This window comes from Juglans microcarpa x Juglans regia, chromosome 2D, assembly GCF_004785595.1.
Source record: "Juglans microcarpa x Juglans regia isolate MS1-56 chromosome 2D, Jm3101_v1.0, whole genome shotgun sequence".
Taxonomy (NCBI): domain Eukaryota; kingdom Viridiplantae; phylum Streptophyta; class Magnoliopsida; order Fagales; family Juglandaceae; genus Juglans; species Juglans microcarpa x Juglans regia.
Genome location: NC_054596.1, coordinates 11890429 through 11998251, shown reverse-complemented (window position 1 = coordinate 11998251; position 107823 = coordinate 11890429). Strand labels below are relative to the sequence as shown.

Sequence of the window (107823 nt, the reverse complement as noted above, 5' to 3'; positions counted from 1 at the left end):
TGAAATAGTAATGCAAAAGGATACGAGGTATCTCAATGCAACTGTGTTCCTAATTTGAATAGTTTTTTTTTTTTTTTTCTAGGATCATTAATTAAACTGGATATATTTATTAATTCCGGTGATCCTAATAGTTTTATATTTTTTTCTGATTCTAATTTCAAGAATTTAGAAAATAGAATCCATCAAAATTTTATTTATTTATTTTTAACGTTTGGATAACGATGGGACATCTCGAAGAAATATACATGCGCCAAAATCCAGGTGGAGAAACTTGAGAAAAAGAGTAAAAAGTAATCTCGATATCGATCGTTTGTACTGCGAAGGGGCGCTCAAAGGCAACACGCCAGGCTCTAGTAGTGCACAGGCACGGCCCGTAAAAAATCACACGGTTTTGTTTGGTTTTCAATCTCTTTCCTTTTCTCTCTCCGCGGCCAAGAGCGAGAGAGCGTGATGCGTGAGTGCGAGTGCGTGATTGCTGGCTGCTGCCGCACAATCATCAAGGTAGATTCTCTTTTTCTCGTTTTCTTTTTCTTTCTATTCTCTCTCTGTTTTGTTTTTATGAATCAACGTCGACGTTTATCATCTCGACAGCCAAGAAACCGTACAAAAGGGCACAGAGACAAAAAATAAAACACGTAAACTGGGGAAGTAATCAGAGGACGCACGCACGCACAAGCACTCACTGACACAAACACACATATACACAGTTTCTCTCTCTAGCAAAGGAAATATCCACGTCATTTCCAACCACCGCCTGCCGAACCCATTCTCTCTCTTGCTCTATCTCATCCTATCTTACCCCTTCCTCACTGTAGCTCATTGCATTTGCCCCCTTCCCTACCCACCCTCTCGATTCTTCTTCTTCTTCTTCTGCTTCTTCTCCGTATAAATTACCTCTACAAACTCCTGATCCGAAGTTTATTCTCTTTTGAGAGTCTTCTCCTCCTCTTCTAGACTCTTGTCTTTCTTCTTTGCTAGATCAGCACCTAAACAAAATGCCTGCTTGGTGGGGAAGAAAGGGCAGCAAGAACAAAGGACAGAAACAACAATCGCAGCAGCAGCAGCAAGTTGTATACCAAAACCCAGTCAGCAGCCACCTCAATCTGTCCAACTTGTCGATCAAGAATGAAAACACAAAGGGCAAGGATAGGGAAAAGCCCAAGAGCTTCGACGAGTTCTTGCCGCGTAATTCGCCGCGTACCAGCAGGGATTTTGGCGGCTTGTCCGGGTTCTCGGGTTTTGATTCGGACAGCGGCGAGAGGAAATGCCATCCGCTGCCTCTGCCGTCGACCTCGTCCGGGAACGATCATATCCATGGGGTTGTGCTGGGGTTGGGATCCGGGTCGGGTTCGGTTTCGAGTGTGAGCTCCTCTGGGTCCTCTGAGGATCAGTCAGTTGCTCAGGAAAATGGTCAATTCGGTAATTTCAGGTTGGTTTTGGGGGCGTCGATTTCTAGGGATTTTTGGATGGTTAGGTTTTTCGTTGTGTTTGGATGTTTAATTCTAGGCGTTTGATTCATTAAATTGATCGTCTCTGGTGTTATTGATGATGTATTTACTTCGATTGTTTTGAGCAATTTGGCAACTTTAATTCAATTGATTTTGTGACAGAGGCACTCTTGTCTCTAGAGTTTTGTCTTCTTTGCATATTGGGGGGTTTTTCTGGTTTGTAAAAAAAAAAAAAAAAAAAAAGGCGTACAGGTTTGCCGTCGGTTATGCTCTGTCAGCCTTTTAAACCGAGTTTTGTTCTGCTGCTAAAATTTTTCCTTGTCAGATCTTGATAGCTGTGTAATGAGGCTTCGATCTTTACAACTGACATACACCACGTGGATCTACTGTCGGTTTTTTGCTCTGAGCTTTCGAGCTTAGTTCAGTTGTCCATTTCTGTATTTTCTCTGGATGTCATCCCGACAACCTAGCTAAGTATTTGCCTTTTCTTGGTTTTCCCCCCTGTAAATAGATGCGTATCCCTGAAAAATGATTGCGCGTTGTGGCGAGAAATGAGGCTGTAGCTTTTGCAAGCTCTTTATTATGTTGGACAATCTTGATCGCGTGCGTTTTCTGCTTGAAGCCAAGCACTGCCCATTGTTATTCTTCGTTGCTTCTTAAATTATCATTCGTTTCAGTTCGTATCTTCCATGTTACACTGACTCCATTAACTTCTCCCCATGAAGAAAGATAGCCAGAATTTGAAGATAATGGAGTTCACTTTGTCTTAGAATTGGCTTATCAAAAAGCTGTCTCTTAGATTTGAGAAATTAATCAACATTTAACAGTGGCCTCTATCCTATACATCTTTTCTCTATAGAAGTGAAGGTCTAGGGTTGGCTTGTCATTGATGTGGAATTAGATGGTTAGTGATTATTCTATTGTCTAACTTGAAAGCTGAATAAATAGTTTCAATTATGCTTCTTTAATTAACGCTGTTTTGATTGTAGAGGACAAGGTGATACCAAGTTGAACATGAGGTCGAGAAGCCCTGGTCCGGGGTGTAGGGGGCCTACAAGCCCCACGTCGCCTCTTCACCCACGATTAAGTAGCTTGAGTCTGGAGTCTCCAACAGGAAAGCAAGAAGATGGGAAGAGTCAATGTCATCGTCTGCCTCTTCCTCCAGGTTCTCCTACTAGCCCTTCTGCCTTGCCTAGCACTAGAACAAGTGGAGGCATGGAAAACACAGTTTTTACAAAGTCCCAGTGGAAGAAAGGAAGGCTACTAGGAAGGGGGACATTTGGGCATGTATACCTCGGGTTTAATAGGTAATTGAAGTGCTTAGTATATATCGCTCAGGCCTGAAGTAAAATACAATTACACCCCTTTGATTAATGCAGTTTTATTGACACCCTTGGTTTCCAAGCTCTCGTGCAGATTAGTCACATGTGATGCAAGCAAACCCACAAACTCACTCCCACATCTCTCTCTAACCATATACCTCTGATAATCAACCTATTTTTGTATGATTGATTTTTATTAATGGTTCTAATGGGAAGTGAATGAAATTAGGTAATTAGAACAATTGCATACAACAAGGCTAGATAGAGAAATTGAAAAACCCCAGGGTGTCAATAAAACTTTTTCAATTCTTAGGATGTGTGTATATCTTACCCAACAATAATTGAAGTTAACAATGAGTGTTAAAGGGAAAATGCATGCTTATGGTCAGATTCAAAGTCCCTTGACTTCAAGGCTAAATTTTTTTATATTATGCTGTAATTGTCAATGTTAGCAGAAACTTTTTTCTTATGGAAACCACACACACATGCCTCTTAGTATGTTTCCTTTATTATGGCAATAAGAAGGGAAAATCTGAGGTGTTATTAACAACAAAAAGAAACCATATCACCAGATAAATAACGGAAGAAGACTTATTTAGCTTTATATATTTTGTTGAACAACTCTATATGTTAAGCATTTTTTGTTCAACAGAAATTTTAGACTCCATGTGAGTTTCTATGCATGTACTGGGGGTGGTCTGTCATGTAACAATCTTTCTCTTTTTGATAAGTTGTAACAATCTTTCTTTTGATATATCCATATGGACATGAAAGGACTTAGCAGCCATGCCAAGGAAAAGAACTCTAGAAAAAGAATTGCATTTTTACTATTCTCTTACTTCCAATTGATCTGTTTGCAACTATGACAGTGGAAGTGGGCAAATGTGTGCAATAAAAGAAGTTAGGGTTGCCAGTGACGATCACACATCAAGAGAATGTCTCAAGCAACTGAACCAGGTAACATATTTGTTAATTTATTTATTTATTCCCTTAGTTCACTTTTTAATCGAATATTTTATTTTCAACAGGAGATAAATTTGCTCAGTCAGCTTTCTCATCCAAACATTGTTCGGTACTATGGAAGCGAAATGGTAAGAGTTGATCTCATAAAGCCGGACACAGTTATGTAAATATATATATATATATATATATATGTATATGAGTATATATATGTATATGGAGAGAGAGAGAGAGAGAGAGGGAGAGAGATTTCACGTCCAATCTATGTAGTTAATTGTGAATATTGGACCCTACTTTTGTTATAACTCTGGATTATCATGTTCTCAGGGTGAGGAAACACTTTCAGTTTATTTGGAATATGTCTCTGGTGGCTCAATCCACAAATTACTTCAAGAATATGGCCCATTTAAGGAACCTGTTATTCAATATTATACCAGTCAGCTTATATCTGGGCTTGCCTACTTACATGGAAGAAATACAGTACACAGGTACTGGGCGATAATTTAGAAGGTTCAGCTTTGTTAATTTCTTTATGATTATTAAATGATATGGTTTTCCTGGCAGGGACATCAAAGGGGCAAACATTTTAGTGGACCCAAACGGTGAAATCAAGTTGGCAGACTTTGGAATGGCCAAACATGTATATTTATCTTACCCCATAAACATAAGTTTACTTGTATAACATTAGGGAGAAAGTCAGACGCCCTTTTATTTCTAAGTCAATTAATCTGTTATATAATGATCCAATGAAAGCCCAAACCGCATTTGGACTCATACTTTGCAAGGACTAGTCAAATTGGAGCCCGTTGGAATCATAATAAACCACAAGAACTTCTCCCTCACAAGCAGTGTCGGATATGTTTTATCACACACTCATAATCTAGGGTGTTACATCTCAAAAAATATATTAGTGAAAATTAATCCAAATATTTGAAACTAAAATAGTCATACTATTTAACTAGTCATACTATTTAAGTTCTATGTCTCCCCCCTCTGTGTGTGTGTGTGTGTGTTTTCTATTGAACCAAGTAGAATGTAGGGGATATAATCTACGATCTCAAGCAAGCATGCAATTGGTGGGCTACAAACATATTTTTACCGGTGAACTTTGAGAATAGAATTTATTGTGTTCTTCTTTTTGTTATTGCCTTCCACTAGTGGGTAAAAATGATTTCTGATTTTTGGTGGTTCTGATTCAGATGAATTCTTGTGCCTCAATGCTTTCTTTCAAGGGAAGTCCTTACTGGATGGCACCTGAGGTATTCTCTCTCTCTCTCTCTCTCTCTCCAAACCCCATCTCTTCTGGTAACAGATGCACACATTATCCTAATTTTTTCCCTTTTAATTTTTTGTGTTACTAAGTCGTGTTCTACTCACGTTCCTATCTTGTTTTCTAATCTCAGGTTGTCATGAATACAAGTGGCTGTGGCCTTGCTGTGGATATTTGGAGCTTGGGATGTACAATTCTTGAAATGGCTACATCCAAACCACCATGGAGCCAGTTTGAAGGGGTGCGGCAAAAGTTATTCAGAAATTACTTTTTTATAGAGCTTATTTTGTTACGCCCTTCTTTGAAGTGTTCGTAGGACTGAGCCGTTATGTTATGTTGGTTTAAACAGGTGGCTGCAATATTCAAAATTGGAAACAGCAAAGAAATCCCTGAAATCCCTGAATTCCTTTCAAATGATGCAAAGAGTTTTATCAAGCTGTGCTTGCAGCGAGACCCGTCGTTACGGCCAACAGCCTCACAGTTACTTGATCACCCCTTCATTCGAGACCAGGCAACAAGTAGAGTATCAAATATGAATGTGACCAAGGAGGCCTTCCCTTATATGTTTGATGGAAGCTATACACCGGTAATGGCCTAAGATCCTTTCCCCAAAAAACTAAGTTCTTGCTTATAATATTAGGATCCTGATAAATGATGCCTGTTTGGATTTGAATGATTCTCTTTGAATTTATACACCACTGTTATTAAGAAATTTGTTTAGGAAACTTTCTTTTTTAACTTTAAAATGTGTTTTTATGGTATAAGAGCTGTATTATTGACTCACAAATTAAATGATTTTTTCAGACTATGGTTTGCAGAGAGAGAGTAGTACATCATCTTCATAATGTTCAGGACTTCCACTGATGAGCGTTTGTGCTTATAAATGGTGTTTATGTCTGTTTAGGCTTTGGTAAATTGAACCGGAATGTGCATGCTATGATTGCACTTATATTGAAGACTTTTAACAGTAACTCTTGACGTGTTGGTCTATATGCATATCACCGAAAATCAACAACATTGTTTGTTCAATCCTAGTGCAATTTGTGTGCATGGATCAACATGTAAATTCTATTTGATATGAAACTGAATGCTTTTCGTGATCCTTACGTGATATTGCCATGAGAATTAGAGTTATCTTCTGCAATGGACATTTTAGCAAAATAATTTCTAGTTCCACTGTCTTTTCTAAAAGTTCAAGAAGTCTTTTCTAAAAGTTCAAGAAGTCTTCTGTGGCCACTGACCTCGATGAATACAACTCTATGCACCTTTAATTATTTTCATTCATCAAAGTTGGGCTCGAGCTAATCTCTTATTTACTTCAACTTTCATGAGCAGACAGTGTCAGAGCTCCATTCCAATAGAGCAAAGACCACTTGGAGTGATAGAAGTTATGCGACAATGCCAGTATTTTCCACTTCAGGAGCTATGAAAAGCCCGAGGTACCAACATCCTCCCGTTTTATCCTCATTCACGCTTCATAATTGAATGACATTGTGAAAATGGCGTTGCTTTTAAATTTCTGTGTGCAGGGATAGTATAAAAGCGATTACATCCTTACCTGTGTCCCCCTGTTCAAGCCCCTTGCGACAGTATGGACCTGCGCACAAGAGCTGTTTTCTTTCCCCTCCTCATCGATCTTATGCTATGATGGGACAAAGTGGCTATAACTTGAATGAGTACTCCTCGTATACAACGATTAGACCAAACAAAACATTTACTCTTGACCCCTGGCAGGAGATCTCCTCATATAATAGAGTCCGTACCCCTGGTGGATCACCAAGAACAAGACCTATTTGAATATGTAAATATGAGCAAAAGCATAGAACTTCCCTAGTCGCCCTGGAATGTTTTATGGATTAGAGCCACACTTTCTGTATTAGGAGGATCTAGTATTCATGCTCCTCTCTTTTTATTCTTTCGGACGGTTCTGCAGTTCAATTTTGCCACCTCTTTTTAGGAGTGAGAGGATGCTTTCAATGTATGGGAAGTTGAAGAAGAGAGCAGTAAGAGCGCCAAAATTTCAAGTGTATGGGGGGCAGATGATGATGGATGTATTGATGTTGTAACAATATCTTGAAGGTTGTAAATGGACGGTGGTCTCCTTGTTTGTAACATTAATTATATTGTATATATACTATATTAAAAGAATAACAAATTAACTTAAATGAAATAAAAATAAATTTTCCTAAATCCAACAGAAGAAATGAAAAAAAAAAAAAAAAAAAAAAGAACCAACTACATAGAAGAACTTAAAGAAACTAACTACATATCTGAATAAGACAAACAGCCCTGTGATATCTTTGCTTCGGAACAAAATAATTAGAACTAGGCTCGCGGTCAATTTAAATGTGTATTATACATATGGAATGTATATTATTCATATAGGGAATCTTTCAATTGACATGGAAGAACTACATAAAAGAGGGAGCAGTCCGGGAGGCCTTGGTTTCGGTTGACATTTTATATTTTGTTGGTTTTTTAACATTATTTTTATTTTGTATACTTTTTTATTATAAACTGGTTGACATGATATTTTATTGTAAATAGGAAGAATTTCTCCCTCCTAAACGACAGGGGATGTTATATACACTATCAATATATTTTTGGTAAATAGAGTCAAAAGGAAAATTCAAGTCATGCCTGAGCCATATTTGAAAAAGTGAAAAGTACAATTGAATCTTTATTTTTATCATTATAAAAAGTAGAGAAATTATACTTGCAGTTGTAAGTATATAAATGTCGTGTAGTCACTTTGAAAAAAGTGAATAAATATGAGACTCACAAGAAAATAAATTAATTTTTTAATAGTAGATCTCACTCTTTTTCAAAGCGACTGTACGGCGTTTGCGCATTCTACGACTGTATATAGTATTACTCTAAAAAGTAAGATTTTATCCGAGCCTGTTTGGATAGTGAAAAAAATTCAGCTCATCTCATCATTACAATTTTTTCAAATTCATACACAAAATATAATAAATAATTTAACTTTTTCAGATCCCAAAATAATAATAATATTAAAAAATAATATTATAATAATATGTTATTCAATTTTTATCTAAACTCATTTCATCTCAATTCACTATCCAAACGATACCTTAATCTTATACACTACCTACGTACCATTTATAAGTATAATAATGTTACTATATCTCCTTAATTTGCCCCCTCATTTTGACCGTTCATGTATTTAATTTCTTTTAATTTTTTTTCTTAATGGTTAAGGAAGTTATTATTAGTGTATTGATATTTTTTTTATTTTTTAAAAATGTTTAAACATGTTTAAAAATGTTTGAAATAAAAAAGCAAAAAAAAAAAAAAAAAAAAAGAAAAGAAAGTGTAATTTGCACTAGGGCACACCAAGTAGAGAAATTGAGGAGGCACAATAGCATTACTCTAATAAGTAACCCTTTAAAGAAGGTACAAGTCATGTATAAGCCATATTCCAAAAGTACAATTAAAGCTATATTGGAATAATAATAATAATAATAAAACTTCTCCCTTCCAAGCAAAGGTAGATCACACATACTATGTAATTTTGTAATCGTCAAATCAAAATGGGATTTTCTTTGAAGTCAAGAATATAATATACAAAATCCGAGCAAATAAGAGCCTTTTGTAAAAAATTGAAAATTTAAGGACGAAATTACAATTATCTTTTAAGAAGAATTCTATTATTAAGTTGGTATGTAGAGCACGCATAGTAAAGTGTTTATATGACATAATTTAATTTAAAAGATAAATTTTAAAATTTAAATCTTACAAATTAAATATTACCATATAAGTAATGTGTATGACAAATGGATCTAATTTCTAAAAGAATCGGAGTCAACTTCAAGCTAATCCTATTAGGACGGACAAACCCTTAAATCGGTTTGGTTACGGAAAAAATAATAAATTAAAAGAGAAATATTTTAGGGAGATTATAAAAAGTAAACTTATAAAATGATGTGATTTGATATGATACGTTAAATTATACAATTATTTTTATCGTAAAATAAATATAAATAATCTAAATTTATGATTTAGTTTTATATACTAAGTTAACTTTGTGTGCGTGACTATGCAGGACTTCTCAGATTAAAATTATTGGTTCGGGGACTATGTATCGCGCCCCTTTCCCTCGCTCGGATGATATCCAAACCATTTTCCCTCTCTCGAGTCTCCCTTCCTCTGCAGGCTTTTTAAAGAGCTTTCGAATCTCCATCGCTAGAAGGGCGAGATGCCGATTGAAATGCCCAAAGGGCTGCCGTTCTCTGTCGACACATGGAGTCAATGTTCCCAGAGAAAGAGGCACCACTTCTTAACCCATGCCCACAAAGACCACTCCTCCGGGATCTCCACTCACTTCTCTTTTCCTATCTACTCCACCCTTATTACCAAGATCCTTGTCCTTCAGCACTATCCCCAGGTTTCTTTTATCTACCCCTTTTTCTCGACATTTCTTTCAGACATGGCCACGTACTTTGTTGTTTGTTTAATTTTGTTTTTTTTGTTTTTCTCCCGCAGCTTGATGACTCGCTGTTCGTGCGTATTGAGGTGGGACAATCAGTGGTCGTTTATGATCCTGATGGGGCTTTCACCGTCACGGCATTCGATGCGAATCACTGTCCTGGTAATGATTTCTCTTTTCTAGTTTTGACCATGTATTTCATTTTTTCGTTTAATTGGTTTGCTAATTGTTTTTGGAAACTTGAGGTTTGTGTCTTATTTTTGCATATTTTGTATCATGTATGATTTGCTTTATGAGTTTGGTTAATTCAATTTTAGTTTTGAATTTCCATTAGGAGTCTTATTTGAATTCTTCTCCGGGATGGATTTTGTGTAAGTACTTTCGATTTTTCGTTGATATGGTTTGGTAACGGTATCATTTTAAATTATCCACCATATGTTATGTTTGTAATTTGAACTAAATTACTCGATCTTTCTCTTGGTGAGAATTAGATTGAAGTTTGATAAAAAGTACAGAACTTTAATAAAATAGGTAATTGGGATGAAGCTGGGTACTTTTTGTCCTTTTTGTCTGTAGAGAAGGGAGATGATTAGTTTGCTCTTTCTTTAATTTTTATAAAGACTTCAAATGATTTAGGGAAGCTCTATTGACAGATCATCCCTTGTCTGGCATGGATTGTGTATACTTCAGGAGCTGTAATGTTCTTGTTTGAAGGCAATTTTGGTAATATCCTGCATACGGGAGATTGCAGACTCACACCTGAATGTGTACGAAGTTTACCAGAGAAGTATGTTGGCAAGAAAGGAAAAGATCCGAAGTGTCGACTTGATTTTGTGTTCCTAGACTGCACATTTGGTAGATGTCATCAAAAATTTCCCAGCAAGCATTCAGCAATCAGACAGGTACCCGTGGTCTTCATTCTGTTATGCTTTTTTTTTGGTAATCTTTGAGGTGGGCTTTAGTATGCTGCCATTTGTCTGAATTGTGGCCCTGCTAAGTCCTGTGTACTTATATTTTGATTCTCTTGCTTTACCCCGAAATTTATCAAAGTGTAAGTTTTTTTCAACTGTAACTGTAGACATATGAGCATTTGGCATAATCAAAATCTTTCGTGATGGGTGCCTTCCTGTAATATTGTCTATCTTGCTCCTATGTAGTTTCTCTGAGAATTTGTGTGAAAACTATTCCATTGTTTGCATAATCTGTAGTCTTGTGAGTAATGGGATTTTTTTCCTATAGGTCACATTCATTTAGGAACCTGATTTTGAATCTCATCAATGATAAAGATTTTCTTGTATAGGCCTATTTTTAGGAAAGTTACTTTATTTCCTCTACACTTTTAACCGTGCAGAAAATCCCCAATTTCATATTGAACTCTGATTTAGGTCAATAATAAATTCATGCTGTTCTTCATTCACTATGCATTCTTGTGATGCTTATCAGTCCCTAAGACACCAGTGTCCATTAATAAGTCGTTTAATCAGAATTTGGAAATGCCAGGACACATCATTTATCTAGATTGGCATTAGCAATCAGTAAGTGCATCTAATTATGAAAGAAAGATGGCTTTTTCAAGTTTCCCTCAAGTTATAATCTTGGTTATTGTTAGCCTCACAAAATTGTGTGTTTTTTTGTTTTTTCATTTCTTTTGTTGTTTCTTTTTCGGGTTCTTAAAATGTATTTAGGTGTGTTCTTTGTATACTCCCTGTGTACACGAATGACGCCTATTTCATTCGTATTAATAAAGTTATTTTACCCATAAAAAAATGTTAGCCCCCATTTCATCTGACATTTGTAGTTGTCTCCACAAAACAGGTTATTAATTGTATATGGAGGCATCCAGATGCTCCTGAGGTGTATCTGGCATGTGATCTTCTTGGTCAGGAAGAAATACTGGCAGATGTGTCCCAAACGTTTGGATCCAAGATATATCTTGATAAAGCCAATAATCCAGAATGTTTCCAAACTCTTACACTTACACATCCTGGAATCATCTCTGAAGATCCCTCCTCCCGCTTCCAGGTATTCGATGGATTTCCTAAACTGCATGAAAGGGCAAAAGCAAAACTTTTGGAAGCCCGAGCCAACTTTCAACCTGAGCCTCTCATAATCCGGCCATCAACACAGTGGTATGCATGTGAGGACGAGTACTCCGAGAAAGAAAACCAAAGAAAACTGAGATTGAATGGAGCGGTGAGGGACCAGGTTGGTGTTTGGCATGTTTGTTACTCAATTCACTCATCCAAGGAAGAATTAGAATGGGCCCTGCAACTTCTTGCACCAAAGTGGGTTGTTTCAACAACCCCCAGTTGCAGGGCGATGGAGCTGGAATATGTTACAAAACACTGTTTTGCCACTCAATTAGCTTCAAAAGACCCTCTCTGGAAGCTTCTCGACATTGCCATGGAAGATTCTCTAGACGTAGATGTATCAATCAAAGCTGTTACTGGTTCTCCAGTGGTTGAAGGGAGCACACAAAATTATGTCGAACCTCAGTTTGAGCCAGTAAAAGTGTCTACTAGCCTGAAAGGACTCATAAAGTTGTCCCCTCAGAGCATCAATGTGACATTATTTGGAAAGGCAAGACTTGGTCTCCAAGATTTTAGTTTTTCACATGAAAAGCCAAAAGTCGTAACCATTGACAATGGCACTCCACAAATAGCTGCCAACAAATTAGATGAATTCTCTTTCAAAGAGGATGCGGAAGTGAAAAGCCGGAAATCAGAAAACAAGACAGGTATAAATGGAACTGAAGCACAACGTCAGGGGTCAGTGGATAAAGAAACAGAAGATTGTAAGAGTGTTCCATGTTCAACAATTGGATCTTCAAAGAGCTTTGATGAAAGATTTAGAAAGTTGTACAGGTCAATGAATGTCCCTGTGCCTCAGCCTCTTCCCTCCCTAGTGGAACTTATGAAAGCCAACAAGCGAGCCAAGAGGAAGTTCGATTAATGAAACAAACCAATCGACCGCGCTTCACTTTGTCAGGACTGACAGGAACAGAATATAAAATACAGAAAGGAAGCCTGGGATTGGTTTGCTTTCTCAGTTTCTACCACCCTACAGGCTACAAGGAGGTGGTAAAGGGCAAGTATACATACGACGCTAAAAGATTGGTGCGTAGCCATACGATTAACCTCATTGTTTTATTCGTGTTGGTAGGGTGAGTGTAGTTTAATTTTTTATAGCATTGATTCATCCCCTCTATGAATTAGGATTCATCTTGATTGTGGAAAAGGGGCGTCTGGTATTGTACTGTCACCAACGCATACGAAGGCATGTAATATCTCAAAAATAAAAATAATAGGAATAATATACTTTTTGACATATTTTTTAACTATATAAAAGTGTACAATCTATGTTAAATTACGACAATCAAGATGGTGTCTGTCTACTAATTCACCTATTTGTCATTCATCATTACAATAAAAGAAAAAGAAAAGAATCATATGACCTTTTGGGTGACCTTACTAAAAGCATCCCTTCATGTCTAGTTTAAGAAAGAAACTACTAAAGATGTTGAACACTAGCTGGGAACAGGTAACCAAATACAATCTGAACTCTAGGACGGACTTTTCACAGCCACCAATAAACCTGAAAAAACCACTACTTTCCTTTATTGATAGATGTCCCAACTGTGGGTGCCCATTAATAAACATCCACTACACAAACACGTTTCTGATACTTTAGTTGATGGCTAATGCTAACCAAAGTTGTGTGAACAGTCCCATTTAGAAGACTTCTCCAATTTCGTCGACTTTCCCTTTTTTTTTTTTTTTTTTTTTCATGGGACTGTAGTGGATGTTGGTCTATTTAGTTCTAATTCTGTTCTAACTTTGTGGGTGGCGAACCATAAATCCATTGAAATTAGGGGTGTAACCGGTCCGATTTTAGACAAAATTTAAGACCGAACTGGTATGTACCGATTTTATATTTTTCAATACCGATTATGCCTCGGTTACTCTCATAAACCGGTATCTCCGATTTTACAGGTTTCCGGTCCGGTCCGGTCCGGTCCGGTCCGGTTTTTTGATTTTTTTAAAATGTAAAAATATATAATAAAGTGTTATCTCTTATGATAAAATGTTATTAATAATTTAATTTATATTTTTTATGTTTAAAGCATATGATCAATTAAATTTTCATCTTTAAAATTAAACTTTTATTTTATAAATTATAATAACATTATCGTATATATAATTATATTAATAACATATAATCAAACAAATTACAAATGTTCATATTTAAGATTAACATTTCATGTTATAATTTATAAATTATAATATGAAATTATTTCATATATGATATATAATTATATATATTATATATAAAAATTTAATATATAAAACTTATATATATATAATATTTTGTATAATATATAAAATTAATTTTTATACTTTTTTTTAACAGGTCTAGTTCGGTCTGGTCCGGTCTCAGAAACTACGGAACCGAAACTAGACCGATTCCGGCCGATTTTTAAAATATAGGAACCAGTTCCGGACTGGACCGATTCAAAAACGGAACCAACCGGTCCAATTCGGTCCAGTCCGGTCCGATCCGATTTTCCGATTTATCGGTTTAAATTTACGCTCCTAATTGAAACTGACTCTCATAATTTTACATCGATCCTTTTCTCCCCTCAAAGTTGTAAGCTACGCAGGCAACTTCTCAACCACTTTTTTCCTTCTTTTTTTGGCCGGGAGTTTTCCTATGACATCTTCTTCTTTTCTCTTCTTTTTCCCTTTCCAACCTTCCAATCACTTTCGAATGCTTATCGTATAGTAAGTACTCCGCAAAAGACATTTTTCACAATGTTTGAATGCTTCCAATCACATAAATTAAAAACCTCTCCTTTGGAAATGTCAACACGTACTCTTAATCTTCAACTCTCTTTTCTTTCAAGGGTTGAACTCCGTATCTCGTTAATCTTAAACAATTGAAGCGACCACTTGACGATAAAGTATTGTTGCTGTCACCCTCTTTGTAAATTTTCTATTTGAGTTTTGACACCTCAAATAATAAAAAAAATAAATATAGATAGAAATCACTATTGAGAGTATCTATTTTGCATACATGATGTAACATCATTTAGATCACATATCTTCTTAAGTGAGTGTTGGGAACAATCAACTAGAAACAATCATACAGTAAGTGTAAAATGTACACTGTTACAATGGCTTCTCTATAATATTACTCATAAAAAAAATATATAACCATCACATAATATTAAATGGTGTGTGGTGTAAAAAATATTACGTTAAATTATATTTATCTAACAAGCTTAAACTGATAGTTAGAGATGTAGTTTAGTTTATATTATAATACTATTAATAAAATGAAATTAGTTATGGATTGACTTGTAATTTAATTAATACCATTTCATTATAATGATAAAGAGAATGATAAGGTCATGAAATATAAATTTTAATTTCACGGGTACATCTAAATTTTTTTTAAAAAAAATGAGAAGCTACTATATTAATAATGAAATTAGTGACATTATCAATATTACCTTGCGTGAAGCTACATGTTATAAAAGGAAATGACATATGACTAAAGCAATTTTTAGATAGAAAAAAAGAGTGCTTTTATTTGAATTCTGTTATCTCTAATCTTATTGTTAGGTCAATACATAATATTTTAAGTAATTTTTAACTTAAAGAGGTTAAAGTATGAAATTATATAAAATAGTTTCTCTATTATTGAAGATAATAAAATCCTGAAAGAAAGGTATAATTGCTAAATAGTTCCTCTTTGGAACAGATCGGGTATTGTTGTCCGTTTAGCACCCACCAATCCAAACATGCCACGTTAACGCATTACAAGTTAAAGAAATGAGATCGGTCACATGGGATTGTTACTGAGAAATCAAAGTGTGAAGCCTATGAATTTCATCTGCTGTTTTTCCCTTAACTCATCTTGTATAAGAAATTTTCCTTGCCTCCAGCACTGCCAAACGTCATCAAGCCGCGGCCAGATGCCTTTGATCCTTGCCCAGGTGCCGTCGAGCTCCCATCGAGTCCATCCAGACACCGCTGAGTCCCTTCCTTCTTGTCGTCGAGTCCTACCGAACTTCTCCATTGTGCCACACAATCGAAGTCCTTTGCACGCTGATTCGCTTTCTTTTTGAAATGGTAGATTTAGGGGTATAAAAAAAAACCGGTAGATCGGACCGGACTGGACTGAATTAGTGGGTTTGATCCAGTACCGAGTTTGATTTGGTCCAATACTGATTTTATTTTTCTCAAAACATGTCAAAATCGATCCGGTTTCTATTTTTCTTTTTCTAAAATCGGATTGAACTGAACCAGTTTATATATATCTATTATAATTTTTTATATATAATATATAATTATATATAAAATAGTTTTGTATTATATGATAAATTACTAATTAATATAATATTAAAATTTAAAATCTTATATTGATTGTATTAATAGTTATACTAATAGTATATCACTATATATTATAATATACTATAATATATCACTATAATCTATAATATAATATATCACTATAGTCTATAATACAATTATAATATATATTTTAATATACTATATATATTATCACTATAGTATTATATACTATAATATACTATTATATAATATAGTATATTAAAATCGAAAAATTGGAACGAACCGATAAAATTAGTAGTACCGGTTTAGGGAGTAACCAGTACAGAATCGATTTTTGAAAATATAAAACTAGTATATACCGGTTTGGTCTCAAATTTTATAAAAAAAGGAATTAAAGCGGACCGATTACACTTCTAAGTAGATTTATTTTACCTCCCTCGTTGATTTGTATAAATTTAAACATCTACTGAATCTACACCTACCTAGATAGCACATATTGCTCACCAAAATTCACGGGGTTGAGGCGTCGAAGAGAGATGGGGTAGTCAAGGTTCCTGGTGGTCGATGGGATAGGGGAACACGGGGTGTGTAGTGGCTTCACGGTCAATGGGAGAGAGGGTGAAGAGAGGTGATCGAGTGCAAAAGAGGACTGAGGGGTAGGGATTTCCTTTCGCGTGCGTGTCGCGTTCCCACGATTAGTCTCATGGGTGGCCTACGTGTCAAGACACCATTGGAGGGTGTTATTTGGCCCGTAACATTTTCTCATTGCTAAATTAAGACAAAAAAACATCTTAAATTTCAAATATGATTTCTTGAACTGAAACCGGAAGCATCAATGTTTAAACAAAGAGAGACGCTAGGGGCGGTCGGGTGATAAGGGGCTATTTTCACCGACCAATAGTAGGCTGCCACGTCAGATTTTCATTTTTTTAACAGTAGACTCAAATGTAGCGAATTGTATACAGGTTTAGATATTTTTTCCAACAATCTGCTCTTCCGTTATTCCATACAACCATCAATCCTCCGTTTCAGCCTCACATTCTTGTCGGTCTCCTACATTTTTGTTGCCGTTGTCGATTTTCACCAGTCTCTCTCTCCCCATTTTCAAACATCATATCACATTGAGTTTTGCAAGTCTCTTTCTCCCCCGATTATATTCTCAATCCGCCGGCGCAACCATCGTCCGCATGGACAACAACCACAAATTGAATGGAAATATTTCAATCACTCAATATTTTGCACTATCCAGACAAAACCCCACCATTTTAGCAGCTAAAATGAAGTAATATAAAAAGTGAAAATGTATTGCTGAAATAGAAATTTGGGGAAGAAGATGAAATAGAAATACAGACTCCCTCATTTCGTTCTTGTTGAAATCATAAAATAACAAATAGATCTAAAAGGAAGAGGGAAAAAGTGTTCAGTATAAACAATGAACTTGAGACAATTTGAACTCCCATGAATTCACAAATGGTTGTCATGATTGGATATGGTTCCATCTTTTGGATTATAGCAGATGAAAGCTCGACATGAGAAACGCGAACAACATCAATGAGTTGCTCTGGAAATTCTTAAATGACAAAGGTGCTGGAGATCGACGAAGAGGCGCTGGAGATTGATGGCCTTGAGAGATTGACAGAGAGTAACTTCTGCTGTAAAAACAATGGAAAGACGTAAAATGGAGTTTTGTCACTATATTTAGGCACACGGTAAGAACAATGGAAATATCACGTGTCGCACTCCCATTGGTGGGTGTAAACATCACTTTCTCACCTCATCCGATTTGAAGGTTTTCTTTTAAAGAAAATGCACACGTTCGCTGACCAAAATGCTATAGTGCGCACTCAAGAAACAGCGCATCCTAGCATTCTGTACTTGAAAGGGAGAAGAAGGAATTCAAACGATTTAAAAAGGCGTTTCACTTTGGAATCTAAGAAGCCGGGTCAGTTTTGTTCCACACTTCCTTCTCTCTGATTCCTTTGTTTGTGACAAATCTAGCTTCTTAGCTCTTCTCTTTCCTCTGTGATCATCCCTCTGTAAAGAGTTTCTGTATCTCTCAAATCCCAAAAAGGAAATTCCTTTTTTCGTTCCAAGCTCGATCTTCTCGCTTTTTGTCCGTTACCTTTGTGACCCATGATGGGTTTTGAGGTCTTGCCTTTGGGTTCAAGGTACTGTCTCTTTTCCATCTTTTCTCTATTGTATAATTTGTGCTTAATATGATTACTCGCAACTGAAAATGAAATTGATAATTACTGCTTTTGTTTCTTGCCAACTGATTATCAATAAAATTTTAATTTCACAAATTTGAGATGACCTATGTAGTTGTTTCGATCATTTTTTCTAATGATGTTTATTCTCTTGATCTTTGATTACAAAACGAAATGTCTGAAATCCTGCTGTACTCAATATTTTGCTTAAAAGAATCTATAGAACTTTGTTGTTAAGATTGGTGGGATCATTTATTTGGAGAATGGTAGCCCGTAGCTGGCATTAATATTGAGACTGACATTGTCAGTTTGTACTTTTAACTGCATCAATATGGTTTGTGTTTGGTTAAGCATTCTCTCTTCTTGGCAAACTAGTGAGTTTTTAGTTGTTTTGAGGGAAACTTGTTTTCCTACAAGCTTGCTTTCATGTGTGCAATGTTAATGTTTGTTTCTTTCCAGATACGAGTAGCGTTTGTTTTCCTACAAGCTTGCTTTCATGTGATAAAGCATTAATTTTTTAGGCATCCTAATAAAGCTCTCTCTACCGGTTCCATCTCCAAAAGTTAGGCTCGCCAAAATCTCTAAATCCTTGACCCACATTTCCTGACAGCTGCCTTTGTCTACCACTCTTAGTCTTAGTCATGGTGTTTTCTTTTTAGTTTTTTTAAATAAGTAAGTTCCCTTCATTAAAAGTGCAGAGGGGCAACCCTAGTACACAAGTTGCATACAAGAGATAACCCCTTTAATGATTGAAAGAACAAAAAACATTGCCTTTGCAATTTCTAATGATTTTTTTTTTTGGATCGGTAATCAAGTTATTTTATTCATAAGAGTATGCAAAGCCCAAGTATATAGGGAGTATACATGAGAAATACCTAACTAGAGTTTACAACTGATAATACAAAGTCATGGACATTTAGTCCGTTACATACAATGGCCCCCACCCATGAGAACAATGTTTTAAAGAAAAAAACTTTGAGCTCCTCCATTGTCTTCTCATGGTTTTCGAAGCTTCTATCATTTTATTCCCGCCATATACACCACCACATGCAGATAGGGACTATTTTCCAGACTGCTGCGCCTTGTGAATTACCGTGGAGACCTCTCTAGCTAGCTAGAAAATCCACCAAACTAAAAAGCATGACCCATGATAAACCGAGTCCTGTGAAGAAGTAATCCCACATGTTCCTCGCCACCTCACAATGTAGAAACAGATGATCTACCTATTCCCCATCTTTCTTGCACATACAGCATCAAACTAACACCATTATCCGACGTTTTCTCAAGTTATTTGTGGTGAGAATTCTGCCCAATGCTGCTGTCCAGACAAAAAAAGTAGCTTTTGAAGGAGCTTTTGTCTGCCAAATGCTTTTCCATGGAAATGTGTGCATGCCTGGGCTCGTTAAAACTTTGTGAAAAGATCTAACAGTGAACTTTCCTTTCTTAGATGGACTCCAAATCATCCTATCCATGGTGCCTTCAGTCATACGTATAGAATACAGTGCCGCATAGAACTTTGTGATCATCTCCAACTCCCAGTCTTGGGCTGCCCTAATGAAATCAACCTTCCATTCTAATATGATATATATGATGGATAGGTCTGTGGAACATTTAAGTATTGATTCCTCAAAGTTCATATTTGTTAAAAGAACCTGTATTTTCTTGTGATGGTTATGGAAGCTATAGATAAGTAGATTATTCACTTTGCTACCAGCATGTTTATTTGCAAGTATTGGAAAATGGAAAGAAATGGCTTGTAGAATAATTGAATTGTATTGGCCCTTTGACTCACCAACTATCTACATTTCATAGCTATGTTATGTTACTTTGCTGCTACTATATTTTGATCCTTGATTAAGTAAGATTTATAGTTTTCGGCTGGGACATGGAAAAATATTTATATCCATGTTTAATGTTCAAGTCCTCTGTCTTCAGCATCTTTTTATGGTCGTGCTTCTAGAAGAAGTATCGCAGAGAAACTAAGTTAGCCGAAGGTTGAACGGGGCCTCAAGTTTTGTGAGTTAAATTGGGTTCTAGATCAGGTCTCCAGTGTCCAGTTCGTTAAGAAGAGAAGTACTTAACAGGTTTGCGTTGCTCAGGTAAGTGTGACTATATTGTACCTGATGCTGGATTTTAGCATTAATAGATTCATATCTTTGTAATCTTCTGATATTTTTTCATTTTCTCAGTTTGAATTTGTTTAAATTGAGCTCTGTTATAGCTTACAAAACTATAATTTTGTTACACATTGTCATTATTCATTGGCATTATATGTGATTTGGTGTTGAATGCTGCTTAGTGGTGATGTCTTTAACATTATTACAAGTTGGAAGATTGAGCAAATTTGAAGGATACAAATACTGAAGAGAGAATAATGATAGGAGTATAATCAAAGGATTTATTTTTTCCTATCCCAAATTTAGTATTTAACTTTTAAGAAGTTGATTTTTGTTGGATGTGATAATCTTATCATTGAAAGCTTCTTTTGTCCAGTTGATCACAGTAGCTTGTTTTGGGTGGAAACCAACTTGTCGTCCTATTTGATCCCTGGTATTGTAAGCTACCAGTTTTTATGGAACTATATTAGAATTTTGTCTTTCTATATTACAACCTTATGTTTGAAAGCACAATTAAAAAACGAAGAAGGAAATATAGCTATTTAAAATGGCTACTTAAAAAAAATAAAAAGGAGATCTTTCTCGTATTGTAGGTTTAGGTTTGAATATTATAAGAAGTGAGTGCATAATGTTTGGTTTGGGGGTGGGTGTGAATATGGGACTGGTAGCACATGTGGGTTTGAACAAGTGTTCTTTGTAGATGAGAATCATGTTCATATGTAGGAGTATTTGTGGGGTTTCTTGGAAGGAGAAAAGATTCTAATGGAATTGCTTTATCTCCATAATCTAGAGGACCTAAAAAGAGGCAGAATTTTTCTAGAGTTGCAGGGCACAAGAAAATAAGCTACTTATATGGTGCCTTTTGCCATCATTACAGGTTTTATCCTATATCTCTTAATTTGATTCTTCGAGCAATGGAAATTGAAAATGTTTTCTGGGCTTTATTCTATGTTAGATTTGAGTTAGGAAGAAACAAGCATACAATATTTCCAAATTATTTTTTTTTTTTTTTTGATAATTAGTAAGAGTTTTATTACCATAAATAGGCATAGCCCAAGTACACAGGAAGTATACAAGAGGAAATACCTACATACAGCGACTAAAAAGAAAGAAAAAACTAGAAAAACTCCAACGCTTCATCACTATCCATTACAAAAGCCTTAGCCCATAGACATAGTGTTTTAAGGAAAAATTCCCTAATTTCTTCCATCAATCGTTCTTTGTCTTCAAAACATCTCCCATTCCTTTCTAGCCATAGACACTACATCAAACACGAAGGAATCATTTTCCAAATGGCTGCAATAGGTAGACACTGCCCAGCATACTTCCAGCAAGCTAGTAAATTCAAATTAATAAATTTTACTTTCTCAATGGTTGAATTTACAGATTCCATAAATGTTTTCCTTGTCCTTGTCCATGTTCTTTTTTTGCCTTTATTTGACCCGAAAGACTCTTTGGGAGCTATGTCGTTCATTGTTGATGTGCTTGGCTTTGATTTTGATTTTTTGTGTAGGTCATTATCTGCAATGAATACTTTTGAAAACAAGGATAATGACTTGGAAACTGGTAAGTTAATCAAAGATGGAGAAAAGACAGCACGAAGTAACAAAGTACTTAAGATACCTAATCAAGCCTTATTGTCTGGCTTTGCATATTGCATTTCGTCATGCAGCATGATACTTATCAACAAGTTTGTGCTTTCCAGCTATGATTTTAATGCCGGGATATCTTTGATGCTTTACCAGGTAGTTCAATGTGATCCGTTCCTTAGGAACTTGAGTTGCAATGTTTTCACTTTTCATGAAAATTATTTTGTTTGATTTACCTAGTGACCTTTCATAAAATGATCTGAAAACAGTTTCTAAAATCTAACGAGCTGATCACACTTATATCTATGGATGCAGAATCTTATTTCAGTGATTATTGTGTCTATATTGAGTTTTCTGGGCATAATATCAACAGAACCACTAACATGGAGATTGGTTAAGGTTTGGTTTCCTGTGAATGTTATTTTCGTCGGGATGCTCATTACCAGCATGTTTAGGTATGGAATTTTCTAGTTTGTGTGCTCACCTTCATGCTTCCTTTCGGTAAACTGAATGTTTTTTTTAAACTTGTTCCTTAAATATTCTTTATCTTTTCTGCAGCTTGAAATACATTAATGTTGCAATGGTCACCGTCCTGAAGAATGTTACTAACGTGATAACTGCTCTTGGAGAAATGTATTTATTCAGTAAGCATCATGACAGCAGAGTGTGGGCTGCTCTGTTCCTAATGGTATGTTCTGTGGCTCAAAGTGTAATATGGGATTCTGTTTCCAGAATCGGTTATCATGTGGAACAAGATGATCAACTTCTTACTCTTTTCTGGTTTTAGTTGCTTGCATCTAAGAGTGTCTCGTCCTTTTTTTGAAAAAAAAAAAGGTATGCTCACTCTTTGTTTTTTTCTTCTGTCTCCTTCAGGTTTCTAATACATGTCTTAAACAGTGAAGTCCATTTAGATATAGGGTTGGCTCAAGTGGTAAGGGCCTTGGTCTTGGTAGTATGCTCCCTCTAGGTCTAAGGCTCGAACCCTTGGGTGCAAACAATTTTTAGGGGCCACGTCCCATTGGTGAAAAGGCAACGATTCACCTGATCTGTGTGATGGGGATGCGCTACACGGATCCGGGGTTTAACTAGGTAAAAGACATGTTATGTTTGCATGGTCTCCTAGATTCTTCGTCATGAGAAAGTGAAGAATGCAATAGTGTGGGGAAGAAGTAAGATTGGTGTGCCTGCTGTGTAGGATGTTCATCTGGTGTTTACGTGTAAGTAGCTGATGTTCTGCAGTAACTCCCTGGGCTAGGCATATGTTTAAAAAGATATGTTACACAAGTACTGATATGTTTAAATGTGTCATTGGTTGCTTAGATGAACTCTAATATTATTGTGTTGATTGATGTAAATTGTCAGCAACTAATCTTGTTCTGTTTTAACTTCTCGGGAATTCAATGGCTTTACTGGATTTGTGCTTTCCTGAATTTGTTTTTATCTGTTATATAGATTTGCTTTAAACATTTTCATGAATTTACAAATGAATAAGTTTGAAATGGTTTTATGTCTGACTTCTGCAGATAATTTCAGCCATTTCCGGAGGGATTACTGATCTATCTTTTCATGCCGTTGGCTACGCATGGCAGATTATTAACTGCTTCTTAACTGCATCATATTCTGTGAGTACACAATTTGGACGCCTTTCTCAATGAGATTTCTGTTTTTCTCAGTAACACAATGAAAGCCAGACATACATATTGGTCATTTGGCTAGCTGTGCGGTGCAGTGTTGAAAAATTGGGTTGGTGGAACTATTCCCTAAATGGAGTAATTATCATGTCAACTACGATATTACTTATAAAAAAAACTACGATATCATTGTGCTCCCCTGCCCCCCATTTTCTTCTCTTTTATTCATATATTATTTGGAGTCCATTCTCTTCCCAGACATCTTGTACATCTTTGCACGACTATCATGAGCTCTATTTTTGTTAGAAAAGGGGCATGCTTCACCTAGATATAAAAAAACTCTGGTGTTCACGATTACTAAACACCTGTAGTAATGTAAGCTTATCAGGGTGTTGTGATAAGTGGAAAGTTGAAAAAACCAGGAACTTTGTGTATTTATTACTTATGCAGGGACCTTATAGAGGAATGAAAATATATGAAATCATTTTAATTAAGTCCTATGGCATTGTAGAATTTTGGCATTGTAGAATTTTCTTACTAGACCTTAAACCACAAGTTTGAGGTGCCAATACTAGAGACTTGGTGTAGTGGTGGCTAATCCCATAGGCGCATGGGGTTCTTGTGTTTGTGAATGGATAATAGAGTGGTTCCTTATGTGCTGTTGCCTCTGTCTCATTTTGATTGTCCTCCTTCCCACTTTTGGATGCTCCTTGTAGTGTTCCATATGTTCCATATTAAATACAAAATATAAGTAAAGGTTGGGCTATGCCTTTTTAATAAAATCTTTGATTACATGGAAAAATACTCAATAATAGGAGCATTTTGGTCACATGCTTTTTCCGTCCAATGAGGGCAAATTCACCAAGTCATAAGTTGAGTAATGTTACGTTAAAAAGTAAGAATTTCTGTAGGTGTCCAACAAGTAGGGAGGGAGTGTTAGTTTATTGTTCTAAGGGTGCATCTGCCGACCCACTTGCACATAATTACTTTTTCTTTCTAGTTTTGGTCTAAAGATGTCTTTTATATGTTTTATTTTATTTGTGCAGCTGACTCTACGTAGGCTCATGGATACAGCAAAGCAAGTTACCAAATCTGGAAATCTGAATGAGTTTTCAATGGTCTTGCTTAATAACACCCTATCATTGCCATTAGGGATTCTTCTAATTTTTATTTTCAATGAGGTGGATTACCTCACCAGAACGTGAGTTTTCCCCCCTCTTTTCTGATTTTTTTGTCTTCTATAATGGTATCTACCTAATATATAATGTCATTGACACCCAATTATTTTGTTACTGACATATTGAATTAATCTTCTTCTAATGGTAATTAAAGATGTTGGGATTTGCATGAGTTAACATTACTATGTCTTTGAAGTTCAAACAAACTCCGTCTAGTGTACTGATTCATTTTAAAACTGACGATGATATCTTCAGAGGTGGAAGCAGTTTTTACTTGAGGTTTTTCTTTGCATACTGTATTTTTGGTTGTGGAACAAAAATTTTCTTATGATGAACATCTTATTTGGTCCATGCAATCTGAAATTTGTGTTGATATTGTTGAAGTGAGAAAAACTGCATTGCTATATGGCAAGGGTACTCAGATGAACTGCTACATTGTATGCCTATTCCTTTTTTAGCTTTAATTATTTTAGTAAAGATTGACTAGAAAACTTGAGTTATGCTATAAACTAGGCTCACATCCCATCCTCATCACATTATATTGATGTGGCATTGTTAATCAGCCTTTAGATCGGTCCTTATTTTTTAAAAGAGTAATGCTACATACCACACTCCCATCTCACTTTTATCTCACTGCACAAAATTTGCCACTTTTATCTCCCTTGGATCATCCTTCATTTTTTAAAAGAAAAACTTAAAGGTTGGTGGGCGATGCCACCTCATCATAGCTGGATGAAAGTAAGATGAGAGTATGATATGTACAATTTTCCTTTTTATAATAATACATTCAAAGGTTGATAAACAATGTCATGTCAACACAATTGGTTAAAAGTAGGGTAAGAGTGTAGTATATAGCATTTTCTTAAAAACTTGGATGGTGCCTTTTGGCTATTGCAAGATTAACCAGAAATCTTGCACCATCTATTATTGCCTCCGTTGTAGTCCCCAACCATTATTTGCTAAATAGTAAAATATTCTGGCTATAGAGTGATACCTTCCTAGTAGTACTTGTCCACAATAAAGAAATCTTGTGTAAGATACTCAAAAGTATAATAGTTCTTTTTATCTGTCGTTCTTGTCCCGTTTATTATTCATTTTTTTCTTGCTTCTCCCTTCGCTCCTCCCCCCACCCACTTTCTTTCTCCAATACTTGCTCCTTTTGAGAGCGGTAGGTTTGGCTGCTTCTTCTTTTCTCTCATACATTTGAACTGCTTTATGCATATGAGAAACCATTTTGTAATGAGTCCCAATAATTCATCCTTTTTTGCATCGACATTTTTTTCATATTCCTACTTTCTACGAGAGATCAGATTGCAATATATCTCACACTGAAACATCCCAATGCGTGCGCTTTTATATCCATCTCCTGAACATGAAAACCTGATGGATCAGCCTTGATTATAGTAATTTATCTCCTAGATAAGCACTGTACGTACTTTGCAAATAACTTGTAAAATTCTTTACCTTTTATACCGGAATTCTGGACGTGCTCTTGGGCAGTGTGAGGGACTTGATTAAGCTCTAACTGTATGCAGAGAAAATTTCTTATCTTTTTATTTTCCTTTTCTATCCTGTTGAATCTTTTGGATGTTGAATTGATTTGGCAGGCCACTATTGAGGTTGCCAACCTTCTGGTTTGTAATGACATTAAGTGGAGTTTTGGGACTAGCAATCAGCTTCACTTCTATGTGGTTTCTTCATCAAACTGGGGCTACAACGTACAGGTAAGATTAAAAGTACTTGGCTTTGCCCCTGCCCCCAACAAGAAAAATAAATTCCGATAGGTGGTAATATGTTATTTCTGGGTTGAAATTTGTTTTTGTTTTCTTGTTTATTTTAATTGAGGAAAAGAAAAACATTACCAAACCAGGTCATTTCTTTTCTTCTTTAAAAAATATTCGTTTTCATAGTTATTTTAGATAAGATGGCATTCATTATATAAAATGGTATGTACAACATCTGTAATCACTGAACTGCTTCCTGCAGCCTTGTGGGGTCGTTGAATAAGATCCCTCTGTCCATTGCTGGCATCCTTATATTCAAAGTTCCTACCAGCTTAGAAAACTCGGCAAGCATATTCTTCGGTAAGTTGTGTCCATGTCATTTACTTGAGTATGTCCATGTTCTTCCACAAACCACATGACATGAAGCACGATTCAATCTTGCACTTGAGCATGACCAAAACAATATTGGTCTCTGTAGGTCTCATAGCTGGAGTAATTTTTGCAAGGGCCAAAATGCGGGAAAGATCTCAAACCTGAAAAGTAGCAAAAGTTACATATCTTGAACATGATAACCTAGTTTTGCACTCTGGACTAAATTGCACAAGAGAGCTGCACTTATGTCATGAAGTCATCAGGGAGAGTTAAGTGGTGCAGTTTCCCATCAAAAGAGAGAAATAGGAGTGAACATGGAATGATCTTGGCTTATTTGCAAGTGCTGTTCTGCCCGTTTTAATTTTTTTTCTTTTTCCTTGTTACATGAGAGAACTGCAATCTCTTCTTCTTAGGGGAATGGGTTGGGTTGGGCTGGGTTGGGTATCTGGGTTGGTTGTATCGAGGGAAGTTGCTTGCACTAATTCTTTCTCATATCTGTATATATACATATACTGTTCTGTTCTAAAATTTCGTAAAATCCTGGTCCTACTTTTATCTAGTCTTCTTCTGCTTGTGTACTCTAAAAAAAAAAAAAAAAGGATTTTTTGTGGTTAAAATTAAAAAGGTAGTAAAAAATTGATTAAAAAAAATAATAGAATGTGCCATGTTCTCTGTTATATTTGTACCAAAACCGAACGGCGTCGTTTTTTTTTGCCTTATTACATGTCTCTTTTGAATTCCGAAAGTGTTTCGTCTTGTCTTGTCTCATTTCATCATTATAACTATCAAATTTTTATACAATATATAATAAACAATTTAATTTTTTCAAATCCTTAAACAACAATAATATTAAAAAATAATATTTTAATAATATTTTTTTTTCAACTTTTATCTTTCATTTAAAATCATCTCATTTTATCTCTGAATCCAAATCAATCTTTAAAAATGAAGACTGTTACATCTATAAAGAAATTACACAAAAATAATCTTTCATACGTCCCCCCCCAAAAAAAATTAAAACTAAATAGTTATCCCCTCTGATGCATCAATATGATTTTGAAACTATATATCAACAGTAAGTCTTTGACAGTAATACCTTGTGTCAGCCATACCTATCTTCTTGTGTTTTGGACTAGTGATGAATTGCTTTTAACCATTAAGGTGGTCAAGTTATTGCACTTTGGTGGTCAAGTTATTGCACTTTGGCAAAAAAGAGATCTTCTGTCATTATTTGATGAATAGAAAGATTTCATTTACTATCAATGCTCATTCACAGTCATTTAGTTGGGTTTAGATTAGATGTCATGTTGTTAAACCTTTCACCACAGCACAAGTGGCCGTCCTCTTACATAGAAATTGGTCTGTTGCACTCTCATTGTGAAGGTAAGAAACATTTAACCTGCAATCACTAATTTTCATTGTAATTGAGCTCATTTCGGTGAAGATAGGACTGATCATTCTGTGTGTACTGTTTTGCATCAAACATGAAAGGAAATGGAATTCCCCACAATTCATTACTTAGCTCTGGCTTGTTTTATTCTACATTAGAGCATCCTGTCTTTTATCCTATTCCAAGCATAAGCTAATCCATAGGAAAGTCGAATTCAGAAAAAGCCTTTTTTTTGCGAGCATGTGTTTTCACTCGAATTTTAAATGCTGTGCATGGTTAAATGTTGTGCCCATTATCTTTGTGGTTTAACTGTTTAAGTATCCATTGCTTGAGGCGACTAGGCTTGGAGTATGTGTTTCTCAGATGCTTGATTCAGAGTGTTTTTCTGTCCCCCTTCTATTTGATCATTTCTTAAGCATGCGCATCTACTGAACTTCAATATAATTTATGTATTCTTTTTTCCTGCCGGACACGTATGTCTATTACCTACATCCATCTAACTGAAATATACCATTCACAACACATTCCAAGCAACTCAGTTATACAAAAATTGCCAAGGTCCTTTGGAGCAGATGGCATGAAGCCTGATCTTCAAATGAGAGAATCAGGTTCGAACCCCCTGCCCCCATGTATATATAAAAAAAAAAGTTGTACAAAAACTGCTATTTTCTTTATGTTTCTTTCCTTTTTTCATTGACACTTCTACGCTATATTTCCTTTTTGGTTTGTATTAATAAACCTTACATCTTGTAGATGTTGTCAGATCAGCAGTTGGGTTCGCTGTATTCACAACTATTCTTTCGTCATGGGCCCTTACTTTTGCAATTGGAGGGGATCGTCTCTTCGGACCTGTTTGGGATCAACTTGTAATGTACAATCTCGCTGAGAGATTAGGCTTGACTGGTTGGAGCTAGTCCTATGCCCTCTTCTTGTAAATTTCATCAGTCATACACTTTGCATTAGCCTTTTTTTCCTCTTTTTGTTGGGTATTACAATATAGAGGTGTTTCTGCTCTATTTTGAACACATGATTCATGTAGATATGTTTTGATCGAGGCTTTCTAGAACCTTTTTGTTGTGAAGTTGATATTGAAGCCTTGTTTTACTGCAAGTAATATGGCCTTATAACTGCACTATCGTATTTGTGGCACCCAATTTTCGGTTTTTAAATACATATATATATATATATATATTTATCAGGTTATATTACTTATAAAATAACATATTAATTATAAACTTCGGTCATATTTACTCGGCTATTGGATATATGTTGATTAAAGTATTTGAAATGCTTGATATTGAGCTCCCAAAGAAAAGAGAATACATATTACTTGTAAAACAAAGAGCCATAAAAACTCTCATACAAGTTTTTTTTTTGTGTTTGTGTGTGCAGATTTATTCAATTAAAAACTTTTTATCATGCATACACCTTTAATTCTACATCTGGCATTTTAGTTGAAGCAAAGCCCTAAGACAATCACACTTCAATCGCTCTACTCCATATCAAAATTTATTCTTCATTGCATCCAACAGCCAAACCAGAGACAATCGAGTCATAACCATCGGAGCAGGCAGGGCATGATCACCTTCCAACTCCACAGATTGCTTTTCCAGCATCCCCAAATTTGCCTAGTTAATTGCCTTGACAAAACGTTTGTTGATCTTCCGCTAGCTGTCCAATCGATAAAAGATTAAACAAGTTGTCAGACTCTTCTTCTCCGGCCAAGGCCCGGAAATAAAACGTCGCCCTAGGCAAAACTTTCCCTCGCCTCCATCTGGACAACTCTTTAACACTAACATGCTCCTTTTGTGAATGCATGCAGCGTACCCAACTGTTCATGAATATTCTCACTATATATTATATACTGGTGATCGTTTTGCACGCACACATTATCAATGCCATTAACAAAGCTAGCATAGAAATTGCTAGAAGTACTTGGAGATGGGATGAATATCGCTTAATGCAATTATTTCTTCTACTTTTTGAACGTCATGCATGCAAACTCCTTGGAAAGATGCGGACAAAACGTATCTCACTCCAGTCTCCACATATAAATGATGCTGGCCCTTTTTTTATTTTCTTTTGTGTGTGTTTTTTTTTTAAAGTTTTATAAGCTCTACGTCAAGTGTGACTTCTTCAACAGCCTCTATATCAATCAAGGGGAGCTATCCATTTCGGGCAATAACTTTAGGAGATATTTTTCTGAGAGAAGAATATGTTGAAGAAAAATTGTGCAGATACAATAATCTAAGAAATAATGTGACTTTGAGGCATGTAGAACATTATCTTTAAGGTGATAATTGCTCCCACTAGAAAGAGTTTGCTAATGGGTTACAAGCAATTCACCTCCAGGATACAACAAAGTCACCAATTGCAAATAACAATTCTGAAAATTTTCCTTCAGAGTTTATCTACAAAATCGTATAAGTGATAGAAAATATGGAAGAATAGAATAAATAAATTCATGGGTCTCATCCTCTATTTATAGAGAATGAAGTGACACAATGTGAAAAATCACAACTCTTAACTTGTGATTTTTCAATTGATAGTTATAGTTTAAAGGTCATGTTGTTTCATTTAGAGACTAAGGGCCGGCATGCCTGATCAAGTGGTTTGAGACCTCTTTTCCCCAAGGAAGGTCACTGGTTTGAAACATACATATTCAACATTTCAGTTGAATTTATTTTGAAGCATTGCACCCATCCAAGTGGGTCTTCAAACATGCCGGCCCTAGCATCGTGTCTCTTATTTAAATTATGTTTGGAAAGAAGCATGGAAAAAGTTAAACACCCTCTATGCTAGCAAATCCCAAACCAGAGCAATGCAACTCAAAGAAGAGATAACATTGATCAAAAGGGGCAATCAAACCATTGAGGAATACCTGCATCTTGTGAAGTCTCTTGCAGATGAGATAGCTCTTATTGATTATCCCATTTCAGATGATGATCTTACTTTATATATCCTCAATGGTCTTGGCTCTGATTTTCGGGAGATTGCTGCACCGATTAGGGCTCGGGAAAAATCCCTCACCTTTGAGGAACTTCACGACTTACTCATGGGTCATGAGGCTTACTTGCGTCATCTTGAAGCTTCTAGCCACGGCCAACTACACGCACCGAAGTACAGGTACGTCTTCTTCATCTGGGACTTCTGGAAATTCCTCTCGGGGTTCAAATAAGCCTCATCCCTTTAAGGGGTCTTCGACCCAATCACACCCAAACAACGGGCCTCGCCCAAACAATGGGCCACGTGATAACAGAAAGCAACACACCTCGTGCCGGTCCAATGGTTAGCGACACTTTCAACCAAAATGCCAAATTTGTGATCAACTGGGTCACATTGCAAAGCAGTGTCCACGAGTAATTTTTTCAGAAGCTACTGCAAATTGTGTTTCCACCTCCCAACAGCAGGACACCAAGTGGCTCATCGATTTTGCTGCTTCCCATAATATTACGGGTGATTTGGCAAATCTCTCAGTGCACTCGGAATATGATGGGACAGATGAAGTTGTCATCGGTGACGGTTCAGGTTTGCGTGTCTCACACATTGGTTCTTTGATATTCCAATCCCCCACACCAACCTTTCATTTAAATGATACACTTTGTGTTCCAAGTATTCGAAAGAATTTAATTTCTATTCACCATTTTACTACTCAAAATAATGTTTTTCTTGAATTTCACCCCACTTACTTTCTTGTCAAGGATCAGATTATGGGGGCGATTCTACTAAAAGGTGTATGTGAAAACGGTGTTTACACTCTCCCAGACTCACTGGTGGACTCTTCCTAAAAAATAGTTGTAAATTTGCATGAGCGGACATCAATTGATGGGTGGCACAAGAGGCTTGGACATCCATCTAAAAAAATTGTCCATTATCTTATCAAATCTTTTTCTCTTCCAATAAAAAAAGACCAAGTGTCTCATCTTTGTACTTCTTGTTCAATGAATAAAGCCCACCAACAACCATTTTGCCCCACTAGTTTAAAAAGCAATGCACCTCTTGATCTTATTTACACTGATGTTTGGGGTCCCGTGCATACAATTGGTATCGATGGTTCCAAATATTATTTTATTTTGGTAGACCATTTTACCAAATATATGTGGTTTTATCCTTTGACAAACAAATCCGGAGTAAGCACCATTTTTCTACAATTTAAACATCTTGTGGAAAATTGCTTTCAAAGAAAAATCAAGTGTCTTTATTCCGATAATGGTGGTGAATTTGTGGCACTCAAAAAATACTTTTCAATTCATGGGATTAGCCACTATACTACCATGACCTCACCCACCACGGATGCACAAATATCTTGTGCCAAAATCACCGAGTCTGTTGTCCATAGCCCATCCCCTGCAATAAACCGAACCCACACCATGACCACTCGGTCAATGAACAACATTCACAAACCGAAACAGTTCCACTCAGTCACAAAACATCTCATTCAACCCACTATTGAACCAAGCTGTGTGAGTCAAGCACTCCAAGACCCAAAATGGCGACATGCTATGTCTGAAGAACTCACTGCATTGATGAGACATGGTACGTGGGAATTAGTCCCCTCCTACACACTGTAAACCAGTGGGTTGTAAATGGGTATTTCGAGTTAAGAGGAAAGCTGATGGATCTGTTGATCGCTTTAAAGCACGACTTGTTGCCAAAGGGTACAACCAATGCTCTGGCTTAGACTACAAAGAGACATTTAGTCCAGTTGTGAAGCCGGCAACAATACGAACTGTCTTGACTATTGCTGTTATGCAGGGGTGGATTCTAAGACAACTTGATATCAACAATGCATTTTTGCATAAAATGTTGACTGAAACGGTTTACATGGTTCAACCTCCGGGATTCAAGGATATTTCTAAGCCTAATCATGTTTGCCAATTACACAAGGCCATTTATGACCTCAAACAAGCACCAAGAGCCTGGTATTCGGCTCTCAAGAAAACCATTATGGAGCTCGGGTTTGTGAATTCTAAAGCTGATTCTTCATTATTTATATACAAAACCAGCTCTGTCACATGTTTTTTGTTGGTATATGTGGATGACTTAGTCATAACTGGCAATAATACTCAATTTGTTGCTTCAATAATTGCCAAACTTGGAACCTGTTTCTCCTTAAAAGACTTGGGCCAGCTCTATTTTTTTTGGGCATGGAAGTTATACCTACAAAATCAGGCCTTTTCTTGTCTCAACATAAATACATCAGAGATATTCTGTCCAAAAGTAATATGCTTGGTGCAAAAGACGTGTTCACACCCTTATCCACCACCACAGCCCTCAAAATCATTGATGGAACCAGCTCAGTTGATAGCACCAAATTCAAGAGTGTTATAGGTGCTCTTCAATACCTCTCTCTTACAAGGCTAGACATTTCATTTGTAGTGAATAAACTCTCTCAGTTAATGCATAAACCCACTGCAACTCATTGGACAGCTGCGAGGAGGCTTCGTCGTTACTTGAAACAAATAATTTTTCATGGACTTCACATAAGAAAAACCAGCTCATCAATTCTTACAACATATACTGATGTGGATTGGGCAGGGAACTTTGATGATAGAACTTCAACTTCTGGTTACATAAGTTTCCTCAGCCCAAATCCAATTTCGTGGAGCTAAAAAAAAACAAAGGGTAGTTGCTAGATCCTCGACAGAGGCTGAGTATAGAGCTCTTGCAAATGCGAGTTCTGAAACCAGTTGGCTACTTCAGTTATTTAAGGAACTCGGGCACTCTATATCTTCCACACCAAAGGTGCTTTGTGATAACTTGGATGCCACACACTTGAGTTTAAATCCAGTCCAACACTCTCGAATGAAGCACATTCAAATTAATCTACACTTTGTCCGTGACATAGTTCAGAAAGGAACACTCCAAGTTCATCATGTAAATACATAGGACCAGCTTGCCGACATTCTAACAAAGCCGCTGTCACGGCAACGCACGGAACAATTGAGGAACAAGATCGGCCTTGCAGATGGCAGCCCCATCTTGCGGGGGCGTATAAGGGAAGATTCCACAAATCAAGCCAATGATAAAAAATCAGCCAGCTAGACGAAAATCATGCTTGTAACAGTCATCATATCTCAGCAAATAAATTCTTTGTAACTACTATTCTGTATAGCCATAACATTAGCTAGTTTCCTAAAATAAAGCTTGTAAGGTCTGTATTTAAATGTATACAAGTCTCTGTAAATGAGTTAATACAATTTATTATTTTTTGAGAAATAAAGACATTGCTCTTGCATAATTCTCATCAGTTGTCACATTGTGAGCTCAGAATTCAGTATTCACTTAGAAATTGATTAAAAAAAAATCACTTAAAAATGATAATTACAGTCGTGCTTACATAATTTTTTATTAAATAAATAAATATGAAATTTATATAAAAAACATTAATATTTTAATAATAAATCTTATTTTTTTCTAAAATATTACACATACTTTTCAAGATTATCTAGTGCTATTATTTTTTAATCGTTTAACGTGATAAATGGTTAAGGAATTAAGAATGTAATTTTTCTTTTGGCATAAATAAAGGGGTCCAACCAAAAGCAAGTAAACAAGCCGGACCCATTTGTCAGAAGTAAATTAATGGAGCTAGAGGCCTTACCCACGTTTCACTTTCTAATTAGCTAGAGATCGGCCTTATCCACGTTCACTTTCTAATTAAAGTGAGACCTTACCCACGTTTACTTCTGACAAATGCGTCCCGCTTGGTTATTCGCTTTTGGTTGGACCCCTTTATTCATGACAAAAGAAAAGTTATATTCCTAATTCCTTAACGTTTTATCAAGATTAAAAAATATTTATGAATTTTATTTAGAAACAGTGTCCAGATCAATTTATTTACAAATTGGAATGAAACTTTCTTTTGTTGCGTTTGATTACGCAGTTCGGATGAGATGAAATAAAATATTTTATTAAAATTTAAATAAAATATTATTAAAATATAATTTTTTAATAATATTTTTAATTTAGAATTTAGAAAAGTTGAATTATTTATTATATTTTGTATTAAAGTTTAAAAAATTTATAATGATGTAATGAGATGAAATGAGAGATTTTGTATATTCAAACCGGTACATTGCCAACAATTTGATTTGTACACTTGGAATATAATTTTATAAATAATAATAAATAGTTTGATTTAAGATATTTTATTGAGTTTTTTTTAAAAAAAAAAAGTTAAATAAAAATATTATAAATTAAAATTTTATTTAAATATAATTTTGTTTTAAAATTTGAAAAAGTTATATTGATTTTATATAAGTTTTGTTTTGAAATCATAAAAATTGTAATAATTAGATGAAAAGAATTAAAGATTTAAAATTAAAAAGTGTTAGATATTTGAAAAGAAAATTGTGAAAAATTTCAATTGTTTTTTTAAATCTCGATCTCATTATCTAAACGGAACTAATTCTCCATGACTTGGTCTTGTTTGGTAGGAATGATCATACTGAAAAGTAGTAATGAAGGGAGGGAAGGAGAGTGAGTACTTGTAATGTACCTGAGAGACTAGGCTTGACTAGTTGGAGCTAGTCTTATGCCCTCTTCTCGTGAATTTCATCTGTTATACACTTTGCATTTGCCTTTTTCTCCCATTTTTGTTGGGTATTACAATATATAGGTGTCCTGATCTGCTCTATTTTGAACAAGTGATTCATGCATATATGTTTTGATTGAGGCTTTCTAGAATGTTTTTTGTTATGTAAGTTGATATTGAAGCCTTGGTTTACCACAAGTAATGTCCTTAATTATAACTGCACTATCGTATTTGTCGGCACCCAATTTTTAGTTTTCAAATAACTTTAGGAGATCTTTTTCCGAGTGAAGAATAGATATATTAATTTGTAAGCAGATATATTTGTAGTTATAGGCATATACCAGCTTTAAATTCGTTGTGGAAATAGCATAATCTTCTCTAAACAATCAAAAGTAATACATCAATTCAAACACATAAACGTACCAGGGTTTCACAATCATTCAAGGCAGTAATACACATAGGATATAGCTAGGAGAACGAAGTGAACTAGACCTGGAAGGAAACACACTAATTCCACGATTCAAATTTTAATGTGGCTAGCAACGGCCATAAATATGTTTGCGCAGACATTCATGTGGGTTTGGTTTATGTTTAGCAATGCATTCAGAGTATCCAGCGTCTCCAGATTTCCCACAAGGCTCATTAAAGGCTGGTTTATTACGATTGCCGGTCTGAGGGTCTTTACCTTGACCACCTAGGATCCGGCTTACGTAGGTGTTCATCAGGAACCCTAACTCCAACTCCAAGTCCTCCTCGATCAGGCATTCATCGAGGCGTCCGCTGCTGCATCGGAAACTGGTGTTACTCTTAGCAAGGACAACAACACCAAAACAATATGCGTTAAGGAGCATCATGATCATGATCATCAGTAGCATTGCTGGGAATGCAGGAGCAGCTGTTCTCCCTCCCATAGGATTACACACTTCCATTTCAGTATTCCTTAATCTTTAGTACTCACTCCTGCATGTAGCTGATCGATCTCCCTCCCTAGCCTTCTCCACTTACTCACAGAACACACTCAGCGTACGTGGAGAGGCCAGGTAGAGTACTTATATATAGTGTTGAATAAAGAAGAAAGTGAATGATGAGCCAGATCAGGAATTACGAGATGCGTCACAAAAGCATATATATTAGTAATTTTATTCTTTCCTTTACGATGGCTAATCACATCCCACGCTCTTAAAATCTTGTTTTTTGGTTGAATAATAACAGAAGGATAGTTGTTTATGGATGCCTTTTCGGAGGAAGAGCCAACAGCAAATTGCCGGCAAAAAAGGTTATTGTCATTTGTGTGTTCAGAATTCAGATTAGTTGTTAGAAAGTGAGCGGATAATTAAGGTCTCTCGCTCCAATAATTTAGTTCTAACAAATGGGTCCGTCTTGGCTTTTGGTTGGACCCTTTATTTATGCCCAAAGAAAAAGTGATATTCTCAATTCTATTATCACCTCAAATGATTAAAAAAAACATTTATGATTTTTATTTAGGAATAGCGTCCAATAAAATTTTGAATTCTTTTTTAATAATCATTCTAATCGAGATATTAAAACGAAATATTTTAATATCGATACGTTATAGTATAACATTTCAAAATAATCTTCTTATAAAAGTTTAGAATGCTCAAGTCTATAATAAGCTTTCTTTAAAATGAGTGAATCCATTGAAAAAAATGGAATGATTATAAATATTTAACATATAATTATTTATATACTTTCTCTTAGCCATTTAAGAAAGCATTTTATAGATGCGTTAGAGTGCCGATATGTAAAGTTTGGTCATTTTTTAATCTTATTTGAAAATAAAAATAAAAATAAAGCGTACGATACATTTGTAAAGTCTTTTTCTCCCTCTTGGCTATTTAAAAAGTATTTCAAAATAATAAATTTTTTCATTTTTCATTTTACTTTTTCCAATCCAGATCATGATTGATATATCATATACGGAAGTAATTCCTAGACTGTTAGGATTTATTTGGAAAAACTTTCCTTCTCAAAATTTTCATTTAACATTATTAAATATAAATACTTTTAAATTAATTATTATAATTTTTTAAAATTTTTAAATAAAGAATAAAAAATAATTCAATTTTTTCAAATAAAAATAATATTAAAATAATATTTTAATTTTATAATAATTTTTATTCTTTTTTTTATTTTTTTTAAATTTTATAAAATATTATCAAATTATCTCATTATTATTTATAAATTAGTTTATTATTATTTATAAAATTTACATTTTATCTTATTTCTAAACTTATCCTACCGAAAAAAAGAGGTTACTTTTAAATTTATAGTACGATTAATGTTTTATTTATATATTTAGTTTTGTCTTTTTATTTGTACTAGTCTGACTAGTCTGGTCAAGTTTTATGCTTTTTAAATCTATCAAAAGATAGAGCAGTGTTACGATTACTAAAAAAGTAATCAGAATAAATCTATGGAATAATGTATTTCATTTTTTTTTCATATATTTTTTTAGATTTCAAATTTAGGATCCAAAACATTTATACGAAGAGTACTGCTATGAGTCTCAAATTTGAGACTTAAAAAATGTCCCGAACAATATATTTTTTTTATGTATTTTTTTAATGATAAAAAATATTTTTTAAAAAAATAAAAAATTCATAATATTATTAAAAAATATTTTCTTAATCATTCGGTTAAAAAAAAAAAATTCCACTCGAGACTTATTTTGATCCAAATTCGAGATTTAAAGAATTTCTCTTATGTAAAAGATATTACGGGATAAAGTAAGAACGACTAAAGAGGAAGATGGAGAAACGCATGAGAACCACAAACTTCGGGATGAGAGTCGATGACTCCCTCTAATTAATTTTATCTCATTTCAATTAATTATTATAATTTCTTTTGAAATTTTTATATAAATAATAAAATATAATAAATAATTTAATTTTTTTAAATTTATAAAAAAATAATATTACAAATAATTTTTTATTTAATTTTCATTTTAATTCATCTCATCTCAATTTAATATCTAAACGATACATAAGACTGCATGGATAGTAGATTTAATATTTTATCTTTACTTTAAGCTATATTTAGATAGTTAGATAATTTCAGATGATCCGTAAATAAAAAAAAATAATAATAAAAAAATATTAAATAATAATAAAATGATCTGATATCTGTACACTACTCAAACATAATCTACGACTCAAGTGCTCTGCAAGCAGAAAGCTGCAAACAATTTCGAGATTGGCCGGAATTCGGTCGAAATATCGAAATCTCTCTAGAATAGAACGGAACAAGTCGAAATGGTTGGAAATTACCCTGAAACGGAATACCCTCGTGCCGATTACCGTACCGGCACAGTAAATTTCGGACAGGACAAACGGAAATAAAAACAGTGGTGTCCAAACCAATCTCTTTACAAATTGGGACCAAACTTTCTTTAAGCTACAGTACGAACAATTTGATTTGGACATTTGTAATATCTCAAAATTTAATAAATAATAGTAAACTGATATGTGTATAATAATAAAATAATTTGAATTAAGATGTTTTATTGAATTTTAGAAAGGGAGAGAAAAAAAATTGAATAAAAATATTCTAAAATAAATATTCTAAAATTAAAAAATTATTTAAATATAATTTTTATTTTAAAATTTAAAAAAAGTCATATTGATTTTTATATATATTTTGTTTTGAAATTTGTAAAAATTATAATGATTAGATAATAATAATATAAAAAAGTTAAAAGATTTGAAATACAAAACTGCTAGGTGTTTAAAAAGATTTAGAAAATTGTGAGTGGTTTTGAAATTTTTTTTTATCTTTATGGAATTCATTCTACATGACTTGGTCATGTTTGGTAGGAATGATCATATTGAAAAGAAATAATAATGAAGGAAGGGAAGGAGAGTGAGTACTGGCACAAAGCCTGGATAATAATGGCAGGAGGAGCCGAGAACCATAAAACAATCTTGGGTCTAAATTCTAAGAATTTTGGTCAGCAGAATGAAATCCTATACATACATACATATATGTATGCTAAGGAGGAGGTAGGTAGGTTGATCATCAGATGGGATGCATGGAATTGGATTAAGCATTAATTCCTCCAAGACTGCAGTCTGAGATCGAGGATGCATGGCAAGTTGATTCATACAGTATACATGATATAGTTGAACATAAGGAAGAAATCGAGGACCTGATGACGAGAGGAATTAACACTAGAGATGCGTCACAAAGGCATATATTTAGTTTATTTAATTCTTCCATTTGCGATGGCCAATCACACACCACCCATTGAAGATAATAATTGCCAGATTGATAGCTAATAGTGGCCTTTCTCGAGGAGAAGCCAATAGCAAATTGTCGGCAGAAAGGTCTTTATCGCTGTGCATGTATACGCAGGATCAGGTGGAAGGTGATCGTGTAAAAGGTCTCTCGCTCCAATTATTATCTAGGTTCTACCAAATCACGAGTCCGGCTTTGGTGCTTCTCGATTTCTTACACTTTTTTATGTTATTTTACTATCAATTTATTTTTTTTTTCTTTTAATCTTTGTATCTAGATAAAAAATATCATCTTACATAATTTAAAAAAAAATAAATTTAATTATTTAACATAATCATATAATTTAATTAAAAATAAATCCAATTTTATTAAATTGACATTTTTTTTTACTCTTTTGAGTCAATTTTTATAAAATTAAATTTATTTTTAATTAAATTATATGATTATGTTAATTAATTAAATTTATTTTCTTTTAGACTATGCAAGAATGTCATGTTATGAGATTTTTAATCTATATTTAAATTATAAAAGAAAAAAATAAGTACCTGAGTATTAAAACTATAGTAAAGTAAGTGTAAGGGATTCATTACCCTTATTTATGTGAAGAAGGAAAATGGTATTCATTATTCATTTCCCTGTGAGCTGAGAAACTAGCAGTTTGAAAACAAAAAGATAAGAATTAGCCGGTGAAGGGAAGATGTACAAATAATGGTGGTATTGGAAATTTGGTGTGGATAACACATTTAGGACAAGAATGAACTCAACCGTCACAAGAAAATCCATATATTCATCTCAGACACAAAAAATTTATAAGTTGGTATAGATAACACATTTAGTAAAGTGTTTGAATGACATAATTTGATTTACAAGATAAATTTTAAAATTTGAATCAAATAAATCAAATCTTACCATTTAAATAATGTGGATGATATACTTTACATACCGACAACACTGCTGTTCATCTCTCTTCTTACGTAAAAATGTGTCTACCACTATACTTTGGACATCCTACACCCTATCAACAAGCCCAAATACTATCTCTCCTAAAACCCTTTATCTCTCTTCCTCATCAATGACGGGTGTGGTAATGAACAAAACTGTTAAAGACGTGTTTCACACCACCAACTACACAGATGACCTGCAACGAATAAAGGGGCAGCACTGGTTGCCCTGTGGAGTCTCCGATGCCAAAGTCAGTATAGAAATATGAGAGCAAATGTTTGTAAAGAAGAAGTGAATCAAGTTTAGTTCAAGTGTAGAATTTGTTACATCTTGTAGGCTATTTATAGAAGTTATTTCCTTAGAATGATAGAGTCCAATTTACATTGTGAAACATTTTCCTTTTAGGAGCGTGAGTCCATCTCCTGTTAGGAGTGTGAGTCTATCTCTTATTTGAAGTCTGAGTGATTTTCTTAACTTTATCTCTTAGCAAAAATTGTGGGACTTAAATATCCTTTCCAGTTACCTCGCTAATTTTCTTTGTACTGGCACATGGAAAATTAAATACTTTGCATTCTCTGTACCTGCCTTTCACCCCGTTGGCTTGTGAGGGCCTACTTGCTTTTTTTTTTTCCTACCCCTCCAAGGATCCATGCTAGTTAGTGCTTGTGAGTGTCTTCACTTCATTTTGGTTAGCTAACAGTTGGTTGCACCGTGAATGAGGCTCGACTTTTTGCTTGTCTTGGGAATCTTCAAGTTAATCGTGACGGAGGAAACCTGTAGAAAAAAGCAATTCTGGTAGCTGTGAAGCCTTAGAAAGGCTTTGAGAATCTTCAAGTCAATAATCTGCAAAATAAATTTAGAAAATTGGTCATTGGTTTCCCGTTCGGTCCCTGGTTTGTTGTTTGGTCTTTGGATTTTTGTTTGTTTCATGCTAAGCGGTGAGGGACTCAGCTTGGAGAGATAGACAGAAGATGTACTTGACCACATTAGGTGTGAGCATGGAGCTTGATTTTGAGTTTATTTGTTTGTGTTAATGTTTGCCTGAGAGATTGTTTATTGTCGGCGAAGAATGACTGTTTTTGTTTATTGATTTTTGGTGTGTATTTTGTGATCGTTTTTGCTTTTGTTAGTAGTAGTGGATTTCCCGCCCCTTGGTATAAATTTTTGTTGTATTCTTGTTTTATTGTTGGTGTTCGTTGGTAGTAACCCACGCTTAAGTGATTAGGGAGCCCGTCGACTCCATGAATCCATCTTAGGCGGTTGCTGAGCCTGTCGGCAAGTTCCCAAAGGTAACCCGCTCGAGGTGGTTGTAGAGTCTGGTGGCTCGTTCTTGAAGGTAACTCGCTCGAGGCGATTGTAGAGCATAGTGGCTTGTTTCCGAAGGTAACCCTCGCTCGAGGCGGTTGTAGAGCCTGGTGGCTCGTTCTCAAAGGTAACCCGCTCGAGGGGGTTGTAGAGCCTGGTGGCTCATTCTCGAATGTAACTCGCTCGAGGCGGTTGTAGAGCCTGGTGGCTTGTTCTCGAAGGTAACCCCTTGAGGCGATTGTAGAGCATGGTGGCACGTTCTCGAAGGTAACTCGTTCGATGACGATCTCTGGAGAGGGTCGTGCGGTCTTCTGACCTCCACACCCATTCGATGGCGATCTCTAGAGGGGGTCATGTGGTCTTCTGACCTCCATGCCCGTTTGATGGTGATCTCTGGAGAGGGTCATGTGGTCTTCTGACCTCTATGCCCGTTCGATGGCGATCTCTGAAGAGGGTTGTGTGGTCTGACCTCCACTTTGGTTCGATTGCACCGCGAGTGTATGACTCGACTTTTGGTTGCACCACGTCCTAAGAAGTTCTCACAAAAAACAAAATAGGTAAGTGTAATATAACTTACAAGTTTGAGATTTGTGAACCTTAGCCACCTCGCTAAAGCATGGTGAAGGCTGATGATAGGTGGGCGATGCCCATGGGTATCCATGCCTTGGCACGAGCAGTGACAGAACCACATATGCTTTTCACGGAGACCTTGGTCTGGTTGCATGGTGGAGATGTCTATTTTGTTGCTTGCCGAGTGGTGTGGGTCTTGTTGCCTGCCGAGAGGCTTCGGTATTGTTCCTGAGTGGGTCATGGGATTCTTTGACCTCTATGCCCTTCTGGTTGCAGAGTGGGTCATGGGGTTCTTTGACCTCCACGTCCTTCTTGATTGGTGAGTGGGTCATGGGGTTTTTTTGACCTCCACGCCCTTCTTGATTGGTGAGCTGGTCGTGAGGTTCTTTGACCTCCACGCCCTTATTGATTGCACTGCGTCCTGAGAGATTTTCACTAACACACAATAGGTAAATGTAATACAAGTTACAAGTTTGAGATTTGTAAACCTAAGCCATCCTTCTAAAGTATGGTGAAGGCTAGTGACGTATGAGCGATGCCTGCGCACAACCATGCCCTGGCCTTGAGGAAAGCCTGAGATGCCTGTGATACTAGACGGATGGTCTATTCTTATACAAACAGATTAATAAGCCTGAGTGGTGCCTGGGAGGGGCTTTGTAGCCGGTGCTCCATGCCTCTCCACTCCTTGCGGGTGATTTCCAATGAAGTATATTCTTAGGACGCGTAGTCACTTGGATTTCGAGCAATTTATAACAGATATGCAATCATCTATGTTCATGATAAAAGAACACACATACCATATATATATATATGCAATCATACATATACGTTTGGACAACTGCACATTTTAGCTTTTTTACTCAGAGTAAAAGCTTGAGAGTGAAGATCGATCCAATTATGAAACAGCTAGGAAAAAAGAAAAATCCCATGAAAAGATTAGGTAAGAGGAAGTACTGATAGGGGAAGCATATAATATAGATGATGATGGGGGTATAAGCCAAAAAGCCTCTCTTTATTTGCATGACACTCGATCTAAAAGCAGCTTTTCCAACACAAATCATTAAGATCGGGTTTTGGGGTTTGATAGCTACATTTATATATATATAATTGATGATTTCTATGCTTAAACCTACCTTTCGCTGTTGTCCTCACCTGCAGTGATCTTCGTGCTATAGCTAGCAGTACTAACCATCATTCTAATCTTATCCCTATCACATGCATGGTATTGATCTTTATTGGGGAGTCAAGGTTTTTTAGTTTAACCTATCACACACGTTTATTTTGATAAGTTCTATATATATATATATACATATATATGTATATATATATAGATATATATATATACATATATATGTATATATATATAGATATATATATATATATATATATATATATATATATATATGAGAAAGCTATAAGCTTGGGAACTCAAATGGATTGTATATGTGATGTGTAATTAAGGATGCAACTAGTTTTCAATTGTATATATGCATGTATGTTTACTATTACTTATCTGTTTTTCCTTATCATGATCATCTTCATCTTTTCGACCTAATTTAGTTTTATATATATCAATGGATCATCATAGATATATGGTAATTATAATGCAATATGTAGCTAAAAGAAAGATAATGGGATAAGTTCTTCAAAGCAGCGTCGTCTTTCTTTTTTTAACCATTCATTGTAGCATTAGGAAAATAAATAATAGGAAATAATAAAGTAGAAGAGATCTTATATGATTTTGAAGACGATCTTGTAAATCACAGAATTCCCCTACTCTGCTTTTCAGCATAAAAAAAAATTGCGGTTTGCATGTGATCGCGTGGTAGTTGCCATGTGAAAATCACGTTGAGGTATGTAAAGATCCCACAAACGGCGTCACTGTTAAAAACATGTTTCACACCACCAACCATACGGATGACCTGCAACGAATAAAGAGGCGGCACCGGTTGCCCTGTGGAGTCTTCGATGCCAAAGTCAGTATAGAAATATAAGAGTAAATGTATGTAAAGAAGAAGTGAATCAAGTTTAGTTCAAGTGTAGAGTTTGTTACCTCTTATAGGCTATTTATAGAGGTTATTTCTTTGGAATGATAGCCTAATTTACATTATTAAAACCTTTTTCCTTTTAGGAGTGTGAGTCTATCTCTTATTAGGAGTCTAAGTCGTCTCATTGACTTTATCTCTTAGCTAAAGTTGTGGGGCTCAAATATCCCTTCCAAAAACAATTACGGGTGTAACTGGTTCGGTTCGATCCGATTTTGGACAAAATTTAGGATCGGACCGAACCGAAATGCACCAGTTTTGCATTTTCAAAAATAGATTACGTATCGATTACTCTCCTAAACCGGTACCTCTGATTTTACCAGTTTCCGGTCTGGTTCAGTCCAGTTTTCCGTTTTAATAAAATGCAAATTTGTCATAAAAAAATCTGTTTATAAAAAAAAAAAAAAAATCTGCTTTAAAAAAATCTGTTTTATTAAAAATCTGCTACTATTTACAAAAATTTACTTTAATAAAAAAATTGCTATAAAACAAAAACTGGAACAAGAAATTTGCTGTAAAAAAAATCTGCTATAATAAATATAACTACTACAAAACTGAAAACAAAACATCTACAATAAAAAGAAAATTCTGCTATGAAATAAAATAAGTCCAAAAGTCCAACAAATTACAAGTCCAAATTCTAAAGGTCTAAATTATCCAAAAGTTTCACAAATTACATTCCAAATTACAAATCCAAATTACAAGTCTAAATCACAAAAACATCCAATAAGAAACTTTACAACTAGAACAAATAGTTATGCATCATGCCAATTGCCACCAAGCCACCAACTCCAATGGTTCATTCAACAAACCTTGCAATTGTATAAAAATAAATCAAGCAGTTAATTCTAGTAAAAAGTTATTAATCACATTAAATGAAAAAAAACACTTGAGGAAAGATGTAAAAAGGAGACATACCTTAAATTAAATCATCTCCAGCCAAAGAAGTAGGTCTTGAAGAATTCCCTTGGTCTTCCATGAGCTCTACACAAAAGGGAAAAAAAGAATAAGCATAATAATTAAAACAAATCAAAATATGATATACACTTTAGAGACAGTAAAAGAAAAGGTGAAAGATGCTACATACCTGTATCAAATTTCTCAAACTCCTCAATATCATCCATTAAACTGCGAATGTTAATCGGGCAGAAGAAGAAGGAGCCAGTTTTGTGTACAAATAAGAGCTTCTACCATAAGTGGAGATAGGCTACTGTAGAAAGGATCAAGGACTCGACCTGCTATGCTAAAAGCCGTCTCAGAGGCAATTGTAGGTATCGGAACTGCAAGAATTATTTTTTGTTACTGAGCATGAATTTAGGTAGGGAGTAAAATAAAATTTAGACTTTGGGGCGCATTCTTGGAAGGAGTTAGTTTTCAATTTTCAATTTAAGTTCTTCTTGTTGGCATCTATGGCTATGTGATGTTATGGTTGCTGGTACTGGATCAGGTTGTGCCTATGAAAAGTCTTTAGCTTGGTATTGATGATTTAGTCGGCATAAAGATTTTAAAGAAATTTACGAAATATCTATTGCACATTTCACAGCAACTATACTTTTGGTGAGCCAACCTTAGATGAAGGAAATGACATGTATGGTTTGATCTAGCTAATTGGTGAAATGCGGTTTGCCCATCGGGGATTTGATGTGTTTGGTGCTTGTTGGTGTAACACGGTGGTTGGAATTGAAGTGGAACACGAGGAAGACATCTGAAGGAAATGAGATCAAACCCTAAGTGCATTCTGATGCCGTGGGCCTTGTCGTGGGCCATTGAAGGGAGACAAACTTGTTGTGGGCTTCCGTTTAGACGATAGGAGAAGTATACGGATTCAAGGGAAGGGACGTTGGGCTGATGCCTTGGGCAGACTATGTTATCCTTATGTTGTTAGTCGAATTAATTTTGTAAGGGCCTGTGGCCCAGTTATGTAGGGACTTTACAGTAAATTGCTTGTTAGGTATATTAGTGTCCTGAACGGACTTGACCTAGCATCTGGAATATTCTGTTGTTCATTGCTCCTATGGAGCTATTTGCATTCAAAGAAAGTGTAGCTAATGTCATTGTGAGGAAATACAGGTTACTTTTACTATTCATCCCATAATCTACTACATTTTGCTATAATCTATTACAAGTGATATCACAGAGCCCAAGGTCCTGCAACTTTGCAAGCCATGGTAGAAGGCATCCGTTTGAAAGATCTTCATGATGGCTTCACCTCCTTCAAGAGATCCACAGAATCGCACATAAAGAATACTGAGTCACAATTTAGCACCATTGGCGTTGAGCTCCTCGTAGTCCGTAGGCAGGTGGACTCAATGATGCAATAGTTCTCTATGTTGGCATCAGATCTGCAAAAGGGAAATGCAAATAAGTCAGGCAGTAATAGCAACAATGGAGAAAATAGTGATCAACAGGTGGTACCTCATTCAGGTGACATCCAGCCTAGATCTGTGAGGCTTGAGTTTCCTTTATTTGGTGGGGATGATCCACATGGCTAGCTTTACAAGGTAAACCAGGTTTTAACATTCCACAATACGTTACCACAACATCGTTTGAGGTTAGTTTCTTTTCACATGACTAGGAAGGCTTTGGATTGGTTTCAAGACCTTGATGAATCATGGGTGTTAAAGGGGTGGGATGAGTTTGTAAATGCCCCCCTAATACGTTTTGGCCCTAGTAGTTATGACAATCCTATGGAGCAGCTCACTAGGCTCGGACAAGTGGGCACTGTGGAAGAATACAAATCTGCCTTTGAAGTTCTTTCTAATAGATTAAGGGGTTTGTCTAAGAATTACAAATTGAGTTATTTTCTCAGTGGCTTACGAGATGATATATGTTTGACTATTAGAATGTTTAACCCTACCAGTTTGATTACAGCCTATGGACTTGCCAAAATCCAAGAGAAAAATGTAGCCCTCCATAAAAAGCCAATCACATGACCTGTTTATTCCCACTACACTGAACTTGCAACCATTAAATACTAGCCACCACATATTCACTCCAAATCAGAACCAAACAAACCTTATAACAAAGCTATAGTACCAGTCCAAAAAATAGTCAAAACCAAATAAAAATAAGAAGAGACAAAGGTTTGTGTTATCATTGTGATTCTAAATGGCACCATGGACATCAATGTAATAGCCCTAAGCTGTATTTGATTGAAAAAGTGGATGAGAACAGTGACAAGTTGTTGGAGGATACTGGCCAAGGTGTTGACTAGGAGGAGAAAGGGGACCTGTGCAATGTAGAAACGGCCCTAGAAATTTCCCTACATGCTCTTATTGGGTCAATGGGCCCTAAGACAATGAGGGTAAAATGAAGAATTGTCAATCAATGGGCTGTTATACTTATTGATTCAAGAAGTACCCACAACTTCCTGGATCAAGCTGTAATGTCTCGGGTTCCTCTAACTGTGATGGAGGATGACAAGGTTCGAGTTAAAGTTGCAAATGAGGAGTTAGTAGACAGTGAGGGTAAAGTGAAGGGAGTGCATGTTGGCATTCAATGGGTAGTGTTTGTAATGGATATGTATGTCCTAGTGCTTGCTGGCTGTGACATGGTCTTTGCAATGCACTGGTTGTAGGGCTTGGGGCCATTTCTTTAGAACTTTAAAGAGTTAACCATGCAATTTTATTACCAGCAAACTGCAGTGAAGTTAAAAGGGCTCACGGGCCAAACATGGATTGAAGAGGGTTCCATACACAAGTGTAACAACATGGAAAAAAAGGGGATAATGTTACAATTTATTGAAAACTCAACTAATCACCAAACTAGCCAAATTCCCGAAAACATACAACACCTCCTCAACAACTACTCAGATATTTTACCACCCTAAAAGGCCTACCTCCCACCCGTTCCCATGACTACACCATTACATTACAACCAGTCACTAATCCCACTTCTGTTCGACCTTATCACTATCCCTATTTTTAGATAGATGAAATTGAGAAAATTGTAAAGGAGTTGCTGGATTCAGGGGTGATTCGCCCTAGCCAAAGCCCCTATTCCTCTCCAGTTTTGTTAGTAAGGAAGACGGATGGCACATGGCGGCTGTGTGTGGATTATAGGGCTTTAAACAGTACTAAGGTATCCTATACCAGTGGTAGAGGAACTGCTGGACGAGTTGCATGGAGCCAAGGTTTTCTCTAAGCTTGACTTGAGGTCAGGCTATCATCAAATAAGAGTAAAACCAGACGACATTCCCAAGACTGCCTTCCGGACTCACGAGGGACACTGCGATTTCTTGGTTATGCCATTTGGTTTAACCAATGCACCCTTAACTTTTCAGAATCTAATGAATCAGGTTTTTAAGCCTTTTCTTAGAAAATTCATTCTAGTTTGTTTGTTTTTTTTTTTAAATTTTTTATGATATATTGGTTTACAGCCGCGATGCAGAGACTCACTTAAACCACTTGAAGGTTACATTTGACACTTTAAGACATCACAAGTTGTTCGCTAAGCTGAGCAAATGCAGCTTTGGATGCGAGGAGGTATCCTACTTAGGCCACTTAATTTCTGGTCATGGAGTAAGAGCTGACCCCGAGAAGCTTAAAGTTATGCTGGATTGGCCTAAACCACGGCCTGTCAAAGATCTCAGAGGTTTTCTAGGCCTCACGGGGTATTATAGGAGGTTTATAAAGGGGTATGGCACCATAGCTGTCAAGTTGACTGACCTTTTAAAGAAAGAGAAGTTTAAGTGGGAAGATGACACACAAACTGCATTTGATAAACTAAAAATAGCAGTGACACAGCCTCCTGTTTTAGCATTACCAGATTTTCAGTCCCCCTTTGTGATCGAGTATGATGCCTTGAGTGAGGCAATTGGTGCTGTTTTAATGCAAGGTGGGATGCCCATAGCCTTTTTCAGCAAGGCCTTGAAGGGACGGGCAGTGGGGATGTTGACATACGAGAAAGAACTTTTTGCACTAATTTCAGTGGGCCAAAAATGGAGACCTTATCTATTGGGCCAGGCCTTTGTGGTCAAAACTGACCATCAAAGCCTCAAATTTTTACTTGATCAAAGGATTGGGACCACGATGCAACAAAAGTAGATTTCAAAATTGTTTGGCTATGACTTTGTGGTAGAATTTAAAAGGGGAATGGAGAATGTTGTAGTGGATGCCTTGTCTAGGTAGGGAGGAGATACTGAGATCACATTGTCAGTTATTTCCTTACCCAGTTGGGACTGGATTAATGAGATCAAGGGGTTATATGGGGAGGACTTAAAGCTGTAAGAGTTATGGAGTAAGCGCCAAGCTAATGAGCTGATGAGTCCATATGCAGTAAAAAAAGGATTAATGCTCTACAAAAACAGGTTGTATATCCATGCTAATCAAGGTTTTATTAAGAAGTTTCTGGAATTAATTCACAACAGTCCAATGGGGGGACATATGGGGTTCGACAAAACCCTACACAGGCTAAAAATGGACTTTTATTGGCCTGGACGAGAGGCAGATGTGAAGGCATTTATTAAGGAGTGTGATACGTGTCAAGTGATGAAAGTCGATAACACTCTTCCTAGTGGCCTTTTACAACCACTACCCATTCTCTTAAGGCCGTGTGCAGACATTACAACGGATTTTATTGATGGTTTGCCTAGTTCTGGAAGGTTCAATGCTTTGGGGGTTGTTGTTAACAGGTTTACCAAATATGCACATTTTATGCCTATTTGCCATCCATACATTGTGAAGGATGTGGCTCAACCATTCCTAAAACATGTATTTAAATTGCATGCTATGCCCAGTTCTATAATCTCTGACCAGGACCCCACTTTCACAAGTAAGTTTTGGAAAGAGATTTTCTTCCTACAAGGAGTCCAGTTGGCCTTTAGCATTGCATACCACCCCCAAACGGATGGTCAGATAGAGGCCGTGAACAAATGGGTGGAGAACTACCTAAGATGTTATGTGGGGAACAGACCTAAGGATTGGGCTAAGTGGATTGAGTTAGCAGAGTGGTGTTACAACTCGAGCATCTATAAAATGTACTCCCTTTGAGGTATTATATGGGTATAAACCACCTAAGCTAACAAGTTATGTGTCAGGAACAACTAAATTAGAGGAGGTAAAAGTTACCTTGAAGACATGTGAGCAATGATGGAACCTGTTGAGGCAAAACCTGGTTAGGGCACAGGAAAGGATGCGAAAATATGCGGATAGGAAGAGAAAGGAGCAAACTTACCAAATCGGGGACTAGGTATTCTTGAAGTTGCAACCTTACACAATCCACCATCAGTCGCCGGCAAAGCCTTAAACTTTCTCCTAGGTTCTACAGGCCATATCAGGTTGAGCAAAGGATTGGCGAGATCACATATCGGTTGAAGCTTCCTTCCATGACTCAGATACATAACGTCTTCCATGTATCCCAACTCAAACTCAAACTCAGTCAAGGGTTGATTCCCTTAGCAACGTTACCCCTTGTAGACAACCACAAAATCATCAAGGCTGAACCTGAAGAAGTATTGAACTGAAGACTTAAAAAGGTGAAGAACAAACCTATGGTTGAAATCTTGGTCCGTTGGCACGGTCAAACTGCAAAAGAAGCAACGTGGGAGATGCACTGTCATCTCTGTGAAGATTGTCCCCACCTTGTGGGCAAGGTTTTTTGAAGAGAAGAGGAGTTGTGACATGGCGGGTGGAACTGAAGGGGAACACGGGGAAGACATCTGAAGGAAATGAGATCAAACCTTAAGTGTATTCTGATGTCGTGGGCTAGTTGTTGTCATGGGCCATTGAAGGGAGGCAGACTTGCTGTGGGCTTCCGTTTAGAGGAAAGGCGAAGTATACATATTTAAGGGAAGAGGCGTTGGGTTGATGCCTTGGGCCAAACTATGTTATCTTTATGTTGTTAGTTGAATTACTTTTGTAAGGGCCTGTGGCCCAATTATGTAGGTACTTTACAGTAAACTGCTTGTTAGGGTATATTAGTCTCCTGAACGAACTTGACCTAGCATCTGGAATATTCTATTGTTTATTGCTCTTGTGGAGGTACTTTCCCTTGAAGAAAGTGTAGCTAATGTCATTGTGAGGAAATACAAATGATTGTTACTGTTCATCCCATGATCTACTACATTTTACTATAATCTATTACGGTTGGTGACCGACCTATAGTTGAAGTGGATCAAACTTATGGTTTCAGTAATGGCGTGAAGTTGAAATTCTATAATACTTGTTAGTACAGGAAAATACTTCCAAGGAGGGTGTAGAATTAAGATTTCACTCTTATTTTTATTTATTTGGGTTAATTACACTTTGCCCCCTTGAATTTTCATTCAATTCTACTTTAGAGATCAGATTGCAATATATCTCACTTTGAAACATCCCAATGCGTGCGCTTTTATATCCTTGTCCTGAACATGAAAACCTGATGGATCAGCTTGATTATATTAATTTATCTCCTAGACAAGCATTGTACGTACTTTGCAAATAACTTGTACAATTCCTTACCTTTTATACCGGAATTCTGGATGTGCTCTTGGGCGGTGCGAGGGACTTGATTAAGCTCTAACTGTATGCAGATAAAGTTTCTTATCTTTTTATTTTCCTTGTCTATCCTGTTGAATCTCTTGGATGTTGAATTGATTTGGCAGGGCACTATTGAGGTTGCCAACCTTCTGGTTTGTAATGACATTAAGTGGAGTTTTGGGACTAGCAATCAGCTTCACTTCTATGTGGTTTCTTCATCAAACTGGGGCTACAACGTACAGGTAAGATTAAAAGTACTTGGCTTCGCCCCTGCCCCCAACAAAAAAAATAAATTCCGATGGGTGGTAATATGTTATTTCTGGGTTGAAATTTGTTTTTGTTTTCTTGTTTATTTTAATTGAGGAAAAGAAAAACATTACCAAACCAGGTCATTTCTTTTCTTCTTTAAAAAATATTCGTTTTCATAGTTATTTTAGATAAGATGGCATTAATTATAAAATGGGGTCGTTGAATAAGATCCCTCTATCCCATTGCTGGCATCCTTATTTTCAAAGTTCCTACCAGCTTAGAAAACTCGGCGAGCATATTCTCCGATCGGTAAGTTGTGTCCATGTCATTTACTTGAGTATGTCCATGTTCTTCCACAAACCACATGACATGAAGCACGATTCAATCTTGCACTTGAGCATGACCAAAAAAAACAATATTGCTCTCTGTAGGTCTCATAGCTGGAGTAGTTTTTGCAAGGGCCAAAATGCGGGAAAGATCTCGAACCTGAAAAAAGTTGCAAAAGTTACATATCTTGAACATGATAACCTGGTTTTGCACTTTGGACTAAATTGTACAAGAGAGCTGCACCTATGTCATGAAGTCATCAGGGAGAGTTAGTGGTGCAGTTTCCCATCAAAAGAGAGAAATAGGAGTGAACATGGAATGATCTTGGCTTATTTGCAACTGCTGTTCTGCCCGTTTTATTTATTTTTTTTCTTTTCCTTGTTACATGAGAGAACTGCATTATCTTCTATAGGGGAATGGGCTGGGTTGGGTTGGGTGTTTGGGTTGGTTGTATCGAGGGAAGATGCTTGCACTAATTCTTTCTCATATCTGTATATATACTGTTGTATTAAAAATAATCTTTCAGCAAGAACACCAATAATAGCAACACGTACCAAGATTGATTCAAGAGAATATAAACAGAAAAGAAACCAAGAGAGGTAGAACGAAAATACCAAGAACACAAGGATTTAACGTGGTTCGATCCTTTCGGATCTACGTCCACAGGGGCAACTGGCCAGAGATCATCTTATTCAAGCTTCAAATGCAAGGATGTGCAGGTTACAAGATTCAGGTCATCAATATGACCTTAACTCTCTGAATCTCACTGATTTACAAGTTTCTCTCTATAAAACCCTCCTCTCTATCGAAGCCTCTCTCTGCCTCTTTGTATTCCTTTTCAGATATGGGCTACAGTAGCCATCGTAAGCCTTTTATAAGGCTGCCTCATTTCAATAACCCTAAAGCATCTGATCAAAACATGTGGCCATCTCAATAGCCGATGGATTACAAGCCAAGTATCAGATTTATCACAAAGAAACAAACCAGAGAGAAAGGACACGTGGCCACTTCTTTGACCATTAGTTACAAGACTTAAAAATACAATTACCACTTTAACCTTCTAAATACAAATTGTTGACACATTAGTAATCATATACATATACTGTTCTGTTCTAAAATTTCGTAATCCTTACATACTGGTCCTACTTTTATCTAGTCTTCTTCTACTTGTGTTCTCTCTAAATATATATATATATATATATATATATGATTTTTGTGGTTAAAATTAAAAAAGGTACTAAAAAATTGATTAAAAAAAATAATAGAATGTGCTATGTTCTCTGTTATATTTGTACCAAAACCGAACGACGTCGTTTTATTTGCCTTATTACATGATCCGTTTGGATTCAGAAAATATCTCATTTTATCATTATAACTTTCTTAAATTCTCACACAAAATAATACATATAATAACAAATTCAACTTTTTTAAATCTTAAAACAATAATAATATTAAAAAATAATATTCTAACAATATTTTTTTCAACTTTTATCTTTCATTTAAAACCATCTTATCTCATCTCTGAATCCAAACCAATCTTTAAAAATGAGGACTGTTACATCCACAAAAAAATTATACAAAAACAATCTTACAAACTGATGTGGCTTCATCTGATTTGTTAGATCTATTTTATAATAAAAGTAATTTTATTATAACAATCTGACGAATCACATCAAGTCATGTCAATTTATGAAATTATTTTTGTGTAATCACTTTGTGATTAGAGTATTTTCCTTTAAAACCATCCACTGTTTCGGTGAATTTCCAAATCCCACATATTGACTGTGCGTGGGACTTGTATCAGTGTGTGTATCGTGGAACACACAAAACGATCATCCCTCAACATGATTAAAGTTAAAAGTTGAATAAAATATTGTTAGAATATATATTTTTAATATTATTTTTATTTTAGGATTTGAAAAAGTTGAATTGTTTATTTTATTTTACGAAAAAATTTGAAAAAGTTGTAATGATTAAATGAAATGAGATGAGATATGAGTTGAGAGGAGTTGTGAAAACAAACGAGGCCTTTAACTGCAATCACTAAGTTTCATTGTAATTGAGCTCATTTCGACAAAGATAGGATTGATCATTCTATGTGTAGGGTTTTGCATCAAACATTGATGGGAATGGAATTCCCCACAATTCATTACTTAGCTCTGGCTTCTTTTGTTCTACCTTAGCATCCTGTTTTTTATCCTATTGCAAGCATAAGCTAATCCATAGAAAAGCTGAATTCAGAAAATTCTTTTTTTTGCGAGCATGTGTTTTCACTCGAATTTTAAATGCTGTGCATGATTAAATGTTGTGCCTATTATCTTTGTGGTTTAACTGTTTTAAGTATCCATTGCTTGAGGCGACTAGCCTTGGAGTATGTGTTTCTCAGATGGTTGATTCAGATTGTTTTTCTGCCCCCTTCTATTGGATCATTTCTTAAGCATGCACATCTACTGAACTTCAATATAGGTTATATATTCTTTTTTCCTGTGGGAGACGTATGTTTATTACCCACATCCATCTAACAGAAATATACCTTTCACAACACATTCCTAGCAACTCAATTATACAAAAACTGCCAAGGTCCTTTAGACCAGCTGACATAATTAGGCCTGATCTCCAAATGAGATAATCAAGTTCGAACCCCCACCCCCATTTATATAAAAAAAAAAGTTACACAAAAACTGCTATTTTCTTGATGTTTCTTTCCTTTTTTCGTTGACACTTCTACGTTATATTACCTTTTTGGTTGTACTAATAAACATTACATCTGGTAGATGTTGTCAGATCAGCAGTTGGGTTTGCTGTATTCACAGCTATTCTTTCGTCATGGGCCCTTACGTTTGCAATTGGAGGGGGTCTCTTCGGACCTGTTTGGGATCAACTTGTAATGTACAATCTCGCTGAGAGATTAGGCTTGACTGGTTGTAGCTAGTCCTATGCCCTCTTCTTGTGAATTTCATCGGTCATACACTTTGCATTAGCCTTTTTTTCCCCTTTTTGTTGGGTATTACAATTTACAGGTGTTCCTCTGCTCTATTTTGAACGCTGCATGATTCATGTAGATATGTTTTGTTTGAGGCTTTCTAGAACGTTTTTGTTATGTAAGTTGATATTGAAGCCTTCCTTTACCGCAAGTAACGTCCTTATAACTGCACTATCGTATTTGTCGGCACCCAATTTTCAGTTTTCAAATATATATATATATATATATATATATCTCACGTTATATTACTTATTACGTAAGAATTATAAACTTCGGTCATATTTACTCGGTTATTTGATATGTTGATTAAAGTATTTGAAATGCTTAATATTGAGCTCTTAAAGAAAGAGAATACATAGAACTTGTAAAATAGAGCCATAAAAACTCTCATACAAGTTTAGTTTAGTTTAGTTTAGTTTTTTTTTTTTTTGTGTTTTTATTTTTTATTTTTTGGTGTGTGTGCAGATTTATTCAATTAAAAACTTTTTATCATGCAAAACTTTCCCTCGCCTCCATCTGGACAACTCTTTAACACTAACATGCTCCTTTTGTGAATGCATGCAGCGTTCCCAACTGTTCATGAATATTCTCACTATATATTATGTACTGGTGATCGTTTTGCACGCACACATTATCAATGCCATTAACAAAGCTAGCATTGAAATTGCTAGAAGTACTTGGAGATGTGATGAATATCGCTGAATGCAATTATTTCTTCTACTTTTTGAACGTCAGCAAACTCCTTGGAAAGATGCGTACAAAACTTATCACTCCAGTCTCCACATGTAAATGATGCTGGCCCTTTTTTTATTTTCTTTTGTGTGTGTGTGTTTTTTTTTTTTTCAAGTTTTATAAGCTCTACGTCAATTGTGACTTCTTAAACAGCCTCTAAATAAATCAAGGGGAGCTATCCAGTTCGGGCAATAACTTTAGGAGATCTTTTTTTGAGAGAAGAATATGTTGAAGAAAAATTGTACAGATATAGTAATCTGATAAATAATACGGCTTAGAAGCTACGTGTAAAACATTATCTTTAAAGTGATAATTGCCCCCACTCAAGAGTTTACTACCGGATTACAAGCAATTCACCTCTAAGATAAAACAAAGTCACTAGTTATAGATAGCAATTTTGAAATTTTTCTTTCAAATTTTCTCTACAAAATTGTGTAAGTGATTGAAAATATGGATGAATAGAATAAATAAATTTGTGGGTCTCATCCTCTATTTATAGAGAATGAAGTGATACCATGTGAAAAATCACAACTCTTAACTTGTGATGATATGAACCCGCGGGAATGGAATCCCTTGAACCCACAATCAATTTGAAAACTCTCCAAAAAAGTCAAAATCAAGTCAATGGATAGAGAACCTAGACACAATGAGAAATCGTTCCAAGAACTTAGATTATATTAAAATCTAGACCCGTCGAAGAACCCGTCTCAAGAACCCAGATTACAAGGAGGAACGCCACAAAGGTTGTGATTTACCTTTGAAAAGTTCAAAAGTTTAATTAAGAACAAGAGGAGTAAAACTCAACTCACAATGAATAAATTCATCAAATTTCATAAATTTCTTAAAATGAGGCAACAAAGAGTATTTAAATCAAAACTTAATTAAAACCCTTGCCAAAATAATGCACATTTTACCCAAAATGCCCCTGGATGAACAGTACGGTGATGAACAGTGCATCGGCTACATTAACTCTACAGTAACCCCTTGAAACCCTAGTTCCTAAAATGTAATTTTCCAAATAAGCCATTGGCCAAAATACAAGGCCTTTCCAAAAACCCTAGTTCATAAGAAATAAGACATATGTGGGCCAAGCCTCCTCAAGCCCAATTATTCTAGACTAATTCTTATAACTAATAAAATAAGCCCCTTTAATAAAATAAATAAGTCCAAGGTCTTCAATCACATAATCATAATAATATGCCCCATCTTGAATATTCAGCTCTTGCTAGACTCGTCCCAAGTTGATTACACCAATCCTTGCATTGCTTCCATGATCTTCTTTGCTCTTGATCTTCTAATTGGCCCATCTGAAACTTGCAAAGGATATTTAAGACTAGGCTCACCTTGGTTCTCATCATTCCCCTTCTCTTCAAAAGGATTCGACCTCGAATCTCCACCTAAAGCTTTTCTTACACCAAAATGACCACTCCAATTATATGCAAACTCAATAAATGACAAGCAATAGTCCTGCAAACGTTCATGCAACATGTTAATAAATGACAAATGATAATTCCACAAACGTTTATGCAACATTTCAATGAATGACAAATGATACTCTCACAAACGTTCATGCAACACATCAATGAATGACAAATTATACTTTCACAAACGTTCATGCAACACCTCATTGAATGGTAAATGATATTCCCACAAACGTTCATGCAACACAACAAAAGTCTTCCTTACACCAAGGTTACTTAACAAACCACCATGTCTATCACACACAAGCAACTTACGCTTAAAACTAGTAGGCACACAAAGTCTATTCTCTCTAAACAAATACCAATCTAGTTTATGCAACTTACCAAATGATGCTTTCTCACATGTTCGATACACACTAGCAAAGACATCATCATTAGCATGCAATTCCTTATCATATTCAAGTTTCAACAATTTTGCATATAAAATGAAGATAAGGATATACCTTTTTGCTAAAGCATCAATCACAAAATTTTTTATACCTTGTGTGTATTTGAATATAGGAGGAAAGGTATCAGCGAATTCCTTCCACTTAGCATGTTTTCTATTCAACTTACATTGTCCCTTCAAGTACTTCAAGGACTCATGTTCATCAAAGAAAGGTCGGTTAGGAATTATTGCACCTGGCATAAAATCAATGTAGTGCTCTATCTCCCTAATAGGTGGCAATCCACAAAACACACAGTTAGGAATCATGACCTCATATCCCTGCAACAAAGAAATAACAACACTAGGCAAAGAGTCGTTAAATTTGTTAGTATAAAAGCTTGCCTTAGCATAAAAACTCACTTTTGTCTTTCTATTTCTCAATGCAATCTCTCTTTCTTTTTCCTCTCGTGGCTCCACTCTTTTTCTTGACTTTCAGCCACCTCTCTATTTTCTTTTTCACTCTCTCTTTCTCTTGATGTTTCAATTCTTTTTTTTTTCTCTCACTCTCTTTTTTTCTTCCACTCTCCTCTTTTTTTGAACTTTCGGTCTCACAATTATTTTTCAACTCATTATCTTTTTTTCTTGAGGTTTCAATCTTACTCTCATCTTTTCCCTTAGGTGGTTCAGTTTGCCCCTTTGTTACAGTTTGATCATTTTTGTCTCACTTTGGTTCCAAGGAGTACTAGAAACCAAAGTATACCTTGATGTACCATTTCTTTTCAACTGCCTCTCCACCTCATAGCCATGTGTATCATGTCCTCTACCTTCATATAATGTTGCAACTCAACTACATTGGTTATCTCCCTATTCAACCCACTAAAAAATCTAGCCATCATGGCCTCCCGATCCTCCACTAGATTAGCCCGAATTATAGCCATCTCCATCTCCTTATAGTAATTCTCTACACTCCTAGACCCTTGTGTAAGATTTTGTAGTTTTTGGTAGAGGTCTCTATAGTAATGGCTAGGTACAAATCTCCGCCTCATGATAGCTTTCAACTCCCTCCAAGTTTCTACAGGCCTCTCAAGATTCCTCCTCCTATTGGTCATTAATTGATCCCACCAAATACTCGCATAATCAGTGAACTCAATTACCGCCAACTTCACATTCTTCTCATCAGAGTAATTATGACAATCAAATACCAATTCTATTCTTTTCTCCCACTCTAAATAAACTTCAGAGTTAGTTCTACCTTGGAAGGATGGTATTTTCATTTTGATGCTCCCAAGGTTCTTATCTATTCCATCTCGACCCCCCGGCTTTGCCCTAAGTCCTCTTCCATGCCTAACTCCTCTATGTCTATCCAATCCAACTTCAGATGTTAGGTCTTCCTCATCCTCACCAAACTCTCCATTCTCATACCCATTCTCAATACTAGGCTCACGTCGCCTTTTATCTTTCCCACCTTACATATTTCTAATCAATGCTTCTTGATGATCCATATTATTCCTCACTTCACCTAACACCAAGTTCAACCGCTCAAACTGTTGTTGCATGGCTTGCAACACAAAGGATGAGTTATTTGCCATCCCCTTTAGTGAAGAGCCACTCCGGTGAGACATCGTAAAGTGCTGCACAAAAGAATGTTAGTAGAAAACCTCACACACTCTTTTACGTGTTTACACTCAAATAATGGCACTCCACTCGTATTTCACTCTTAATTAGCTTTTTATTCGATAATAATCTCACACACTCTTGCATTTTACCTCAAGAGTTTTCCCACTCAAGTTCTGTAAGAATTAATTGAACTCAATCAAGATAATGCAACCTTGTTTTATCTGAATGAGTAATTAAGTTCAGGAAACAAGAACGAGAAATAAGGAAGGAATAAAATGACACGAGACTCAAGGAATTTATATGAGGGAAAAAGTAATTATAAAAACAAGATATCAACTAGAAACATGTATTCAGCCCATTTGATGATAAAACTCAATCAACAAATGTCTTTCTTTCTCATTGTTATAACAATGTATCAACCTTTAAATATGCTACCTTTTCTTTTTTTCTTCTACTTCTCTTTTTTTTTTTTTTTTTTTAATTTTCTTTTCTTTCCCTTTCCTTTCTTTTTTCTTTTCTTTTCTTTTTCCCTTCTTTTCTTTTCTCTTCGTTTCTCTAATTCAATCACAAAAAACAATATTCAATTGTGAAAATCAAGCAATTGACAAAAACCCTAACAATAACTCAAAAACCCTAAGATAAGTGATCAATGGCAGCCCCTAGAACAAGAGATTTCAGTCAATACAAACCCTAGAATAATGAAATTGGCAGCCCTAAGAATAGTGAAGAAATTCAGCAGCCACCTTTTTTTTTTTTGGTAATGCTAGAAGAATGAAACCCTAGAATTAAATATGCAGGAAATAAAGATAGAATCAGACCTGAATGGAAACCTAGCTCTGATACGTGATGATATGAACCTGCGGGAATGGAATCTTTTGAACCCACAATCAATTTGAAAACTATCCAAGAAAGCCAAAATCAAGTCAATGGATGGGAGAACCTAGACCCGATTAGAACTCGTTTCAAGAACCTAGATTATATTAAAATTTAGACCTATCGAATAACCCGTCTCAAGAACCCAGATTACAAGGAGGAACGTCACAAATGTTGTGATTTATCTTTGATAAATTCAAAAGTTCAATTAAGAACAAGAGCAGTAAAACTCAACTCACAATGAATAAATTTATCAAATTTCATAAACTTTTTAAAATGAGACAACAAAGAGTATTTAAACCAAAACCTAATTAAAACCCTAACCATAATAATGCAACTTTTATCCAAAATGCCCTTGGATGAACAGTACGTCGATGAACAGTGCAGCGGTTACAGTAACGTTACAGTAACCCCTCGAAACCCTAGTTCCTAAAATGTAATTTTCCAAATAAGCCTTTGGCTAAAATACAAGGCCTTCCCAATTATTTTAGACTAATTCCTATAACTAATAAAATAAGTCCATTTAATAAAATAAACAAATCCAAGGCCTTCAATCACATAATCATAATAATAGGCCCCCATCTTGAATATTCAGCTCTTGCTAGACTCGTCCCAAGTAGATTGCACCAATCCTTGCATTGCTTCCATGATCTTCTTTGCTCTTGATCTTGTAATTGGCCCATCTGAAACTTACAAATGATCTTTAAGACTAGGCCCACCTTGATTCCCATCATGTGACTTTTCAACTAATAGTTATAGTTTAAAGGTCATGTTGTTTCATTTAGAGACCAAGGGCTGGCATGTCTGGTCAAGTAGTTGGACACCACCCTTCCCAAGGAAGGTCACTGGTTTGAAACACACTTATTCAACATTTCAATTGAATTTATTTTAAAGCATTGCACCCATCCAAGTGGGTCTTCAAACGGGACGGCCCAAGCATAGTGTCTCTTATTTAAATTATGTTTGGGAATGAGATGTGATGAGAATTTTGGAATGAGATCTATTTCCAAACAAGCCCATTCCATGATTCATATTTCAAAGGCAACAGTCATGAATATGTCTGCACAATGTGTTTGGTTTAAATTTTGAGATGCATTCAGAATATCTAAGATTCCCATATTTCCCACAAGGCTCAATAAAGGCTCCATTTTTACGGTTGGAGGAGTTGGGCCGAGACTTTGGACCATGATCAGCAAGCATCCGGCTTACATAGGGATTGATCAGGAACCCCAACTCCAACTCCAAGTCCTCATCGATTAGGCATTCATCGAGGCGGCTGCCGCTGCATTGGACACTGGTGTTGCTCTTACCAACGACAACAACACTACAACAATATGCATTAAGGAGAATCATGATCATCATCAGCAACATTGCTAATAATGAAGGAGTAGCTGTTCTCCCTCCCTTGGGATTACACACCGCCATTTCAGTATTTCTTAGGGTATGTTTAGGAAGTGAAATGACATGATAATTTTGTGAATAGTAGTAAGACAGTTTGTGAATAGAAGTGAAATAGTTTGAGTTGAGTATTTTTTAGATTTTGGGAAAAGAAAGAGAAAGAATTAAATAAAAAATATTATAAAATTAAAATATTGTTAGAATATAGTTTTATAATATAATTTTTGTTTTAAGATTTGAAAAAGCTGAATGATTTTTTATTTAAAAATTTAGAAAAATTGAAATAATTAGTTTGAAAATCTTTGTTTTTAAATTATTTTTGAGAAGAATATGAGAATTTTGGTAGCGATCGGGAGCCTTCTCCACTCACTCACAATACACACTGTGTACATGCATGGAGAGTATATATATAGTTGAATAAAGAAGAAAGTGATGACGAGCAGATCAAGAATTACGAGATGCGTCACTAAAGCATATTAGTAACTTGATTCTTTCCTTTACCATGGCTAATCACTTCCCAGTCTTAAAATCTTGTTTTTGGGTTAATAATAACAGAAGCTGAATAGTTTAGGGCCGGGCCTTTTCGGAGGGGAAGCCAATGCCAAATTATCGGCAAAAAAGTAGTTGTCATTGTGTATTGTGTGTTCAGAATTATAGAAAAGATAGTGGCAATCGTTAGGTGTTACGTAATCTTTTTAAAAATAAAAAATAAATATAAAATTTATATAAAAAATTATGTTTTTAATAATAAATCTTATGTTTTTCAAAAGAATTATACCATATTTACATATTTCACAATTATATATAACTTTCCTACTTTTTAAGCGTCTGACGCTATAATAGGTTAAAGAATTAAGAATATAACTTTTCTTTTGGCATAAATAAAGGGGTCCAACCAGAAGTTAGTAAGAACATTCACATTAACTTGACCAAATGAGAAATTTAGTTAAACTTTATATAATTAATGTAAAAACACTCCACATTGAAAAGACCAAATTTAAAATAAGATGGACTTTTGTTACAGTGGTTGGTCAAAGATGGAGAACTACAATTGATTCACTAAATATTAAAATACTAATTTCTCACTCCAAGTAAATATTAAAATATTAGTTTCTCACTCTAAGCAAAACTATTATTTGGTTTGTAATTAAGAAATTTAGACAAAATCTTAGATGAATTTAATCAAATATTTTTTGTTATTAGCATTAAATGACTTTTGAAATTATGATTTTTTTAATATTAATATTAATTATAATATAATTATTATTAATATTAAATTAGTAGAATTATCAAATGTGATACAAATAAATTAAATAAAAAATTATTAATTTAATAATATTATATTATTATATAGAGAGTGAATGATTAATTTAATATAATAATTAAATTTAAATAAAATAAATAAATATAATAAAATATAATATTAACTAAATTTTGAACATACATTCGGCTATGCCAACGAGTTACTCTAAACAAGACGGACCCATTTGTGGAAGTAAATTATTGGAGGTAGAGACCTTACGCACGTTTCACTTTCTAATTAGCTAGAGACCGACCTTATCCACGTTCACTTTCTAATTAAAGTGAGACCTTACCCACGTTACTTCTGACAAATGGGTCCAGCTTGACCCCTTAAGAAAAAGTCATATTCTTAAATATTCTTAAAAATGTGCTAGGAAGTCCGATTTGAGTTTTTTTTTGGTTCGATTGGACATTTTATTTTTTTTTAAATTTTTTTATTTAGTGATTAAAAAAATATTATTTAATAATATGGCAAATTTTTTAATTTATTAAAAATATTTAAAAGTGTTAAAAAAATAATGTAAAAAAAAATCAAAAATTGGTCGTCCTCTTAAGTAGAAATTGGTCTGTTACACTCTCATTGTGAAGGTAAGAAACATTTAACCTGCAATCACTAACTTTCGTTGTAATTGAGCTCATTTTGCCGAAGATAGGATTGATCATTCTATGTGTAGGGTTTTGCATCAAATATTAAAAGAAATGGAATTCCCCACAATTCATTACTTAGCTTTTCTTCTTTTATTCTACATTAGATAGTCCAATTTTTTATCCTATTGCAAGCATAAGCTAATCCATAGGAAAGCCGAATTTAGAAAAAGTATTTTTTGCGAGCATGTGTTTTCACTCGAATTTTAAATACTGTGCATGGTTAAATGTTGTGCCCATTATCTTTGTAGTTTAACTGTGTTAAGTATCCATTGCTTGAGGCGACTAGCCTTGGAGTATGTGTTTATCAGATGGTTGCATGCGCATCTACTGAACTTCAATGTAATTTATATATTATTTTTTCCTGCCGGACACATGTCTCTATTATCCACGTCCATTAACTGAAATGTACATTTTACAACACATTCCAAGCAACTCAATTATAAAAAAACTGTGAAGTTCCTTTAGACTAGATGGCGTAAGATTTGGTCTTCAAATGAGAGAATCAGATTCGAACCCCCACCCCATGTATATTAAAAAAGGAAAAAGTTATACAAAAACTGCTATTTTCTTTATGTTTCTTTCCTTTTTTTCATTGACACTTCTAGGTTATATTTCCTTTTTGGTTGTATTAATAAACATTACATCTTGTAGATGTTGTCAAATCATCAATTAGGTTTGCTGTATTCACAGCTATTCTTTCGTCATGGGCCCTTACTTTTGCAATTGGAGGGGAGCGTCTCTTCGGACTTGTTTGGGATCAACTTGTAATGTACAATCTCGCTGAGAGATTTGGTCGCTTGACTGGTTGGAGCTAGTCCTATGCCCTCTTCTCGTGAATTTCATTGATCACACAATTTGCATTAGCCTTTTTTTTTCCCTTTTTGTTGGGTATTACAATATACAGGTGTTCCTGATCTGCTCTATTTTGAACACATGATTCATGTAGATATTTTCTGATTGAGGCTTTCTAGAACCTTTTTGTTATGTAAGTTGATATTGAAGCCAAGCCTTGCTTTACTGCAAGTAATGGCCTTAATTATAACTGCACTATTGTGTTTGTTGACACCCAATTTTCAGTTTTCAAATAACTTTAGGACATCTTTTTCCGAGTGAAGAATAGACATTAATTTGTAAGATATATTTGTAGTTATAGGCATATATACCAACTTCAAAGTCGTTGTGGAAATAGCAGTATCTTCTCCAAAAGAACGAAAGTAATATATCAATTCAAACACATAAACGTAACAGGGTTTCACAATCATTCAAGGCAGTAATACACATAGGATATAGCTTGGAGAACGAAGTGTACTAGAACTGAAAGGAAACACACTAGTTCCACGATTCAAATTTCAATCCATGCAATGGCAGTAAATATCTTGGCACAGACATTGATGTTTGTCTGATGGATTCTTTCCATGAATGCAATTATAATATTGAGGGTCCTTGGATTTCCCACAAGACTTAACAGCTGGTTCAGAAGGATTAGTGCTTTGAAGCTTTGGATCAGGAGGATCAACCAGCATCCGTCTTATGTAGGGGTTCATGAGGAACCCCAACTCCAACTCCAAGTCCTCCTCGATCAGGCATTCATCGAGGCGTCCGCTGCTGCATCGGAAACTAGTGTTGCTCTTAGCAAGGACAACAACACCATAACAATATGCGTTAAGGAGTATCATGATCATCATCATCAGCAGCATTGCTGGGAATGCAGGAGCAGCTGTTCTCCCTCCTTAGGATTACACACCTCCATTTCAGTATTCCTTAACCCTTACTCACTCCTGAATGTAGCTGATCGATCTCCCTCCCTAGCCTTCTCCACTCACTCACTCACATAACACACTCTGTGTACATGGAGATACATGGAGAGGCCAGGTACAATACTTATATATATAGTGTTGAATAAAGAAGAAAGTGGATGATGAGCCAGATCAGGAATTACAAGATGCGTCACAAAAGCATATATATTAGTAATTTTATTCTTTCCTTTACGATGGCTAATCACGGCCCACGCTCTTTAAATCTTGTTTTTGGTTGAATAATAACAGAAGGATAGCTGTTTATGGATGCCTTTTCGGAAGAAGAGCCAACAGCAAATTGTCGGCCAGAAAGGTTATTGTCATTTGTGTGTTCAGAATTCAGATTAGTTGTTAGAAAGTGAGCAGATAATTAAGGTCTCTCGCTCCAATAATTTAGTTCTAACAAATGGGTCCCGCTTGGCTTTTGGATGGACCCTTCATTTATGCCAAAAGAAAAAGTGATATTCTCAATTCTTTAATCCATTATCACTTCAAATGATTAAAACAAAAAACATTTAGGATTTTTATTTAGGATTAGCGTCCAATAAAATTTTGAATTCCATTTTAATATTCATTCTAATTGAGATATTGAAATAAAATATTTTAATATTGATAGGTTTTGGTGTACCATTTCAAAATAATCATCTTATAAAAGTTTAGAATGTTGAAGTCTATAATAAGCTTTCTTAAAAATGAGTGAATGCATTGAAAAAAGTGGAATGATTATAAATTTTTAACATATAATTATATATATACTTTCTCTTGGCCATTTAAGAAAGCATTTTATAGATGCGTTAGAGCATTGGTAATATGTAAAGTTTGGTTATTTTTTAATCTTATTAGAAAATTAAAATAAAAGTAAAGAGTACGATACATTTATAAAGGCCTTTTTTACTTTAAAGTTACGTTTGGGTAGTTAGATAATTTCAAATTATTTGTGAATAACGATAAAAATATGATAAAAAATTAATAATAAAATATTAAATAATAATAAAATATATATATAAAATAATAATAAAATATTAAATAATAATAGATTGATTTCAAATCATTACACTATCTAAACACAACCTAAGACTCAAGCGCTTTGCCAGCTGAAAGCTGCAAACAATTTCTAGGCTAGTTGGAATCTAGTCGAAATATCAAAATCCGTCTGGAATAGAACGGAACAAGTCGAAATGGCCGGAAATTAACCTAGAACGGAATACCCACCTAAGCCGTGCCTATTACTGTTTCGGCACAATAAATTTCGGATGGAACAAACGGAAATAAAAATAATGGTGTCCAAACCAATCTCTTTACAAATTGGGACCAAACTTCCTTTAAACTGCAGTGCCAACAATTTGATTTGGACATTTGGAATATCTCAAACTTCTATAAATAATAATAAAATAATATGTGAATAATAGTTAAATAATTTGAGTTAAAATATTTTATTAAATTTTAGAATATGAGAGAGAAAAAATTAAATATAATTATTATACAATTATTTAAATATAATTTTTATTTTAAAATTAAAAAAAAATTGTATTGATTTTTATATATATTTTACTTTGAAGATTGTAAAAGTTATAGATAATGATTATATAAAAAAAAATTAAATATTTGAAATAGATAAGTAGTTAGGTGTTTGAAAAGATTTAGAAAATTGTGAAAGGTTTTGAATATTTTTTTATCTCTATGGAATTAAATCTCTATGACTTGGTCATATTTGGTAGGAATGAAGATAATAATTGCCAGACTGATAGCATATAGTAGCCTTTTTGGAGAAGCCAATAGCAAATTGTCGGCAGAAAAGGTGTTTGTCGCTGTGCATGTATATGCGGCAGGATTTGGTGTGATCTTGATAAGGTCTCTCGCTCCAACAATTATCTAGGTTCTACCAAATCATGAGTCCGGCTTGGGTGCTTTTCGATTTTACACTTTCTTTACTATTATTTTACCATTTACACTTCTGCTTTTTTTTTTCTTTTTCTTTTTTTGTTCTTTTTATTTTTTTATATTTTTGATCGTTCAATCTGGGGAAAAAATATCAAACATAACATTCTTATATAATTTTAAAAAAATCATTAATCTTACAATTTAAAAAAATTTAATTTTTAATTAAATTACATGATTACGTTAATTGATTGAATTTATTTTCTTTTAAATTATAGAAGAATGTCTTGTTCTAAGATTTTTAATCTAGATTCAAATATCAAAAGAAAAAAATAACTAACTGAATAGTAAAATTGTAGTAAAGCAAGTGTAAAGGTATCTTTATCTTTATTTATGTGAAGAAGGAAAATAGTATTTATTATTCATTTCCCTATGAGCTGAGAAACTAGCAATTTGAAAACAAAAAAGATAAGAATTAGCCTGTGAAAGGAAGATGTACAAATAATGGTGGTAGAGGAAATTTGGTGTGGACAACACATTTAGGACAAGAATGAACTCAACCAACTCAAAGAAATCCATATACTCATCTCAGACAGGAAAAATTTATAAGTTGGTATGGATAACGTATTTAATAAAATATTTGCATGATATAATTTAATTTATAAGATAAATTTTAAAATTTAAATCAAATAAATCAAATCTTACCATTTAAGTGATATAAATGATATATTTTACATACAGACAACACTACTATTCATCTCTCTTCTTACATAAAAGTGTGCCCACCATTATACTTTGGACATCTCAAACCCTACCAACAAGCCCAAACCCTATCTCTCCTATAAAGTCCAATTTGTATTCGCAAGTCATCTCAACTCATTTTAACTTATCTCAACTCATCTCATTATTATTCATTATTATTCATCAACTTTAACTCACAAATCTCATTACTATTCACAACTCATCTCATTATTATTCACAATCCATCTTAACTCATCTCAACTCATCTTTGAATCCAAACAATACCTTTATCTCTCTTCTTCGTCAATGTCGGGTGTGGTATTGAACAAAATAATTAGTAATCATTGTTATTTTTCAAAATTTTTAAATAAAAAATAAAAATAAAATAATTTTTTTTTCAAATTATCAAATAAAAATAATTTTATAATTTTTTTAAAAAAATTTCTTTATTTTTCTAAAATTTTATAAAATATCTTCAAATTATCTTATTATTATTTATAAAATTTTCTTGAAATCTTATTTCTAAACTTATCCTGACCCAAAAAAGAGATTACCTTTAAATTTATAGTACTATTAATGTTTTATTTCTATTTTTAGTTTTATCTTTTTATTTGTATTAATCTGAGAAGTCTAGTCATGTTTTATGCTTTTTCTGACGCTCAAATCCACCAGAAGATATTACAGGTTAAGGTAAGGACGACTAGAGATGAAGCCGGAGAACGTACGATTAGGTGATAAATGAATCAGTCTCTTCAGTAGTCTCTTCGATATTCACTCGATTAAATTCGAATCGAACTCGACTCGTGAAAAAAAAAAAAGAACCTCGTTCGTGAAAGCAGATACTCGCTCGATTTGTAAATGACACATACCCGACAAAACTCGACTCGACTCGGCTAAGGCTCGTTAAGGCCCGCTCGTTTATACTCGAATCGACTCGTTAGCTCGACTCGATTAAAACTCATTTATATATTGATAAATATATATATATATATATACACCATATATATATGTATTAGCTAATAATATAAACATACCACTTTTATAATTAAATATAAAATATGTAATCAAATTACTTATATCTATATAGTGAATATTCTTCATAGGTATATTTTATAATTTGTATAATAATTAGTCGATAAAATTTAATAATTTCATATACTAGTATGTAGGAACCATATATGAAATAGATATATATTATCATATTAAGTGTATATATTAATAATATATGCACGCATATAATATATTGTTATTTTGGATAAATATCAACTAATTAGATATTAATTATTTATAATTTTTTTAAAACTTTATAATTCAATAGAGGTTCTACATGTTAGTTGTATAAATTCAATATTAGATTTTTTATTTTTTTATTTATTAATTATTAAATCTTATTTAAAAAATAAATAATAAAAAAAGCTCGACTCGAACTCGTTTGTGGGACGAGCTCGAGCTCGAGTTGAGAGTTAAGCTTATCGAGTCGAGCTCGAATATAGAATAAAAAAAAAATCTCGAATTCGAGTATTTTGAGTCAAGCCGAGCTCGGCAAGCCAAAGCTCAGCTTGGCTCGGCTCGGCTCGGCTTGATAACAGCCCTACGTACGAGTATCACAAACTTTGGATTGAGAGTTATCTCCACTAGTCTCGTCATATTTTATTTAATTATTATAATTTTTTTAAATTCTTATTTAAAATATAAATATTATTTTAATTTTTTTAAATTTTAAACTAATAATAATATTAAAAAATAATTTTTAACAATATTTTATTTAAATTTTTACTTTCATATTAACTAATCTCATTTCAACTCACTATTTAAATGGCACATAAAATTATGTTTGGATAGTGGATTCATATTTTATCATTACTTTAAAGCTAGGTTTAGGTAGTTAGATAATTTCAGATAATTCATGAATAATGATAAAAATGTGGTGAAAAAATAATGATAAAATATTGAATAATAGTGAAAAAGAATCATATCAACAAAATTCGTAATGAATTGCTTGGAGAAGGAGATACAGAGCCATTTCACAATTATTTGGTGTAGTAGTAAGAGAAAAATAATGATTTTTTCTATGCGATGGATATGGATGAAGAATGGAGGTCGAGAAGTGTCTTTTGGACGGATGCCCGAAGTAAGGTAGCATATGAGTCATTTGAAGTGTCATAACATTTTTCACAACGTATTTGACAAATAACTATAAAATGTCATTTGCCCTTTCATGGGAATCAACCACCATGACCGATAGATACTTTTTGGATGTGACTTTACATCAAACGAGGACACAGATACATTTGTGTAGTTGTTCGACTCGTGGTTAAGGTGTATGTTTGGACGAGCTCCTAATGCAATTGTGAAATAGTTTTAGTTGCTTCAAAGGATCACAAGACCTACATAAAGTGGAAGAATCATATGCACAAGTTAAGGAGATAGAGCTGAGTCAGAACAGTATAACGAGTGAGTATGTTGTGTGTCAGGATGATCCAAGTGAAATAGAACAACAAAATCATGGGGTTCGTAGTCCTGCTAGAATTAAAAGTAAGGGTAGGCTTCCATCCAAACGATGAGTCTCTACAATGGCGACAATACTAAAAAAAAAGAAAAGTTAAAAAAGAAACAAGATAGATGAGGTATCGTAAAATTCTGCAACTAGAAACATTTTATACATTGTCATGTCCAAGCCTTTCCTTTAACACTCCATTAACATTTTTTTTTTGATCCGCAGGTGAAAAACATACATGCTGGAGTAGGGAGTCAAGATAGTATACTTAACCAACTATGAGTACTATGAAATCTTGGCGTTTTAATATAATTAGGTGGTCGGATTGTAATTTTAGAATTTGAATGTAACTTCGAGGTTTAAATGTAAATTTTGGAGATGGCATTCCAAAATTCAATACTGAACAGAAAACCAAGGAAATATATTTCCAGTGGAGACAACTTATTTTCGTATTTAAATATTGATTATTGTTATTCATGAAAAAAACGAAATAAATTTAGCAAGCATAGTACAACTCCCATAGTACAAAATCTCATTTCTATTTAAGCATTATGAATTCTTGTACAACTTGTGCAGCTACAATTATGTCTTACATACTTGACAGCAAATAACTTTGTCAACAACTCCTAACATTACAACTCAAAATACTTGACAACAAATACCCACAATAACAAAATGTCTATCCTATACTCTGTAATTTGTAACTTCTATTTATGGCCTTGATTTCCATTTTTGCTTTATGATTCATCAACTTCTGCTCAAGAGTCATTAAGGTTGTCTTTGGAGAGACCTACAGAGGTGATGGATTTGTTGGAAGCCATGTTTCATTGTTGGGCTGCGTGGTTTGCTCTAGATGCCACTTTACATCCTAGATTTGAAACAATCAGATTCGCAACAACCAGGTCAATTTTGGTCTTAAGTTCATCAGATGAATTTAGCATTGCAGTAACAACAATTCCACTTGGTGCTTCAATGTGTATATGAATCTGCAAAAGAAATTTTTTCATTCAATTCTTTATTGACGATCAAATTTCAAAAAACTTAGAATGTACCTGAAATTAAAAGCTGAAGGAAAATGTGCAGGCAAATCTAACACAGACTTCAGTGTATATGAATCCATAATCCTGCTTGTTTCTAGAGAAGCTGAGAAAAACAAATAACCTGAAGACTAAAAACTGGATACATTTCATCAATTAATATATAATAAAGATAACAAAGTTAATATACTCATGAAACACAATGAGGATCCAACTGTACTTTAATCATGAATTTTTTGATAGACCTTTCAGGCACTTACCCAGATGGAGGGATTTCCATCATTATAGTGCTATACCTGAGTGTCAATGAAAAGCATGTTTGAAAGAAGCATATTTTTCATAAAACAGATCATTTCCAGACTTTTCACTAACATAAAAAACTGAATCCTATCAAACAACTAGTCCTGCTAATACCTTTTAGTATCAAACATTCAAACAGAGTTTTGTTTTTTCAAATTCTTATCTACCACAAAGAGCAACTATTTTTTGTAGCAAGGTTGTCTTTGCATGCGAAGGAACCAATAATGTAGAATCAAGCAGGGGCATTCACGCACTAACCACACAGCAAAATCAAACAATTCAGAAACCACAAACTAAAATAAACAATACGTTGACCCACGCAACAACCACACACCAAAATCAAACAATCCAAAAACTAGGGCCATTGAAGTAATTGGAACCATACAGTAAGAACACTTTACAGCCCTATCCTATACAAAATAAGCCATATACAAATTTCCTCTTACCTTTATAGAGGAAATAGATAACTAATGCTAAAAGTGTGCTAGTTCCAATTTGTATACACAAATCAACTAACTGAACACCTAATTTCAATGTGGAAATTCAAAGCCCCTTTGTCTGTATTTTGTGTTAGGGCAACTCAAATGGAACCGAGAGATATAGAGAGAGAGATACCTGGCGTCGACGGGATGTCGGTGATGGTGATGGCAGTCACCATTGCTATGGGCGACGGACTGGTTTTCGTGCGGGTGGGAAGGAAAATGGGGGAAGGAAGGAAAAGGGGCGAGAGAGAGACAGAGGGATGGGCAGTGGGGGAAGAGAGAGTTGGGTTGTGGTTGACGGGTTGTGGGCGAGGGCGAGGGCGAGGGCGAGGGCGAGAGAGAGTTGGGTTGTGAGCTAGTTATGCAGGATCTTCTGCTAGGCTGAGATTAAGGTTTTCCCAAGATAGTGCTTCAGTTTGTTGTATGAGAGAATCCATGTCCATGATACTAGCTGAAAGAAGTCGAAGTTTGACGAAGGTCAAGCCAAAGAGCTCAGTTGCTCAGAGCTCAGATAGCGAGAGAGATTGATTGCTCCTTCACCAAATAGATGAAAGTAGTTATTCTTGCCTAAGAGTGCGGGCATCAGTTTCCCTCCCTTCATTATTATTTCTTTTCAGTACGATCATTCGTACCAAACAAGACCAAGTCACGGAGAATTAAATATTAATTCCGTCTATACAATGAGATGAGATAAAAAAAAAAATTAATCTTCTCATAATTTTCTAGATCTTTTCAAACACCTAACACTTTTGTATTTCAAATATTTAATTTTTTATATAATCATTATCAAAACATTATAGTTTTTATAAACTTAAAGACAAAATATATATAAAAATTAATACAATTTTTTTAAATTTTAAAATAAAAATTATTTTTAAATAATTTTTTAATTTTATAATATTTTTATCCAACTTTCTTTTCCCACATTTTCTAAAATTTAATAAGACATCTTAACTCAAACTATTTTACTATTATTCAGAGAATTCTGCGATATTCCAAATGTTCATATCAAATTGTTTGCACTGTAGCTTAAAGAAAGTTTGGTCCCAATTTGTAAAGAGATTGATTTGGACGCCATTGTTTTTATTTCCATTTGTTCCATCCGAAATTTACTTTGTCGGAACAGTAACTGGCACGACTTAGGTGGGTATTCTGTTCCAGGTTAATTTTCGACCTGTTCTGGTCTATTCCGGACAGATTTCGATATTTCAACCTGATTCTGGCCTGTCTCGAAATTGTTTGCAGCTTTTTGCTTGTAGAGCTGTTCATTCTTAGGTTGTATTTGGATAGTGTAGTGATTTGAGATCACTCTACTACTATTCAATATTTTATTATTACATTTCACCAATTTTTTACTACTTTTTACTATTATTCAATATTTTATCATTATTTGTTTACCACATTTTCACCACTATTCATATATTATCTAAAATTACCTAACAACCCAAACTTAAATTTAAAGTAATGATAAAATATTGAATCCACTACCCAAACAGAGTCTTAGATGCCGTTTGGATAATAAATTGAGATGAAATGAGTTAAAATGAAAGTTGAAAAGAATATTGTTAAAAAAATATTTTTTAATATTATTATTATTTTAAAATTTGAAAAAGTTGAGTTGTTTATTATATTTTATGTGAAAATTAAAAAAATATAATAATTAAATAAATTGAGATGAGATTAGTTGAGATTGGACTCTCATTCCAAAATTTGTGGTTCTCGTATATTTCTCTCACTACAACAGATTTTGACTATTGTGATGGATGAAACCATTACAAAAAATAAGTAAACCGAATTTTATATTAGAGCATTCTATCTTTTATCCTCTTGTAAGCATAAGCAAATCTATAGGAAAGTCGAATTCAAAAAAATCCTTTTTTTTAGCGAGCATGTGTTTTCTCTCGAATTTTAAATGTTGTGCCCATTATCCTTGTTGTGCCCATTACCGTTCATCTCTCTTCTTACGTAAAAATGTGCCCACCAATATACTTTGGACATCCTAAACCCTATCAACAAAGCCCAAACCCTATCTCTCATAAAACCCTTTATCTCTCTTCCTCATCAATGCCGGGTGTGGTGCTGAATAAAACAATTAGTAATTATTATAATTTTTTAAAATTTTTAAATAAAAGATAATTCAATTTTTTAAATTATTAAATAAAAATAATATTTTAATTTTATAATATTTTTTTAAAAAAAATTTCTTTACTTTTCTAAAATTTTATAAAATAATATCAAATTATCTTATTATTATTTATAAATTATTTTTAAAATTTTATTCAAACCTTATTTCTAAACTTATCCTGTCCTAAAAAAAGAGATTACTTTTAAGAGTAATGCTAGATACAAGCTCTAAATAGACAAGCTCTTTACAAATTTTTTATAAAATAATGGGTTCCACTAATAAATAATAATTTTTTTTACATTTTTTTAAAATAGAGTCTATTTTTTTACAAAGACTTATATAAGACTTTTCTATTTAAAATTTGTATAAATTATTTCTCTACTTTTAAATTTATAGTACTATTAATGTTTTATTTATGTATTTAGTTTTGTCTTTTTATTTGTACTAATCTGACTAGTCTACTAATCATCTTTATGCTTTTTCTGACATTAAAATCCTAAAGTAAGAACGACCTGAGATGAAGACGGAGAAGAGTACGAGTGCCACAAACTTTGGATTGAGAGTTATCTCCGCTAGTATGTTCATATTTTATTTAATTATTATAAGTTTTTAAATTTTTATTTAATATATAATAAATATTTTAAATTTTTCAAATTTTAAAATAATAATAATATTAAAAAATAATTATTTATAATATTTTATTTAACTTTTTATTTTTATATTAATTTATCTCATTTCAATTTACTATTTAAACGACATCTAAAGCTATATTTGAATAGTAAATTTAATATTTCATTATTACTTTAAAGTTAGGTTTAAGTAGCTAGGTAATTTCAGATGATTTATAAATACAATTCTACTATAAGTACAAGCTATTGGATACCTATTACGAAATCGTGTGATGTGATATTAGTCACGTCACTTTTATATTATTATTTTAATAAATGAATTATTTAAAAAAAAAAAAAAAACTCGATTTCAGAAACCCATCTTATCTAAATGCCAAACTCATCACTGTTTTGCATCTAAGAACTTTTCTTCATCCTTTTCATTCCTTGGCCGTCTGAGCAACGGGCATTAACCATCTTGTCTTCACGCCGTCAAACCTGTGCCGTTGTGCCGTGAAACCCCAATCTATGCTGATGGTCAATTTCTAAAAGAGAGTGCCCGTGGGTACGAGCGTTCTCTGTTTTATGCACTTATTTTTCTTTTTCTTTTTTTAATTTAAAAAAAAAACTTTTTTTTTCTATATCTTTGGCCACCCATCAATAGAGTTTTACCTTTCTGCACCAAAGAATAGTTTCTTTATTTTAGCATAAATATTATCTGATAAATTACAAGGTTAACTGAAAGATACGGTGTTGTGGGCGGGCGTTAAAATATGGTTGTTTTAATTCGAACGGAGCTTGATGTTTATATCGGGGTTTAGAAATTAAAGAGCCAAAGTCTTCGAGACCTTTTGTGCATGTCAGATTGCAGATGAAAAGAATAAAACTTGCAGTTGACAAACTGGTTAGGATGCTCTTACGTCATATATATATATATATATGTATTTATATGGCCAATCTTCTTGTAGTTATATGCTCTGCAGTACTGCTGGGTTAGAGTTGGTATGTTTTCTTCCGGAGTTTTTTTGAGGCTCGGTAATGTTCTAGCTCCTGGGGTTTGCCAAGGTTCTTGTTTTACTCTGTGTATAGTTTCTGAATGGATCTTTCTTGAGAGTTACAAACAATGTAAGGCCATCCATTTTTTTGTTCTTTTCTTATAATTACATAGTCCCAAGTTTTCGAGTATTAAAATATGGATGCATGAACTGGGAGCCTTGGCGGTCTAAGACAAGGAAAGGATGCCATTTTCGAGCCCTTTTTTGTTTGTTAGTTTGACCCAAATTGCAGAGAGAGTAGGGCTAGCCAACAACATCACCACCATATAGCTAGCCACAATCACCACATATTAGAGAATCGGCCCATATGAAAGTACAGGTATCCTAGAAACATGATTCCAAACCAACTCAGCAAAAAGAAAGAAACCCATTTTTTTCCCATATAAATCTGAGCAGAGGTTCACAAAGAGGATTTGATTTATTTGTGGCTGTGTTGTATCGTGCTCAAGTGTTTTTTTGGAAGGTTAGCAGAGCCCTTTTTTTAATTGTGAAACATTAAATGAAATAATTAGGGACACTCCACAATGCCGCTGAAATCAGCTAGGTATTTTTACTGTACAGTGTGACAAAGGCAGCACATGAGAAAAACTAATTGGTTTATTCAACCCAGGGCCATTCTAGACCTGATGCAAGAAAATTTAGTAACTAGTTTTCTGCACATTTGATTCTCCTCGAGTTCATCCAAGTTACAGCTTATATGCATAGAAGTTGAAGCACAAAAAAAAAAAGGGGTATAATCATCCAAAACTGATCTATACAGGATAATATATGTTTTTTTCTTTTTTTTTTTTCTTTTCTGAAACACCAAGATAGAATCTGTATGGAATATAAACCGGTTAGGTGATGATCATGTTATAACCGTGAAGCAATGTAAATCACTGCTCAAACATGAATCCTATGTTTATCATGAAGCGACATGGGCCATAGAATCATATAGCTTATATTGAACATTCCCTAAATCTGTTCAGTATGTACAGGGAGAAGCTAACAACACCATGCTTTATTGTTCTGTTTTTGGTGGAACCCAGCTCCGAGAAACAGTAGTTAGGAGTCAAGAAATTGTAATATTTCTGCACTTTTCAGATGTTAATAGTAATATTGATATGACTCTAATATTTGCATATTAATCCTTACAGATACAATTTGAATTGGATGGATCACAATCAATACAAATCGGGTTGGATGGATCACAACTGGTTCAACCGTCGTTGGAAGGCCCAGGGAACTAATTTATGTAATATTTGCAAATATAGTTTTGACCAGCTGCGTATTTAAACATTTTTGTGTAATTTAAATTGGATATGGAGCTGGTATGGTCTGGTTTCAATAGCTAATTTTGTGGTCTGGTATGAGGGTGGAACAAACATCAAAGTACCTAGATGTGTCTTTAACTAGATTTGTTCCAGGTAATCATGTTGGGAGCAGGCTTTCTTTGGTTGTAACAACTTTATGGACAGACTAAATGACATCATGTTGTGCTAATCATAGCTAGTTTTTCATTGGAAAGTTGTTAAAGTATGATGCGTAGCATTGGTAGGGAACCTGACTAGAACTTGAAATGCATTATGCTCCTTGAAGAAGCTCAGTAGATGCCACGATCCATTTTGGAGCATTTTTTGGTGAGCATATATAGCCTGTTTTCCTCCAAATATTTACTTCAATTATACTAATTCTGTTTTTTGTTCTTACTTCACATGCAGGAAACTTATGTGTTTTAATCCCAACGTAATATATGGGTTTTCAAGGGCAGTCATTTTGAGACTAATGAAGGTCCTTTAAAAGAAACATTAGTCATTTTTTGTAAGTTGAACATGAAGGTGAAAGAGGTGAAAGAGTGAACGTGAAGGATTTTCAAGAGCTGATACAGTCTGATGGATTAGTCATTTTGTTTTTGTAATAAACATTAGTAATTTTTTGTAAGTTTATCATGTTATACTCGATCGTTTGAGGCATGTAATCACTTATTAAAGTTGTAAATGTCACTTTTTGTAATTTGACAGATTAATGCAGGAACTTATTTCACAGATTAATGTCACTTTTTGTAAAGGTCATTTTTTTGTAGATTGCTTATTACACATATTAATGCCTTGCATAGATTGCATAAAATCCTATTTCTTCCACAAGTCATTAAAATCGGACCTGGATGGATGGCTATATCAAGTGGTGATGCAACGAGCAGTTATAGTTCTTGCAGTTGTAATGGACATGGCCAATGTCTCTCTAATGGGATTTGTAAATGGAGAAATTATTTACTTTCATTTTTTCTATGTAGTTCTTGCAATTGTAATGGACATAGCCAATGCCTCTCTAATGGGATTTGTAAATGGAGAAATTATTTATTTTCATTTTTCTTTTCATTTTTTATATGTTTTAATTGGCAGGTTTGTTGTTGAATTCTGGGCAGGTTTTAGTTGGCAGGTTTTTCTATGTTTTAGTTGGCAAGTTTAGTCATTTTGAGAGGAAACTGTCATTACCTATTATTAAATTTCATGCAGGGCAATATTTTGATTTTATTACTAGATTTCCATTTACATGCCTGTTTCAGAAGAACCCAACAACTGATACAAATTGAAAAGAAAAACTGACAAAAAAATGTTCCATTTACATCAAGCGGGGATAGCTCAAATTGTTCCATTTACATCAAAACTGTTCCATTTACATCAAATTGTTCCAACAACTGATACAAACTATTCCTCTGTGGACATTGATAAAAACTAAAAAGAAAAAAAACTAAAAAGCTGGGAGCTAGAGCAAAAGTCCCGAGTAACAACATAAATTCTGAGTAACTTAAACTACATGTTCAGACTAAGTTGTAACATCACCAACATATAAACAACTTAGATACACATAGCAGCAACGTCTAATTTCAGCTTCACGTACAACAAGCACCAGCTCCTTATTCAGAAACTCCTCATTTCTATTGGATAGCACCAACTCGATCTCATCTACTCTCTTACGGAGATCAATCTCCCTCTTTTCGATATCGTTGAGTATCCCTGGGATTTTATACATATTTTGGAAAAATGTTAGATGCACGTAACTAAATATAATTGCAAATAATCCGATATTGAACATAAGCCTGTGATATCATCATCTTTCTCAAATCATACTAACTATATATAAAATAAGAAAAAAAATCATGATGATTATAAATGTAAATCTACGGAATGCTTAAGTGAAGTTGAATATAAATGTTAATTTAATAACCCGAATCCATAGTTTATGTGCACATTCTTGGGGTATGAACATGGAGAGGAGCCATGATAATAAAAAAACCTTAATTTCAATTGATCAAGTTTGATGCTCTTTACTTTCTTTTATTTTTATTTACAATAAGGGAATTGTATCAGAAAGTTACCACTCCACACTCGATGATAAATGAAAATGCAAATTGACCCAACCATTGCGCGGCTTTATTTTTAAAGAACCAGAGGCCTTATGTGTACAACCAAAAACTGAGGACAAGTAATGTCATACCCCATTAGCCAAAGTATATTCCAAGAAAACATGATTAGCATTTTCAGCAAAGCCATCAGGACTACAATCACACTAACTGGTGATACCTGAAAACTGAAAAATCTGAAATCTTTTTACTTACTAACGAAAACTTGTTGATCAATTTTACAACAACTTAAGCCTTTTTTTTTTTAAGCACATTTTGCTCCAGTACTCAAATCTAATAAGCTTGATGACAACAGAAAATGGGAGGTCTGATCATCCATGATTGTATAGTGTAAAAAAATCAACTCGCAGCAGATTCCCCAATTGAAAGCCATGGGCCCAAAAAAGGGAAGGTAGTAGATCAGCATACAATTTTTGCATCTTTCTAGTTTTTTTCTGATCTGCAGCAGAACAGGATATTCAATGTTTTTGACTTTTCCCAAGTAGATGGTGGGCAAATTCCATTATGAATAATGAACAGGATAGTGACCATGATCATGAATCCCTCGCCTCACTCTGTCCCCATCAAACAGACCAATAATCAAACATTCCCCATCTCATTCTCATCTTGTTCTACATATGTTAATCAGAACATAAAATGGGAGATTTCTTCTTCGGTTTAGGGCATGCGAAGAAATGGGGCATGAAGAAGATTTCAGAAGATGAGAAGAAGGTGTGAACCAGTAGTAGCTGAGAAGAACCTGTCTTCGCGTTTCATCTTCGTGGTCGTCTGTGGGGAAGCTTGCTCCAGAAAGCCGAATCTGTTCCATGGGTTTCAGATGAAAAAAAAAGAAAAAAGAAAAACAACATATATATTAGTATAGAAAATCTTATAAGAAAGTGGATGATGAGCAGATCGGGAATTACGAGATGCGTCACAAAAACATATATAGTAGTATAGAAAATCTTATAAGCGGTCCATCCATTCTCAACCAAAAAAAACAGCCTTCCTATAAATTAGTACCACCTAAGCTTTCCATCTGAACTACAATGTGACCGAACATCAGGAAATTGGATAAGTAGGACTGTGAAGCTTTCAAAATCTGCTCTCCTTCTCTAATTCCGAGATGCGTCACTAAAGCAAATTAGTAACTTGATTCTTTCCTTTACGATGGCTAATCACATCCCACAGTCTTAAAATCTTGCTTTTGGTTTAATATTAACCAGAAGCTTAATAGTTTATGGCTAGCAATTACAAACTATTAAATACCCTTTCTTTTAAACATCCCACATTGTCCGAAAAAGCTGTTCACATTGTCCACAAACTATCAAGCTTAACCCCATCACTTTCCTTTTCGGAGGAGAAGCCAATTCCACATTGTCCACAAAAAAGTAGTTGTCATTGTCTGTTCAGAATTTACTTTGAAAGGATATTTGTAGGCGTGCAGTGCATAAATATTATATAATTTTTTTAAAAAATAAATAAATATAAAATTTATATAAAAAAAATTAATTTTCTAATAAGAAATATTAATTTTTTTAAAAAAAATTACACATACTTTTCACGACTATATTTAATATTATTATTTTTTAATCATTTAACGTGATAATAGGATAAAGAAATAAGAATATAACTTTCCTTTTAGCATAAATAAAGGGATACTCATACAACCAAAAGCTAGTAAACAAGACGGACCCATTTGTCAGAAGTAAATTATTGGAGTCTGAGACCTTAGAGCATAAGTATTGGTTTCATCAAATTTATCTTTAAAATTTGATAAAAATTATATATTTTTTATAAATTTAAAATCTCTCTATCTATAACTCCACATTGAATTAGCTATCAGATTGATCAAAATAATAATATAATATTATTTTTTTAATAATAATATTTTTTATTTTTTCTTTCATATTTTAAAATTATACTAAATATATGTTAATTAATAATTTAATTTGATACTTCAATTATTGGATCCCAATTAATTTTTTTCCTTAACTTAATTATCCAACAAACACATTTTATCAATCCTTCTTCTACCCAACAATCATATATACAAATTATAATCCACAATTTTTATATAGTTTTGTAATTTTATTCATGTTTAGACTTAATATATTTATTTGAGACGTAAAAAAATATTAAGTTTATAAAGAGAATTGTATAAAAAATTACGAATTCATGTGATTTTTTTTTTATATAGGAATTCATGTGATTTGAGCAACAGTATAATGCACAATTTTCTATTACGTTTTGTTTTTAGCTTCATGTATCAAAACGACAATGTTTGGCCAGTCTCAATAAATTCATTTAACATGGTCTAGCCGGCAATGTCATTCAAATAAGTATAAAATAATCTGAATAGTTATGAACAGTGAGTCTTTAAATTTAAAGATAAAAATAAATATCTTGTAACTCAAACTTTAAGATTTGTGTATATAATAAATCCAATACAATAATTTTAAAGTCAAATTCATTAAAATTTAAAATTTAAACTCATTTAATGAGCCCAATAGTAATGCTCTTACCCACGTTTCACTTTCTAATCAGCGAGAGATCGACCTTATGCACGTTCACTCTCTAATTAAAGTGAGACCTTACCCACGTTTACTTCTGACAAATGGGTCCGGCTTGACCCCTTTATTTATGCCAAAAGAAAAATTTATATTCTTAATTCTTTAATCCATTATCACGATTAAAAAATATTTATGAAATTTATTTAGAAACAGTTCCAAACCAATTTATTTACTAATTGGAACGAAACTTTCTTTTAAGGTACAGTGAACAATTTGATTTGGACATTTAGAATATTTCAAAAATTTTATAAATAAAAGTAAATTGTTTGATTTAAGATTTTTTTTGAGTTTTAAAAAATAAAAGAGAAAAAGTTGAAAAAAATATTATAAAATTAAAAAAAATATTTAAATATAATTTTATTTTAAAGTTTAAAAAAGTTGTATTGATTTTTATATACGTTTTGTTTTGAAAATTATAAAAATTGTAACGAGTAGGTAATAATTAGATAAAAAAATTAAAAATTAAAAATTAAAAAATATTAGATTTTTGAGAAATTTATGAAAAGTTTTGATTTTTTTTTCTTTTTAATGTCGATCTCATTATCCAAACTGAAATAATTATGTATGACATGGTCTTGTTTGGTACGAATGATCATACTGAAAAGAAATAATAATGAAGGGAGTTAAGGAGAGTGAGCACTGGCACAAAGCCTGATGTTATGGACGTGTTTCATAACTTTTTACACACGATTACTTGCAATCAAAGAAGTGTGTGGCTTGAGGGTTTGGAGAACGCCTCTGATATCTAAGTCAGTAATAACAACGAATAATCCCTCTCTAGCCAATGAATCATATGGATTTCATTGTCGTACAGTAAGAACCTTTGACAATAATACCTTGTCTCAGCCATACCATGTTCTTGTGTTTTGGACTAGTGATGAATTGCTATTATCCATTAAGGTGGTTAAGTTATTGCACTTTGGTAAAAAAAGAGATCTTCTGTCATTATTTGATGAAAAAAAAGATTCCATTTACTATCATTTAGTGGGGTTTAGATTATATGTCATGTTGTTAAACCTTTCACCACAGCACAAGTTGCCGTCCTCTTACATAGAAATTGGTCTGTTGCACTTTCATTGTGAAGGTAAGAAACATTAACTTGCAATCACTAACTTTCATTGTAATTGAGCTCATTTTGGCGAAGATAGGATTGATCATTCTATGTGTAGGGTTTTGCATCAAACATGAAAGGAAATGAAATTTCCCACAATTCATTACTTAGCTCTGGCTTGTTTTATTCTACATTGGAGCATCCTGTCTTTTGTCCTATTGTAAGCATAAGCTAATTCATAGGAAAGTCGAATTCAGAAAAAAGACTGTTTTTGCAAGCATGTGTTTTCACTCAAATTTTAAGGCTGGTTTATTCGGATCGGAGGAGTTGAGAGACTTTGGATCCGAACCATCAAGGATCCAGCTGACATAGAGGTTGATTAGGAACCCCAGCTCCCAACTCCCAAGTCCTCCTCGATCAGGCATTCATCGATCACACACTTTGCATTAGCCTTTTTTTTCCCCTTTTCGTTGGGTATTACAATATACAGGTATTCCTGATCTGCTCTATTTTGAATACATGATTCATGTAGACATGTTCTGATTGAAGCTTTCTAGAACGTTTTTGTTATGTAAGTTGATATTGAAGCCTTGCTTTACCGCAAGTAATGTCCTTAATTATAACTGCACTATCGTATTTGTCGGCACCCAATTTTTAGTTTTCTTTTAACTTTAGGAGATCTTTTTCCGAGTGAAGAATAGATATATTTGTAGTTATATGCATATACCAACTTCAAAGTAATTGTGGAAATAGCATAATCTTCTCCAAACGATCGAAAGTAATTCATCAATTCAAACACATAAACGTAACAGGGTTTCATAATCATTTAAGGCGACATTATATATATAACTTGAAAACAAAGAAAGGAACAGAGAAACCAAACAAAAGAAAAAGGTTAAAAAACAAAAACAAAAACAAGCATAGGATATAGGACGAAGCGTACTAGAACTGAAAGGAAACACACCAATTCCACGATTCAAATTTCAATTCTTGCACCGGGGGAAAATAAGTTTTGGGTCACATCCATGTTTGTTTCCTGGGTCCGTTATTTTAGAAATGCAATTACGATATGCAGGGCTGTCATTTTTTTTCCCACAAGCCTTAAGGGCTGGTTCATTAGGATTTTGGCTTTGAACATTTGGATCATGATCAGCAAGGATTCGGCTTACGTAGGGGTTCATCAGGAACCCCAACTCCAACTCCAAGTCCTCCTCGATCAGGTATTCATCGAGGCGGCCGCCGCTACATTGGAAACTGGTGTTACTCTTAGCAAGGACAGCAGCACTACAACAATATGCATTAAGGAGCATCATGATCATCAGCAGCATTGCTGGGAATGCAGGAGCAGCTGTTCTCCCTCTCTTAGAATTGCACACCTCCATTTCAGTATTCCTTAATCTTTATTCACTCCTGCATGTAGCTGATCTCCCTCCCTAGCCTTCTCCACTCACTCCCAGAATACACTCGTGTACATGGAGAGGCCAGGTAGAGTACTTATATATAGAGTGTTGAATAAAGAAGAAAGTGGATGATGACGGATTCACATCCCTCGCTCTTAAAATGGAAGACCAACAGCAAATTATCGGCCAAAAAGGTTATTGTCATTTGTGCGTTCAGAATTCAGACTAGTTTCAAAGTGAAAGCAGATAATAAAGGTCTCTCGCTCCAATAATGTAGTTCAAACAAATGGGTCCCGCTTGGCTTTGGTTGGACTCCTTTATTTATGCCAAAAGAAAAAGTTATATCCTCAGTTGTTTAACCTATTACCACCTCAGATGATTAAAAAAATCATTTATGATTTTTATTTAGGAATAGCGTCCAATAAAATTTTGAATTCCATTTTAATAATAATTCTAATTGAGATATTGAAACGAATTAATATTTTAGTATCGATATGTTTTGGTGTGCCATTTCAAAATAATCATGTTATAAAAGTTTAGAATGCAGCTTTCTTAAAAATGAGTGAATCCGTTGAAAAAAGTGGAATGATTATAAATATTTAACATATAATTATATATATACTTTCTCTTAGCCATTTTAAAGCATCTTATAGATGCGAAAAAAAAAAAAAAAAACATTTTATAGATGCTTTAGAGTGGCAATATGTAAAGTTTGGTCATTTTTTAATCTTATTAGAAAATTAAAATTAAAAGAAAGAGTACGATACATTTATAAAGCCTTTTTCCCCCTCTTGGCTATTTAAAAAGTATTTCAAAATAAAATATTTTTTTCATTTTACTTTTTCCAATCCAGATCATGATTGATATACGGAAGTAATTCCTTAGGGTTTATTTGAAAAAACTTTCCGTCTCAAAATTTTCATTTAATTTCTTTTTCTTTCTAAATGTTATTAAATATAAATACTTTCAAATTAATTATTATATATTTTTATAAATTAATTCTTATATCTTTTAAAAATTTTAAATAAAAAATAAAAAATAATTCAATTTTTTTAAATTGTTAAACAAAAATTATATTTTAATAATATTTTAATTTAATTTTTTTTTTAAATTTAATAAAATATTATCAAATTATCTCTTTATTATTTATAAGAGAAAGAATTTATACAAATCTCAAACAGACAAGTCTTAAATAAACCATTATAAAAAAATGGAATCTATCTTAAAAAAATATAAATAAAATTATTATTTATTAGTGAGATTTATTATTTTACAAAAAATTTATATAAAACTTATTTATTATGATTTATTTCTAAAATTATTTTAATTATAAATTATTTTATTATTATTTCTGAAATTTTCATTTCATCTGATTTTTAAACTTATCCTATCGAAAAAAGGGATTACTTTAAAATTTATAGTACTATTAATGTTTTATTTATATATATTTAGTTTTGTCTTTTTATCTGTACTTGTCTGACTAGTCTGGTCATGTCTATGCTTTTTCTAACAATGAAATCTATCAGAAGATATTGCGGGGTAAAGTAAGAACGACCTGAAAGCACTCCAATAGTTGATTTATCATATCTTTCAAAATAGGGTGGGTCTACGCCCAGCTCCCGCTGGGGCTTCTGTTAATGTATTTTGTATTTTTTTTTTTTATAATTTTTTATATGAATTTTTTAATATCTTTTAAAAAATAAAAAAATTCATAATATTATTAAAAAATACTTACTTAAAGCACTCCAATAGTTGATTTATCATATCTTTCAAAATAGGGTGGGTCTACGCCCAGCTCCCGCTGGGGCTTCTGTTAATGTATTTTGTATTTTTTTTTTATAATTTTTTATATGAATTTTTTAATATTTTTTAAAAAATAAAAAAATTCATAATATTATTAAAAAATATTTACTTAATCATACAATAAAAAAAAACTAAAAATAAAAAATTATCAGCGGAACTCCCAATAGGAGCCCCCAATGGTTAGCACAGCATTTCTCTTCAAAATAACATCATTAAAGTTTATTTTTTCTATTTTATATATTAATTTTTATAATAAATTATATATCAACTTATCTATTTTTTTTATATTATTTACATATTTTTTTAATATTTTTTATTCATTTTAAATATTTTTTCTAACTACGGTTAAATTTGCAACATCTTCATATATTTTGATATTTATAATATCTCTATATACAAACTACACCGTTTAATTGCTAAAGCTTAAATCCAAAACTATACCGTTTATTAAATATTAAGCTATATCATTTTCCAGCCATTACTAATGCATTACAGGCCCTATTTCTCTTCACTTTACGTTCGTGTCTTTCTTTTACCTGGTATCTTACCTTTCCTGCATCTCAAGTTTCTACTTTTAATTTTTTCCGATAAAATGAGAGAGAAAATAATTAAAAATACTTTAAAAATATGAATTTTCTATATGTAGAGAATTAATGTTCTAAAATATAAAAGAAAAAAAAATGAAAGTTACTTTTAATCAATTTTCTTTATATAATACCAAAAATTATATTTTACAACAGTCATTGAGAGTGGTCTGAGATGAAGAGACACGTACGAGAACCGATGCCTCCATCTTTCACTAATTTCATAGCATTTTATTTAATTATTATAATTTATTTAAAACTTTCACATAAATAATAATAAAAAAAATCTTGTTTTCGGAGGAAAAGCCAACAGCAAATTGTCGGCATTTGTTAAATTACCGACAATTTGTTAAATTTTTATATAAAATATAATAAATAATTTAATTTTTTTAAATTTTAAAAAAATAATAATATTAAAAAATAATTTTTAAATAATATCTTATTTAACTTTTAATTTTTATAGAAGAATTTAGATTTACAGATGAGTTGAGATGGATTAAGATGATTTGTAAATAGTAAAATAAAAATTAAATTATTTATTATATTTTGTGTGAAAATTTAAAAAAATTATTTTGAGACTTAAAAAAATTGAATTATTTATTATATTTTGTATAAAAATTTTAAAAAAATATAATAATGATATGAGATGAATTGATATGAAATGAATATGATATGTAATGATATGATATGAGATGAATGCAAACGAGACTCATGTCATCTCAATTCAGTATTAAAATGACACCTAAGGCTATGTATAGATAGTGGATTCAATATTTTATCTTTACTTTAGAGTTATGTTTGGATAGTTAGATAAATTCAGATGATTTGTGAATAGAAATAAAAATATAATAAAATGTAATAATAAAATATTAAATAATAATAAAAAGTACGTAAAAAATAATAATAAAATATTACATAATAGTAGAGTGATCTTATATCACTATATTACCCAAACATAACTTAAGACTCAAGAGCTCTGCATTCAGAAAGCTGCAAACAATTTTGAGATTGGCCGGGTTTCGGTCGAAATATTGAAATCTGTCTGGAATAGAATGGAACAAGTCAAAACGGACGGAAATTAACCTAGAACGAAATACTCGCCCAAGTCGTGCCGATTATTGTTCCGGCATGGTAAATTTTCAGACGGAACAAACGGAAATAAAAACAGTGGTGCCCAAACCAATCTTTTTACAAATTGGGATCAAACTTTCTTTAAGCTACAGTGTGAACAATTTGATTTGGACATTTGGAATATTTTAAAATTTTATGAATAATAGTAAAATGATATATAAATAATAATAAAATAGTTTGAGTTAAAATGTTTTGTTGAATTTAAAAAAAAAAATTGAATAAAAATATTATAAAATAAAAAATTATTTAAATATAATTTTTATTTTAAAATTTAGAAAAAGTTATATTGATTTTTATATATATATATTTTGTTTTAAAATTTATAAAAATTGTAATGATTAGATAATAATTATATAAAAAATTAAAGATTTGAAATAGAAAAGTGTAGGGATTGAAAATTGTGAGAGGTTTTGAATTTTTTTTTTTATCTCTATGGAATTAATTCTCTATGAATTGGTCATGTTTGGTAGGAATGATGATACTGAAGAGAAATAATAACGAGGGGAGAGAAGGAGAGTGAGGACTGGGTCTAAATTCTAAGAATTTTGGTCAGCAGAATCATGTGTATATATATATATATATATATCTGCTAAGGAGGAGGTAGGTAGGTTGATCATCAGATGGGATGCATGGAATTGGAGTAAGTATTAATTTATCCAAGACTGCAGTCTGAGATCGAGGATGCATGGCAAATTGAAGTTTGGTCCAGGTTACATACAGTATACATGATACAGTTGAACATAAGGAAGAAAGTGAGGACCTGATGACGAAAGGAATTAACACTAGAGATGCGTCCCAAAGGCATATATATAGTTTTTTTAATTCTTCCAGTTGCGATGGCCAATCACATGCCACCCATTGAAGATAATAATTGCCAGATTGATAGCATATAGTGGCCTTCTTGGAGGAGAAGCCAATAGAAAATTGTCGGCAGAAAAGGTATTTGTCGCTGTGCATGTATATGCAACAGGATCAGGTGTGAGGTGATCGTGATAAGGTCTCTCGCTCCAATAATTATCTAGGTTCTACCAAATCATGAGTCCGGCTTGGGTTCTTTCGATTTCTTACACTTTCTTTACTGTTATTTTACCGTCTACAATCTGATAAAAAAACTCAAAACATAACATTCTTATATAATTTGAAAACAAAAATCAATTAGCTAGCTTAATTGTATAATGTAAAGAAAATTAATTTTTATATTATTAAATTAATTTTTAATTAAATTACATGATTACGTTAATTGATTGAATTTATTTTCTTTTAAATTATAAAAAAATATCTTGTTCTAAAATTTTTAATCCAAATTCAAATAAAAAATAAATAAATAATTAGATAATAAAACTGTAGTAAAACAAGTGTAAGTATATCGTTAGCCTTATTTATGTGAAAAAGGAAAATGGTATTCATTATTCCTTTCCCTATAAGCTGAGAAACTAGCAGTTCGAAAACAAAAAGGTAAGAATTAGCTTGTGAAGGCAAGAGGTACAAATAATGGTGGTATCGGAAATTTGATGTGGACAACACATTTAGGACAAGAATGAACTCAACCGACTCAAGGAAATCCATGTACTTATCTCAGACAAAATATAAGTAAAGGTTGGGCTATGCCTTTTTAATAAAATCTTCGATTACTTTATAAAAATACTCAATAATAGGAGCATTTTGGTCAAATGCTTTTTCCGTCCAATGAGGGCAATTCACCAAGTCATAAGTTGAGTAATGTTACCTTAAAAAGTAGGAATTTCTGTATGTGTCCAACAAGTAGGGAGGGAGTGTTAGTTTACAGAAATGCTAAATGTCCAGAAGATATAGTCCGAAGATGTGTCCTGAAAATCCTTTTTTTTTTTTTAACTTAGTGATTAAGAAAATATTTTTTAATAATATTGTAAATTTTTTATTTTTTTATAAATGTTTATAATGATTAAAAAAATACATAAAATAAAATAAATAAAAAATAAAAAAATACTTGTACCTGTTCGGTGGACTTTCGGGCTACATCTCTCGGGAGATGTAGCACTACTCGTTAGTTTATTGTTCTAAGGGTGCATCTGCCGACCCGCTTGCACATTATTACTTTTTCTTTCTAGTTTTGGTCTAAAGATGTCTTTTATATGTTTTATTTTATTTGTGCAGCTGACTCTACGTAGGCTCATGGATACAGCAAAGCAAGTTACAAAATCTGGAAATCTGAATGAGTTTTCAATGGTCTTGCTTAATAACACCCTATCATTGCCATTAGGGATTCTTCTAATTTTTATTTTCAATGAGGTGGATTACCTCACCAGAACGTGAGTTTTCCCCCCACTTTTCTGAAGTTTTTGTCTTCTAGAATGGTATCTACCTAATGTATAATGTCATTGACACCCAATTATTTTGTTACTGACATATTGAATTAATCTTCTTCTAATGGTAATTAAAGATGTTGGGATTTGCATGAGTTAACATTACTATGTCTTTGAAGTTCAAACAAACTCCGTCTAGTGTACCGATTCATTTTAAAGCTGAAGATGATATCTTCAGAGGTGGAAGCAGTTTTTACTTGAGGTTTTTCTTTGCATACTGTATTTTTGGTTGTGGAACAAAAATTTTTTTATGATGAACATCTTATTTGGTCCATTCATGCAATCTGAAATTTGTGTTGATATTGTTGAAGTGAGAAAAACTGCATTGCCATAGCAAGGGTACTCAGATGAACTGCTACATTGTATGCCTATTCTTTTTTTAGCGTTAATTATTTTAGTAAAGGTTGACTAGAAAACTTGAGTTATGCTATAAACTAAGCTCACATCCCATCCTCATCACACTATATTGATGTGGCATTGTTGGTCAGCCGTTAGATCGGTCTTTATTTTTTAAAAGAATAATGCTACATACTACACTTTTATCTTACTGTACAAAATTTGGCACTTTTATCTCTCTTGGATCATCTTTCATTTTTTAAAATAAAAAACTTAAAGGTTGGTGGGCGACGCCACCTTATCATAGTTGGATGAAAGTATGATACGTACAATTTTCCTTTTTTATAATAATACGTTCTAAGGTTGATAAACAATTTCATGTCAACACAATTGGTTAAAAATAGAGTAAGAGTGTAGTATATAGCATTTTCTTAAAAACTTGGACGGTGACTTTTGGCTTTTGCAAGATTAACCAGGAATCTTGCACCATGTATTTTTGCCTCCGTCGTAGTCCCCAACCATTATTTGCTAAATAGTGAAATATTCTGGCTATAGATACTCAACAGTATAATAGTTCTTTTTATCTGTCGTTCTTTCCCCGTTTATTCATTTTTTTTCTTGCTTCTTCCTTTGCTCCTTCCCCCACCTACTTTCTTTCTCCAATACTTGCTCCTTTTGAGAGCGGTAGGTTTGGCTGCTTCTTCTTTCCTCTCATACATTCGAACTGCTTTATGCATATGAGAAACCGTTTTGTAATGAGTCCCAATAATTCATCCATTTTTGCAATATTCCTACTTTCTACGAGAGATCAGATTGCAATATATCTCACTCTGAAACATCCCAATGCGTGGGCTTTTATATCCGTCTCCTGAACATGAAAACCTGCCTTGATTATCTAAATTTATCTCCTAGATAAGCATTGTACGTACTTTGCAAAGAACTTGTACAATCCTTTACCTTTTATACAGGAATTCTGGATGTGCTCTTGGGCAGTGTGAGGGACTTGATTAAGCTCTTAACTGCATGCAGAGAAAATTTCTTATCTTTTTATTTTCCTTTTCTATCCTGTTGAATCTTTTGGATGTTGAATTGATTTGGCAGGCCACTATTGAGGTTGCCAACCTTCTGGTTTGTAATGACAATAAGTGGAGTTTTGGGACTAGCAATCAGCTTCACTTCTATGTGGTTTCTTCATCAAACTGGGGCTACAACGTACAGGTAAGATTAAAAGTACTTGGCTTCGCCCCTGCCCCCAACAAGAAAAATAAATTCCGATGGGTGGTAATATGTTATTTCTGGGTTGAAATTTGTTTTTGTTTTCTTGTATATTTTAATTGAGGAAAAGAAAAACATTACCAAACCAGGTCATTTCTTTTCTTCTTTAAAAAATATTCGTTTTCATAGTTATTTTAGATAAGATGGCATTAATTATATAAAATGGTATATACAACATCTGTAATCACTGAACTGCTTCCTGCCGCCTTGTGGGGTCGTTGAATAAGATCCCTCTGTCCATTGCTGGCATCCTTATTTTCAAAGTTCCTACCAGCTTAGAAAACTCGGCAAGCATATTCTTCGGTGAGTTGTGTCCATGTCATTTACTTGAGTATGTCCATGTTCTTCCACAAACCACATGACATGAAGCACGATTCAATCTTGCACTTGAGCATGACCAAAACAATATTGCTCTCTGTAGGTCTCATTGCTGGAGTAATTTTTGCAAGAGCCAAAATGCGGGAAAGATCTCAAACCTGAAAAGTAGCAAAAGTTACATATCTTGAACATGATAACCTGGTTTTGCACACTGGACTAAATTGCACAAGAGAGCTGCACTCATGTCATGAAGTCATCAGGGAGAGTTAAGTGGTGCAGTTTCCCATCAAAAAGAGAGAAATAGGAGTGAACATGGAATGATCTTGGCTTATTTGCAAGTGCTGTTCTGCCCGTTTTACTTTCTTTTCTTTACCTTGTTACATGAGAGAACTGCATTCTCTTCTATTGGGGAATGGGTTGGGCTGGGTGTTTGGGTTTGTTGTATCGAGGGAAGATGCTTGCACTAGGCTTCGTTTGATTACCTAACTCCTCTCAACTCATCTCAACTCATTATTACAACTTTTTCAAATTCTAATACAAAATATAATAAATAATTCAACTTTTTCAAATTCTAAAATAATAATAATATTAAAAAATATTATTCTAATAATATTTTATCATCTCAACTCACTTCAACATCCAAACACAACCTAATTCTTTCTCATATATGAATATATACATATACTGTTCTGTTCAACAATTTCGTAATCCTGGTCCTACTTTTATCTAGTCTTCTTCTGCTTGTGTTCTCTCTAAAAAAAATGATGATTTTTTGTGGTTAAAATTAAGAGTAATGATATATACACAATAAATTGTATAATATATTGCACAACAATGTTATAAAATGAGAGTATTTTTATAAATGATGTTATTTTTATAAAATATTTTACAAAAATACACTTCATTTATAATAAAGTTGTGTAAAGTGTTGTGAAAAATGTTGTGTGTAAATCATTTTCCTAAAATTAAAAAAGTTGTAAAAAATTGATTAAAAAAAAGTAATAGCATGTGCCATGTGCCATGTGCTCTGTTATATTTGTACCAAAACCGGACGACGTCGTTTTATTTGCCTTATTACATTTATAAGCCGTTCACTGTTTCGGTGAATTTCCAGATCCCACGTAGCAACTGTGTGTGGGACTTGTGTGTATCGGGGATTTGATGTGTTTGGTGCTTGTTGGTGACCGACCTATAGTGGAAGTGGATCAAACTTTTGGTTTCAGTAGTCGAGTGAAGTTGAAATTCTATAATACTAGTTAGTTCTGGAAAATACCTCCAAGGAGGGTGTGGAGTTAAGATTCCACTCCTACAATTATTTATTTATTGGGGACCTTAAAGGTGCCAGCTGCATTGTTGGCGTCCACTCTAAAAAAAAAAAAAAAAAAAAAAAAGGAATTGAAAGGTAAATAGTAATCCCCTCTAATGCATCAATATGATTTTCAAACTATATATCAACAGTAAGTGTATTTGACAGTAATTCCTTGTCTCACCCATACCTATCTTCTTGTGTTTTGGACTAGTGATGAATTGATTTTATCCATTAAGGTGGTTAAGTTATTGCACTCTGGTAAAAAAGAGATCTTCTGTCATTATTTGATTAACAGAAAGATTCCATTTACAATCAATGCTCATTCGCATTCATTTAGTTGGGTTTAGATTTGATGTCATGTTGTTAAACCTTTCACCACAGCACAAGTGGTTGTCCTCTTACATAGAAATTGGTCTGTTGCACTCTCATTCTGAAGGTAAGAAACGTTTAACCTGCAATCTCTAAGTTTCATTGTAATTGAGCTCATTTCGGCAAAGATAGGACTGATCATTCCATGTATAGGGTTTTGCATCAAACATTAAAGGGAATGGAATTCCCCACAATTCATTACTTAGCTCTGGCTTGTTTTATTCTACATTAGAGCATCCTGTCTTTTATCCTATTGCAAGCATAAGCTAATCTATAGTAAAGCTGAATTCAGGAAAAGTCTTTTTCTTGCGAGCATGTGTTTTCACTCGAATTTTAAATGCTATGCATGGTTAAATGTTGTGCCCATTATCTTTGTGGTTTAATTGTTTTAAGTATCCATTGCTTGAGGCGACTAGGCTTGGAGTATGTGTTTCTCATATGGTTGATTCAGATTGTTTTGCTGTCCCCCTTCTATTGGATCATTTCTTAAGCATGTGCATCTACTGAACTTTAATATAGTTTATGTATTCTTTTTTCCTGCCGGACACATATGTCTATTACCCACATCCATCTAACTGAAATATAACTTTCACAACACATTCCAAGCAACTCAATTATACAAAAACTGCCAAGGTCCTTTAGACTAGATGACATAAGGCCTGGTCTCCAAGTGAGATAATCAGGTTCGAAACCCCACCCCATGTATATAAAAAAAAAAAAAGTTATACAAAAACTACTATGTTCTTTATGTTTCTTTCCTTTTTTCGTTGACACTTATACGTTATATATCCTTTTTGGTTGTATTAATAAACATTACATCTTGTAGATGTTGTCAGATCAGCAGTTGGGTTCGCTCGCTGTATTCACAACTATTCTTTCGTCATGGGCCCTTACTTTTGCAATTGGAGGGGAGCGTCTCTTCGGACCTGTTTGGGATCAACTCTTAATATACAATCTCGCTGAGAGATTAGGCTTGACTGGTTGGAGCTAGTCCTATGCCCTCTTCTCATGAATTTCATAGGTCACACACTTTGCATTAGCCTTTTTTTTCCCCTTTTTGTTGGGTATTACAACATACAGGTGTTCCTGATCTGCTTTATTTTGAACACATGATTCATGTAGATATGTTCTGATTGAGGCTTTCTAAAATGTTTTTTGTTATGTAAGTTGATATTGAAGCCTTGGTTTACCACAAGTAATGTCCTTAATTATAACTGCACTATCGTATTTGTCGGCACCCAATTTTCTGTTTTCAAATAATTTTAGGAGATCTTTTTCCGAGTGAAGAATAGATATATTAATTTGTAAGCAGATATATTTGTAGTTATAGGCATATACCAGCTTTAAATTCGTTGTGGAAATAGCATAATCTTCTCTAAACAATCAAAATTAATACATCAATTCAAACACATAAACGTAACAGGGTTTCACAATCATTCAAGGCAGTAATACACATAGGATATAGCTAGGAGAACGAAGTGAACTAGACCTGGAAGGAAACACACTAATTCCACGATTCAAATTTTAATGTGGCTAGCAACGGCCATGAATATGTTTGCGCAGACATTCATGTGGGTTTGGTTTATGTTTAGCAATGCATTCAGAGTATCCAGGGTCTCCAGATTTCCCACAAGGCTCATTAAAGGCTGGTTTATTACGATTGTCGGTCTGAGGGTCTTTACCTTGACCACCTAGGATCCGGCTTACGTAGGGGTTCATCAAGAACCCCAACTCCAACTCCAATTCCTCCTTGATCAGGCATTCATCGAGGCGGTCACCGTTGCATTGGAAACTGATGTTGCTCTTAACAAGGACAGCAGTACCACAACAATATGCGTTAAGGAGCATCATGATCATCAGCAGCATTGTTGGGAATGCAGGAGCAGCTGTTCTCCCTCCCTTAGGATTACACACCTCCATTTCAGTATTCCTTAACCTTTACTCACTCCTGAATGTAGCTGATCGATCTCCCTCCCTAGCCTTCTCCACTCACTCACAGAACACACTGCGTACATGGAGAGGGCAGGTAGAGTACTTATATATAATAGTGTTGAATAAAGAAGAAAGTGGATGATGAGCCAGATCAGGAATTACGAGATGCGTCACAAAAGCATATATATTAGTAATTTTATTCTTTCCTTTACGATGGCTAATCACATCCCACGCTTTTAAAGTCATGTTCTCGGAGGAAGAGCCACAGCAAATTGTCGGCCAAGAAGGTTATCGTCATTTGGAAAAACTAGTTTGCCTCCTCACTCACAGTTCTATTTGATCGTTAGTTAAATTTATTTTTTTATTTAATAATTAAAGAAATAATTTTAAATATATTGATATATTTTTTTATTTTTTAAAAATATTGAAATATATTAAAAATATATAAAAAATATAAAAAAAAAAATCCCGCTCACTGTCATTTGTGTGTTCAGAATTCAGATTAATTACAAAGTGAAAGCAGATAATAAAGGTCTCTCGCTCCAATAATGTGGTTCAAACAAATGGGTCCCGCTTGGCTTTTGGTTGGACCCTTCATTTATTCCAAAAGAGAGAGTGATATTCTCAATTTTTTAACCTATTATCACTTCAAATGATTAAACCAAAAAACATTTATGATTTTTATTTAGGATTAGCGTCCAATAAAATTTTGAATTCTTTTTTAATAATCCTTCTAATTGAGATATTAAAATAAAATATTTTAGTATCCATACTATTTCAAAATAATAATCTTATAAAAGTTTAGAATGCTAAAGTCTATAATAAGTTTTCTTTAAAATGAGTGAAACCATTGAAAAAAGTGGAATGATTATAAATATTTATATACTTTCTCTTGGCCATTTAAGAAAGCATTTTATAGATGCGTTAGAGTGTCAATATGTAAAGTTTGGTTTTTTATCTTATTAAAAAATTAAAATAAAAATAAAGAGTACGATACATTTATAAAGCCTTTTTTTCCCTCTTGGCTATTTAAAAAATATTTCACAATAATAAATTTTTTTCATTTTACTTTTTACTTTATGCAATCCAGATCATGATTGAAATCCGTCTGAAATAGAACGGAACAAGTCAAAATGGCCGGAAATTAACCTGGAACGGAATACCCACCTAAGCCATGCCGATTACATTTCCGGCACAATAAATTTCAGACGGAACAAACGGAAATAAAATCAGTGGTGTCCAAACCAATCTCTTTACAAATTGAGACCAAACTTTCTTTAAACTACAGTGCGAATAATTTGATTTGGACATTTGAAATATTTCAAAATTTTATAAATAATAATAAAATAATATGTGAATAATAGTAAAATATTTTAAATTAAAATATTTTATTAAATTTTTTAAAAAAAGAAAAAAATTAAATAAAAATATTATAAAAATAAAAAATTATTTAAATATAATTTTTAGTTTAAAATTTTTAAAAATATTGTATTGAATTTATATATTTTTTATTTTAAAGTTTGTAAAAATTATAATGATTAGATAATAATTATATAAAAAAATTAAAGGTTTGAAATAAAAAATCTGTAGGTGTTTGAAAAGATTTAGAAACATGTGAGTGGTTTTGGAATTTTTTTTTATCTCTGTGGAATTAATTCCCCATGACTTGGTCATGTTTGGTAGGAAATATCATACTGAAAAGAAACAATAATTACTGCCACAAAGCCTGGATAATAGTTGCAGGAGGTGCCGAGAACCACAAAACAATCATGTCTAAATTCTAAGAATTTTGGTCAGCGAATGAAATCCTATATATACATATATATCTATTACTATTATATAAGTGGCTATTTAACGGAATAAAATGAAAATTCTTATTTTAACAGAATTACAGTAATTTTCGTTAAGCTTCCGTCTGATAGCCTCTCTCTCAATTAAACCACAGTCTTTCTCTCTCTTGATAGAAACCAGATGCTCTCTCTCGATAGAAACAGGCCCTCTCTCGATAGAAACTCGCTCGTCTGAATCAAGCTAGGGGGAAGGGGAGCTTCGGCTCCTTCTTCCTCTTCCTCTCCTCCCTTTCCTCACCGGTGCTTCGTGTCTGGTTGTTTTGGTTTGGTTTTTTTGTTTTTTTTTTTTTTTCAGGTTTTTGGCTGAATAAAGGGGGTAGTCGTTTCGAGCTCCACCGATGACCACCGTCCGACACGCGCACCACCAGGAGAAGCCTCACCTGTCAATCTTACGATCGACAAGATTGGGAGCCAATCAGAGCAGCTCGTTGCGCCGACGCGCGTTTTAAAGGAAACGCGTGAGGTTCTCAAACCACCGCTATTCATCTTCCGTCGACGCCATGCGCGGCAGCTCAGGGCCCAACGACTCCGGCAACGTCTTGACCGGTCGAATGGCTCCTTTCCAGTGTGGCGTGTCATACACGCGCCACCGTTGATTTTCATTTTGTTTTTTCAATTCTGTTTGGTGTTGTTTGGTGGTGTTTGTTTGTTTTCGATACTGTATTTCCAGCTACCTTCGTTTCAAGTTCCTCTCTCTTTCTCTCAGCTCTGCCTCTCGGCTCTCTCTGCTTTGATTTTTCTGAGGCGCTAACTTGCTTCTCTTATTTTCTTTATTTTCTTCTTTTTTTCAGTCACTCAAGGACACAAAAAGTGTGCATTCGTTATTTCTGGCTCGGGAGAACTGAATATCACTGCTCTTTCGGAGGCACATGGGTCCTGGGCATTTGTTTTTTGTTTTTTTTTTTTGTTAAAAATACTTCAAGAGTAATTCTTTTTACTGCTATATATAGACAATAATTGATTGAGGTTAAATATTTATGCGGTCACGCCTGAGTTGCAGAAGCACTACGAAGAGCTTGTTGTGTCTAAGGTACAACTTTGGTCACCTAAGCTTGAAACCATATCAGAGTACAAGGTTAGGTTCTCACCCTGCAGATTTATAGGGTTGGAGTTGAAACAGAAATAGAAAGTAATTAAGGGGTAATTAGTTTCTATGATATGGTAGCTAGCTAGGGTTTTTTGTTCTCTTTTAGTGGTCGAAGAATCAATCAATATATATACATGTGTAATACATGATCATGCAGCTAGCATGCATGATAGATCATTTGTTTTAGATCAACTTTTTGTTGTAAATTGTACAAATTAATGATGTCATGCTCGCTAATTGTTGAACACTGGTCTCTTCAATGGATCATACAGTACTACAAGATTTTCCTCTCTTGATCCGTCATAAAAAATGCAGTTTCTTTCTGTATACTTTCTGATTTAATGGTGGCAGTTGGTTGTAGAATCTATATGTATATTATTACTTGCAGAGATAGTTGAAAGAGAGAAAGAAAAAGATACAAGAGAATGTTTGACCGGAAGAGAACACCAAAATTATGGCTTTCCTACTACTCATGTATTATTTAAGGTTAAATATTAAATTACACATTCATATTTTTACTCATTGGGTTGAATCTTTATTCCTTGGGTTTGATAATTCTTTCAATAAGATCATTCCATTAGATTTTTGTTGAGCAATTGAACGGAAATATGCTCACATGGCATGTCACATGGATAATAATGAATGTAGTTCCTCTACATGCCACAATTATGAGACCTGCTACAACGATTGGTACTGAGGATAGGATTTTGAATCAATCGGCACACTTTGTAAAACAATATGGCTTTCTTCCACACATTGGGGATGGATATATCAAATATGTCTTGAATCTATCATTTGCAATCTGGTGATAAATTATTTTAGTTGAAGTTTAAAACTAATCATTACCACTCATGGTGGCTGTATGTTATTTTTAAATTAGTTATTGACAATTTCCTGGCAATGTTTTTTTGCAGAATCCAACCCTGGTGCAATTGCAGCCTTAAAAGATGATGGCACGAGCATGAGAAAATTTTATGAGCATGGTGCACCAGGGGTCTTTACTACTATACATGAATTGGTAAAAATTCTCTTTCTCAATGTTCTGGCTTTTTTTATAGGTAAAATAAAGTTTTATTAAAAAAATAAATTGTTCTGCCTGTTGCATTGGTATGATATGATTTTTACCAAGATCTTGGCACACTGTTGGCGGAACTTATGTATGACATGATTCGGGAATGACTTCGCTATGTGAAAGTTCCTTTCCCTCTTGCAAAGGTACATAGATAAACGACAATATATTTAGGCTATTGGGAATGAATCTTTTGAATACTATCATTCAGTGACATTGACTAACTCATTTTTAGTTTTTATTGCTTTATATGAGTGGGTTTGTTGGCCTTTAGCAGCCCTTATTCAGAATATCTATAAGTGATTAAGTTATCAAACATGAAAAGTCTGTGCTGAGCATTTTAACATATCATGATGTACCAGTAACCCTTCATTAGTGCTATATGCCAATCAGCCATGATCAACTTTTTTTGTTGCCATATATTTTGGGCCATGGGCAATGCTTGTGTCTCTGATTGTGTGTGCTTTTCATTTGGTCTTAGATGCTGGAGTGGTTTTACCATGTGTTTTATATGCTAACTTTCTTAATTACTTTATGTGCATAAATGTTTTTAGCATCTTTCTCCTTTGTCTGGATGTTGGAGTGGTTTTACCATGTGTGTGCTTTACATATTTTTTAAGAAATACTTCTTAAAAAAGTTCCCTTTCCATTAATCAATCCTGAAATTTTCAACTTAGATCAGACCCTTACATTAACTGCAAATACAGTCCTATTGGAGAATGGTGAGTTCAAACAATGTTTTCAAATAAATGTTATCCCATGACCTTTCATTCTTCTTTCCATGCTTGTTATCTTATGACCTCTCCTTTTTTCCTGGGTTAATCATTCTTCCCTTTTTTTGATAAGTTGAGTAGTCTTTTCATCTGGTTGCCTTATTCTTTCATCTTTTGATTTCTATGATTGGATCTACAACTTTGACTTTCAATGATCTTGGGATTGCACTTCATAAGCTGAAAGGGTACCCCGTCAAGTACCTTATCCAGTATGGTAAGAGCGGCCCCAAATTTAGCTCTACGGCCGGTGAAAAATTCTCTCCTGATGCATGGCCGTGAGGTTCTATGGGTTTCTATCCTAAATGTTTTTAGTTCATTTGGTTGAAGACTTTGAGAAGGCTTGTAATACCTCCGATATTTCTTTTAGCAAATTAAAATAGATTTTTGAGTGCGTGAATGCTGTATCTTCCATTCATGATGTAAAATTCACATCCATTAGCAATCATTTTTGGATGTTGTATAGCTATAAAATTTTAAGAAATCAAGGGAAAAGGGTTGAAAACTTGAAGAATCCGAAAGAGAAGAACTAGCTGCTGTCTGTTATAGTTGAAGATGATTGATAACTGTTGCATAATAGGCATGGAAATCTACCTGCACAGAATACTGAAATGAATTAATTTCCTATGTTCTAAGCTATTACAGCTTTAAAACCAATACATTTATGTTGTATGTAATGAATACATTTTTTAATCAATTTGTGCTATTTTTTGCTTCTAGAACAGAGGACTTTTGTGTTCTTATTTTTTTTTCCTTCCAAATGGGCAAACGTGCCTCGCACGTTGAGCCACTACTAGGATATATATATATATATATATATATATATATATATATATATATATATATATATATATATATATGCCAAGGAGGAGATAAGTTGATCAGATGGGATGCATGGAATTGGAGCATTGATTAATTCCTCCAAGACTGAAGTCTGAGATCGAGGATGCATGGCAAGTTGAAGTTTGGTCCAGGTTATATTTGGAGCAATGTTAAGAACAGTTTTTAAATGAGCATTGTATTATAAGTTTAGTTAATTTTATATTTAAATATTTTTAAATTTACAATAATATTCTTATTAAAATAATTTTTTTTTATTTAATAAAGAACTTGTATATGTAATTTTTAAATGAAAACTACAAATAAAATTTCTCTTACAATATACATGATATAGACTATAGTTGAACATAAGGAAGAAAGTGTGGACCTAATGACTAGAGGAATCAAAATTATCTTAATTTATTATTATAATTTTTTTAAATTTTAACATAAAATATAATAAATAATTTAATTTTTTTAAATCTAAAAATAATAATAATATTAAAAAAAATATTTTAACAATATTTTATTTAATTTTTAATTTTTATTTTAATTCAACTCAACATTTAAATCTATACAATTAATTTAATTCTTACATTTGTGATGGCCAATCATGACATTGCACCCACCGAAGATAATAATTGCCAGATTGAAGCAATTATGGGCCTTTTTGGAGGAGAAGCCAATAGCAAATTGTCGGCAGAAAAGGTACTTGTCGCTGTGCATGTATCTGCAGGATTAGGCGGTGATCGTGATAAGGTCTCTCGCTCCAATAATTATCTGGGTTCGACCAAATCATGATGAGTCCGGCTTGTGTAACATAACATTTTTGTTCTTTAATCGTCCACTCTGGATAAAAAATTCCAAAACATAACATTTTTGTGTAATTTAAAAAAAAAAAAAAATTCAATAAACTATAATCATATAATTTAAAGAAAATTAATTATTATGAATTAAATTTTAATTAAATTTTATAATTACATTGATTAATTAAATTTATTTTCTTTTAAATTATAAAAGAAGATCCTGTTTTTTTAAAATTTTTAATCTAAATTCAAATAACAAAAAATAAATAATAATAATAATAATAACTTGATTGTAAAATTATAGTAAAACAAGTATAAGGCTATCATTATTCTTATTTATGTTAAGAAAAAAATGATATTCATGATTCATTTTTCCTATTGGCTGACAAATTAGCAAGTTTGAAAACAAAAAGATAAGAGTTAGCCTATGAAGGGAAGAGGTACAAATACTGGTGGTATCGGAAATTTGGTGTGGATAACACATTTAGACCAAGAATGAACATGAACTCACCCGACTAAGGAAATTCATATACTCATTACAGACACGAAAAATTTATAAGTTGATATGTATAACATATTTAATAAAATATTTATATGACATACTTTGATTTATAATATAAATTTTAAAATTTGAATTAAATAAATTAAATTTTACCATTTAATTGATATAAATAATATATTTTACATACCGACAACACTACTATTCATCTCTCTTCTTACATAAAAATGTACTCACCACTATACTTTGAACATCCTAAACCCTATCAACAAGCCCAAATCCTCTCTTTCCCAAAATCATTTATCTCTCTTCCTCAATGCCGAGTGTGGTACTTAATAAAACAATTAGTATTCATTATAATTTTTTAAAATTTTTAAATAAAAAATAATTCAATTTTTAAATTATTAAACAAAAATTATATTAAAAAATTATATTCTAATAATATTTTAATTTGATAATATATTTTTTTTTAAAAATTATTTACTTTTTAAAATATTCTCAAATTATTTTATTATTATTTATAAATTATTTATAAAATTTTCTTCAAATCTTATTTCTAAACTTATCAACCAAAAAAGAGATTACTTTTAAATTTATATTTATAGTACTATTAATGTTTTATTTATATATTTAATTTTATCTTTTTATTTGAACGGATCTGACACGTCTAGTCATGCTTAATGCTTTTTCTGACACTGAAATACATCAGAGATATTACGTGTAAGGCCAAATCAATTTTTAAAAGTTAACTAATATCTCATTCTTTTACATTTATCTATTCTATTTAAATTTAATCTTTACATTAAATAATTCATTCACTTCTTATATAATAATAAAATATTATTAATTTAAACCTTATTTATTTTTAAAAAATATTTCATCTCATCTCTTCTCATCATTACAATTTTTTCAAATCTTCATACAAAATAAAATAAATAATTCAACTTTTTCAAATTTCAAAACAAAAATAATATTAAAAAATATATTCTAACAATATTTTATTCAACTTTTTAACTTTAATCTCATTTCATATCTGAAAACAAACCACCCCTTAATAATTTTTTATTTGATTTATTTTTTTCATATTTTGTAATTCTACCAATTAAATGTTAATAATAATAATTATATTCTAATTAAATTAATATTAAAAAAACATATTTTCAAAAGTCATTTAATATTAATAACAAAAAATATTTAATTAAATTCATTTAAATTCCTATCTAAATTTCTTAATTACAAATCAAATAATATTTTTTCTTAAAGTGAGAAACTAGTATTTTAATATTTATTTGGAGTGAGAAACTAGTGTTTTAATATTTAATGAATTAACAGTAGTCTTCTATCTTTGGTCAAGTATTGTAGTTGAAATCTAAATTATTTTAGATATGCCCAAGGCTCCCAACCCAATGTAGGGTCTTTTTGGCACAAATTATCTAAATTTTGATTATCCTTATCATTTGGCCAAGTCAATGATGATACTCTAAAGTAAGAACGACTTGAGATGAAGACGGAGAATTGTACGAGTAAAACAAACTTTGGATTGAGATTTATCTTGACTAGTTTCGTCATATTTTATTTAATCCTCATAATTTTTTTAAATTCTTACATAAAATATAATAATTTTTTTAAATTTTAAATTTTAAAATAATAATATTAAAAAATAATTTTTAACAATATTTTATTTAATTTTTTACTTTTATATTAACTCATCTCATCTCAACTTACTATTCAAATGATACTTAAAGTTATATTTGGGTAGTGAATTCAATATTTTATCATTACTTTAAAGTTAGATTTAGGTAGTTAGGTAATTTCATATGATTTATTAATAATGATAAAAATGTTGTGACAAAATAATAAAAAAATATTAAATAATAATAATAAATAAGTAAAAAATAATAATAGAAATATCTCGTATATTTCATTACCCATACACAATCTAAGACTCAGGAGCTCTGCAAGCAAAAAACTGTAAACAATTATGAGACTGGCCGAAATTCGGCCGAAATATCGAAATCCAACCAGAATAAATCGAAACAGGTCAAAATGGCCAGAAATTAACAGGGACAGAATTATAAATATTTAACATATATTTATATATATGCTTTCTCTTGGCCATTTAAGAAAGCATTTTATAGATGTGTTAAGAGTCCCAATATGCAAAGTTTGGTCATTTTTAATCTTATTGGAAAATAAAAATAAAGAGTCCTATACATTTATAAAGCCTTTTTTTTCCCTCTTGGCTATTTAAAAAGCATTTCAAAATAATAATTTCTTTTTTCATTTTACTTTTTACTTTTTCCAATCCGGATCATGATTGATATATGGAAGTAATTTCTAGACTGTCAGGCTTGTTTGGAAATAAAATTTCGTCACAAATTTTTCATCTAAGCATATTTTTTTTTAAATATTACTTAAACATAAATACTTTCAAATTAATCATTACAATTTTTTCAAATTAATTATTACAGCTTTTTTAAAATTTCAAATAAAAAATAAATAACAATTTAATTTTTTTAAATTCTCAAACAAAAATTATATTCTAATAATATTTTAACTTTATAATATTTTTTATTTAATTTTTTTTTCTTTCCTTTTTCAAAATTTCATAAAATATTAACTCATTTTATTATTCTTTACAAATTATCTTATATTATTCATAAATTTTTTATCTCTATCTTAGGGTGGCCTTGCCCGCATCCACTAGGGGGGCCGAGATGAGGGTGATCTCTCTCCCACCCCGCTGCCCATATATATAATATATATATATGTATAATATTTTATATATTTATATTTATAATATATGTTAATTAAAAAGAAAAATCCAAGCATCATTATTTTGATGCTTGGATTTTTTTTTGACAATTCCCAGAATCAAAATAGTGCCACTTTGAGCTTTGTATTTATAACCTTTCAGCCCTTCCCCCCTCATTATCCCGAAGCCGTTAACCCTCCCGAGTCTTAGCGGCCAGCAAGTTTCCCCCTTCACCTGCTGTAAGTCCTCTCGCCGTCTGTCACAACGAAGGTAAGACTGATTTCTAGTAATCTCATCTAGGTTTTTTTTTTTTTTTTTTTTTTAATATATATATATATATATATATATAAAATTTATGCAATAGATGATGGAGGATGAGATTAAATGAGGATGAGATTGTTAATTGTGTGCTGTGGAGGATGAATGTGCATGTGAATTGTTTGAAACTTAGTATATAGTTAATTCTAAATATACATATGCCGAATCCTAATCCTAAAGACCCAATGATCTTGGCTCATCTTCATCTTAATGACCCAATCTCATCTTGGTTAGTACTTTTAATATTTTGTATTTTAAATTTTTGTTTCATGTTTATAACTTTATAATTCTAATTTGTTTTATTTTTAACTTATTAATATTGCAGGTTTTATAATCTTGATTCTCACAATCTCACAGCGGTCGACACAACTCAGTGAACTCACTGCCACCCCAAATTGATTAAATTTGAAATGTTATGATTTTATTAATTTATAATTAATTGTAATGTTGCTAAAATAGTTAATAGTATAATTTGTAATATTTGCTATTTTTAGATAAATTTGTAATATTGTAATAGTTTGTTAGTTCTCTTAATTTGTATAATTGTAATAGCTTAGTGCCTTAGTGATAATTATTAGTTAATACTTAATAGTATTAGTTGAAACTTAGTATATAGTTAACAGTTTCTATTCATATAATTTATTTTTTGTTTTCAGTTATTAAATATACTTATTTTTGTAATCAAATTTTGGGTCCAAAATGGTCCAAAAACAAGTATGAATGTGTTTTTGAACCATTTTAAGCCTAAATAACTGAATTGGGCCAAAGACCCAGGGTTGGGGCAGACGGATGGAGGTCCACTCCCACATTTCATTCAGCGGATGGGATACCCCGTCTCTACATGGACGGAGGCGGATTGCTGGGGGAAAAAAATTCCTTGGGAGGCGAGGTGTAGGGGCGAGTAGCACACCTACTTTATCTTCCTTCCAAACTTATCCTCACTTGTTAAAAAAAGATTACTTTTAGATTTATAGTACTATTAATGTTTTATTTATATATTTAGTTTTATCCTTTTATTTGTACTAGTCTGACTAGTCTTTTTTTTTTTTCTCAGCAAGTAAAGTATTTATAGATAAACTAACGGATACAAGACATAAGTTCGGTGGGGTGAGAGTCCTCTACAGTCTTCCCAAAGCTAACACAGATTATGACACAAAAGTAAAAAAAATAAAATATGTGATAGGAGCCAAAAGATTGACTCTCATCCAATTCCCACAATGGGAGATCGCTTGGTAATGATTTTTAAATAGTCTGATAAACACACTATAAAACTGCAGCTAGAGGCTGTAGTACAAAAGGATGTGCTACAACGTGTTGATCCGGATTAACTGGAAGGAACTGTCACATTCACTTTCACTTGATCATTCACTTGATCATTAGTTAAGAAAAGTAAGAATATAATGTGGCAAGCGAAAATCGTGACGA

General features: G+C 33.5%; 6 protein-coding genes and 2 long non-coding RNA genes across 12 annotated transcripts; 5 read left to right on the top strand and 3 right to left on the bottom strand.

Moving 5' to 3' along the window:
• The first annotated feature begins 727 nt into the window (after nt 1-727).
• Nucleotides 728-7118, top strand: LOC121249378 (mitogen-activated protein kinase kinase kinase 3-like). Of its 2 annotated transcripts, XM_041148084.1 has the most exons (11): nt 730-1429; nt 2438-2755; nt 3640-3727; nt 3799-3861; nt 4058-4218; nt 4295-4370; nt 4930-4989; nt 5134-5241; nt 5350-5586; nt 6336-6439; nt 6530-7118. In XM_041148084.1, the coding sequence occupies exons 1-11, from the start codon at nt 996-998 to the stop codon at nt 6795-6797; spliced, it is 1917 nt and encodes a 638-aa protein (XP_041004018.1). In that variant the 5' UTR covers nt 730-995; the 3' UTR covers nt 6798-7118. The 2 variants fall into 2 exon arrangements, with proteins under 2 accessions (XP_041004019.1, XP_041004018.1); XM_041148085.1 differs by lacking the exons at nt 6336-6439; nt 6530-7118 and adding an exon at nt 5649-5780 and having other exon boundaries at nt 728-1429; nt 5350-5605.
• Nucleotides 7119-9101: 1983 nt separating this feature from the next.
• Nucleotides 9102-12775, top strand: LOC121250642 (5' exonuclease Apollo). 2 transcript variants are annotated; one of them, XM_041149818.1, is made up of 4 exons: nt 9102-9408; nt 9507-9612; nt 10141-10352; nt 11266-12775. In XM_041149818.1, the coding sequence occupies exons 1-4, from the start codon at nt 9220-9222 to the stop codon at nt 12400-12402; spliced, it is 1644 nt and encodes a 547-aa protein (XP_041005752.1). In that variant the 5' UTR covers nt 9102-9219; the 3' UTR covers nt 12403-12775. The 2 variants fall into 2 exon arrangements, with proteins under 2 accessions (XP_041005752.1, XP_041005753.1); XM_041149819.1 differs by having other exon boundaries at nt 9144-9408; nt 10104-10352.
• Nucleotides 12776-17607: 4832 nt separating this feature from the next.
• Nucleotides 17608-27166, top strand: LOC121250635 (GDP-mannose transporter GONST1). 3 transcript variants are annotated; one of them, XM_041149812.1, is made up of 11 exons: nt 17608-17974; nt 19949-20112; nt 20921-21007; nt 21644-21875; nt 22035-22174; nt 22278-22407; nt 23243-23341; nt 24397-24551; nt 26136-26252; nt 26515-26612; nt 26731-27166. In XM_041149812.1, the coding sequence occupies exons 4-11, from the start codon at nt 21657-21659 to the stop codon at nt 26787-26789; spliced, it is 1017 nt and encodes a 338-aa protein (XP_041005746.1). In that variant the 5' UTR covers nt 17608-17974; nt 19949-20112; nt 20921-21007; nt 21644-21656; the 3' UTR covers nt 26790-27166. The 3 variants fall into 3 exon arrangements, with proteins under 3 accessions (XP_041005746.1, XP_041005745.1, XP_041005744.1); XM_041149811.1 differs by lacking the exon at nt 20921-21007; XM_041149810.1 differs by lacking the exons at nt 19949-20112; nt 20921-21007.
• An 882-nt stretch (nt 27167-28048) lies between these two features.
• Nucleotides 28049-29231, top strand: LOC121250639 (probable gamma-secretase subunit PEN-2). Its single transcript, XM_041149817.1, has 2 exons — nt 28049-28622; nt 28768-29231. The coding sequence occupies exons 1-2, from the start codon at nt 28490-28492 to the stop codon at nt 28926-28928; spliced, it is 294 nt and encodes a 97-aa protein (XP_041005751.1). The 5' UTR covers nt 28049-28489; the 3' UTR covers nt 28929-29231.
• A 6675-nt stretch (nt 29232-35906) lies between these two features.
• On the bottom strand, nt 35907-62204 carry LOC121250638. The gene is made up of 2 exons (XM_041149816.1): nt 61910-62204; nt 35907-36211 (listed from the first exon to the last, which is right to left on the bottom strand). The coding sequence occupies exons 1-2, from the start codon at nt 62176-62178 to the stop codon at nt 36088-36090; spliced, it is 393 nt and encodes a 130-aa protein (XP_041005750.1). The 5' UTR covers nt 62179-62204; the 3' UTR covers nt 35907-36087.
• Nucleotides 36175-54790, top strand: LOC121250640. Its single transcript, XR_005937826.1, has 3 exons — nt 36175-36419; nt 42836-42841; nt 54780-54790. It is a non-coding gene; the product is annotated as an uncharacterized LOC121250640 (long non-coding RNA).
• A 14686-nt stretch (nt 62205-76890) lies between the features above and the next one.
• LOC121249261 lies at nt 76891-96514 on the bottom strand. Its single transcript, XM_041147974.1, has 3 exons — nt 96106-96514; nt 90929-90935; nt 76891-76944 (listed from the first exon to the last, which is right to left on the bottom strand). The coding sequence occupies exons 1-3, from the start codon at nt 96411-96413 to the stop codon at nt 76891-76893; spliced, it is 369 nt and encodes a 122-aa protein (XP_041003908.1). The 5' UTR covers nt 96414-96514.
• LOC121250641 lies at nt 93179-93520 on the bottom strand. The gene is made up of 2 exons (XR_005937827.1): nt 93466-93520; nt 93179-93278 (listed from the first exon to the last, which is right to left on the bottom strand). It is a non-coding gene; the product is annotated as an uncharacterized LOC121250641 (long non-coding RNA).
• Nucleotides 96515-107823: the final 11309 nt, after the last annotated feature.

What these genes read in the sequence shown, in the direction of transcription:
- LOC121249378 (XM_041148084.1), top strand. Translation starts at nt 996, where the DNA reads ATGCCTGCTTGGTGGGGAAGAAAGGGCAGCAAGAACAAAGGACAGAAA. An exon ending in GTATACCTCGGGTTTAATAG is followed by an intron (nt 2,756 to 3,639) that starts GTAATTGAAGTG and finishes CAACTATGACAG; the next exon opens with TGGAAGTGGGCAAATGTGTG. An exon ending in GTCTCAAGCAACTGAACCAG is followed by an intron (nt 3,728 to 3,798) that starts GTAACATATTTG and finishes TATTTTCAACAG; the next exon opens with GAGATAAATTTGCTCAGTCA.
- LOC121250638 (XM_041149816.1), bottom strand. Translation starts at nt 62,178, where the DNA reads ATGGCGGTGTGTAATCCCAAGGGAGGGAGAACAGCTACTCCTTCATTA. An exon ending in TCTCGGCCCAACTCCTCCAA is followed by an intron (nt 36,212 to 61,909) that starts CCGTAAAAATGG and finishes GACCGGCAATCG; the next exon opens with TAATAAACCAGCCTTTAATG.
- LOC121250642 (XM_041149818.1), top strand. Translation starts at nt 9,220, where the DNA reads ATGCCGATTGAAATGCCCAAAGGGCTGCCGTTCTCTGTCGACACATGG. An exon ending in TCCTTCAGCACTATCCCCAG is followed by an intron (nt 9,409 to 9,506) that starts GTTTCTTTTATC and finishes TTTCTCCCGCAG; the next exon opens with CTTGATGACTCGCTGTTCGT. An exon ending in CGATGCGAATCACTGTCCTG is followed by an intron (nt 9,613 to 10,140) that starts GTAATGATTTCT and finishes TGTATACTTCAG; the next exon opens with GAGCTGTAATGTTCTTGTTT.
- LOC121249261 (XM_041147974.1), bottom strand. Translation starts at nt 96,413, where the DNA reads ATGGAGGTGTGTAATCCTAAGGGAGGGAGAACAGCTGCTCCTGCATTC.
- LOC121250639 (XM_041149817.1), top strand. Translation starts at nt 28,490, where the DNA reads ATGTCTATTACCTACATCCATCTAACTGAAATATACCATTCACAACAC. An exon ending in TCTTCAAATGAGAGAATCAG is followed by an intron (nt 28,623 to 28,767) that starts GTTCGAACCCCC and finishes TACATCTTGTAG; the next exon opens with ATGTTGTCAGATCAGCAGTT.
- LOC121250635 (XM_041149810.1), top strand. Translation starts at nt 17,940, where the DNA reads ATGATGGGTTTTGAGGTCTTGCCTTTGGGTTCAAG. An exon ending in CTCATTACCAGCATGTTTAG is followed by an intron (nt 22,175 to 22,277) that starts GTATGGAATTTT and finishes TCTTTTCTGCAG; the next exon opens with CTTGAAATACATTAATGTTG. An exon ending in CTCGGCAAGCATATTCTTCG is followed by an intron (nt 26,613 to 26,730) that starts GTAAGTTGTGTC and finishes TGGTCTCTGTAG; the next exon opens with GTCTCATAGCTGGAGTAATT.